A 144179-nucleotide genomic window follows, 5' to 3' on the forward strand; every position below is an offset into this window, starting at 1 on the left:
CTTCTTCTTTGCCAGAGTGTCGCTGAGCTGTTCACCATGGTTGCACTAATCCCCAGCTTTTAAAAGGCATAATATTGGAACCCTTCTGAGAATCGCTGCTATCAATCAGCTGATACCACAACATAAAGCATTTTACAGATCCATCCAACATCCTTTCTTTCCTGTGATTCAAACACATTTTCTCTTATTTCTGTATCCTACTGGCTCAATAAGATTACATGGAGTTTGTTTTAATCTAATAGCCCATATTGTTACCTTCTGATATAAACCATTTAGTTTAGCAGTAATTTAAAATTTAGAATTTATTGGAGAATAATAAAAGAAGTTATGTTTCCATTTTTAAACTAAAAGATACTTCTTTACTACAAAGCAAGTATGCTACTTTAATGTAGCTAAGGAGTTAAAAATAATCTGAACACGTTAATTTGAAGAAAAAAAAAAAAAGAAGCATCGGGACAATAAAACATGTTTTGAGAATTACTGTGCACTCAATCTCAAACCTGCACCTTTGATTTCTGGGGTGATTCCAAAAGCCACTAACACATGATATGTGTCTGGATTCATACAAACTAAAAGCACATGCCTGGTCCATTAGACAGAGGTCTGGTTCTAAAGAGTTCTGCAACTCAGAGGACAGACAGAAGGCAGGTAACCTGTGGAGGTGCATCCATTACTGAAATAATTTAATATAAATTTTAAAGGATTCCCTCTTTGAGAAAAATCAGACTATAATTAATTATGGAAAATGTTGTAAGCAATCTTTTGGAGGGAATATGTTGGAAACAAAGAATGTTAAAAGTAGATAAGTAGGTAGGAGACAGATATTTGATAGCAAACATAAAGTTCCACGAGACCAACCCAGTTTGGCTTACAATCTCATTGCGGACTGGAAGCCAATTAGAGACGGGTACACTAACAACATGCCTTTCAAATACGGCATCTATTGCTTCTGAAGTAAGCTTATTTGGAATAAGGGAAAGAGCCTTGGACTATGTCTTAAGCTAACTTTCTTCTATAATTTAGACCCATTTATGCCAGCTAGGATATATATGTACATTGCAAGAAGTATGGGATCTGTATCTTAGGACGTTCAAAGAAAATGCTGTTTCATGCCTGGAGCTAAGAGATATTAGAGTTAAAAGGCAATTCTAGAGTTATGGCAGCTTTTTGTACCTCAGCATCAGCGTTTTTGAATCTTTAGTGAGCCACCATTAATATGACTCAGCTGTATTTCACTTCTTCCTCTTTCTTCTCTGCCCCAATCCAAATTTCACAGTTTACTCAGAGTTTCTGATAGCTCATATTTTAAGCATGTACAAAACCTTGGGCTATCATAGAAAATCATTTTTTCACTTATTAGATCTAAATCCAGAGACAAAAAGACTGGAGGGCCCGTCATCTTTTCAAGCCTGGCCACAGTTCATAGGTTGCTAGCCAGCCTATTCTTTGGTCCCAATTCAATCAGCTCTAAATGGTGGGAAGCAGAGATTACTTGTGAGTAAACATCTCCACTTAGGTGGCAGATGTTCTGGATGAAAATGATTCTCTTAGAAGGAATATGTCATGACTGACATAGACAATATTCAAAGCGTAGTCCAGAGACTGGAGCTGGTCCCTGTGCTATTTGTTACCCAACCAGAATGATAAGCACATTGAGGATAACCATGTCAGAACTTTTACAGCTATTTGTTAAAGTCATTTGATGGCTGTTGAATCCAACAACAAGAAGTTTAGATTTGTGTTTTGTATACATTTTTGGGTTTTTTTCCTAGTAATTCATTTATATTATATTATTAAAAAATAATGGTGACATTGAAAGTGGGTGGTAAACTCATCTATCACTACAGATATTTTGATAGGCACTGGTTTAGAAGACTCCTAGAGTTCTAATTGTGGTGCTCGCCTAGCTAATTAAGTAATAATGATCAAATCTTTGCAGTCATATTATAATCCTCTAAATATCAGTTTCCTCTGTAAGGAAACTTACCTTCCCAAGTTATTATCAGTCATAAGGCAATACATGAGAATAAATTTGAAAAGTTGTAATAGGCTAATCAGAATTAACTTATATTTAATTGTTATTAAAGTCTCTACATACATATATCTATATATATCTTTCCCATATAAATATAAGATATAGCTGCAGTGGAGATTTTATTGCTTGTTTATCTTGTATTTGCTATTTTTTGCAAAAGGCAATCAGAGATCAAATTGATAAAGATCTACTCAGGAAACAACCTGTTCTCAATAATTTTACAATTTAGTTGATTGTAAATAAAAGTTAAGTAAAAATATTTTAGCAGTGTAACATTCCAAGAACTATGAGGAAGAAGTATATGTGTAATAAATTAGTCATATAAATATTAAAGACTAAAGATATTCAAAGGAAGGAGAGAGAATTTCATGCTATGGTGATTAAGGAAAATTTTTAGAACAGGTAGGATTTGTACAGGATCTTGAAGAATGAATGAAATTTGGAAAGGTGGGAAGGACAAACTAGGTTATTCTAGGCATAACACAACTTTCAAGCAGAAGCATTGAGTCAGAACATCTATGTATATGTGTGTGAAATGTGTGGGTATTCCAATAGATAGACAGATAGATAGAAAATAAATAAAATTAGAAACAAAATAAATAAAATTAAAAATTCTAAAAATTAAATTACAATAGGCAGTCTTAAGATTTTGTAGTTTTCCTCACCTAAAGCATGATCTTAAATTATTAAAACTGAAACACTTGAAATAGAATTGCTTTTACATTCATATCATTTACTGTCACATGTTAAATGCAAACAATGGAAGTGCAAAATAATTTAATAAATCATTTTCTTCAAGTAAAACAATAATTTAAATGATAATTTTTAAAAATCTCATAAACAATTCAAAGAATAAAAACACAGTTATTAAAGTATTAGTATTCTTTCCTGTGGATATCTGACGTTTCAGTCTAATGTAAAGAACAAAACTGAATGGCAAGAGAATTGCTTCCCTTAATAAGCAACTTATTACCTTAGCAATTTTATTACTTTACACTAGGGTCATAATAATTAAATTACAGAATATCATAGAGCATCATGTAAATTTGAACCACTGAACATATAGTGCCTCACTTATAAAAGTCCACCAAGTATGAATGCCGTTATTTTAAGGCATAAGAACTAAGATATTATTAGCAAAGCAGTGATTTCAATACAGGTTTTTGGTATTTCACATTCAACTCTATGACACCAATTTGAAGTACCAAGATACCAGTAATTTTGTTTGTATAATATTTTTATTTTTATTCTGAAAATTTTATATGATAAGATTAAATCAACAATTTATTTGTTCAATTTGTACAAAAATGACAAACCAAAAAATAATCTACAATTCTAAAGTGGTCACTGCCTAATATAATAAGCAAACATATCATGCTGCTGCAAACATATATTGCAAGAATCATCCTACTCTGATGGCATATAAATAAGACAGTATTGAAAGTGAAAGAGTAACTCTGTGTAGGAATCTCCAAGTACATAAAATACAATTAAAGATGGTGAAGACAAACTGAAAATGTTTAAACAAAAAAAATCGAAACCACAGTTCTGCCTTAATTTTAAAAACTGCAGTTCCTGGAAAGAAAAAAGGTAATAAAAAAGATCTTAAGCTTAGGAAACAATAGGTGGAATTATATGAAAATGAAAGAATTAGAGGAAAATGTGTAGAAACAGTTAATAACTTCCTCGGCAGCATTTCCCAGACCGCGTAGATGTGACAAGAGCTTATCAATCAGTTAGAAAAATACAACAAAATGGATTGAATGAAGCTTTTCCACTTAAGATCACAAATTTATAAAGCCAAAGAATTTTATTTTGGTTTCAATTTGCCTTAAATAATTAAATTTTCTCTACATTTCTAGTATTTTAATAATACTTTTATTAATTGACTCTATGAATAATTTATACTAAAATTTGTTTAATATTCACATGTTATAAATTCTTGCATTTTGCTTTGTAATGTGTTTGTAAATGTTTATCTTTGAACTGTATGAACTCTTTAATTTTGCTTTCTTTCATTAATTTTTACCAATATTCAAACTACCTAGCATCAGGCTTATCATTTTATCTTACTATTAATTGCCTGCCCAATTGAAGTTCAGTATTAATCAAGCCATACTAGTTGATCTCAGCTGAGGACTCTTTTAAGAAAAAGACGTGATGAGAAGATCGTGGTTGTCAAATGATGTTTAGTCAGTGAGCTGGCTGCTCCTTTTACGCTGTTTCTTTCCACTTATTCTAATCCCTCCTTTCCATAAACTCCTCTGCAATGTAGCAATTAGACTTATTCCTTCAATTAAATATGATATCCGTATAACATATACTATTAAAAAGTTATCTTTTAAAGATTATGATTCTTCAAAGAACGGTCAATATTCACCGCTTTGTTGTTTACCACACATTTCACCCCTCAGCAATTTTTCAGTTTGGTATCCTGTACCCCAGCTGTAGATAGCAAGAATCTTTAGTTAGCAAACTCATGGCCTTTCCTCAGAACTAATTCTGAGTCACCTTTTGCTTTTTTTTTTTTTTTTTTTTTTTTTGTGGTTCGCGGGCCTCTCACTCTTGTGGCCTCTCCCATTGCAGAGCACAGGCTCCGGACGCGCAGGCTCAGCGGCCATGGCTCACGGGCCCAGCCGCTCCGCGGCATGTGGGATCTTCCCGGACCGGGGCACGAACCAATGTCCCCTGCATCGGCAGGCGGACTCTCAACCACTGCGCCACCAGGGAAGCCCTGCTTTTTTATATTACTTATCACTCTTATCTTAAAATGTATTTCTTTTGGCTTCCTTGACTTCTTGTAACTCGGACGATTTGTTTGCCTCCTGCCCTTTTTTGTCCTGGAATGCAGGTATTTCCTAAGGATCCGCTTTCTCTTTTTCCTTTAGTTTTCTAATCATCTGTGGAATGTAGCTCTTGTCTCTCCCTACTTTAATTTCTGTGAGGATTTTCCTGAAATCACTCTCTCTCACTCCACACCACCCACTGGATCAACCTGACATACCACCAGCACCTCAAACTCAACGTGTCCAAAAGCTTTTCTCTCCTCTCTCCACACACTTTCCTATTCCTTGGGTAGCAGGACCATAATCCTAGAAAACCAGACAGGAATACTGCACTGGGGTCTCACTCCCCACCCCACCATCCTCACCACATGTCTTGAGTTTAGAAATTGTGTGGATTTTGCCTTCACAATATTCCTAACATCTGCTTCCCCATCCGGATTCTCATTTTTGCTGTTAGTCTCTCATTTAACTTTGATCTAAAATATCAAAATAATTATATAACTTGATTCTCTATATTCACTTTCTTCCTGTAAAACATAACTCTGATCATGTTCAGAAACTTCCAATGATTTTTTATGAGAATTCTAAATTACTTGTTTTTAAATTTCAATAACCTCTACTATTTGGCCACATATACTTGTCTAGCCTTATTTTTAAATTCTGTAACTTTTAAGATACATTTCCCCTGTCTTTTCTCCCTTACAATAGACTGTAAGTTTCTTAAGAATTAGGGCTTGGTTATTATTTGTCTGCGTGTTCCTTAGACCTTCACACAATATTTTATTCTAGGATCTCATTATACATGTTTTCATAGTGAATGAATAAATGAATGAAGTAGCTTTTACCCACCACCTCTTCATCCTGGAAATTCTAACATTCCAGACTAGCAATAGAATTCTCTTAAGATCAAACCTAATAAAAAAAAACCAGAGTGATGGGTCACAGCCCTGGATGCACCCTGGAATCACTGGGAAGATTATGAGAAACAGTAATGCTCCACCTCCAGAGACTCATTTAATCGTCCTGGGTGGGATTCAGTAAAACGGTATTTTTAAACGTTCTCCAGGTAATTTGAAGTACGCCCAAAGTTAAAAACTTTTGAGCTAGAGAGAAAGTGTGGGCTGGGGAAATTGGAATTTTGAATTTAGTTCAAGATTAATTTTCACATACTATATTTACCCCAACAATAAAATCCACCCAAATGAATATTTTCACTGTCTCTAGCATCAGAATTTGATACTTAATAGATCTACGGCTAATGGAAAATATACATAGAAAAAAGAATTAGTTTTAATAGAATATTAGACTTTTAAAATCTATAGGTAATTATCTGAGATTAAACTATTCAAAAAGAATATTAGACCTGAAAGTAAACCATCGTAATTTATGCCTGGTTCTTTTATTCTATTTATGCAGTGATCTGTTTATTCAACCAACATTAATATTCAGTTATGTTTTGGTTGTTTATAATTGCAATTTTAATTTATACAGAAGTAATTTCATATCGGATTGTTTTAAATTCTAGAGTTTATTGATCCTTAATACATCCCATGTAATCATGAACAGTATTGAGTTATTGGACCTTGGTAAGATCTTCAAGCTCACTAAGTGTTTTGAATCCTTTACGCTTTAAAGAGGGAAAGGGTACAAATGATGTAATCATTTCTGAGTTTTTAATATTCCATTATTTTGTCTTGCTCTCTCTTTAAATACAGATATAACACGTATTTGGAAATATGTTTTACATTTTAGATATCACCAAGCAGCCAAGTGGTATTGTTTATCTAACCCTTATTTTTTTAGAAAATAATTGGTTTTAACACCACCATTTGTGACTCAGTAATTCATTAACTAGTTCTGAAACGCTAACCAATTTTTTTTCTTAATAAGTCCCTCCTGTGTCACTTCCCTACCTCCTCTACCCCAACTCTGCTCCAAAACTGTCAATATTTCAGAATAATATAGAGGTAAATGCAGAAAAAAATTTTTTTTTAAATTCTGAAACTGGTTTCAAAAAACCTGAAGCCCTTGGAGTTATGGAGAGGACTCAGAGTATAGATATACTTATGAGAGGGAAATTTGTGAAAAACTAAAAATGTGTCACCCCCAGCCCCCATCTAGGCTTGCTGGGCATGGAGCAGGTGGAGGAGAAGTGATATAAAGAGATTATCTATCATTAGAAATATAGAAGGGATGAAATAAAGTGAGCCACCTGAAAGAGTAAAGCAGGCAGGAATAAGGAATGTGTAATAGATGATTACAAGCGTGGACTCAAGCCAGACTGCCTGTGTTCAAATCCCAACTCAGGCATTCACTAACTGTGTGACCCCAGGCAAGATATTGGCAATTATGTTGCCTAATTTTTTCTATAGTCTAAAACATGAGGATAAATAAAATATCTACCTCATAAAGCTGGGGCAGGAATTAACTGAGTTGGGGATGCTGGAGAGGATGTGGTCTCACTCAGACCTCCCAGCCCCCCACGTACTTCACAACATCTTTTTCCTCCCTTGGCTCTGTGATGATGCTTCATCCTCATTCCTTCCTATTATCTTGACTATTCTCTCAAACTCAGTTCATGTAAGACCACTGTCTTTAAGCGTTGTCTTCTAGCCAACACTCTAGGTCACAGGCATCCTAGAAAGACCCTGACACCTGCTTAAGACACTTCTCCAAGCTTTGCCTCCTACCACCTAAGCTGAATTTCTTCATTTTTCTTTGCTCAAACCCTTTACGTGGACCTTGCATTTAGATGGCATACCAGGCTTTTGATTTGGCATCTTCCCCCCTGCTTCATCCTCTCAGCACCTAATGTGCTTCTGATAAGAGGAGACACACTGCCCCTGCACTGGACCAGACTTCCAAGATTCTTCCCAGACCCCAGGTCCGGAAGCCTCACCTCCCTTTTCTCCTTGGGATGATCACACAGCCTCCACAGTAGACTTCTGTCTATCCAACTACCCCTTAAAGGATCAAGGATCCTCTCAATTTCTCATTCCCCACATTAACCCAATCTCCTTTTCCTCCACGATTCCAACATTCATTGATAGGCTAATAAAAATAATGACTTAACATCGATTGAATGCTACTATATACCAAACACTTTTTGGAGATAGGTAGTATTACCTTCATTTTGCAAATGAAAAAATTGAGGCACAGAATGAGTAGGTAACATAACCAAGGTCACACAGCTCTGAATCTCCACACCGGATTTGTACTAAGTCTGTTTTTTAGAAGCAGACTGTCTGGGTTTGAATCCTACTTGGCGGGGAGCTGTGTGACCTGAGGTAAACTGTTTAATAGATCTGGGCCTCAGTTTCTAATTTACAAAATTGGGATCGTTATGCCTGTCTTCCAGGATTTATGGGAGTGTTAAGTGGGATAATAAATGTAAGGCACTTAGAACAATACCAGCACTTAGAAAGTGCTTTAATGGTTACTTATTGTTATTACTCTTTATTGCCTCTTCCTGATGGCTAAATCTTTGTTCCCAGTTTTTTGAGCACTGACCCATGTATCTGACTCTGCTAGATGTCTGGATGTTCCACAGATGTCTCAACTCATTATTATCTCCCCTAATCCCAACAATGAATTTCCCCATATTTTTCCAGCCTTAAAAGTTATCCCATCTTCCCTCCTCTCACTCCTACCTATAGCAGACTCATTTCTCATAATAGTGAAATACTTAATGATAGTTTACTATTAAAAAACAAACAAAAAAACAGGAACACTGCTATGTGCCAGCGAGTCAATGACAATCATAAAATGAATAGTATCTAATCTCTTCTCTCAAGGATCTCACAGTCTAATTAGGAAAAGAACACATTAATAATTGAACACCAAGTGGTGAGCGCTTTAACAAGGCATATGTCAGGTATTAATGGAAGGTGGAAATGGGGATTATGGATGGTGTGGTGAAGAAGGCAATACCAAAGGTCAGTCTTATTCAACAAGCCAATGATACAAGGCTCTGTGCTAGGTGTTGGGTTATTTCTTCTGACCTGGAGAATATCATAGTCTATGGGAGAAACTATAAATATACATTTCAGTATAAAATAGCAAATGCTAAGACAGAGGGAGACACAGTGAGTTCTGAGAGCATAATCGAGGTCTGCAGTATAAGAATAAGACATTTTAGAAATGTCAGGATCTAAACTAACTGCCTCTGCCTTATTTGACTTGTCTTACTGGAAAAACCTATTTTTAAGGCTCTCTTCAGATGTTGCCTTCAGTTTGAGGCTGATCCTGGCTTCCTTCCAAGTGGGTTTGGTTCACAGTGTCTGTTTTACCCCACTCTCATCACTCCACCCTCAGCCTTTTACCTCTCCTTGACCACTCCTCTGTGAGAGCAAATATAATTTCTTTTCTAAATAATTATTTGCATGGTACTCTTTCTCCCAACCTATTATCAAGTGAGACGTCTCAATATGTGGGGAGTTTGCCACCATAAAAGCCTCATTTTCTTATAGTAATCCACTCAATTATCAAATGCTCTACCCAGTTAATAGCAAACTGTACTTGGTGACTTCGGAAATTTACCATGATTGAAAATGAGAGTTAAGGATGCAGTTTACATTTAATCTAGGTGTTCCTTAATACAAATAGTACAAATGGGTATAATATATCTTCAAAGCTTTAATTTTCTTTATCATTATAGCAGTCAGATTACATTTAAGATGTGTTTATATTCAGCGGATTTTTTAAAAATTAAAACATTAGTCACAATGAAATACCTACGTATTACGTATAATACTATATGTAAGAACTCAGTAAAGTTTAGTTATTGTTCAATCTCTTGTACTCAAATTATCTTCATTGATAGCCAAGATATGGAAGCAACCTAAGTATCTATCAACAGATGAATGGAAAAGGAGCTGTTGTGCGTAAATATATATACAATGGAATGTTAGCCATAAAAAAAGAATGAAATTTTGCCGTTTGCAACAACATGGACAGACCTGGAGGGGATTATGCTTAGTGAAATAAGTCAGTCAGAGAAAGACAAATATTACATGTTTTCAATTATATGTGGCATCTAAAAAATACAACAAACTAGTGAACATAATAAAACAGAAACAGACTCCCAGGTACAGAGAACAAACTAGTGGTTACCAGTGGGGAGAGGGGTGGGGGGAGGGGGTAGGTAGGGGATTAGGAGATACAAGCTACTAGGTATAAAATAAATAAGATACAAGGGTGTAATGTACAGCACAGGGAATATTTTATAATAACTTTAAATGGAATATAATCTTCAAAAATATCTAATCACTATGTTGTAAACCTGAAACTAACAAAATATTGTATAAATTTAAAAAAGTATCTTCATTGAACATACGAGCACTTCCCCAGTATTTCCTATGTGCCAGGCACTGAACAATCTGACCTAACAGGGCTGCCAGCCACTAATTCATATGGCATCGTTGTACAATTTGGAAGACACTCTTCCTCAAGACATTTTTGTGTCCATGTTGAGGAATTTGTCATAATTTGTCATAATAAACTAATTTTATTAGAACAAGCCACCATACTCTGAGAAGTCACACTATAAACAGTGATGAACTTTTGACTATGGTCATTATTTAGAAAATCTGTTTTTTAATAAAAGCAGCTGAGAATCTGTCAGACACACAATTATTGGGTTGAAATTGACCTAAATAAGTCCACATGTTCAAAATCCTGTTTCCAGAAAAAAAAAATCCTTAAACCACCTAAAATAAATATTTATCTTTTTAAAAAAATATTAACGACTCATATTATAAGAAAATCCTCCTTATAGTTAAATCCACAGTGCTTAGAATTTAATGTCTTTTATTCTCTCAATGTGAGAATAAATGATACAACAAATGTATAGTGCCTGGATACAACAAATGTATAGTATAGTACTCTATAGGTGATGAAATCCTTCTTATTAATGCATTTAGAATACTTTTCAGGTTTCCTATATTATGACAAGTTACAGTATTAACTTCCTGCAAGCAAATATAAATGAATAATCAACTAGTTGATTACAGTACCTGAAATTTTCTTTATAGAAAGTGGATATGGCAGTCTGTGATCTCAGGTTCACGTTAGAGCATATGTTGCACAAGTACAAGATTTAACCAGGAGATAGTAACATTGTAAACATTATTCCAAATTTGAAGAAAATGGCTTTTTAATATTTATGTCTATCACTGACTTTTAAAAATTGAGAATGCCCAGGTTTGATGAATTGAGACAATGGTAACTAACTAATTAACTAACTAACTAACTAAATAAATAAATAAAACTAAGCAATGCCTTTTCCTTACCATGGAATCCCTTTACCTGTTCTCTTTTTCTTAACGATTTCTTTATGTTCTCTTTTTCCCAACATTTCTCAATTCTTTTTCCATTCAGCTTCTTACTGCCACATATAACATATTAAAATTTCCCACAATTTCTTTTCTTTCTTTCCTTATATTCTTTTTTTTAAATCATAGGTTACCTAAGATATATTAGAATACGAATGTGTTTGGATTACTGCAAGAAGGATTCCATATGATCCCAATATCTATATTGAGCTGTTTTCTTCAGTTTTATGTAGCCCAATTAGCAGCAGATGTTTTTGAACATTTTATGTGTAGAATGTTTGTATTTTTCATAGTAATTTTTCTTCTAATTGTGTTGGCACTTTTAGTGTATTTCTAACCTTTTTATTGTACAGAAAAAAAAAAATCCTCTAATGCTGCATCATGAGAGATAAAAGGGACACTTCTATCTTCGTGCTTCATAATTACAACCTGCAGCCAGGAATGGAAGTCATGGTGGCACAACTAGAGAGTTGCTTATCAGGGACATGAGATTAAGGAGTCTGAAAGAAGAATGCACCCATTAATTGTGGAGAAAGAAATAAGGGGATCATTTTCTTAATTACATAGAAATGTAGGAAGAAAAAAATCTAGGAAAAAAGGCTAAAAATTGCATTTCTGTAACAATTAGTAGAGAAAAGAAAACTTTAATCAATTTATTTTCACAGTTTCTACACAAATAGATTCAAAAAGAATTATCCACACCAAAATGATTCAATTACTTATTTTTTCAGTGAATTTAGTAACTATTTTTTTCCTGATTGAGTGAACCAACCAAATGTTTGATAACTTCTAGTGGATGTTGACAGTGTATTGATGTCAGTCATGCCAACAGTTTTTTTTTTTAATAAATACTAAACTGAGACTATCCTTTGAATTTCTCATTAAATATGAAAGTCCATATTATTTCCTTGTTGTACTCTTGAAAAAACTCTTACAAACAGGGCCAAACATCTCTTAGAGAGGAAAAAAGGAATTTACCTCCTTGACTTTACCAAGAACTGTTACTCAAAATTTGTTGTTATTGTTTAATTCAGGGGAAAATGCTATATTAAGCAGTGAAAAAATTAAGAGAACATGTGATTTTTAAAAAATATAGCTACGATATAAATGAGAGTAATTGATCTCATTTAGCACATCAGCCCAACTTCATAAGAAACCTTCTAAATTATATAATAAATTGCCCTTTTTTCTACCACATAGGCCACTGCTTTTTGTTGATACTATTTACTATAATAGTACTAATGTCTATGACTTGAAAAAGCAGACTCTCTCTGATAAGAAAGATTTTTAAGACAAGGGCCTTCATTCTTTGTGAAGAGCTAATTATTCAACAATTACATGTGTGACATATTTTACACGTTAAAAACTATGTAACAGAACTGATTGTTGCTTAAAACAAAACAATCTTTTTAGGGAAAACTAGTAACAGTAAAATCTGTTTTTAAATCCATAGAGTTTAAGTTGCTATATAAATGATGATATAAAGGAAAATAAGCTGATTTTTGATTATACATTTAATGTTAATTCAAGTGCCTCTTGATATCACCTTAAATTAATTTTAGCTATAAAATTGCCTGTTGACAATCTGTTTTTATAAATCTCTTAAGAAAGATTTGCATTATCTATCATTTAGTTCTAGTTTATATTTAAACAATAAAACTTAGTGTTTGTAATATTACTGTCATTTCTACCTAAAACTTAGTTAGATTTAGCAATATACTTTACCCACTTATTTGCACAGTGGCTCCCTAATTTATACTTTATAAATTATTTATTTATAAATAAATAAATCTCTATGGATTTATTTATTTATTAATGAAATATGTCCGTTAGTATTTCTTTCAAGTGACACACTTTGTGTGTCATTGTATGTCTTTAAACTTTTTTATTCTACCCTCTTTTGTAAATGTTAACTTTACTTTGAATGTTATTTCCTCAGCACTTTGAAATTATTACTCCATTCTCTTCTAGCCTCTCCTAATGATGATGAGGTCTGTTATCAGTCTGATTGTTCCTTTGTAAATAAGGAACTTATTTCTCCTTTATCTCTATTTGATTCCAAGATTTTCTCTTTGTCCCTGATGTTCTGCAATTCATGACAAAAAGTGACTAAGTATAATTTGTTTTATTTTTTATCTAACTTTTTGATATGAGGGCTCATTTCTGTCTTCAGTTCAAGATATTTTTCAGCCATCATTTCAACGATTTCCCCCTCCCTATGCACACTATTATTTCTTACTTGGATTATTATTAGACATATGTCAGAGCTTCTTGATTGTTTTTTTGTCTCCACGTCTTTTAAATTCTCTTTAATGCCTTTTTTTTTTCTTTCCATCTCTCTCTTTGTGCTGCATTTTGCACGCTTCAATCTTCCTATTCACTCATTTTCTCTCCATCTATGTCTAGTCTACTTTATATACTTTTCATTATTGTTTTATTCCAATGACTTTATTGTTTTATTTGATTGAAAACTTTTTTTGGTTTATACTCGTGGAAGCTGGGAACTCAGGATTCTATACTAAGTCTTGAATAAATAATGCCAAAATATTGAGGTTGTAATTCCAGAGAGGAAAATCCTATGATTAAGCTACAAGATGCATGCAAGAAAGGATGAATCATTATCTTAGTAGCCCTAGCATCTAGTAAACAGCCTGGCAAATTGTATATCTCAATAAGTGTTTACAGTATAGATTAAATATAAACCAACTAAGTGATAAACTTAGCAATAGTATATGCTAAGCATTGATAGGTTGTCTTTTCTAATTGTCAGTGGTTCAAGTACAATGATTCTCAAACCAGAGATATTAAAAAAAACACTTCAGGAGAACTTTAAAATGAAGATTTACAGGCCTCACCACAGAGTTTCTGATTCAGCAGGTTTGGAAAATGTCTAGAAGTCTGTATTTTCACATGTTTGATTTTGATTCTGGGAGTACAGAAAGTATTTAGAGAAATATTACCTGAGTCTAATTAGATTTTGAAATGATAGTAGAGGTAGGTAAACCAAAGATTCCTCTACATGATTTAGTCAGTAGAGAGGACAGTTGAAACTGACAGGAGAGAAGACCTTTGGAATAAAGCTGAATAACAGGAGAAAAATTTGAGAAAGGCTGATCCTGCCCTTATCAAGTATTATATCAAAGCTAGATCCTTTAAAAAATTTGTAAACAATAAATGTTTGGTCATTTGCTCTAGTAAAAAGCAACATTTTTCAGCATACATTTTTAAAATTCTTTACATTGTTTCCTTAGTTAAAACCATTTGAAAATCTGTAGAAAAAGTTAATATTGAGTCTTTTTTTCTTGTGGATTTATTTTTTTAAAAAAAGCTTTGCATTGAATTTTGTAGCATCACAGAATGATAATGTAATGTAATTTAGCTTAATAGCTATTTTGTGTTAGATGACAGTTTTATTAAGCAGAACCAATAATCATCTTTATTCAGAGTCATAACGACCCATTATAAATGGTCTTATTTTCCCTAAATTTAATTTTACCTCTTAGAGTATGCCTTTCTAGAATTGCTAAAATGGTTACACTTGGTTTCTTTCATAAATATAATTTTAACAATCACTATAGAAACATGAGTCATCTGGTAGTTAGTACCACTATTCTATATATTTGATACAAAACTATTTTAGTGTCTTGGTTTTTTATTAAATTATTATCGGTTTGTTATTAAATTAAACTTTCAGACAAGGAAATTTCAGGAAATTAAATTACCATCCTTTATGTGTTGGAGGCTTAAACTGAGATGAATATTCTTTTCTTTCTAGGATGCCACCTTTCAGACCCCTGTATGTATTAGGGTAGGGATTAGCAATCAGATTAGACAAAAGTGGGTCTTGTCCCCAGCAGCCTCTAGAATAACTGGATTCACATTCGCCTCTTTAAAAGTATCAACAAGCTAGGGTGGTTTTATGTTTATCAGGTATTTTAGCTTAAAGTGAAAAAATTTAGACACAATCAGATTATTTTTTGTCCCAACAATTGCACTGATAGATGAGGGGAGAGAATGAAGTTATTTAGGTCATAGATACTTCAGAGCAGAGAGGACATCAGAAGTTCTCCAATTTTAAGGTTGTTTTATATAATATTAAATATCTATTCAATGTCATATAGTTTACAGAGCATTCTCACTTGCATCCTTTTATATAGGCCTACACCTTTTCTTCCAGAGGAACATTATTATTATTCTAAATTTACACTGAAGGGACTAAGTGTCAGAGAAATTAACTCACGCCCAAGACGGTTACCTAGTTCAAGTGGAGGCAAAGCTTATGCTCTTTCTCCACAACATCAGAGTGTTGAGAGTCAGAGCACATCCCAAAGGCTCTGGATGCCTGGGAACAGAGGCAAAAGGTCAAAGAAGTTCAAAAAATGGAGGGTGAAGGTCACCTCAACTACAAACTTTACCAGCTTTATATTATTGTCCTGGGACCAGCATGCAACAATTGCTTAGAATTCAAGGAAAGTCAACTCCTTTCAGCTTCTGTCATGGGCACTATAGGTGGCTCCTGTTGCTTTTGAGTAATAATTCTATTTCATCTATACATGATTAAATATAACTTTCTTCTATAAAATTTGTTCCTAAGTGAACTAAAGATGTATTTCCAAGAATTCAAGGGTACTATGAATCAAGGGGATGCAAATATGAATTAACCTATGATGCCATTATGTAATTTGATATTTTACTTTATATTATATATTTATTTATTCAATAAGTAAATAGTGAATGCTGGAACTGCATTATACACTGCGATCATAGAGAAAAAGACACAGTCTCTGACCTTATAAAGCTCATACTCTGGTTATGGAGAAAGGCATTGACAATACAACATGGTAAGTAATATAGTAGAATTCATAGGAGGTCCTGAGAATGCAGAGGGACAACCTTTAAACCAACCTTCCAATTGTTTTTGAAATTATTGTTTTGCTGTGATTCACTTACATACATGCATATCAATTATTTGAAAGTTTGCACATATGTGTATATACATATAGCATGTAGCTTTACTCTTTCTCAGTTGCTACCTACCTAATCTGTAAATAAAATAATGTTCCCGAGTTTGTTCAAACAGAAAAAATTCATGGAGAATGGTAAATTAGAATTGCTTTGATTGCACTTGGAGCATGTAGTTAATACAATGAATACTGGGCTATCTATTTTTATAGGGGTCTTAATAAGCCATGCTGATAGTGGCATTTTAAAAAGTCTTGGGTAAATTAACAAAAGAAATGCTTTTATTTTTAGCCTAACAGATGTTTAGTTTCTGGTTTATAACTATCTCTTAAAACATTAGAATCACTGGAATGCTGCAACTACCCAGGAATTCTGCCAGTCTAGCAAAGTCTCTAAGATAAATCTAGAATAACTAAGAAAATAGGATATCTCTGTCAATTATGTCCCATATCTATAAAACTCTTGGTCACAAATTATGGTTCTCCAAAAATCCGTGTTCTCTACTTGGGTTTTTATGTCAATAGTTATATCCATTTGTTAGTATGAACAATACAAATTATCTGAATTCTATCAAGTTTTTTGGTTATGTTTATATTATTTTTATTTTAAATAAAAATGATCATGGTATTTGGAGTAAGTCTTTCTGGCCAGATTCTGAAGCTTTCTCTATCTTTGGCTCTAAACAAGTTTTTTACTCCAAGATTTAGTTTCTTACCTTGAAAATGAAGATGATTCTTACCACATAGTTCTATTGTCAGGATCAAGCACAATGTATTATATAAGGAACGTGTATAGCACAAGGCATAGGGCAGTTTCTGGGTCAGTGATAGTTTTTATTTTTGCTTGGCTATAAAACCTGTGCTGGATAATACTTTAACATTTAAACACACCTTACAACATTCCGATGGTGGCATTTAGTTAAAAAATGTAATGATTCCTATTCATTTATTTTGTGGGGACATCAAACTCACCTGTCAGTGATTGGCCTGGCCCATATGATCCGACCACTCAAAATATTACTTGGGTTGTGTTTCCTCACCAAAAACGGGTGAGACATACAAAGTATTTTCCTTTTATTTTCTCATAGTTGTAGCGTTAAGTGATGCCTGACATTCTATTTTGAATGCACAGGCTGAAGGCTGTACAATAAAAAGGAACTGGGGATGCTTTGTGAAATTCATCAAGGTATAATGACACCAGTTTATTTTTAAAACTGGATTAAATGTAGTTGTATTATTTGACACCATATGGATATTTGAGCTTAGTTGGTCAGAACTTGGTACTAGTATGTCAGGTTAGGGTATTCAATCTCCCTCATGTACCAATTACAATATGATTGATTTTTCACTCACCAGATTTTTGTTTTGTTTTTTTCTAGGCTCTCCGACTGCAGCTGTAACTTCAACTTGCCAATGTACACCATTGCTCACAAGAGGACCAGATAAGAGAGCGTGAATGAGTTTATTGCCAACCCTTTCCTATCCCAAAACAAAACAATTTTGTAGATTTGTTATTGATGGGTCATAGCACCATCTTCATATACAAATGACAACATTTCATATGGCATTATTTTCAGTATAAATGATAATAGAGATCACGGGGAGACTGTACAAATTATCTTGGGCTCTTGTGTTATTTATAGATTAAAGTACAGTTATGTTTTCCACTGAGTTACATTCTGACATCTTAGCTGATTATGTTATTTGCTTCTTTTATGCTCGTCCTCCCCTTAGATCTTGCATAACTATACTTTTCTTTACTATTCTCTCCCTTGTTAGATTGTGTATTTTCTCTGAGCGGCAAAATACGTTTTTTATTATTATTATAAGAATGCTAATTATTTACCTAATTACCCTTCAGAGAACACTAGAAGAAAATGCAGTTGAACAAATGGATGAATACTGGAAAGGGATTACTGAATACTTATATTATTTCTGGAAGTCAGCAGCTATTTTCTCTTACTTTCAAATAGTTTTATTCTAGGTTTCTATTTTTTTATGACAGTTTTTCAAGCTTAGAGCTGGTAATTTTTTCTTCCTGTTTGAAAAAATATTCCAGTAGTGTGCAAGTACTCAGATAAATATTTTCTATTAAATATTCATGAATTTCAGAACTGATTAATACATTTGTTCATTTTTAGAATGAAAAAATAATATAGTATTTATTTTTATATCATGGATTTCAGTTCACATATAAGTTCAAAGAATTTCAAATTAAATTTTATGCCAATCCAAAAATTGAATAACTGATATAAGTAAAAGGGCATAAGCCCAATACAAATAGTCAGAGAGAGAAGAATCTCATTAATTTATTTTAGGCAGTCAATCAGTCACCATCATACAATATCAAGAGCATAACTTTGTGCCAGGGATTTCTGTAGATACAAAGTTGAAAAGACATAGTACGACTCCTCCAAAATTACATACTCTATTAAGAAAGGTAGATGATGTGGATGTGAAAACAAATTAACATCAATACAGTGCAGTCAGATGTATCATAGAAATACGTAGAGTCACTGAGAGACTACCTAGCCCAATGGATAATCCAATCTGGCAGACAACGTATACTATTTCTGTTTCAATTTGGAATGCATTCTGATTGTGGCCAAGCAAGTTTGTTTTATTAACTTTTGTGCTGGATTGGCTAATCTTTAAATTGTTTTAATTGCTTACATACATATTATTTAGGAGTAGGACAAATGATAAAATATGATGAATGATAGGATAAAGGATCATGTGAGATTAAACATTAGTAAAAAATAATTCAAAAGGTGGAATTCATTCCTGAAATGGAGAAGTAATTGCAAAATTAGGAACATGTTTGTGGAAATTCAATAGCATAGCTTGGCACTGACAATCTGATTCATGGCTCTCTTGCTATCTATTCACATTTTTCCTTTAGGGGAAGTTTGACAATGATGTCTTGCAAATGGGTTGCCACTTTCAAAGCATCTTGCTAGCATTTTAGCAAGGGGAAAGCAGTTCTGGCATTTTAAATAAATGTTCTCCAAATCTTCCCTGCCAGACATCTCATTAAGTAGGAAGCCTCAATAGAGTAATATGGAAAAGCAATTTTTAATAGAAGTTTGATCCAAAACATGGTGATTTTTGTAAATAATATTCTGGGAAGTCTTCTGTGCTTTTTATAGATTTAATTTTACTGTTGGAGTTGTATGCCTCTCGCTGTTTATTATGACCAGAAATATCACCCTGCCACCCACCACTCCTTTTCAAGGAGAATGGATTGTAAATAAATGTATGAAACCATTCCATAATTTACAGAAGACTATTCAAGAAATGACAATTTCTGAAAGGATCGTTTATTCAATATGTTCCCACATAAATATTCTCTAAGATATTAAATGCATCCCCTTCTTTAATATGATGATATTTTTAATAATATCATTAGAGACCTTCTTTTAAATACTATATTATGATAATTGTCTCTGCCTCATTGTGATTCTCTTGCTAAAAGTGGACCCCTGAAAGCAGGGTTTGTGTCATATGTACTGTATACACATTTATATCTCCAACCTGACCACAAACATATAAGTACTTGATTAATTTTTTTTTTTTTTTTTTGCGGTACGCGGGCCTCTCACTGCCGTGGCCTCTCCCGCTACGGAGCACAGGCTCCGGACGCACAGGCTCAGCGGCCATGGCTCACGGGCCCAGCCGCTCCGCGGCATGTGGGATCCTCCTTGACCAGGGCACGAACCCGCGTCCCCTGCATCGGCAGGCAGACTCCCAACCACTGCACCACCAGGGAAGCCCTGATTAATATTCTTGAAGCAATGACTACTAGCATGACTTATCAATGTTAGGTACTTGCTGATATCTATTTATTTCTTTTATAAATATGACTTTCAATGTGATTGATAATCTTAGTCTAATATTCTTGTTTGCTGAAATTGGTTGGAAACAATCCTGTGCCATTCTATCTGGATTGCCTTCATTCCAGTGCATGTTCTCATGCTCTCTTGGTTGGATCACAGAAATAACCTTCTTAGCACTTACCTGGCATAAGTCAAATGTCCCCACCCACTCTATGTCTGACTTCACTCCCAAAGTGATATTTCCAACATTCAAATCTGATTATGTCACACTCATGCTCAGCACTCAGAACTCAGAACTCTTCAATGCCTGCCTTTCACTTCACAATGAATCAAGGCTCCAGGGTTATTTTACCTGGACTTAGTTCTAGGAGTATATGAAAAATCCTGTCTTTTCACTTTTCTCCCTGAAGTGCTCCACTTAGGAGGTTCATTAAATATTGTTGAATAAACCCTGCAGAACTGATTAAATATAGATGTCTATTGTAGCCCACTTATGCCAAAATTTGGGCAGTCAAGTTTGTTCATGGAAGTTTTTTAATAGAGATGTTTGTTTGAAAATGCAGATGGGTGCTTTAGGAAAGCATTTCACACACTGGGCCTGTTGATAAAAATCATCCAAGGTGGAGGTGTGTGTGTGTGTGTGTTTTGCATTTTTTTTTTTTGGTTTTTATTTTATATTAGAGTATAGTTGATTTACAATGTTGTGTTAGTTTCAGGTGTACATCATAGTGATTCAGTTATACATATACATATATCTATTCTTATTCAGATTCTTTTCCATATAGGTTATTACAGGATATTGAGTAGAGTTCCCTGTGCTATACAGTAGGTCCTTGTTGATTATCTATTTTATATATAGTAGTGTGTATATGTTAATCCCAAATTCCCTGGAGGGATAAATGAGGTATATTTTTTAAATGAATATTTCTGGAATTAGAATTTGCTAAGGAAAACTTGAGAATCTTTAATTTTTTTAAAATAATTGCTCTAATCGATTCTCTTGTCCAGGCAGGTTTGGGAAAGATCTCTTGGAGTTATAGTTAATATCTGGAGACTAGATGCCTGCTCAGTGTGGAAAGCTGGGATATGTGACCCTAAAGTCATTCCCTTCCATGAATTTTGAGGAACTGGGATTCTAGTGGAGGTCACAGTTTACACATGTGTAGATGCAGATAATTGACTTGAGATTTAACTGAATGCAGATAGGAGGAGTTTGGGAACAAATGACTGGGTCCAGGGTCACCAGATCTGGAGAGTTCTGACCAATTGTCAAGGATTCTAAGGGAACTCATTCTCTAACCCCACATTTGTTTATTAATTTAACAACTATTTGTTGAACACCTATTATGTGCCAGGTATAGTTTTAGGTGTTGGGATACAGCAATAACTCACATAATCTCAGCATTCTTTTAGGTGATCTGTCCCAACTCACCATGCTTGACTCTAGAACTCTCCAGTTAAGAGTAATTTTCATAGCCACTTGGCTCTTATGCAAATTGAAAACAATCTTCCCCAAAGAGCCATCATCAAAATAAGTGTTGAGGTTTTTGGTCTGACTGAAAACTGAAAGTATAACAGTTGGATCCAGGTTATCAGGCACAACTTCTCACCCTATGAAACCTGTTTATATCCTACATGAACTCTTATGAAGAGTTTATTCTAGGCCTAGCCCAGAATCTCTGACTATTAAATGCCCTATCATTTTAGGTGAAAATACATTGTATTTCTTATTTTTATCTTTTGAACCTGGCATTTTTCTGCTCACATTGATAATCCTATAAATATTTCAAGCTGTAGAGGCAGGATGGTGAAGTGTGGAGAATTGTTCTTACCTCACAAGCTGTGAAATTAAATGAGTTATAAAATGGTGTTATATTGACTAGCATTTAACATCTATACATTAAAATTACTGTGTTAATTTGTCTGCATTTTACAGGATGTTAAACTGAAATTTGAGGTGGCTACAATGACTTGTAAATATTTATTTATGATAACAAAAGTGTCTTCAAACATTGTCAACTTTTTAGTACACCTAATGTTTCTATGAAGTATGGTGAGTTAAAATGATGGCCTTGAGACAATGTTTTCTACTCTATTTTTAAAATCCTGTGCGGTAGTCAAGGCTTATGTTTCTTGGTATTTCATTTCTCTGTGGTAACATTAAAATTTAATTACTACATTTTTACAAGGAAATTATTCTAAAGGCAAAGTCTACTAAATTAAATCTAAAGACAATAAAAGACCATAGTGAAATAAAAATAGAACTGCAAATACAAAAACTAAAAACAAAATAGTAAGCATAGGGGTTTTTTGTTTTGGTTTTTAACCAACAGTTTTATAGATGTGGATGCTTTGGAAAATGGAAGAATTTTCAACAAGAGCCAAGAACGTCATGGTGATTTCTGTGAGTGTATTTCCAAAGACCAGAAGAAATATATCGGCCACTAAATGGGAATTATATAGACTCTTACATAGATAATACACCCACCAAAAAGCAAAAGAACTACCTTACTTTTGGAATTTCCCTAAAATTCCACTTGTAGTTGCAAAAATAAAACAAGAAAATGGTGTTTATTAGCAGTGGTCTTAAAGTCTATGGAATGGTGCACTTGACTTATGAAAGTAGAAAGCCAGGGTACCCAAATAAATATCCTTTTTGTCTTGTTTATTGGAGTGAGAGGGAGTTTTACTAATTACTATGCTGTAAATATAAGAAAGTTAAAGCATTTAATAGTTTCCTTTACTGTTCACGTTTTTCTGGGATGTTTTGAAGATGACTGCATCAAACACAAACTATTTTAAAAACTAGTAGATTAAAAAGAGAAGTTACCTCTTCTCCTTCCAGGGGTTTTATGAGCCCACATTTAAGTATTTATCATTGAAATTAGGATAATTCCCAACACTACCACCGACATCAACATCTACCATGTATATTGTACAACAGGGTTTCTTAAATTCTTCCACATCATAGCACTCATTGAAAGTAGCATTTGTATAGCACACTGGGGTGAATAAAACCAAAAAGAAGGCTTCTTCCTGCAGAGTCTGAAAGCTGGGGAAGGTCTGGGCCCCAGGCCCAACCCAGAAGCCCTGAGGGCTGCAGGCATCACTATTCTGGCACACTCCTAGTCCATTTGCATACATCAGGGTGTATTGGCATACCTGTTGGGGAGCTCTGTGTTTGCTTTTAAAGAGATGGTAATGCTAAAAAGACTACGTGTTCCTTTTTTTCAGTTTCCTTGAGCCAAAATTTTAGCAGGAAATATTTCTGTATTTTATATCTCAGCTTTCTATTGGAATAGATTGCTTCCAATGTCCCCAGTGATGAAGATGATGAGAAGTAAGTACTTGAGTTTTGTCTCAAATAAATGCAATTAGCATAAGCGAATCTGTTTGTAGTGACTCAGGTTTTTCTTTTTCCCTGAAATTTTCAATAAAAAATTGGGGGTTCAAAGTAGCAAATTGGATTGCTTAGCAATTTTTTCCTAAGGTAATTATTAATGGTTTGGAAGAAAAGAATAAGGTGGCATATCCATGTAACTTGATTTATTTTATTTTAAATATCTTTTTTTTTCTAGTTTAAGATATAGTGTTTTTCATCTAACTCGTGTATAACAATGACAATCTCTAAAACAGAATTAAGCATACCAGCCAGTTTAACTTCAGAAAGAAATGTCTTTAAAGCAATTAGAGAGGTGAGAGTGGGTGGGGGAGAGAGGATTGATTTATCAGCTTCCCTTAGTGTGTTCAAAATTTAACAACTCTTCCTGTCTAGAAACTGTTATATGTAGCTTTAATCTCTTCTACTACAATGCAACTTCATTTTCTTTTTTTATGTCTTGTAAGGCAGAGGGCCCCAAGAGTGTAAGAGAAGTTAAAGAATAACCAGCTCTACAACTGTGATTGGGTAGCGTTGCCACAACTATAAAATGAAAGCTATTTCACTTGTTCTATAGCCCTTAAACTTTGGAAATAGTGTCCAATAGTGGAAAATTAAAAGAAAAAAAAGTCTTCCTTGTTGTCCAAAGGAAAAGAATCATGAGTCTGTACACATGATAGATTAAGTCAATTGTATTTCTTTCAAAAGCTTTTAAAAGCACAAGTGAAGTCTAAAAAAGGTTGTATGTCACCATGAAGATGTCAGTAACCTATGACACTTAAGCAATTGATTCCTATGTTCATTCTGCTTTATTAATAATCTTTTGTATATTTCCCAACACATTAACCTGCTCGTACTTCCATAATAATCTCTTCAATTTTGAAGATAGTCTCATTGCAACATGTACTCTTGAGCACTAGTCTCATCTGTTGGAGACTGAGATCATATACCAGGAATACCCTTTGAGCATTTATGACCTTAAAACCAGTGTGAAATTGGATCACAATTACAGAAAAATACCCAGTCTGCAACTATTTGTCTCAGACATCTTAATGGCAGCTCTTGTACTTGAAATGACTTAAGAAGACTATTCAACATCAAATCTTTTCTAAGGAACTTATTGAAGTACATTTGAACTTTATCATACTCCTAGAAAGTTTTGGAGAAACTGTTGGTTTCAACATATATGTCCCTTGATTGTGCCTTTTGTATTGTGCTTCAAATGGATAAACAATGGGATTTTTCCCATTTTTAAAGGGCACGATGGATCCATTTCCTCAACATTTTGAAATGCAGAGGACATGAAACTATATACCAACTATCCCTAACATATTTATAACATTTCTGATGATCTTCAATAATTTTACATATAATGTATTAAATTTACACAGTATATCAACTATTTATTAGAGTTTTATTACAAACATTGAATTGACACACAGTAAAAATGTCGCAAAATTATTAAACACATAGGGAGTACACACTATTGTTATTCTATAGCATTTAGAGAAACAAATAAGGTGAGTTGGTGCCATCTCACGTATTATCTAGAAATTGTTACTCTCATATTTTTCCAGATTGATAATTAATCCTGGGCACCAATAGATTGCGGGGGTGGGGGGAGGTCTTTCTGTACATGTGTAACTTCTGAAGTTCTGGTTAGAGAAACACATTCCACATGCCCACACAAAAAAACTTTCACTCGTGAATAAATTTATATGATGGTTAAATTTATTTCTAGAACATTTTAAACTAATGTTTCCTATTAAGCCATTTTACAATTTTGAATTGATATAAATTATGCCATTTCTGAGTTATGATTCTTCTGTAACAGTTTTTTACCAAGTACTAACTGAACATATTTCCTAACTCTGTCAAATGAACTTTGCTATTTTTTGTAGATTCTTGATTTGAACTATCAGCTAATTACAATACTATCTTTTCTATGAACTTGGTAGGTCTAAGGTTTTCTCTATTCAGTAACCAATTTGAATGAATTTATTTTGGCATATGGAATTAGTCTAAATGATCTTTTGTTAAGGTGAGTTCAGTTTAGATAATAAAATTTAATTTCAGAAATGTAGCTCCATTCACCATTTTATTAACTGATGCCAGTAGCTGAATATATGGACTAATAAGTGAAATGTTATTCATGAGAAAGTAGAAAGGTCAAAATAATTTCCTGATTTTTAAAATCTGATTATTAGTGATTCTGTTATATACTTTTACCAGTTCCTATAGTTAAAACTGTATAAAGCAAAGTAGAGTTACAGATGAAGCTTTGTGTTTTTAAAGACAGTCACATGAGGTTCTTTCCAAATCATTCAGCAGCTACTTAGAAAACTGCTATTTTGAATGATATCATTTTGCAAAGATAATTATCACTAAATTATTACTACAGCATAAATGGATAGGTTGTCTCTGGTTATCTACCAAAGAATCTCCTTCATCTATAAATTTATGAGTACATTTTAATGTGAAGTTCATATTTTAAAGACACGAAGACAAAAGGGGTGCATCCTGGTCTATGGATTTGGGAAATTCTTTTCTTTCTACCTCAAAAGAGGCTATTTGTTTGGAGGTCAAGTCCAACACATGTGCAGTGTAAAATTACAGAGTTGTCTGGCCCTGAGCTTCACCTGGAAGTCTAGTTACACGTTTATTAGTGAGAAATTCTAGCTAGGCTAGATCACTTGTGGGACCTCACCATCTGCTGTGAGCCTATATCTTCATGCAGTCTGGCCTCCTCTTTAGATGATGTTAAACAACATGTGATACCACTTCCGCTATCAATTTAGCAACATTTTACTGAAATTGGAACTTACAAACAATATAAGGACAGTGGGATCAACGTTTTAAAACATGGATAGTGGGAATGAATTGATAATTGTAAAAATCAATTTGGCAAAAATGCATCAGGAACCTTAAAATATTTGTATCATTTGAGGTAGTAAATTCTATTTCTGGGGATCTGTCATAAGGAAAAACTAGAATATTGACTAAAAGTTGTATTGAAAGGTTTTTATGACAGTGACATTTGTAATATGGGAATAATTTAAACATCCAACACAATGTTACTGGGTAAATAAATTATAATACACTCTGAGGAAAAGAGATTACAAATAATTAAACTTGTTCATAATATGGGAAATGCTTTAAAATAAATAAAAAATGACAATTGAAAAACAAACTTTAAGAAAGGATTACATAAATTCATGAGGAATTGTATCTGCATGTATGTGCATAACTATATTTTGTACCTATTTCTGCATTTTTCTAACTATATTTAAAATGCATAATGAAATGTCCTTAAGGAGATAATGAAATGTCCTTTGTGTTCTTTTAAATTTCTTTACACTTTTACACATTTTCAAACTTGCAAAATTAGATATTATTGTTATAATCACAAGAATCTTATTTAAAAAAATAGACTCAGCCCCTAATAATGGAGAAAGAGTGCCCTTCATCAGCTGATGTGTCTGTCTGACAGCACAAAAAATACACTATTAGACCATCCCCATATACTAAAACATTCCATCACTTACTCATGGGTGACAAATTGGGATATATTTGATAACATGGTTTGTATAATTATTACTAATAATTGAGGCACTTGGCTTCATGTATAGTAAAATTTCCAATACTTCCCCTTTTCAAGTGTAAGACAACAAGGGTGAGTTGAGAGTTTTTCTAAAATCCCAAATAAGGTGTGAAAATAATAACTGAGAAATAATTTAAAAATCATACAGAACAAGACCTTTTTAACTCATAAAATATACTATAAAATTATTTCCTGAGGAGATTATTTCAATGTATACTTTAAGTGCCTTTTTTTTTTTTTTTTTTTTTGCGGTACGTGGGCCTCTCACTGTTGTGGCCTCTCCCGTTGCGGAGCACAGGCTCTGGACGCGCAGGTTCAGCGGCCATGGCTCACGGGCCCAGCCGCTCCGCGGCATGTGGGATCTTCCCAGACTGGGGCACGAACCCGTGTCCCCTGCATCGGCAGGCGGACTCTCAACCACTGCGCCACCAGGGAAGCCCTAAGTGCCTTTTTATAAACAATATTGACTGGAGAACTTGAGTCTGAAATGTTTGGAAACTAATAGGAGCTTATTAATTTCATTTAGGGTATTTCAAAGCCAAGTCTTATTAGAGTTGTTAAAGGACCTTTGCCATAGTACTAATGATTATTGTGTTTTATTATATTGCCACCAAACTGGGAACTACAGATATGGAAGAATGGTCTTAGGACAAGAATAAATTGGAAATGGTACAATAGCTCAATTTTGTCCTGGTAACAGAGGTCTGAGGAGGAACAATTTTGCTATGAGATGATTTTTGTTCATGGTAAACACCACAGTTAACACCTTTATTTCAGCATTTTTTTCACTGAATAAATACAGGCAGGGAAAATGTTTATGAATGAAATGCATTAAGTTAACGTGTATGAAATTTACTGGCACCAGGCACGCTGTGGCACAGCATTCTGTTCACAATAGGAACAAGTTGAAAAGAAAGTAGAATGAATGAATAAATGATAGGCATTTAATGAACCCTGATTTCCTTCTCCTTCATCACTGTTTCTTCCTTAATTGATAGGTGAGTCAAAAATTCAGGTCTGCAGTGTGGCCTGGAAGATTTCATGCTAAAAACAATACAAAACAAACAAACACAAATATATTTATCAGTGTACAACCCAATGGTATTAAATTTATTTTGAGTAACATAATTTTTTAAATCTCCAGAGTAAATTCAAATAGTAGGCAAAATGCCATGGTTTTTAGTTAAAATCTCAGGAAAGTGAACATTTTTATATGTGCCTATTAATAACCCTATAATATATGTTTTCATGAGTAAAATAAAATTACTAATAGACCCCTACAGTTACACTGCTGAGAGCTGCATATCAGGATGAATTTGCATGAAGAATGTAAATTTCATTTTTTGTCATAGTGATCTGACTTTCATCACATGTGGCTATTACATTTTTAATGGCTGCTTAGCAACTGAATCTATAGCTTTTGTTTGGTAATGTATATTTTAGGGAAAAAATCACATTCAACAGGAGTTTAGAAAAACTTCTGGTTTTTATATTGATTGATGCACATTAATTGTTTACCAGAATATTTAAACATCCCCCAAGCTCATCTTCTGAATAAATCATTTGCAAACTCATAGGCAAATAGAGCATAATTGATGGGAGTAGCATTCAACAAATGCCTTGTGATTTGAATTTTATGTGTGTTTTATATATGTGGTTTTATGGATAGCAGAAACTGAATAATATATTTATCTTTGGGTAGAATTTTCCCCAGTAAGCTAACTAAGAAACTAAAATTTGATATCTCTGCTTGGGGTAATTTGAAACTGAAGTTGCATTTGTTTGAAAATAATTTTAAAGTTTTGAACTACCCAGTAATACTAAATAAAAGTTTTATTGAAAACTACAAATGCAAAGCAATTGAAACGTTGATCACTGAAAAAGAAAAAAAAAAATAGAAGTGGGGGTAAAGGAAGGAAATGAGAAATGGTTTTATTTCTCAATAAACATGTCATTGCTGATTAAAGAAAGATATGAGATTTCATTGTATGCTACAACGGAGGATGACATCAAAGTGTCCTGTTGGTAGCAAACTAGCTATGTAAACCAAAAAATAGAGCTGCATTAAAAATACAATACATTGAAACAGTAATTTTTCAATGCTGGGTAAATACTGTGGACATTTTAAATTCAAAGATAAGCAGAATCAGCAGACAGTGACAGAGTTAAATTTGCTAAAAATCAATAGAAGAGCAGTAAAATGCAATTTTCTTAAACCAGGCTGTAACTTCAAGTGAGCTGAACCATTCCTGATTCAACTGAGAGATTTTGAAATAGGACTTAAGAAAAGTGGATTTAATATTGTTTCATTTTATTAGTGCTTGAGCAACATAAATGTGAAACGCTTTGAAGTAATCTACATTATATTTTTATTAGCTTCAGAGTTTCTATATACATATTTTATGTTCTTTTCATAAGCTTAAATATTATTACATTCTAATTATTATTTGCAGATGGTATTTGTTTTTCTCATAATGACCAGTCAGGAATCAGTACTCTGAGTTCATGAAAAAGAATCATTTCATGTTGAGTAGCAGTTACTCAGTATGCATTCTAGCTCTTCCTCTCAGAGGGAAAGATTTAAATAATGTATGGCGGGTTCCTTTGTAATGAGGTGCTCTTTTTTTATGTTTTGTTGCAATTTTGTCACTTTAGAGGAAATGTCGTTAGTTAAAGGGTCACAAATCATATCAAGGATTTCATCGATGCCATATAATTGAGCTATATATCTTTTAATGGGTGGATGAATGTCATTCAAGGCTCTTGGGCATTTAATTCAAATACTAAATTTAAGAACCATGAGCATATTGATGAGTTAGGAAAAGATATAGAATTTTTTGCATGACACGAGACCTGGGTGAATATCTCTTTTTTTTTCCTTTCTTTCTCATTAAAGATTGATCTAAAGATTTTTTTGAGGGAGACTTATTTGATAGACGTAGCCACTTTTTTGATTCCCAGAGTGGCAATAAAAAAATCGCTCAATAAAACACCATTTCCCATTTCTCTTGTGTCCAGTACTCCCTTCCTCTTCAAATGCAGCTGTTTTCTTAAGAATTCTTTCAAAAGTGAAGGCCACGGGAAAAAAAAAAACAAAGACAGTTTCTGAAGAGCCAAGTAGCTTCTTAAAGCACTGAATTGAAGTGTTGCTTCTAAGCATTGTGTGGCTTCTAACATAGGCTATCTTGAAGTAATAAAAATAAAAATAACAAATCTCACCAAATTTTATTTTAACAGAAGAGTAGCCTTCCTAAAGATATCTTTCATTATTTTGTCATCTCCTTTTTTTTTTTTTTTCGGTACACGGGCCTCTCACTGTTGTGGCCTCTCCCATTGCAGAGCACAGGCTCTGGACGCTCAGGCTCAGCGGCCATGGCTCACGGGCCCAGCCGCTCCGCAGCATGTGGGATCTTCCCAGACCGGGGCACGAACCCGTGTCCCCGGCATCGGCAGGCGGACTCTCAACCACTGCGCCACCAGGGAAGCCCTGTCATCCCTTTTCTTAAATGTTTCCTGCATGTGAAATCTCTTGTATCCTCTGGCACACATGACTTGTTAGGTATTGATATTTATTTTGTTCATTTATTTATTTTTAACATCTTTATTAGAGTATAATTGCTTTACAATGGTGTGTTAGTTTCTGCTTTCTAACAAAGTGAATCAGCTATACATATACATATATCCCCATATCTCCTCCCTCTTGCATCTCCCTCCCACCCTCCCTATCCCAGCTTTCTAGGTGGTCACAAAGCACCGAGCTGATCTCCCTGTGCTATGCGGCTGCTTCCCACTAGCTATTTATTTTACATTTGGTAGTGTATATGCACATTTATTTTTATTGCCTACACATTTTGCTATTATGCCATGTCAGGCCCTTTGTCAACTGACAGTATGTGTAGCCCTGTATTTGGGATACATGTCTAGGAGGCATAATAGGTAGCAGCAACATAAAACACAAAATCAGCAACATCCTATGCCAGAGAAAATATTTTCTTTTTACAAAAGTTTTGTAATATTCTCTTAACTTAAAACACTAGCATGTTAATTGTACCTGTTTCCAAAGAGCATGCCATTATTATTGACATGCTGCTAGCTTTATGGTCCCAGGATGCACGAATTATTAGTGTTGCTTGACATTTTAAAATCCCTAACTCTATAGCCTATAGCTATATTCCCGTTAGCTCTTACAGGCTTTAAGAGGTCATGCTAGTTCTTGATCAGTGATTGCTCAGTATTTCAGAGGTGTCAGATTCTCTTGTTGTTAAAAAAAAATCTTGGTTGTTACTTTCGGACTTTATAAAACATTGTCTAAATAAAATTGTAAAGCACTGTTATGTGTCTGATGCTTAGAGGACACCTACGATGATTTTTGTAAAGAAACTACAATTACTTTTCTACCACTATTTTTTTAACACTAAAACAATACTATTCAAATGCAATTATTATTAGATTTCAGTGCCTTTCTCTCAAAGCATTCCAATGAAATATTAAAACAACACTGTATCATACATAACTGAATATGTCTGAATACTTATTAACCAAAAAAATCCATCTGATTAGGAGGAATAATGAAAATAGTTGAGTTACAGGAAGGTATAGCATATTTATGAGTCTTTAATTTTCCAGGAACAACATACTGATTCGTATCAGACTGAATGGCTATTTGCTTGTCATGGAAAGATACAAGCATTGGAAGCATGAAACACAAAAACAGAAATATCAAAGACATCTGATTTCTTTTTCAAAGACTTGTGATACTTTACTTTTGCATTCTCAGTTTGTTTTTCATTGTGAGAAGATGTTAACTGACAAATTCTTTGAAATATTTAGGCAAATCAATGAATTCCCAAATAATATGTCTGTGTTTGGGGGTTTTAATTATTAATGAATTACAATGAAAATATATTTTGTTTCATTTTTTTCCTTTAATACACACTTACCCTCTCCTATCAGCAGGAAACATTTTAAACTAGGACACCTGTAATGAAACTCAGCACAATTAATTGCCTGTTAGTCTCTTACACTAGATCTATACTACTAGTTATGTTGCTAAATTGTGGGTTTGGAAACTTGCTTTATACAGGTTGACTCCCAGCTCATCAGAGGATGTATTCCAAAGTCCCAGTGAATTAGTTCCAGTGATCAGTTGACAATAGGAAACACAGTTTTCAGTGTTCTCCCACTGTCATATTTAATGGCTGATTTTAAGTGCTTGTCCCAACTCATCTCTCTGAAGTACTTCAATCTGTGGGACAATTCTCTATATCTTGAAATATTCTTTTCCTTTGGCTTCCATTCTTCGCCTTCTCTTCTCATCGTATCACTAACCGATCTTTCTCAATTTCCTTTCTGGGTCCCTTCCCTTTTCCCATTCCTTAGATTCTCCTTTTTGGTTCTCTTCTCATTTATCCAAAGAACGTTTGTGAAGCAATTACTATGTGTACTATAGTGTGAAATCTCTGAGGTATTCAAAAGTGCATACAATAAAGGCACTATCCTGAAGACCTTGACCTTTAATAGTGAAGAAAGCATGTAAACATAACTTTCTAACTGAATGATGTCAATGCTTCTCTTCTCTGCATGTTCTGCCCAGGTAATCTCACTGATCCTCAAGACCTCAACTACAGTGTGTGCTGCCTATCCCTGACACTTACCTGCAGCTGTATTTCCAGCTCCTTACTAGACCTCTCTCTTTGGATGTCCTCTAGACACTTAAAACTCAATGTGTCACAAATTAAATTTTTTCTGAACCAATGATACTTTAACTTCCAGAAAAAAAAATTCATAGTTCATCTACTTGATTCTTGGTCTTGAATGTTGTCACTTGTGTTAATACTTTCTCAGTCTTATAACCTCTAAATTATCCTTGACTAGTGCTTTCTATTTCCTTTCTTACACTGAATGTGTTTTTTTTTTTTTAAAAAAAGAAAAAGTCTACTTATTTTCCTTGGAATATAAGTCTGCTTATTTTCCTTGTCTTCTGAATATCAATTCCTCTTGCCACTTTCTTATTTCAGTCCTACTTCACCTCTCATCTGGATGAATGGCAATAATTTCATATCCTATTTCCCTACCATGTAGACTAGTGGAAATATACGGGGCTTTGGAATCTTTCAAAATGATTAAAAGCACAGCTGCACCACTGACTATATATGTGATCTTGGATAGCGAACTACTTACTCCAAGCTTCAGTTTCTCATGTATGACATGAAATAATAATATGAACATTTCAAATTTGTTGAGAAAATTATTGTATAATATAATTTCTGGCATATATTAAACACATACAAATATTAGTTACCTTCTCACTTCAATTTATCCCAGACAATACCATTAGAATGATCTTCCTTTACAATTCTGATCATATTTTCCTATTGAAAAGCTTCACTGAATTCCCACTGCTTAAAAATTACACTCACCTGGATATTTTAACTCTAGTCCACTTCTCTAACCTCATTTCCTGTCTCTCCACTCCTGGCTTCTATTGACTAAATTGTACCAACCTTCTCACCATTCACTGAGCTCTCCGATCCCTGTGAATACTCTATGTCTACCCAGACTGTTCCTGCCCCCTCTTTGGAAAGGTCTTCTCCCAACTCTTCTCTTGGTAAAACTCCTTTTCATCTTCAAGACCCAGATCAAATGGCACATCTTCTGGAAGTCTACACTGACTCACCCAAGAAGAAATAGTCATTCTGCCTTTTGTACTAAAGCATCACTTTGTTTACAAACAAGGGCATGTTAATGTCTTGTGACCTTTCCTATATGAGCTTCAGTTTGCTAAACAATAATAACAAGGAGAACAACAGTAATAACATTTATGGAATACTTCCTATATGTAAGGCATTGTACTGTGCCCTTTATGTTGCTTATCTCATCTGGACCTCACTGCAACACGGTGAGGTATCAATAGATGTTATTTCATCCCTAGTTTACTGATGAGCAAACTGAGGCTTAAAAATTTGCAATTAGTCCTAGATGAACCACTTAGGTAGATCTAACTTCAGAATCCATGCTTTTAAACACATATAATTATTTATTTTAAACATCATATGTTGATTTGCAAACTCCTATAAGAATATGATAAAAGCAATTTTTAAAATACCATTTGCAAATCCATTTCCATATCATGTAGCTCATGGATCTTCTGAGGAATCCACTGATCTGAAGATAAAACCCTTTTCCTTACAGATCAAATTTTTAATTCTATAATCTGACGAAGAAATATTATCAAACTATTCATTTTTAAGTAAAATCCACATTTAAAATGACAACCTACAGTTATCTCAATGATGTGGCTTCTAAGGAAATTGAGATCCTTTAGGTCTCCTGAAACAATGTTTGAAAAACACTGGCTCAAGGTAGTGACATGTTCAACTCCTCAGAAAATGTTTATTTCTCTTCGTGTTGGAGAGTGAGCTTGTTATGAACTGTACAAAATTTATCCTTGCATCCCATCATGAGTTTTTTGAAGGGTTATTTACTCAATCAAGCTTTTATCTGAATATTTCAATGAGGTTGGGATTTAAAAGAAAAGTAAAACATGTTTCCACAACCAAGGTAAGTTGGGCAAAGTACTTTTTATCATGAAAACTGAGCAGCATTGACAAATAGCTGACATGAATGGAAATGTGTTGATCCAGATTATTGAGATCACCCCCAGACATATTTGGATCAATGCTCAAACATGTGAATTATAAGTTAATCAGTGGAAACAAAGTTGTTCTTATATACGGATAGAAGAGATTGCAAATTGGCTGCCCGTGGACTGAATTTGGCCCATAAACATGTTGTTTGTTCTGCCTGGTATTTTTTAAAAATTTAAGACAGTATTTAAACACCAGGGTATTTGTTTTTTACATGAATCTCTGGGTTTACAGCTTCTCTTGAAAATTTGGAAGCTCTGATAACACTGGGTCCATATTCTCACATGGCAACAATTGGCTGGAACTGAACAGCAGCTGTTCCCTCTACATAGGGCTTGTACCTTCCAGTGTAGCACAGCCTCCAGCAGACCCATTTCACCCATTTACCATACCTGCCTGTCCCTTGTTGGTAGTTGCAACCTTAGAAGACTGGTCTGGAAATTTGAAGAGTTTATAGGAAACTGTTACTTTTAATAATGCATCACGTGCTGCAATGCAAAATGAAATCACCTCTTCTAAAGTGTAGGTTAGAGGGATTCCCTGGTGGCGCAGTGGTTGAGAGTCTGCCTGCCGATGCAGAGGACACAGGTTCGTGTCCCGGTCCAGGAAGATCCCACATTCTGCTGAGTGGCTAGGCCCGTGAGCCATGGCCGCTGAGCCTGCACGTCCGGAGCCTGTGCTCCACAACGGGAGAGGCCACAACAGTGAGAGGCCCGCGTACCGCAAAATAAATAAATAAAGTGTAGGTTAGAGATATACACTCCTAGATAGTCACTGAGGCTGCTGTGACTCACAAAAATAGTATAAATAGAAAAATCCCACGTTTAAATATTTGGAATCAAATACTTTTGACTATGGAGAAACAAAAGACTTGAATCCTCACCTCCTGGTCAAATCCTCGCCTTCTTGAATCCAGGTACCCTATGATGAGTATGAAATCAAATCCAGAAGCCCAATAGTATTTCAATGAATAAGTCATCCACAGTTCAATGTAATTTTAATATTGATTATCTATAAGAAAGATGGGAGGAGGGGGTTGGAATGAAGATCTATTTTCTTTTTATTCTCTTTAGTTTGGTATTATTAAATTTGTATATCACCTTGTAATTAGAAACAACAATATAAACAAGCAAAACATAAATGGGCAAACATGTTATTTCATCATATTTTACAATTCTTTGTTTTCTAGTCTTTTCAATCTGGTGATGATGGTGCTAGTATTATTAAAATGGTCTAGTAGGTTATAGTATTTCCAGTTATTCTAAATCCTTACAGTTCTATAGGACCTTGAAGGAAATTTCATCATGAGAAAAAAATTAACCATATCATGGTTTAATTGTTTGTGTTGGCTAATAAATTTAACACTAAATTTCTATTCCTAGTGCTTTGCTGAATCTTAGACTAGAGGATATATTAGAGGACTGATTTGATTTAGAAGGACTTTGAGTCCCTTAAATTATCATGAAAAAAAACAGCTCAAATTTCTTTGATGTGTCACTCATCTTTCAGCAGCCCTGGTAATGTTAGAGCACTTCATTTTTTTCCAAAGCACTTTCACATACTGCAAACTTGCCTTTAGGTACTGCAATTAAGTTAATTTAGGATATTTAGCCTAATGGAAGTATGAACAAGGATAGCTCAAAAAGGAGGGTGACTGATTGAAGACTTTTCTTTCTGGTTCAGCAGTCTTTAAGACTGAGAGAGATTTAATAATTCTGATAAGTAGGTAACAGGAGAACCAATACCTAGGAAGACTCCGGAAATGTGAACATTGTCATTTGTATTAGATTCTCACCATTTATGGATTTACCATTTGAAATTTGACTCTTCACAAACTGCCCCAAAGGTTTATGACATTTAAAAGCTGTGATCATTTTTTGAACCTTAAAATTTGAATTATTTTCTTTTCAACTCTGGTAATTTGAAGAAAATCACTTAGCTAGTATGTGAACCTAGTTACTCACTGGACATCAATGCTGCCTGTTGTTCTCTAACCATCTCTGCATACAAAGCATCTCACTTAGAATGGTTTAAAAAACACAACTATTTCTTTGTGGAAAGGAACTGGTCTTCAAAAGAGAAGAGGAGATTAGACAGTCAAAAACAAAAGTGATTAACTTCTGGTGAAAGAATTTCTCAACTGAAATAACCCAACACTGAAAGCAGTGTTTCTGTTTATAAATTTGGAAACTTCAGATTTCAAATATCGAAAATATCAGGAGTCTACTACCCTTCTGGTATATCCTTTAATACCAATTCTCTTACTTTCAACACTGGACACATTTAAGTTTGCTAAAAGGTCAATTTAATCTTCATTTAGTCAAACAAAAAAATACTCATTGAGTGCCTATTTATGCAGATTATGGCATTAACAGAGATTAAAATAAAGCATTGTTACAAATAAGGTTCCTTCCAAAGATATTCCTCACCTTCTGGATTTAAAGACTTCTATTTCTGGTCATATGGTCCTCTGATTATTCACTTTCCTTTTCATTCTGCTGTATCTTTGCATATGCCTTTTATTCCCCCTTAAATGATGTCTATGCCTAAGTGCTGTATTTGTTCCAGATTCAGCTCAGGTGGTAATTTCTCCAGGAAACCTTGCCAAGGAGAGTGGAGCATCTTTGCTTGAGTCTACTCAGCACTCTATACTGACTTCTCATGACGTTTCCCATTGTAATGAGATTATCCATTCATGTGCTCCTCCCTACACTGGTATCTCCATCACTAGGACTTCAGCTTATTAAGGGGTTAGACCATGTTTCTTTTTCAATTAGTGGGTATCCCCAGTGCACATCAAAGTGCCTAGAAGAGTAAACATTCACTTAATTTCGATAAAGTTGGGAGAACCAGGTGGAGAAAAAGGCCCGTCTGGGAGAATGGGATGATGAGGTGAGGTGGATGCTGTCCTGGAAGGAAGAAAAAGCTGAAAGGCAGCAGTATTCAGTATATACAGAGCATCGATGTGCAGTTAATTGAGAGCTGACAGTACACTGCCAAATGAGAAAAGAGCAACCTCACTGGAGAATAAACTTGCATCAAATCCAAGAAATACAGTAGCCATTTGTTCAATGATCATATGATTGGGTTTGATTCTGAGCCTACCAGGCAGTACTTTGTCAAAATGATTCAAACAGATGTGTTTCATATCCAGAGGAAATAAAACATTTAGGATAATGCAGTAATGTTCTAAACTTAAAAAAAATGCGAATAAAATATCTTCTTGAAAGAGGCATAAATTATAAAACTCAACCATATATGTAATTTAGGTTGTATCTATGCATTCAAAAAGATAAATTATAAATGTATGCCACTAATTTATCTTTTAATATCTTCATGTTCTTACATGTTTTCTTATTATAATATTAAATAATATAGATACCAGATCTAGAAAAATTTTTCTTAGTTTGATAATTGTTCTAATTATGAAAATCTGATGAAGCAAGAATTCAATCTGGAATAGCTCTCTTCTTTTGATTCTCCTTTAAACATTTTATATTTATTCCATTTAGTGTGAGTTCTGTCTCTTGATACAGAGACAGAAAACAAATAGTCTTTAACATATTGTTTTATTCATATAAGATTCCCAGGAAAATGCTGATTTTTAAGATTAGGAATCTTTCATAATGACAATATGTCTAAAAATTAGGTCTAGTTATTTGTTTTTGCCTGAGGATATGACTTAAATCAAGGCTTTCCAATTACAATCCAAGGAAAGGAAAACAGGTTGTATATAAATAATTTTATGACCAAATATTATTATCTTCCTACACTGAGGGCTGTGACATCCTGAGCACCATACTAGGCCCTGGGACAACCAAAATTAATTAGAGAAAGCTCCTGCTTCCGAAGAGTTAATAATCAAGTAGGAAGATAGACACAATAACAGAAAATGCAAATATTTGAAAAAGAATTAGCTAGAGCTTTGTGCGAGTGCTATAGGGGCAGAGAAGGGAGGGCATTTGCACCAGTTTGAAGGCTTTATAAAAATGCGGTGGAGATGATGCTGAGTCTTAAGGGTCAATAAAAGGAGGTGAAGGGAGTTCCAGGCAAGGGAGACAGCAGGTAGCAAGACATGGGGTTAGACAGTAGAGTACCTGATGAATCAAGCAGGTTCCCATCTCAGGGCCCTTGCACTTGCTGTTTTTCCTTCTGGAATGCTTATCCCCCAGAAAGTTAAATGGTTTTATTTTCTCTCATTTCAGTCAGTTCTCTGATCAAATGCCAGGTAGTACTCCCTAATCTGTACTCTCTGTCTCCTTACCCTAATTCATTTTTTTCTGAGGAGTTATTACCATATGCTTATTATTTATTGTCCACATTAAAGCTCACATGAAGGCATGAACTTTATATGTATCTGGATTCAAAGTCCCTAGAACAGGAAATGACTCTCCATAAATAACTTGCCGAATGAGTGAAACAATGACCCTAAAAGTATTAACAGCAAATGAGCATACCTGAGATTCAACTTTTCCTCTGTGACTATTTCGACACATAAAATGACTTAGGTCAGGAAACGTGTTAAACAACCCTGAAGTTGAAGATAAAAGCATGAATTATGGAGAGGAATAAAGTTCTCCATACTCCATTCCTGTTCCTAAAACTGCTCCGTCAGTTTCGTAAAGCTTTTCTGAAGAAACCAGAAGCCTCATATATTTATAGGATCAAGAGTTAATCTCACATATTAAAGTTAAATTTCAAGCCCAAACTAAGTGATATTAGAGCATCTAGATCAACATATTTTTGAAAGAGCTTATGTCATAAATTATTCTTGCAATATAGTCATGACTATAATCTGAAGATTTTCTGGCCTAGAAACCCTACTCCCATAACACTACACTTTTTCCAGGATTTCTCAATTCTCTAATAAATGAAAATATAAACTTCATTGTCACAAACCAACACATTCATAACTTTTAATTTGGTGCAATTCTCCTTGAAATTCTCAAGAAATGTGTATTTCTTTCCAAATATATAATATATTGTATAATTTATATTTGCACATGTCTACATGCTCTAGATATGCTGAATACAGATTGTGGGAAAATATTTGAATTATATTAATAGGAAAAGTGATCTAGTGGTTATAAATACGTCCTGCTAATTATTAATATCACTTACTATACATCTTACACTTGAATTTAATTACTTCAAGTTAATAAAAAAAAGGGCAGCTATTTTATTTGATTATAGAGTAAGTTAAAAGACCTATTTTCCTAATCCTTGTAATATAGGTCATGCACTTGTAAAATATTTGAGAACATAATTTGATTTTATATTATTTTACATGCTTGCCAAACTTCAAGCATGAATACAGCATTAGTGCTCTATAACTACATGTTAAATTACATTTTGAAGAACATATATATTATGTACATGAGGAATACATATATGTTAATATATATATATGTTCAGAATATACATATATAGTTTGATGTAGTCCCACTTGTCTATTTTTGTTTTTGTTGCCTGTACTTTTTGTGGCATATCAGTGAAATCACGGCTAAGACCAATGTCATGAAGCTTTGGCTCTATGTTTTCTTCTAGGAATTTTACAGTTTCAGGTCTTACATTTAAGTCATTAGGCCCATTTTGAGGTGATCTTTTTTTTTTTTGCATGGTGTAAGATAAGGGTCCAATTTCATTCTTGTGCATATGGATATCCAGTTTTCCCAGCACCATTACTGAAGAGATTATCCCATCATCATTATGTATTCTTTGTACCCTTGTGGAAGATCAGTTGACTATATATATATGGATTCATTTCTGAGCTCTCTATTCTGTTCCTTTGGTTGATATGTCAGTCTTTATGCCAGCACCATACGGTAGCTTTGTAATATATTTTGAAATCAGAAAATGTGATGTCTACAGCTTTGTTAATCTTTTTAAGATTGTTTTGGCTCTTTGAGGTCCTTTAAGGTTCCATATGAATTTTACAATTGTTTTCTCTATTTTTACAAAAAAATTGCCATTGGGATTTTGATTGGGATTGCATTTAATCTGTAGATTTCTTTGAGTAGTATGGACATTTTAACAATATTAAACCTTTTAATCCATTAACACAGGATATTTCCCTATTTTTCTGTGATTCCATTCCTTAAGTTCTTTCATCAATGTTTTGTAGTTTTTTAGTGTACTTCTTTAATTGCCTCAGTTAAGTTTATTTCTAAGTATTTTTATTCTTTTTGTAAATGAAACTATTTTCCCATTTTCCTTTTCGGATAGTTCACTGTTAGTGTATAGAAATGCAACTGATTTTTTATGTTGATTTTGTATCCTGCAGCTTTACTACAGTTGTTTTTAGTTTAACAGGTGTTTTTGTTGTGGTGTTTTTTTGTGTGTGTGTCTTTATGGAATAATAATCAACAGAGTGAACATATGGAATGGGAGAAAATATTTACAAACTATATATCTGATAAGGGGTTAATTTCCAAAATACATAAGAAATTCCTATAATTCCATAGCAAAAAAATCTAATAATCCAATTTTTTAATAAAGGGTTAAGGACTTGAATAGACATTTCTCCAAAGAAGATATGCAAATGGCCAACAGGTATATTAAAATATGCTCAACATTGGTAATCATCAGGGAAATGAAGAATAAAGCCACAATGAGATATCACCTCACATCCGTTAAAATGGTTATGATCAAAAAATCAAAAGACAATGTTGGCGAAGATGTGGAGAAACTGAAACCCTTATACTGTTGGTGGGAATGTAAAAAGGTACAGCTGCTGTGGAAAACAGAAGGCAGTTCCTCAAAAAGTTAAAAATAGAACTGTCATATGATCCAGCAGTTCCACTTCTGGGTATTTATCCAGAAGAACTGAAATCAGGATCTCATCTCAAGGAGTTATTAGCACTTCTATGTTCATTATAGCACTATTCTCAACAGCCAAGATGTAGAAACAACCTAAATGTCCATTAAAAAATGAATGGATAAAGAAATATGGTATATACATACAATGGAATATTATTCAATCTTCAAAAGGAAGGTAATTCTGCAATATGTGACACCTTATGCTAAGTGAAATAAGTCAGTCACAGAAGGACAAGTACTGCATGATTCCACATCTATACGCTATCTAAAATAGTCAAACTCATAGAAGCCAAGAGTAGAATGGTGGTTGCCAGGGGATGGGAATAGGGAGAAAAGAAGAGTTGCTAATCCATGGATATAAAGTTTCAGTTATGTGAAATGAATAAGTTCTAGCAATCTGCTGGACATTTTATGTATAGTTAACCATATTTTATTGTACATGTACAATTGTGTTAAGAGGGTAGATCTCATGTCAAGTCTTCCTACCACGATTTTAAAAAAGAATATATATATATATATATATATATACATATACATATAATTTAAAAATCTATGGGTTACTTAAAATATTCAAATGCTTTTTTCTTTTTGTTTTGAAAAAATAAGTTCCACTACTAGAAGTAATTGGTCATTTCTTTTAAAATCAACATTACAGCGGAACGGGGGGAAAGGCCTTTTTTTTAAACTAGACATCTGAAATAGTTATTGAACTTGAACTACTGTAACTGGGAAATACATAATTATGAAAATTTGAGAAATCTTCAAAATGTGAATATATATTTCAGAGTTTTTCACAGTATAGCTACATGAAGCCAGCAGATGTTGGTAATGTGTATTCATATTCTTTGTAAGTGGTATAAACAGCATTATTTAGCATTTATATACCGCCTGACAGAGAAGTCAAGCATCACAAAGACATTTATTTGTTAATCATTAAAGGAAATAGGTGTCAAGAATAATTTACAGTATATTATGTATGTCTCCAATAGGCTAATTTTATAAACCTTACAATCAGGAAGAAAAAAAGCCACAAAGAAAAGCAGTCTTCTGGTTTTCATAGTTTAGGAAAATTGGACTGTTACATAGAACACATAAGAATTTTCTCCCCTATGTGATTTTGGGGAATATTTTTCCATGTATAATAGAAACTTGAGAGAAAAAGTGAGAGAGAGAGACAGAAAGAGACAGGTAAAGGCCCTAAATACATTGATTATGTAACTTTACATGCTGAGAATGAATTGGCTATGAGGTTATGAGACAGGAATCAGGTCTAACACCTGTGCCCTAACTGCTTTCATGAATGACAACTGCAGATATACACACAGGCACAAGTAGAGAAGTAGAGTGTATCAGACCTATGACATCTCCATTTAAAATATGGAGATATGACACAAAGTAGTTTCCTCTTTTTCAGATTTTCAACTTAAGATAGATTCCATAAATGAAAAAAAGTATATCACTTCAGAGTTGTAGCTTATAAATTAATTTTTAAGTTCATTAGTGTAATAATATCTCATTAGCATAAAAATATTAATTTTACCACATCCAATCTGTGTATGCTTTTTTCATTCATACCTGGGAGTCAGTTCTCCAAGTGAAAGGTAAGAGTTAATATTCGAATAAGTGATTTCACCCATTTAAACTTAGAGCAGGCAAGTATTAATTTTTACATATTCATGATTGCCAATATTTTGATTAATTTTCATGAATTTCAACTGATATTGATACTTGAAATAGGTTTTCCAGATCTTTAATGTGAGTTATTCATATAGACTAAGGCATTATCAATACTTCTCCTACGAAGAAAGACTAGATGTAAAGAGTAAAATACCTTAGGAATGTATTGATCAGTTTATAAGCAAAAAAACCCCCACTAAAATTAATTTTCATTGAATTGATAAAATTATTTACATATATCAAGAATTCCTGGCATACTAATTTTTACCAAACCCTTAGGGAAAAAATCAGCTATATCAAATTTCATCTAGAAGCAACTAAATCTTAATGCTAGCTACCAAGCAAAGATGCGACTCCTTTCAAATGCGAGTTTTCTTCATTTCTAAAAATAATGAGTACCAGAATGTTTTAGGTAGATTATTCTAAGGGAAGCAGAATAGCATGGTAATAAATTTCCGAAAGGGCTCTTCAGTCGGATTGCTTTTTTAAAGCCCTGCTCTGACATTGCTAATGTTTTCTCCTGGACAAATTGCTTAACCTCTCTGTGCCCGTTTCCTATCCATAAGATGGAAAAAATAATGCCTATCCCACAGGGTGGTTGTAAGAATTAAATAAAAGAATCCATTTCAACTAAGCACTGTGCCTGACACATAGAAAATTCTCCATACCTTTTCAGTATTAGAGTAATGCTGTTAAAATTGAGGTAGTCTCAGTTTAAAAATAAATTGGTCAGTAAATTTTAAGACTGTGGAGTTTGACATTTTTACTTACAGTTTGAGGGGTGTTGGTTTTAAGAAATGTTGACAATATTTCAGGAGAACATATTTCTGACTTCTTTCTTCCTTGCAAACTTAAATGTGGAATTTCAGTTGTTTGCATTGCACTTGAACAACTATTTGAACATGTTTCTAAGATACTATCTCTAAAATTACCTCTAGAAGCCTCCTCTCTGTTTCCTGTAGCTTATATTCTACACCAATGTAGATGAGATAAGTATAGCATTGCGTGCTAAAATATTCTGCAAAAGTCAACATGGGTTTAAATAGTTTCATTGATTCAATTATCATTGGAGTTATCTCTATATATGTATCATTTATATTACTATATACTCCAACCAGCTTCATAATAAGATGCTTAGTAGGAAAAAGTAACTAAGATAGATAGGAAAAATCAAAACACGCCCCTTATATTTTCTCTTTATGCATACATTTACTTTGTACTTCAGAGTCCTGTTCTGGCAGAGCTTTCCAATACTTGTACTGGGTGCACAATTAGTAAACTTGGCACTGACATGTTTCAATGGTCAAAACCATGCAAGAATATAGTTCCTTGCTTTGTCTGAAATTGGCCAAGACTTTTTGTGATAATAGCAAATAAATCATCTGCTATATTTTGCACATATACACATAAAACCTCTCTATAGGTGTCTGTGAGATTAAAATTTTTCTCAATGATAGGAGTAGGTGTATGTAACCTAATATTATAACCCAAATAAGTTCTAAATGTTAGGTGTTTTAATAAATTTTTTTAGATTGCTTTATTCTACTGAAATTTTAGAAAGCAACTATGACCGCAGTATAAAGTTGTGGGATTTATACCATAAAGAAATACTACATAACACCTAAAGTTTAGAGTGTTTGCATTTCTTAAAAATTTTGACCTGAAAAAAGTAAATGCAGTTGAAATAATTCAATGTATTTCAACATATTCTATAAAATATTTTCATTCTATTATCTCATTTACTTTATGAGGTTATGGGACTTTGTCATAGTTATAACATCGCAAAGTAAATTATTTTAGATAACAGAGAATTTAGTAAAATTTAAGTCAGCAACTTCCTGTCAGTTAACACAGTACCTTTTAGTATCCTAATTTATCTTCCCTCTTTTTTCTCTTAAGAAATGGGTGTTCCTCAGATATCTGCATCTATCTTTCCATGTCCATATGGTTTTGAACAAGTGGGGAAAGTATTCACTATTTGCTGTGTACCCACACTTGTATAGTTTAGCTGGAACACCATTTGGTGTGGTACTCTTCCCATTTTCCTCATTTTGATTGCTTTCTCAATCTGGAATATGGTAGGTTGATCATCCAACAGGTCTCCAGATGGCTGCTGGATCATTCTATGTAGTATCCATCAACAATATTTGATGAGTTATTTAAAGTTTATCCAAGATTTTTGCAAGTTAATTATTTGGTCATAAAATATAAATTTTATCTGGAGAAATATCATAATCAGATTTTAGGAATGAAATCTTATGGATTATTTAAAGAAAGAAACAGGAAAACACATTCATATCTTTTTGAGAAACAGATGGCTACTCTTACTGTTGGTTATCCAAAATTGTTTCCATTTTTACCCTTCTATACTGGCTAAGATGACATTTTAGTGGAAACAGCATCCTTACATACAGACCATCTTTGTTCCTTGAAGGACAACTATTGAAATAACAAAGTATATGAGTTTAAACTTCTGCATGACAATGAGGCAGACCCACAGAGCTATAAGGATCAATCAGTGGAAATGGAATCAGATCATAATGATACCATGAAGATGTGATATGAGGCAAGAGTGTAAAGATGTGAGGAAATTATGATGTATATCCTCATGTGAATATAAATGTGTCTATAGAAGATCATGGTTTATCAACCTCCTTTTCTGCCTCCCTACCAAAACATGCCAAATCTTTACTGCATTTTGGAACACCAAAAATGTATAGTTTCTTAATTTATCCTTCAACATTCTCCATTTCTCCATTGTTTTGTAAACAGGACTGGTGTAAAAAATTGTTTTCCCCTCTCTCTAACCAACTCCTGTTTTACGCTTAGCTGATTGTAATTTCATCTCAGTTACATTTCCCATTCTCTCTTCTCATTCATTCATTTATCCTTTACTTTTAAGTTTACTGAATACCTACTGGAGATTCAGGAAAGATAACAGGTGATTTAGAGAACATCACGCAGGGAGCTCTTAATAAGGAGGAAAAACGGTATGTGAACCAGTAATTACAATAAAGTGCGATGGGTACCATAAGGTATTCATAAGGAGATGTGAAACCACAGAAAGCCCCCTAACTCTGTTAGTTTGATTCCAGATTAATGCATCTTCATGTTTTCCTGAATCACTATCTGTACATAAATATCTGCTTTATTTTATCTTTCACACAAGATTTGCTGAAGCATGTTTAATGACATCATTTGTTGTATAAGTGGAAGTATTTGCAGCGGGCTTAAAACCTTAACAAGCAAACCCTAACTGAAATTGGAACATACTTTCCAATTTGCCTCATCTGTGTAATACATGTATGAAATATTTCTGAATTAATTATTCCCTCTTTCTTTTTCCATGCAAAAATGGAAAAGATGTTCATGATTCTTGCCTAGTGACTATTCATTCTTTGGGTAAAGAATATATATATTATAACCTTTATAAGGGGACCAGAATTTAGCTTCAACTTTCAAGCTTTAGCCTCCAGTTAAAATTATCACATGTTGTATTTTATGAGCTTTTCTGAGAAATTCTTGATATCTTCAACTTTCACAAAATGCTTGCTTTAGAATTTACCTTCTTCAAAGTGGATTTGGATTCTGTTTCTTTCATCTCAGAAGAGATGTGTTAGTCCCTATTAAGTTCTAAATTTATTTCAAAATTGATTGAACAATGACATTTAACTGATATCTATGTTTTAGAATTAATTTAAATGAGAATTAGGATTGTCAGAAGTAATCTGAAGATTGGATGATTCCTATTTCAAGTACTAGGCTAAAGATTTACAAGACGTATACTAGTTTTAATTTATTTTAAATCTAATGGCATTATCATCTGATAGAGAAATGCAAAGTTAGTGAACTAATTCAATTTTGTATTTAATTCTTGTCACTTTATACTAGTCAATTAAGAACATTTAGACCTAAACAAATTTCAGAATAGTCATAAAAATGCAAATCCTTATATTTTGTGTACAAAACCAAGTTAATTGATTTTTCTGTTACTTTTTATTAATTTGATTTGGCATTAGGTAGATATGTTATTATTATCATGAATTTGTGTGTAAAACTGATTAAAATTCATTTTCATAAAAAACATCTATAATTATTTCATTAAATATTATTTAATTTATTTTTTCATCATACAATGTAAATATTTCAAAATAAAGTAAGGCGGTCTCTAACTAGCACCCATGTATGTGTATAATATAATGACAGGATAGTGTAGTAAATCAATCTTTCAGATAGCCCACGTCTTTTTTTCTGAAACAATGAGTTTACATGAAAATATTTTTAGACGTTTTTGACAAACAAATTTTAGCTTTTTCTGTCTTCCCCAAATATGGTGTGTATTTTGGGACTCAAATGCTTTCATTGTAAATAAGAAGAAACAAATAAGAACAGTTACTCCTCTAAGGACAGAAAATTATCAGAATAAGTTTTGTGTTTTATAAAAACACATTAAACTATCTTATAGACTACTATAAACAGAAAATTCAAGCAGAGATCTTTGCTCTGGGATATGTTTCTTAAAAATATAATATCCAATAAGTAATAATATTTTAGATATTAAATACTTCATCTACCCTCATTCTTTTTTTTTTTTTTTTTTTTTTTTTTGTCGGTACGCAGGCCTCTCAGTGTTGTGGCCTCTTCCGTCGCGGAGCACAGGCTCCGGATGCGCAGGCTCAGCGGCCATGGCTCATGGGCCCAGCCGCTCCGCGGCATGTGGGATCTTCCCAGACCGGGGCACGAACTCGTGTTCCCTGCATCGGCAGGCGGACTCTCAACCACTGCGCCACCAGGGAAGCCCTACCCTCATTCTTAAAGCTGTTCCTTAGGAGTAATTTCTTTATTTTTCTAAATTACTACAACTTTAAAAAAATGCCTTCCTTTAGCAAATCTTTCAATAGAGAGTTGGAATTTTCCTGAGAATCATGTTAATTAATGAAACTGAAGGACAAAGCAGACAATGTATTCCTAAACTATTTTGATATGTCTCAGTGTCTTTGTGCTTGATCCTGCCTTAGCTTAGAACACTCTTCACCGAGCACTGGTTCCATTCCTGGCTTTCCTGATCTCAGAAAGTCACCTTATCTCGGTTGGCTTCCTCCAGTTAATCTTTGTCTCCTCAAGGTGTTAATTTCCTTTGTGGAAGTTTTCACAATTTGTAATTACTTTTCTCTCTATTGGTTTAATTGCTTATTGGTCTCTCTTATTGCACTGGAAGCTTCAGGTAAGTATCAACTTTGTGTTTTTTAGCAACAAAACCCAGCACCTTGCATAGTGTCTGGCATGTAGTAGCAGTTCAAATAAATACATGTTGAATAAATAAATGAGTGAAATCAAAACTTAACCACACTTCTTTTTTGGCCAAAATTTCTACTAGCTCAAAATAGCCTAAAGTGACATATTTTTGTGTGTGTGAAAATCATATATTCCAAGAAAGTGTTCTAGGTGCTTACAAATTCTGTGGAACAATTATTTATTATTATTTCTAATCCAAAAATTGTGGCATTCTGCCAATATTTATGCAATAGCAATATGAGGGCACAGAGTAATAACTGCTGAAAGAAATGATAATTCTTTTCACTTTGCCATCATTTACATTTTTGTCAACTTTAGAAAAGGAGAAAATGGTGAGAAAAATCTGTAAAAAGTTTACACACAAAAGAATATTTCAACGAAGGAAAATATGTCAGCTTACTATACCATATTTTGTTCTTTCAAAATATTACAAAATTGACATGGGACATAATGATGTTTGATGTTCTAAGAAAAATACAATATGTTTAGGAAACTGTATATGTGATATGGATGCATCATTGTGAGAAATACATAAGGAACTGTTAACATTTCAAAAGCACAGATTTTCAAAATGGTATGTATATGTGTCTGAAATTGCTGGTGTGCTACAGTTAATTTTTATTCACTTATCTTTTATAGACAATTTCCATAACATATCATGAATCCCTAGAGCTGCTATGATTAAGTCAATATATGTACTTGAATAGTATGTAAATGTATTTAAGTATTTAAATATAGTGTTCTTGATATAGCCTAAGGTGTTTCACATGAATATATACAATATTTTTGCTTTTTGAGGGAGATAAATGTATTTTTATGCTTCATCACACATACTGTAAATATCCTTTATGCTTGTACTAAATTCCCACCTTGCTTCACATCATCCATTTAATTTTTTTATATATGCTGCATAATAAATGCATGATGCTAAATTCAAACTCTGTAACAGTCTGACCCATGATAAGTCAATTCCATATCTTTCTCTGTGCTTCACTGATCTGGTCAGAATATGGACTTCTTTTTATACAAACAGGATTGTTCTGTGATTGAAGCCATGAAATCAGATGAGAACCTGGGAAATACTGGAGAAATATTGTTCAATGGCATTATTACTGTGAATGATTTTTTTTTCAATTTTCTTTCTCAAAAAAAGAAAAATCTCTGAGATTACTTAAAATCACAGAAAGCTACAGCTAGTTCTATCACTTAATTCTACAGATGAAGGAAATGAGACACAAAGTGCTTGTTTAAGGTCACATTTCAGCTAATGGCCGAAGCAGAAATAGAGCTCAGTTCTACTAATTCCCAAACTGATGCTCTTCTCAGGCATCACGCATCTTCACTGGTTGTTTTAAGAAAACATGGAAATGGCAGTGAAGTGGGAAGAACTGAATATAAAGTAGCCCTTAGGCTCTTGAACTTATTAGCTGTGTGGCTTTGGATATGTGACAATCCCTATGAAACTCAGTTTTCCTATTTATAAAATGTCAATAATAGTACCTGACACAGTTTCAGAAGTAAGTAAAACGAGATAATAGATACTTTATACAATGCCTGCCGTGTGGGAGGCATTCAAATAAAGTATACTATTATGATTATTTACAATTAGCATTCTTTTAAAAGTTAATCATTACTATAAGCATGAGTAATCACAGCATTCTACAGTATGAGACAATCATTGGGTGGGCAGAGCTCTCCTGACATTGGAAGGATCTAGCTTTGCTGTGGCAGACCATGGCTGCACCCAGTTTAGCAGTAATTAGTCCTACTCAACCAAGGTAATCGGGGAAATTGGCTCTCAGACCATATTTGCAGTTTTATGTGGAGGGAAATGATTCAATATTCAGTAATGGTTAGGTTCTTTCAATGTTCAACCTTGACGTCCTTGTGTAAATAGGATCATTGTTGAAATGGCATGGAAGTTTTGTGTGCAGAATGACAGCTGGGGCAGCCCCTTAATCAGATTTACACAGAAAAGGAGGGGATGTGCCATCATGGGAATGCCAATGAGAAGATGCGCTGAATGTGAAAATCAGTTATTTTTAGTGTTAATGTAAGTATTAACAGTAATAATCGGACATAGAGTTGTCCTTCTAGATTCTATGTTCCATAAAGGAGAAAAGAATCCCATGTTTATTTGTCATGTTATGTTTAACAATATTTTCACTTCAAATAAAGGCCTAGAAATATTTTATAAATTACATAAGTTTCATAAATTACCCAGTAATTGAGTAAAGAATGTGACAATTAGGGATAAACTATGGGAGGAAGAAATTTTTTGTGATAATTATAGACATGATCACGCAAATACTTGGCAGGTTAAACCCCATACGTGTTGAACTAGACGTGATCCATGACTCTGGAGTTGTTACTATCAGCAGGACTTTTCTTGGAGAAAATAGTATCATATTAAGACTGGAAGTTGTAATTTCTCTAAAGCTCAGTTTCTCATCTTTAAAATAAGAGTAATTGTACCAAATGACCATTTAAGTCTGTTTCAGCATTAAACTCTGAAAACAATTCTATCATCAGTTCAATGATAGAGTCCTTCCTATACATGCACCCAGAATCCATCAGGACTGAGGCTTGAGGGGAGATATTCTACCCTGTGAGGTTCCTATTCTCAATCAAACCAATACCCAGGATTATTAGAGGACTTAGGAGTGATTCCAGAGATACTGCTTCTATAATCACAACCTAGTTTGCTCCTGACCCTTCAGGACAGCATAAACCTAGTTTTGACTTCAGCAGGAAATCCTAAATTCAAGGCCAGAAGCAGAACCACACTGTTGTCCAGAACTGGGAAATATGTTTTAGTATACTAACCCATTCCCTCGGTGGCTGTGACATAAGTGAACTCACAAAATCAGCTTCCCTTTTTTTTATGCTCACATATTTTGACACTTATAGCTTGTTACGTCACAAATTATCCTTCATCCATGTGTTGTCTGGAACATGGCTGGAGGTATTCAGTGGTCTTCAAGCCTCAGGATTCCAATTTTACTAAATTTTAAAGAGACATCCATTCCAAATTTCCTTTGTTTAACCTACTCCAGAAATCGAAGTGCCTTTAAAGGTAAATGACAGGATAATAGATCTCTAAGTCTTCTTTGCAATGAATATTATATTTTCATTTTGCACAGTAGAGCTCAAAATGCCTCACTTTATGCTGATGGTGGGCACTTTTAGAGTTGTTTCATCCTCCTACAGTTAAAGCATATGACAAAGTGGCCACTTGCAAAAAGAGATGAAGGGGATGAGAGCATGAAATTCACAGAAATTAAGATCACATTAAACACTAAGTAGATGTACTTCCATCTACCTCTATTTGTAGTTTAAATTTTAAATTTGCTATACCAAGAATTTCACATTGACAAATTACTTTTATGGTTAAAATTAGATACCTTGGGGAAAAATATAATAATCATAGTAAAGACAAACTGGAAACACAGTAATCCTCACAAATCAATGTAAATCAAATACATAGATATGTATGAATAACATTTAATTATTCATAAATAGTTCTTAAAAATATACTACTAAAGGAACTTAATACATTACAGTTTAATGTATTTTTTTCAAAATAATTAATTTCTGTAGCCATATGGATCTACCACAGAAAGCAAATTATGTATATTAGAAAATGAAAATAAAATAAAGAAAATGCCTTTCCTAAATATAAACTTTATTCCTTAAGTTAGTGTAATTTTGTATTATAATAAATGTAAAAAAACAAATCCATATAAATGTCCCTCCTACTAAATAGTGGAGAGAAATCGAAATGAAGCTAATTCTTTGAAAACAAATTTCTCTAAACAAATTTTTACCATGTGTTCTTTCTGCTGATAAACAACATGTAAAGTTAAAGAGAGGAAAATGAAAACAGTAATCACCATTCACCAAATATAATTTTGGGAAATCATTTCAGAATCTTTTAAGTCAACCTGATTTTTATCTCTTGACTGAAAATAATAGTGGCTTCCCCAACACAATAGCCTAGCTTTTTCAAATAAGCTAGTATGACTAACAAGTGACGGTTATTTAAAATATTATTTTACATTTTAAAATTTATTTAAATAAATTTAACTAATGTATATGAGATATGTGGGATTCCTTTTTAAAGACTAAGAAAGCAAGATAAATTAGGATAGCAGTTAATAAATCAGAACAGAATTTCAAATTTGATATAAAGTTTTTTTAAAGAAAAATAGATCATAATTTTAAAAGGATATAAATGATATATTTTATAATTATTTCTACATTAGACTAAGATATTTAATCATCCTAAGACTGGACGTTTTGTAAGTGGTCATATTTTTCTAAGAGATGTAAAAGCAAAAGTATATCATGTGATGGTCTTTTATCATGGCCTAGCTTTGATTAGAAACCCTTAATCCCTATTAATTTAACTACTAAAATATTTTGGATTGTTTTTATAGATTTTTTAAAAAGCATTATACACAGTGATAGGAAAGGATTTAAATTATTTGAATACCTTGTTTTATCATCATCTAGGAGTACTTTGAAATTAGTTTTCCTGCTTTATTGGCATTCTATGGCAATCTTTGTGCTAAAATGTCAGCCCCATAGTTTCATGAATCATTATAAAAACATCATGGAGTATCATTTATAATGCACAATAATCATTTTGACACAAAAAAACAGACCTTGTTGCAGTATGCCATTCTTGGATTCTATTTTCATGAAATTTGAGGTAAGTGCTAAAAGTTTGATCTGGCCTGGTTCTTGTTAGTGAGCCAGTCATGGCATTAAAGTTAATATATATCAAAAAGAAAGAATAGAAAGGATGGGTAATAGAAATAATTCGATTTAATAAACATGTTACACCTAATATTTCATATTTTAACATGCTAATTTTAATACTTGGACTTAATACTTGGCCAAAGTGTGCTTTCACTTTTATTTCCTCAGTATTTTTTTCCAATTATCTTTTCCTGTATGGCTAAAAATTTCAAGTTTTCTTCTTTACAGGAAAATGTTTTTTATATAAATATTATTTGAGTGTTTTAGGAAATTTTGTTTACTACAAACTTTAAAATGTACATCATTTAATAATTAGAGTTCAGAGCTTCCCTGGTGGCTCAGTGGTTGAGAGTCCGCCTGCCGATGCAGGGGACACGGGTTCGTGCCCCGAGCCGGGAGGATCCCACATGCCGCGGAGCGGCTAGGCCCGTGAGCCATGGCTGCTGAGCCTGCGTGCCCGGAGCCTGTGCTCCGCAACGGGAGAGGCCACAACAGTGAGAGGCCCGCGTACCGAAAAAAAAAAAAGAAAAAATTAGAGTTCACAAACTATAAAATAACACATTTTCCGGTGGATAATCGTTTAAAATTTCCTGCATAGATATACTTTTATAGGCATATTGAAAAACTTTCTAAGTAGCATCAGGTAGCAGTTTGCGAATAAAATGGTCCAGATGTGACTAAGTCAATTTTGCAAAAGGCTTCAAGCATTCTAGAACAGAGATGCTAAACCACTAATGTTTTATTGTTGATAATTAATAAGCTCACATCTGATAAGTTTCCAGCTGTCAACATACTAATTTATATAAAGTATAAATCCACAATGATGAGATTATCAGCAATATACGTCCACAATAAGCCAAATGAGATATGGCTAAAAAGTAAATCTATATACTCATTTGAGAAAGATTCTAATGGGCTTTATAATGTTAACAAAATTTTCAAACTGACTTTTCCTTTATAAAATGTTTAAAGTTACATTTGCTACATAAAAAAAGAATGTGTGAAACATCAACAATGTAATAATTGAACACCTCTGAATCCACCCTATAACTTAAGAAATAGAACCAATAATAAACTGAAACATTTAATAAAAATACAATAGAAAAATAAGCTGTTTTTGACATTTCCAAATTGTATCTTTTCTGCTTAAATACAGGCTACTTGGTACTTATTTTGTATCCTTTTTACAGTCACACCTTTGTTTGAGGTCTGAAGTACTAGTCTGAAGTACTAACCTTTAAATTAGTGTCTATTTAATTTAATAACTAAATCCATCAAACTAAATCCATCACTAAAATGATTTCATTTTCCTTTCTGGATAATCTGAAGTGCTTAATCTTAAATGTTAACTGTCAAAATAATGGACTTCTTTTTTCCTCCATAAGAATAACTTGGATTTCTCACATATCTCTGGTCAATCATTCTGTCTAAACTGGGTGTGCATAAATTGTTCCACCACTGAGATTCTCTCTTTAGTGTTTAAGTCTGGACAGCGTTGCTCATCTCTACTGTGAAAAAGAAATAAGATCATATTCTAAAATTAATATATAGTCTTTTGCTCATAGTCAGAATGTATTTTTAGAGACAGAAAGTTCTATTATTCTGACAAGTAATGGAGCAACTATAAAATTTTTTTTTTGAGAAAACAGGATATTATAGAACACTTTAATGCATTAAAGTTATAATGTGAAATACTACACAATTTATTATTTAATGTTATACATATTCTCCATTAGGTAATTTTTTGATATTTGGGCTACACCTTGTCTCTTTATACATTAGTAATGGTTGTATTTTTACTAAGAAATATTATTATTAGTTGTTCATTATATATTCTGGCATCCTATAATGCATATGACTAAACTTACACTTTGTCATAAGCAAGTACAGTGTCTTATTAAAAGAAGGAAGAGGTTAGACTGAGAAAAATTTCAGTTATGTTGCCAATCGGTTACTTTAACATTAACTCAAAGGTGGTTTGAGATTATGTTTTGTGCTAAATACAAAAGACAACTTTAATGGATCAGAGAACTATTCTAGGTCTTACAATTCAGAGTGATATAGTTTATTAGTTGTCCTTTTAATTTGAATTTAAAGTATAAACAGAAACAATTCCCTGCACTTTAGAGCTGTGTTATTTTAGCCTTTAAATTCCTAGTATTTCCATGAAAGCTTGAATAAAAAGCTGTGGTCTGACAAACTAAGAACATATTATAGTTCTATGAAAGTCTCCACTTGGCATAATGAGAACTGATATAATCTAACTGTTTAATCAGTAACATTCATTTTTACTATTATACAATAATCTATATTCTAAGTAAATTTTAATCAAATGACATTCTAATAAACATATTTAGGAAATTTATTTTATACTATTGTATTACTTACTGGAACGTTTTGTAAATGCTCAAAGAATTTGATCAGGGCAATTCACTTACATGAGAATTTAAAAATTCTTTGTGTCATTGATGAATGAGAAAATGTTAATAATGATCCATGGGACAATAACACACACACAAAGTACTTATTAAATGCTTTACGCCTTTTATAAAATGAAGCTGATTCTCCTTGCTTCTGCACTGGGACACAATTTAACAGCAGAGTAAAATTTGGGAAGCTATTGGAATTACTACAATGGTAGTAACTTAAATCAAAAGAAAAGTTTAAATTCTGGAAAAATTCAATTCAATATGCATTATCACAATTATAAAGCTATTAGCAATTAGAGTACTATTAAGAGTATTATATAACACTAATAAGAGTACTATATAAGTTCCATACACATAGATCTCCAAATAAAGTGGAATATTTGGGAACCTAAAATATTTCCCAAATGTTACGGAATTTGCCAGCGAGGTGCAGTCCTGATTTTGAATTTAAAGTATCTGCTATAATTAGTAATTAATAATAAAGTATTACTATAAATCTACAACAGAGCCTAAATTATTGATATTTGGGTCACTGTGGCATAGAACCTGACTTTAATTGTGAATTATCTTTAATCAGTAGGAAGCAGTGGTTCTCAAACTCTAGCAGGCATCAGAATCAGGCTTGTTAAAACACAGACTAGCAGGCCCTCACCTCCAGATTTTTGGATTCAGTGGGCCTGTGATGCCATCTGGGAACCTGCGTTTCTAACAAGTTCCCAAGTGATGCTGAGACTACGATCGAGAGACCACATTTTGAGAACAACTGATCTTAACTGTAGCATTGTACTCTTAGCACCTTCTTTGAGAAAGCCTATCATCACATTCTCACAAGACATTTATTGACTCTGGAGCCTAAGATTATTAATGGATTTGGGAATTACATGTATTCACTATCATTTTAATAGTTACTAAAATAAAATTTCTGATAACCATAGATACACTAACAATTTTTCCTAGGACAGTATAATTATGTGTAGTTATAAATTGTGTTATAATAACTTAGAAATGGTAATAAAGTAACTATTGCTTTGAAGTGAAAAACTGTGTACTTAATTCTTTTCTTATCAGGTGCTTCCTTGGTCTCTTTGGTTCTGAAAGGTAGTCTATACTCTAAGGAAAAGAAATACAAGTCCTTTTAGAAATAATTTTTAATATTATATCTGTGATGGGTAAGTGTTTTCTGGTGAATAGAGACAACAGTAATGGCTTAGAGCAACATTCACTTTTACACAATTTAATATTTGTTATATTAACCACAATCTTGTAAATTTCTTGAAAGGAAGATGTTACTTTTTTGCGGCCTCTCACTGTTGTGGCCTCTTCCGTTGTGGAGCACAGGCTCCGGACGGGCAGGCTCAGCGGCCATGGCTCACGGGCCCAGCCGCTCTGCAGCACGTGGGATCCTCCTGGCCCGGGGCACGAACCCGTGTCCCCTGCATCGGCAGGTGGACTCTCAACCACTGCGCCACCAGGGAAGCCCAGGAAGATGTTACTTTACACTCTTTTGAATTCCCCACAGAGCTCGTAAGAGCCTGGACTGTGAGATGTCTTAGAGGGCATGAATGATTTAATGACAATGTCACCCCAACATTTAGAAGAATGCCAGGTACATAGTAGGTGCTTAATAAATGTTGACAGACATGAATACATGACTCATGAAGAGTACATGCATAATAGATATTTACTGATTTATTCTGAAAGACATCCTAGCTCTTTTGACTATACAATCTGTTTGATCTCAGCATGTTCGTCAGAAGCTGTAAAATGAAACGTGGGATGGTCTAAATATTCTTGCATTAAGGCAGATGACTTGATAAATACCAAATTGGCCTTAAGTTATTCATTTTGCCCATGTCTATGCTACAGGCATTACAATAAAAACCTGTTTCTATATTTTAAAAGTTTTCTCATTTTTAATAATGTAGCTATGACCCTGTATAAACAAAATATATATTCAAAATACGCATATTATCACTGTTACTTGTAGTATAAGCTACAGGTTTAATGAGACTAGAATGGTGAAAGCCAGATTTGGTTCTGCTTGTGGCTGATGAGAAAGAGATTTATAACCTAGAACTAGGTCTTCTGAGGCTTAAATAGACCTGTGTATTGCACCTGAAATGTTAATTTAATTTCTGCTTTTAAAGTATATTAACTCAGATATTATCTTTGTTTTTTCATCAGTTCTGAGAATTGTACCCTAACATATGCAGGGGGATTTAACTGCATACATTAAATGACAATTACATCATTACAAAGAAAGGATGAGTGTGAAACCCAATGACAAAAAAGTTATGAAGGAGTTCTGTCTTCCTCTCACTGATTGGTAACCTAAAAGCCCAGGAAAAACAATTACAGCATATAGGATGTGTGGTACGGGAGAAATCGCAATAACATCTGATAAACCCAAATGCCTCGATACAGCTGAACTAATTTTTTCTAACACAATATGAAAAACCACTGATGACAAAACACTTTAATAACAGAAGTCATTTAAAGGTTTTTCTTTTTTTTTTTTTAAGGAAGAAAGAAAACGAAAAATGAAAGAAAAAGTCCTACTGCTCTGCGTCTATTTTTAAGACTGACCCCCAATACACCAGTTACAGGACACAGTACTGAGGCCTGCTGGCTGTGACAGCCCATGTGACTCTATAAGGAGATGCAGCCCCGACTAACACGCCAGCAGCCCTGCTTCTGGCAAATATCCTTTACCACCTTCAAAGAAAGAACAGGGTGGGCCAGAGCTGTGATGCTGCTTAACACGAAAGACTCTTTCTGCTTCCTTCTCCCTTTCCTCATAAAGTGAATGAACTTTTGTTAGAAGACAACATACTGCTAAGTTAATGTAACTTAAAAATTTACAGCAGGTTGTATGCCTGGAGGCACATTCTGGGGCCACCTGTAGGCATCTAATTTCACTGAATATAATGAATACTTGTGGAGAATTTCTCCGAGTCTAGAGGAGAGTGGGTAAGAAATGTGTTGCTGGTTTACTCCAATACGGATTCTGTCGTGGAGGATTAGAGAACTGTACTCTCTCCAACAAATAGGAGTAATCTTTCTCCCCACAAAAGATCCGTTAAATGCAACACCAGACACCTGGGTGCCAGATCTACACAGCCATTTCTTGGGCACTTTTGATAACCCACCTGTGGCAATTGCCACTTGGCAATTGCTTAATATAGCACATTGATCCATTTGAGGCTTTTTTTTTTTTACAGTATAGAAAGCTATTTTGTCTCTCTATATCCTCTTTATCTCTTTGAAGCCTCCTCATATTTTGGCAAAGGTAGCAAGTGACAGTAAGAATACGCTTGATATGATTCCAAGCGTTTATTTGGGAGAAATTAATATGTGTAGTTTAGCAATGCTCGGCAACCTTGACCTTTTTCAACTGGAAGGTAAAATTAATATACTGCAGAGCTGCTTTAAAGAGAAAGTGTTTGTTATTATGCTTTTGCCACAAGGTAAGTAGATTTAGTACTTATCCTGTAGCTACTTAAAGTATATATGTTGTTTCAGATCCTATTCTGCTGTAAGATCAGTGAAATTTTCCACACACATACACACACAAACTTTTATCGAATAAGTTCTAAAAGCTAGCCTAATTTTCATTCATTTGGGTTATAAATTACCCATAAATGTTATTAATGTAGCCCTTAGTCTTACAGTCCTTGCAAATACTGTTTGGATATTTAATTATCCGACAACCTTTCTCCACAACAGTCGCATGGTTTTGAATTAAGAAAAGTACATTTAAATTATCATTTACGTATTGAGGATTGGATTCTTGGTGGTATTAAGGTTGACGTTTCCTTCTGTTTGTACTACACAAAGGGTTAATAAGGTTTGCATAACCTTTTCTTTGATGGCTTTATAGCAGAGCATTACAGGATTGCTGCCAAAACAGATTTTAACCCTTTTAATCGTACTGTTAATAACCACATCGCGCAGAGTACAGCCTATGCTGCACAGGAGGCAAAATAGCTCTGAACAGTTTTGACCTGATAGCCAATCAAGGAAAGTTTCCTAGAGATACTTGCCATTTTGGTTGCTATGGTGAGTTTCATATTTTGTGGAAACCACTGCTAGATGTCTTAAAATAGACCTTTGCCAAGAAAAAAACATTGGTCCAGTGGCATATGCTGGCAGAGCATTGCAAGGTTGCTCAAATTCCCTTCCTTTATTTTTCCCTCTCTCCCCTGGGGCAACTGCTCCAAGCATCAGCCCACTAGTCTGGCAGGCTAAGAATCCAGAAACTTGCTGCTAATTACAATGCTGACAATTCCCAACCTGTTTACTGGCGCCAGCAATCAAACCGCATCCTCTGGAGTGAACCAAAAAGCACTTGTTGGCTTTAGCTTCCTGAGGTTCCAAGCTGGCTATATTAATTACTGTTAACTTAAAGCTGTATGTTGTACAAAAGAAGCTTAATTAGCTGGTTTGAGGATTAAAATCTATCCTCTACAAATTTTAAAGCCTTCTGTTCTTGACCAAATTATGTGAATCCATAAAACATCTTTCCTTGGACAAAATGTTATTATTTTAGGTGTGGCTTCTCAGAGTCAGTTTTGCAACTGTATTTATTACCTTGAACTAGGCACCAAAATAATCAAAAGAAAATCTCTCTCTCCTTCTCTCTTTCTCTCTTTCTCTCCCCCCTTCCTCTTCTCCTCCCTTCCTTCCTCTCTCCCTCCCTCCCTCTTTGCTTCCCTCCCTCCCTCCATGTTTCAACTCTTTATCTTTCTATCTGAGAGTTATGTTCACATTTTGTTTTTTAAAAATTGAAGAAAATAATGAGCATAATTATTTACAGTTATTGTTTACAGTTAATGAAAAAGGAAAACCTTTTGATGAGGACAAAATGGTCAAAAGATATATTTTTATCTTGGTAAATTTTAAAACCGTATAGTTACTTACACCATTTTTCAAGTGAACTCTCACTGCTGTGAGTGAGGTCTGATTTGGGAACAGTCATCTTTCGAGTATAAGAAGTATATTTCCTTGATTGATAAGCTGGGTGACTACACAGTGAGTAATCACCCTCTCAGGCTCCTAAATGGTTAGTATTACAGGTACTACATAATTTTCATACACAGCATAATAGCAATGGACAAGGGTTTAGTAAAACTGAGAATTTTATTTTGACTCTATTCTAATCCAAGAGTCATTCTGTCTTTCTTTATTCAAGATAGCTTTGAATACTTAAAAGCTGAAATAACAGAGAGTAAATACAATTTTAATTTGTATATTAAAGATGTGATTTGATTTCTGTTCTGCTGTGTGAAAATCATTCAGCCAGTGTTACTTACTAATCTTATTTTAAATTTTCCATTGAATGTACTACATGACAAATATTTGTCACTCCAATCTTTCAGCCAATATTTTCATCTGGGAGCTTATTAAATTGAGCTGATTTAATTGAGATTAAAACTTTCCTTTTTTTACTGCAATATTGCAACTTGGGTAAAAGATCAAGCTGTTCTTTTAATTATGATGTATATTTGTTTCAGCATTAACATTAATTTGGCCTATAAAATCTTCCTAGATTTTGAAAAAACCCTATCCATAAGCACACTGCAGACCTTTAGAATCTATTCGCACATTCACATCTGTATATACAATATTTGAGCTTGAAAAGGTTAAATCAGATAATAACTGACTAATAAGGATAATATAATTATTGTCAGATACCAGGAAAAGCAAAATTATAATAAAAACCTCAGTGTTGAAGTTTTAGTGTGATGTGTTAGAAAGAAAACATCCAGAAGACTTAGAAAATGGGTTCCAAGTATTAACTGCATGTCTATGGGGACGTTACTTAGAGTCTCTGTGTTGTGAGGATTTCATGTATAAAAAGTAGAAGTATGACCATACACCAAATAACTGGATCTGAAATAGAAAATTATCATGACAACTAAAAATCATAAGAATGTACTATAGGCTTATCTAAGACTCATGAAATTTTGTACTCTGTGTGGATAATGGACTGGAAAATAATTACATCAAAAGAAAACTAATGATCAAGTGGGAATGTTATGTCTTTGGACACAAGAGCCAAGCCAGAGAAGAACAAGTGTGTCAATCTTCTATAACTTTACCATCGTTAATTAACAAACAGTCCTCCGCCCTAAAATTTAAATTGCAGTGAAAAGGAAAAGCTAGACTCTTAGACACAAGTGTCCTTTTTATACTGAGAAATATTGCTAATACTGTCTTAAACAAATCCCCCTAGGTAACTTTATTTCTAAAGCAGGCATTCAAATATAAAATATGTCTTTTCCAATAGAAAAAGGGATTAAAAAGGCTTTTTAAAGCCATGTTCCCCTTAGGCTTAATTTTCCACAAGTCTGTCTTTTCAGACTGATGATCTTTCCTTTGACCTGTGAAACATCCAGATTTCATGCCTTTCTCAATTTTCTACCTGTAAGTTCCACCCATTTTACTCAGACACTATTTCTATTTTAATTGATTCTATACCATTTCTATATAGTTCTATACTAGAGTATGACTTTCTATCTAAATAAAAGCAAGAACTTTTGCGTACTATGAAAGAAACCCTACTATATAGTTACACTATATAAAATCAGTACTGTCAACTTCCCATATTTTGGGAAAAGGACACTATATAAAAAAGATCTCTTGTAAAGTTTCCTAAAAATTGGTATTTGTTCAATGTGCATTGGTACTAGCTATTAGATCTGCCAATAAAACTGCCACAAATAATTTCATTATTGTTTCTTTAACACATCACCCCAAACTGCATGATCCTCTCTGCAGTTCACATCCTTAATATGGTTACTTGCTATCACTGTCCCTTGTCTCTTGTCAAATCCAATTGTTATCTGCACAGATCGCCAGATCTAAATGTGAAACTGTCTAAAAAATTTAACGTCAACACTGATTCTTAATATAGCAGCCACAACTAACAAAAACCTGTTTGGAGTAAAGAATTTCGACTTTGTCCTAGTATATAGTATTAAACAATGTCAGAGCTGTTTTGGACAACTATATCCAGCAACAGAAAAGAATATGAGATATTTTAATTGAAGTGTAAGTAAATGGCTTCTGAACCTCATGCTCCTATCACCAGAAATCTATTTGAAATCAATTGCTTTTGAAAGCTTTACAGAACTTTTATTAAACGTATTCTCAGAGTTTTAAATGGACATGATGTGTCATATCCATCATTAAACTGTGGATGAAACATTATGTAAATTATCTGGATAAAACAATAGCTGACAAACCATATTATTTTAATTTTAAGAAAATGGGTGTATTCTTTTGTGGTTAAAATGTTAACTTATATTTATTATACTTGGAACACCTTTCAAATAAAACTATAAATTAAGTTTGCTTGTAATTTAAATTTGCTTTGCTAGTAAATAATGAAAAAAAAATATTGCACAGATCCTGACCTTAGAAAATATATCTATCACAGTAATTATTATATGGGATAAAATGAATTTCTATTTATTATTTGTTTAACATTTTATGAATTCTTCTAAGTATTTATAGATTTAATATTAAATAAAATATATTAAGTAACATTTTCTACATCAGAATTCACATAGAATGAAATGAGTCTTGATTAAACAGTTACTTACAATTCTAAAAAGCATACCAGCTTAAAAGAAATGTTCCCACAGATTTTTCAATTATTTAGGAGTTACATGTGAGAATCAGAGAAAATGAATTTTCTATCTTAGCAAAGAATAAAAGCACTATTAACACAACATTATAAATCAACTATACGTCAATTAAAAATTTAAAAAAATAAAAGCACTATTAAACAAATTGATAATTAGAGTTTACATTAACATTAAATTAAACTTAACTACATTTAGTTCAACGACCATTTTTTAAAAATGACATTAACTATGGAAAAAAATGTAAAATTCTGTGTTAACATGTCCTGAAAGGATATAGTTGCTTTCACTAAATTAATAAATATTTTAAAGAAACTATCATGTGCTAGACACTGGACTAGATATTTTAAAAGGATGTACCATTGCTATGCTATTTTAGGATTAAATATCCTAGACAAATATTAGTCCTTTTCTTTTTAACAGAATGAAAAATAGTAATTTCCCCATTCCTCTAAAAATTGTAATTAAATTTAATAGCAGAAACATTTACACACAGAATAAACATTTTAAAAGGCCCAATGTTTAGTCTTTACCCACTATTATTGTATACATAGACTTTGAAAAGAGTTGTTTGTGATTTGGTCTTATTAACTTGAAATATTTTTGAGATGTATCCATGGTTTGAGAGCCTCACAAATATTATACATATAGAGACATACACATACACGCATTCCCACAAAAACACACTAGGATGAATCAGTAAGTCATTCTTTTGGGGTTTTCTTTCCCACTGAAACTTCAAATAAAAATCAAAGGGTGAAGAAGTGATAAAAATGTCTCCATGTGCTCATGTTTTAAAATTTTATGTAAAGATTGTTTAAGTAAAAACAATTTCCTGTTCAATATCAAGACAAAATATGTTGGTGAATACCTTTGAAAGATTTATGTCTTTTTAAAATCTGCTTTCTTAGTTGTGGTATCGATTTGCTCACCATCTATCTATATATAAAATAAAGAGTAGAATTCAGGCCAAAACAAAAAGGTTATTTTGGAAATGGAATTCATGAGAGGTAGAAGGGCCTTGAGAGGATCTAAATCCAGCCCTCCTGTTGTGGATGAGACCCTGAGCGCTGGGCAAGCCCTGTGGCTAGTCACAGTTCACAGCAGAACCTGTACTCAAAATCAGATTTCCCAGCCTTTATTCCAAAGTTCTTTCTACCATAAGATGCACTTTCTTCCATTAAGTATCATATAATTGAGGAAAAGACAAGATTCAAGTTTTTTCCATATAACTGCCTCAATTCTCTAATTTGCTTTGTCTTTGTAAACACCGTGAAAGCCTGTTTAAAATAATAGTTATGAAAACAAATTGTGCATGAAACTGGACCCATAAAGTAACCATTCTTAAATTTAATTCCCCACAAGTTATGCATAAAATAACTTAGAATATTTGTTAAGTCTTATCCTAATATGTTTCTATTGTAAAGGAAAAGATGTTTTTGCAATTATGCTTCTGATAGAATATTAGGCATGGCATTCATTCATTCATTCATTCATTCATTCTTCTTGAAGTCCCAAAATGAATGGAATATTTACCAGATATACAAAAAAAATCTTAAATAAGTAACTTTAGTTTATCTTGGGATTGTTTGAAGCAATTCTTGAAATTGGTCACATTTGCTCACGGAGATAAAAATAGACCGCAAACAATTAATTTCCACTTGTGTATTGGATATAAATTTTTTAAAAAATTACAAGAAATATCAATTTTCTAGTTAATTTTCTAAATTAAATTTTCTAGTTAAATATCAATTTTCTAGTTAAATCAATTTTCTAGTTAAATATCAAATTTCTAGTTAAATATCATTGTTATGAAAAGAATTTTTTAGAAAGTGTCTCTTAAGAGCACACATTTTATTTAAGTTTAAAAAACAGACACTACTATCAAATTATGCAATTATGCCACTACTGTAATATAACTTGTCAACTTGAAAAAGTGTACTATGATATAAACTGTATTTTAACCATGAATTGTATTAGTAAATAGGCTACAGCAATATAAGTGTTTTTTTAGTTTGAAATTTGAGGTTCAGTATTGTTTTGAAGCTAATAAAATAAAAACAGGAAGCCTTATTTAAAATCCTTTGAATATTTTAAAGTTCATAGTTTATTCTTGGCTTTTTTTTAAACTTTTAGTTTCAGCTATAGGTGTCATGTGTATAAATTTTCAGATACCATGGATTGTTACTGAATCTCAAAGGGTATTTCCACAAACACAGCAAATGAAAAGTGTTGTCTTTATACTTGTATAGACAGTATAATACTTTTCATTGGTTGTGGAGAACAGACTGTCTTACTTAGCTCTCATTATTAACCAGGATAGAGAACTCAGAACTCAGAACATAAAAGATTTAGGTAGTCACATATTTGTAATCTGGGACAACAATATAAATATTAGGACACATTGGTTCCACCGTCAAGCTGCACTCAGCAAACTCAACCAGGTACTAAACATATTTCAAGAAACTTAAAATTTCATAATATTTCTTTAGCTTACAGTTTTTGCATGAATTGCAATGTCTTCTCAATGAAAAAGCTTATAATATACACTCACATGAAAGGTTTTGTAAATTTAAATTTGAGTTCTAAGTCATGATTTAAAGTATAGGTGCCAGAGGAGAAAATCTCAAAACATTTGAAAAACAAACTGTACTACAAAACTCATTGTTTAAAAGATATTTAGCACTTATGTTTATAGGTGTATAACTACCAATAACTATATGTAATAGCTAAATACGATAATAAAACTCTTTAAGTATTGTCATTAATATGTTTTCTTCGTATTGAGAACATTTATCATCAAATAAATTTACTTTCAAATAGTAAGTCTAACATGCAGATTACACTACTTTATAAGAGTAAGAACATCATCCTGTCATTTCTGTGATTCAGTGACAGCAGAAACTGTACAGTATTAAAAGGTTGGTGAATAATTGTGATCATCTTATACTGGCTTCTGTGTCCTTAGTCCTTCTCTGTCCTACATAAAAGCACAAAATCTTCCCCAATATACCCATCATCTCCACCTAGACAAAAAAAATGTCTATTTTTATACTTGAAAATTTACTAGTACTGATATGGAATATAATTTAAAAAATGGTAATATGACTTATGGAATTTTCCTCCCATCAAAATGCTACTTCATCATTCTCCTTTGCCTGGACATTCATTGATAGTACTGTTCTAGTTCTAGACTGGCACTGCTGTAACACCAAGAAACATATCATTCTAGAGCTAACAGTGGACTTGGAGAGAGATCCTGCCTCCAGGACATGATTATTTATTTAAAAATGTACTTGGTCAGAATCATCTGCACAATAATTTTTTTTGATATTCACACAGAGGTTGTCACGACCCTCAATGGATCTTTAACCCTGAAAACCACCATTCCCTGCACTTCTATTCAAGCAAAAATATCAGAACATGATTCACAAACAAAAAATAAAATCAGAAAATTCTTTGTATAACGCAGTTTCTGTGAATCTCCTTACCTGAGACTCAGTAGTAAACCATCAACCAAGATGGTGTTTCTTACACCTATTAATGAATATCATGTTATAAATTTGAGTGTTCTAGACATAGAAATTTCAACGAGAAAACTAAAATCTTCTATCAAAAGCCATAAATTGTGTTCATAAAGATTTGAGTACTTAGGCAGACTTCATTAAGGTAAAAATAGCAGACAAAAGCAATTTTCACAAGTTTACTCCTTCCCTGTCCACTGTGCCTTAAGTATTACTGTCAAGTAAACAGTCTAAGCTGTATCCATATGCTTTTCTCAGGTAGAAATTGTGTCACCTTTGTAAAGCAAACCATATTTTAGAAAAAGGATGCATACCCTTCTAATATTTGGACATCAATTGAAAAACAACCCACCTATTATGATTACTTAAAATCACTTGTATCTAGCATGAAAAACATACACAATCACTTTGTACTTCTTTAATCTTGTCTATGGATACCCACAGGGCAAAAGTGATAACAGGCTAGTGGTGATGTAATTTAAAATTCTATTTTCTGAGGGAGAAAAAAAGCTGCCTTATAACAATAACAATTAACTACAGCAATTTCAATTTAATAAAGTTTTGGGGATTTTCTTCCTTCTTATCTAAAAAGGCCAAGTATGGTAAAACCCATATTTTTTTGTTTTGTTTTGTTTTCTAAATTTAAATAGGAACGAGCTCAGTCAGACTGACACTTAATGGAAACTTTTTAAAGAAATAATTCTGCACAGGAAAGAAAGCAATGAGATACGTAGTTAAACCACTTGAACCAAGAATATCAAATACTTTTTGTGACCATGAGATGAGTACAGGTTTCCTCTAGATTTCGTCACTAGCATTTAAAAGTATTCCACTCTAAAAAATTATTATTCATTTATGAAGCAATTGCAATCATAAGCTAAAGTACCAGTGGCAAAGAATTGAATGAAACAGCTTATTTTTCAAAAGTTCTTCCTTATTCTCTCAACAAATGCCAGAGTATTATATCTTTCATTTCTTGCAAACTCTGTCACTAGGTTCCCAACTCCCTTTCTGCCTTTCAATCTCATACACTTATTTAACCAACCAGCATGAGGCCAACTTTCCAAAGATCACCGAATTACTGGATTATGCAGGTTCTCTCTACTTTCCCAATTTCCTAATGAAACAAGGGTACCAGTAGACATATTGAATTCTGTTAAATACACAACAAGCACAATATTTAAAAGCCCTTAATCACCAACTGGTGAATCCCGAGTGAAAGAGGGTAATTCATGGAACGATGAAGGAAAGAACAGCAGTTTACAAATTCTCTTGCTAGTGATAGAATTTCGAGTGCAAAGATATTATCTGTGTTTTCTTTTCTACTTAGACTCCTTCTTAAAACGGGATCGCCAGCCCTGGGAGCTTCTGAGAAGGGCCACCACTCATTTTCCTTGCAAACAACCTTCCCTGAGCGCAAAAGCTATGAGTGCTGATACCCTGAATGTGGGATCAGATGCGGTGTGGTAGGAATAGGGACAGGGAGAGGCGTGGCATAGTGTACCCTTCACTATGAATCCAAGACACTGGAAGAAAGGCGAGACTCTAGATGGGAAAGTGTGAGAGTGTGCCTGCCTCCTCTGGGGCACTTTGCTCTCAATGTCTCCATGGCTCAGGGCTGCTCTGGTGGGCAAGAACCCATCGGGGTACATGCACGTCGCGCCCGGGAAAGGCCAGTCCTCCCAAGGGAAAAGGTGTCTGGGGAGTAGCTCGGTTTAAAGCTGGTGTGGGAGCGCCGCAAAGGAGAGCGTCGCAGGCTTCTCTCTCTCTTTTTTTCCCCTCCTGCAGCTTCGACTTCTCAGGAATTCAGTCTTCGCAGCCCGTGCAAAATCAGGGGCCACCACGCAGGTAAGAAACTGGTCTTAGGGTCCTAGGAGGTTCTTAATGAGCCTCGTGAAACCTTCCGGGGGCCTGGCACGTTCTAGTCCCCAGCATTTTCTCCTTCCACCTATGAAGCGCCGCCACTGGGCAGGCCCTGGCGCCTCCCTAGAGGGAAAGGAGAGTTGCAGAGCCGCGTGGTCTTAAGCCCACAAGAGCTGAGAGTTGGAGCCTCCTTGGCCCGCGTCTTCTCCGGTGGATCACCTTTTCCAACACCATTTTGGGCATCTCAACTCCCGCCACAGCCGGTCGTCCTCAGATGTGTCCGAGTGTGCGGGGTGGGGGTGGGGGGTCGGTGGGTGGTTGCTAGTTCTTCGCTAGGACCCCTCCTCTGCTGGACAAATCCGTAGGGTTTGATCGTCCATTAACATTTGAAACAAACAAACAAACAGAAACTGTAAGTAGAAGTAGGGAAAGGCTCTCTCTTCCTCTAGTCCCATCGCAGCAGACCTGAGAAGGGGAACGTGCCTTGGGTTTGTTGATGTTTGAGACTCATCCTAACGGCATTGGCAGGGAAGACATGACGAAGAGGTGTCCCAAAGAAACTGGACGACTGAGCAGTCCCTGCCTGCCCCACCGCTTTCGGGAAGGTTCCAGTTCTGTGCCAAACGGCAACCAATCCGGTTCCCATGCTGATTCTCCACCCCTTCGCGGAGAATCCGAAAAGAAAATACGGGCCCTGAGAGACCCAACACACTTCCAGTCTGGAAGTTCCGGGGGACCCGGGCCCGGGTCTCCCGCCCGCTCCCCACGCGGGCCGCCAGGTCTGGCTGCGGAGTGGCACGGCTGGGGGTGGGGCCCGGGATTCGCGAAGTCACAAGCCTCCGCGGCTTGCGGGGGCATCTTCGCCCACGGACACGCCCTTTCTGCGCAGGCAGCCCGCAGCGACCCTCTGCTAAGCTCCAGCTCCTCACTCGCGACGTTGCCAAACTGCTCAAGGCCTTTCCATCACTCCTAACTTTCGAGATTCGCCCGGGCCGCGTCTCTCCCCGCAGCCAGACCCCAACGGGGAGAGGAGCCTGGAAGGCCGGGGACGCCGAAACTCCCCTCAGGCTTCGCGGAACAGACCCTCATCCTTTCCCCGCCCCTCCCCTCCGCCTCGACCCCCGCCCTTCTGCACGCACCCATTCTACAGCTCCAGTCACCAGAGGCGCGGCGCACACAGCCCTTCTGGTGGGATGTGTCTTGCGATCACCTAACACGCGACCCAGAGCGAAAACACCGAGGAAAGGAAAAGATCAAAAAAGTGCTACCTTGGCAACCACAGGCGTTTAGAGGCCAGCTGGTGGGCTGGGAGGGGCGGCCGCTGCCCGCCTGCCGCTGGTACTCTCCTCGACTACGCGTATTCTTAAGCAATAACAACGTAATCCGTATTATCCACCCAAGAATACCCGTCACCGAAGAGAGTCAGAGGACCAAGCTGCTGCTGCCGCTGCTACCGCTGCCGCTGCTACTGCCGCCGCCACCAGAACTCTTGCTGCTGAGCCCGCCCCTGGCTGGGGCTGGGCTGAGCTTGACCGGGACCATAAATCCATAACTCGATTTCCCTAAAGAAGGATCCAAAGCTGTGCTCGGCTGCTTCCTGCCCAAATCCAAATGGCTGCTCTATCTCCAATTCTGAAAGACAAATCACAAAACCAACCACTTAACACGGAAGAAGAGTGCACTCTTCCCAGTGAAGAAGGAGGACGTGGGAAGGCTCTTTGGGCACAGGGTGGGCGTGACAAGTAACCTTTAGTTTACCTGGTGCTCTCCCAGTGCCTTCCTCTGTCCTTGTTCTGCTTGGTACCCCCTCTGGTCTCAGCCAGCCCACTCTAGGTGCTTTGATTGAGTGTCATGGCAGCGCGAGAGCCCTGTAAGAGACATGCATAGTTAAGCACACAAATATTACAAATGTATTTGCCTAGACGGCTTTAAGAAGAAGTGAGGCTCAAATAAAGATAGGGTCATGCATGGGTGAAATTTTCAGCAGTGTGTTTTGGAAATGCATTTTCTCAAGCCCAAGATCACAGAAAATAAACACTCATTCAATTTACTACTTGAAATCAAATACTTATAGATCTACAAAAATAGGCATCTCTCCTTTGAAGGCCTTAGAGCTATACAACATAATGATTTTTAAAGGGAAAAAAAAAGCTTCAAAGCACAAAATAATTAAACTCATTTTCCATAGTATCAGAACTCACTGAATTGGCAAGCTGGTAGAGTTTCCATGATTTAGGCACTGTTTTGTAGTACCACGATGTGTAATTCCATAGCCCACAATTTTAATATACAGTATAAATACATTGCTGTGCAGTTGTTGTGAACACCTCTACAGAAAAAGCTTTGAAGCTCTGCCTTCATAAAAAAAATTTTAAGAAAAAAAACCAGTATAAACTCATTTGCAAATTGACTGTAATTTTGGTTTCCAGAGAGAGAATCTCTGTGATTCTTTGATGATCAATATGGCTCTTACTGGAAAAGCTTTGTCTTAAGATCCTGCAGTGAATATTCTGATAATAGGGGTTTATTGTTCACTAAATAAAATGAACAAGTGCAACGTCACTACCCAAGACATGTTGTGGTTCCATTAGAAAGTTCTCAATTTGCTTTTCCCTTTACTCTCAAATACATGGAAGTACATCCATGTGAGTGGAATAGGGAGGGGTATATGGAAACATGGCAATAGACGTTATGATTCCTCAAATTATGTAAGTGCAAATAGCTCTTCATCAAGGGATAATTATATAACAGAATCTCTCCCACTACCACAACTCATCTCTAACTGACCTGGTTGCAATTTAAGGCATTTAGGTCGTGCTTTCTCTTATTACTGTTATTTTTTAAATGTATGACTTCTCCAACACACCAACTCATCATTTTCCTGACATGTTACTTACAAATAGAAAAATCAACATGAATTCTAGGTTTTATGAACAGCTGTTTAGTATATAATGCCTGATGCCTAAAATAACTCAAAAGAAAAGAAGCATTGCCCAATTAGTAGCCTATTTTACAGTATTTTCAGATGACTTTTAAGTACACCTTTCACAAAAAGACAGATGCCAATTAAACAAATTAATAAGTGCTATTTTCTGCCATTACCTAACATAGCTATAAAGTGAAGCTTTTCTCTGGGGATGCTACAACCAAACACACACACACACACACACACACACACACACACACACTCACACAGAAAGCTGACAGGTTCTCTTCAGCTTGAACTCCTAGAAACAAAAGCCCTTAGGGAAAGTAATGCAATAGTCTGTGAGCAAAGTGTACATTTGTTCCTGAACTCTTCCATCTAAAATCAACTAACAGTAAAAGGAAAATAAGAAACACATTATAGAGACAGATTTTGATTTAGTAAATAGAACATTCCTTTTGAATTAAAAAGGATTATCAAGGCATATATACACCACACACACAAACACACATACATACATATATGCATATACATACATACATACATACACAACAATACATGGCATATCAGAATCACAGCATAAATACCCACACAGCTTTTCAATGCTTTCTGAGTAATCTCCTTTAGTTTTGCTTCCTCACAATTGGAATAAAGCACACACACACACACACACCACATACACACACACACACACACACACACTGACCCACAGACTCACACGCTTTAAGAAACTAGAACAACGCAGTCAATATGCTTTCTTTTTATCCAAGTAGTCAGTGCCAGCCCTTTCCCTACCTACCTAAATGTTCTCCCAGCTTCAGCACCTGGACGAGTGGACAGCTCAGCCCGGGCCGATTGCCGGCAGCACTCGCAGCAGAACTGACTCTCTGAGCTCTAACCAAAGCTCTCTCGTGCTTCCGCGGGGCAGCCTGACTTACGAGAACACCATTTCCTACGAGACCACTGCCGCTGGGTGCATATTCAATTCAAGCCTCCTTAAGCTGTCGGATTTCCCCCACCCATCCACCCTCCCCCCCTTCTCCACCCTCCACACAAAAACGGAAAAGGGAAAAAAAGCCCAATACCATCAGGGCGTTTGTTGATCAACTTACACTTTGCTTTTGAATATTTAGATACTGCTAGCGGAGCAATATCAACGGAGGCTTAGGTCTGCATTAAGTACCTTTGTTCATCGACTCCTGCAAGCCATGTTTATTAGAATCTACATTTCTCTAGCTCCCCAATAACTAGAGGTGTGTTTTGCGGGCAAGGGCTTTCAGCACCTTTTGATCTCTCAAGGCCACCGCGACTGACTGCCAGTCCCCACTACTTTCCCACCCTGTCCCCCGCACTCCAACACCCATCCCAGTCAAACGCTTGGTAATTTGCGACCAAATATACATAAAGAAACGCGACAAAGCAATCGGTTTGAGGAAATAAGCCAATTAAGCTAAAGCAGAAATGCCTGTCTCTCTCCCCTCCTCCCCCTTGCCTCCCTCCCTCTCCCTCTCTCTTTCCCTCTGAAGTAGAAAGGGGGAAACACCGAGGAGAGGGGAAAAATCGGGAGGAGTGTGATAGTCGACTCTTACAATCAATGGAAAAACACTATACACATCTTACTGAATAATACTGTCGTTCTCAGACAAAAAGAAACAGATTTATCGATGTAAACATAGTCTCCCTGTTCCACACATCCTACATCCTTTACGTTTGCTGAGATTTGTCTTGCGGTATAGCAAAGTAACTGTCACAAATCCATCTCGATTGAAGAGCTTACCCTCTAAATCCAGGTTTCAAGCGGAACTCCAACTGTGTGTAGAAGCCAGAGAGTCATCTGATGAGCAGTGAGGTAGGCTCTGGGCAGTGGGAGCTGCTTCCCTCGGAGTGCCGGGTTACAGTGTTAACAAGCCCTAGGAAGGGACCTCGGTGCCTTGCGCTGGCTGTGCCCCAGTGCCTTCGCATGGTGGCGGCTTGCTCACGCTTCCGAGGAGTCCCAGGCGGTAGCCTTCAGCTGATGCGAGCTTCCAGAAAGGAGTGGGGAAGGGAAAAAAAATCATCTAATGCAATCAAATCGATCTGATCTACACCATCTGTCGCCTGCCACTATACACAAACGTTAAAATAGGAAAACGGAAAACACTGACAACCCGAGAGGGCTGGTCTGCAAAGAGTTCATTTTTAGCAGAGCATAATTGGGTATGGTCGGCGTACAGTTACAAAAGCTGCTGTTAACCATCCAGTAGTGGATCCCAAACATGCTAATGGTGGATTAATTGAGGAAGATCTGACGTGCAAGCTTCATAGTCTCTTATTCATGACTTCCCAATGGGAAAGGACCAATGCCTTGTGGGACCATGGTAACATACAGTCAAAAAGCTGCTAAGAAAATGGCTGTGTGTTCACAGCACCTCTCTCTGATAACAAACATATGTCGACTAAAACGGTTTAGTAGAATGGGGGGGGGTGTTGGAGAATAAAATTTTCTTTCCCAGTATAAGCAACCCCATCTTCCTTCCTTAAAGAAATGCAAAAATAGACACCATATCTTTACCACAGTGGAGGAAAAAAAGATGTTTTAAAAGAGTTTTTCAAGATTAAATTCTGCCACATGAAAGAAACAACACTCCTGTGCAGCAATTCTAAAAAAAAAAAAAAAAAATCTATTATCATTTTTTTCCTTACTGTGATCAGAGTAGATCTATAGCATGTGCAGTATATAGAAACTCAGCCCAGTTAATCCTACCAGGATTGACTGGATGTTGTTTAATGCCAGATACCCTTTTGATTTCCTGAAATCAGGATGCCTCTTGGGCAAGACATTTTGCATCACTGAAAATTGACATAATGAACGTTAAGTGTGATTGCAGTGAGGAGATGGGGAGAGTTTTCTTTTTTAATTCTACAGTTATTCCCTCTGGCCAAAATTCCTTTTGGACTGTTTCCAGTCTTTCCTGATCAGCTGATGGGGGAGGTATAGGGAAGGGGAGGGAGTGTAGATACAGGGTCAGGGGGAAGAAGGAGGAGGGAGACTGTAGATTACCAATAGCCAATAAATTCAATTCTACCTGTAATAAAAAAACTATGGCAATAAAAGAGATCACTTACTAATTGCTGATCATGATATTTAAATATAAATATAAACCAGTTTTTAAAATTAGTGGTTTATATGTGGAAAGAAAATAGTGCAAACAATAGAGTGACCATCCCTTACCCATTTGTATTTTTAAAATTAAAAAAGGAATACAGAGTTTATTATCTAGATATGTGATGTTCTTTTATTATCTATGTCCAAATAGGCCGCGTTTCCTCTAATTTTGTCATCCATTTGAACGCTGAAAGCTGTATTTATTTTGATTTGGCTGCCTTTGAGAATATAAATTACATATATTCATAGTAAACAATTAGTGTTTAGGATAATTCTTGAGATAGCTGAATATGTCTTCTGAAACTTTGATCATCTCTTTAAGGAAAAAAAAACCCTCACAGTTATGAATTAGATTAGTCTCAAAATATATCTTGAAGACAAACCAAACAATTTACCTGATCTTTTGTTTCAATATACATTAATTAAGCACTCTTTCCAACCTACACAACATTCCAGGGTCATAGTCAGAAATCCCAGTCTAATAGCTCAGCAACCTTTGTTGTCATTCGTGTCAAGCTATTGCCCCCTGCAGGTTAGGCTGAAAGTGCAGGCAGAATTTGGCCAAGTCCTCGTAAATTTATGGTAGTCACGTTACTCATTCTCTCCCAATACTTAAGTAGAGTCCATTTATTAACTTTAAGTTTGTTTACATCATAGTTTAAACTGTTTAGAAATAGCTAGTAAATTGAGAAAAAAATGAAATGAGATTTGTAGATAAAAGATTTCAGTTTTCCTTCTGAGAATTGCAGGGTGGAGCAGATTACCCACTTTGTTGTCACACAGGAAGTACCTTTTTGCACTCAATATTGTTTCTTCACCTTTTCATATCCTTTCCCCACAAGCTCCAGCAAAACTTAAAAACAAATGCAACAGAATTGGAATTATGATTTCTCAACAATAAAGAAATTATTCTGGGTAATTTACTACTTGATATCAGTGTGCTCTAGGTAGACTCAATGAAGTGCATTCGAATCAAACCCTTTCAGAGTCTTCCTACTACTGATATGATGAGGACAATTACAATGTTTTTCTTGAATATAAAATGAAATGTTATTTCAACGTCCATGCTCCCGCCATCCTATCCTCCTCTCCTACAATCAACTTTTCCAAACAAGGCACCTCGCCAAAATGAAATAAATTTAGTGTTGACAGAATAGAGATTAAGTCAACTTCTCAACAGTATTAGAAAGTGGGGCAGGTTTATGGGAATGATTTCAGAAGGCTTATGGGAAGATTCTTTTATATTTTCGAAGTCATGATATAGCTACTTACACTGAGTCATAAAGAACCCTGCAGTGGTATTTCCCTATTATTTAAATACATATTTTATTGAACAGTGGGATATCATTATGCAAAATGTCATTGATTTTAATGTCAAATTAGCAATCAATAAGAATTTTACCCAGTCAAATGTTAGAAGTACTATTTCCACATTGTGTTGAAGTAGTTAGAAACATGAAATGCATTATTCTATCTTAACAGCTATTCTGAAATGCACACAAAAGACTTAAATAAGGATAGTGGCAAGACTCAGGGCTTTCTTGGAGGATTTTTTTACCCTACTCACTGATACTTTTTCCAGACCTTCTGGAATAAAAACATGGTATGGGCACTGGGGATGACTATGTCATATTTTGAACAAATCTAAAAACAAAACCAACCAAACAACAAAACCTGAAAACCTACCCTTGTTTTATTACATTTTTAAAGCTTGGTAAATTTCAAAAGGACAGTACATCTATAAATTAAGATCTTTGCTTCTACATTTCATTAACACTCTTGATCCAAGCAAAGAGAGGATTTGGACTAGGCTGTTGGACTATTAATTGCATAACTTGTAGCCAGAAGAGTGACTGGTTGCCTGCAGCTGACATTTCTAGCTGTCTTTGAGTAGACATTTTTCTTTCAAAATACATATCATATATTTGATATGATTACACATGATTTTATATATATATATATATATATATATATATATATAAGCACACTGCTATTGAGCAAGACAATTTCAACTATTTTTATTCAAATGTCTATCAAACGTCTATGGACAGAGTTGCTCTTAATTAGCGTCCAGAAAAGAGAGATGGTGTCATTTGACCTGCGGGTCTGAATCAAGGGCAATGATTTTTAGTTCTCCCCACACACGACGCAACAGATGGCCCGCAAGTGCCCTGAAAAACACAATTCTCTTCCTCTTACTATCATCACTATTATTCTAATTGTTTCTAAAGGATCCGAACAGGGTTCCAGAAACCTTGTAATGTTGTTATTGCCGGAATCCTGGGTTATTGGACATTCTTATCCTCAGAAGCTAAAGGCCAGGCAATCTTATTCATTTGTGTCCTATGACTCAACTCAGTTTCCAGTTGGCGGGCCGTGTGTGTGTGTGTGTGTGTGTGTGTGTGTGTGTGTGTTCATCCTGAAAGTGCTTCTTTCCAGAGGTTTTCAAATGCAAATGGAGTGGGAGCGGTGGGAGTTTTGGTGGAGTGTGGTGTGTGGCTTGAGGGCATTTGGGGAGAGGGTGTCTCGGGCAGTAACTTTATACAAATTCAAGGCCATCACTACTGCTGCAGATCTAAACAAGGTAGTTCTGAGAGATCCCTTAAAAGATAGGAGTATCTTCCTTATTTCCACCGAGACGAGCTAAAGGCAGGTCCCAGTGCTCGCGCTGTTTTGAGAGAGGGTCCCGAAGACCGCCGGAGGCCAGTTCTCGCGGGCGGGCCGGGACTCAACTCTCGTGTGGCGAAGGGCAGCGCGCCGGTCGCCAGGCCCAGTGCGCCAACGCGGAGGAAGCCCAGCCGCCCTGGGCCCCGGCTCGGCTCACTTTCCCCGGACGCCCCGGCGTGGGACGAGGGCACCGCTTTAGCCACATCCACTCTAGTTTCAGCAGCTGCGGCCCGCCAGCGCGGTCTCGGACCCGGGCCTCCTCGGGGAGAGTAAGGGAGCGAAAACTCCACCTCCACCTTGGCTCTCAGCTCGAGGAAAGGAAGCCAAAGCAAAGGTGTGGTTACACCGGACAACGATACACAAACCGTCGCCTCTTTGGGTTAAGGCGGCCTGCGTTTTGCAGCCCCAGGAGCGCAAGGTGCGGTCCGCGCGGGGACGAGGGCACAGGGAGTCGCCGCCCCCGCTGTATCCCCACCGCGCGCTCTCTCGGGCCTCCCGCGTCTCGGCCAGCGACGTCGGCTCGCCCCCTCACACCCTCGCTGGGAAGGCTGCCCCCGGCCGAAGGCGACCTGGGCCGGAGGCCGGAGCGAGACGGCGCCGCGGCGCTTGGGAGCCAGAGTAAAGCGGAGGCGCGGACCCTGTTCCTGAAAACGCTCGATTCCTCCAGAGTTTGTCAAGTGTCAAGCAGCTCCAGGAAGGCGAGCTTTCGGGGAAACCCACTGTGTGGCTCACCCCGTTTGGTCTCTGTCAAGCCCTCGCCTTCCTCGTCTCTCCAGATCCTCCGCGCTCCCGGGGTCGTGGGCAGCGCGGGCTGAGCCGGCCGAGGAGGCAGCGCGGCTTTAGGCAGAGCGAAGGGGCCCCCTGCTGGCCGGACGCGGCAGGCGCGGCAACCCGCTCCTGGTTCCCGCCGCCCGGCCGCGCAGCCCCGCCCCGCCCAGCCCCGCAGCGACCCTCCAGCGCCCCCGGCGCTGAGGACGCGTTAAAAGAAACAGAAAACAAAACAAAACAAACAAAGCGCCAAAATCCACTCTCACCTCGTCTGCTGCTTAAAGGTAAGTGTGAGTCCAGCCTCTTCTCCCATGCCCCTCTCTGACCCTCCTCTGGTCCTCTGGGCTGAGATCTGGGGGAGACAAAGGGGCAACTCACCCCACCCCAAATAAATCGTGGCTGCTTTTGAAAGCACGTTTTGCAAACATAAAGATCAAACACAGACAGACAGACACACACGCACACACACACACACACCCCCTCATCCAAACCCACACTTACCAGTCCGGAAGAGGGCTACTGATGTGCATGTTTCTGGAAGCATTTCATTAGCTGTTGGAGGAAACGTTTACTGATACTGCAGGTTGTAGGCAACACCAGTAATTCTGTGTATTGGAAAGAGGAGGGAAGACGAGGAAAGATTCCCTTTAGTTTAATCCTCCCTCCCATACCTGGACTTGAGTCCTATTTTCAGTCTCAAGTCCTAGCATGGGCAGAAAAGTTTTCATCCTCTTACTGAGAAGGAAGAGAGATTCAGCCCTTTTTGGGGGTTTTCCTGTGTACTGTTCCCATTCTTCACCAGAGAACTGGCGAAGGGATTGTTTTGTTTATCTAGACAATTCATAACTTAGTTCTGTATGGTGTTTTGAAATTAGTTTAACCTTGAAATAGTCTATGTGCTTTGAGTGGCAGGTTCTTCTGTGCTTAGGTACAGGTTATTAAAAATCACAATGTTTCTTTCTATTCAGGCAACCTTGAGTTAGAGGTGGGCATAATGTCTTACTATTGTGACTTTCAGTAGTGTCTGTTGCCTCTGGATGTTTACTGTCTTTGGAGAAGGAGTAAGGTTTAAAAATTTTGTTTTATAAGTTTAGGCAAATAATAAGTATAGGTCCAGTAAGAAAAGATCAGTACTATTTGCTTCTACTTTCTTCACACACTCTTTGGGGAAGAGAATTAAGGATTTTGACTGTCCCTGAGACTAGTTTATAGTAGGCCAGATCTAGAAGAGTATCTTTTAAAATGGTGTGTCTTTTTATTTGGTATTTTCAGATGGATGACAGAATATTTGATCTGCTAATAGGAAAGGGAGTAAGGCTGATTTGGAGTGGGATCCGGCACCTCTTTTATATCCAACAGTCTGGGAGATCTGAGCCGGTCACAGAGGATTAGAACTCCAGAAGATAACAATAACAATTATAATAATAAGAACTAACATGTATTGAGTGTCTGCTCACTACCAGGTGCTAAGTTTCAGCCTTTACCTTCATTATCTCATTTAATTCTCACTACAGTTTTATGGATAAGGTACTATTATAGTTTCTCATTTTACAGATCAGGAAAGTAAATCTTAGAAAAGTTTATTTATTTGACTAAGGAGACAACAGGTGGTCATCATAAAGTAAAGATCTGAAAAGTAGACAGTGGGAGAGATATCTTGAGAAATGATGCTTATTGTATTGAATTCAAGGTGGCAATAAACTAATAGTTTAAGTCTGAGTTTTGTCTTTCATAAAAAAAAAGAGAAAAGGTAATCTTTTCTGGAAAGAAAATATTAGATAAAATGGGAGTATTTGTTGCAAAAAATTCTAGTCATCAATTCCCTATTCCTATTTCCCAGTTGAAAAAACTGAGAGAATGAATCGACTTAGCTTCCCTGGCAAGGTGCACAGCCAGGCCTGGAAATGAGATTTTCTGATTCCAGCTCCTCTGTCCATTCTAACCACTTAACCACACTGTCCAAACACAGAAAGGGCCTTGGTTTTTCTCAAAATGCTAAACAGTAAATCATTAACAGCTCATAGTCCATATATCTCAGTGAGTAAGCTTTCTTTCAGCTTAATTGTGAATACCTTTTTATACTTAAAAGGATGCAAATGTAGAAATTGTGCTGTTTTCAGTGGTGAATTAAATGACATAAAATTCACAAAAGACTAAATAAGCTACATCAGCTTTACTTGAAAAGCAGTTAAAGCAGTTAAAAAGATATCTGAAAGGCCTGAGTACAATTTTAGTCTTCTTCACCCCCCACAAGACCGATCTTACCCCACACCAGGTAAGTCATTCCACATTACATTTCTGCTAGTTTTTGTTCATGAAGGAGTTTAACACTCACAAGGTTTTGGTGCTTTTCATCTCCATTCATATCTTTCTTCTTTGTTCTGTGAATGGTTACAGTAAAAATATCAAAACAAATCTCTGGAGTGGCCACTTTAATGACAAAAAATATATAAAACTAATTGGCAAGAGATTTTAGACTGGCACCCACATTTTAAGACACACTTAAAATGCACTGAAGTATATTGTGTAGAACTGATTCACTCTGTGTTGTAAAGTTAGCTCAGGTACAGAATGTGCTTCATAAAATGGTCTTAGGGTTACTTCATTTTCAGTAGGGCTCAAAAGTATCAGAAAAAGCCAGATGAACTGCCTTAAGTCACTGATTGGACTGCAGCCCATGTGTCTCATCTTTCTCAGTCATTTGTGTGCAGATTATTTGGCCACATGGCCTCCTGTCATGTTGGGGATCTGTGATTTTTCCAAAGGTTTAATTTAGTTGAATATGATTGTTAATGTCAAGCTGGGAATTTTCTCTCCCAACCTCTCATTAAAACCATTAGTATCAATATCAGTTTGGAACTATTATGTTATGTAATGAAACTTGCTTGTCTGCGTGAATTTGTACCAAAACACTCTCACAGATTTTTAGATTTGAAGGGCTTTTTGAAATTATCTAGTCTAATCCTTTTATTTACTGATGGATAAATTGACATCCTAAGAAGTAATTCAGAATTCTCCATGTCACTGCCTACTTAGTGGAAGAATGAGAACTGGAACCCAGATTTTCTGTATTCAACCTCTAACGCAGAAGTGCATTGCCACAGCATCATGTTCCTTCTTTATTTGATTGTCAGAGATTCAGTCACTCATTCAACAACTAGTTATTGCCATGAACTTGGCAGCTGTCCTAGACATTAGAAATTCAACAAAAGGAAAAAATAAAACAATCCAGAAAAAGGCTTTAATTTGTTGAAATTTATATTTTAATTGTGGACAAAGTCAAATGCCAGTCTTAACAATGGTTAGAAAGACATTTTATAAAGACATTTTTCTTAAAAAATACCTTTAATGTGTTGTAAAGTGAAAGGCAGCAAAAACATGCTAATATTCTTCCACATTTCCTGTGAAAGAAATTTGGGGATCTCCTTAGTGCCAAATAATTAATTGACTGGAAATTGGTAAATGGAGAAAGCACACTGTAACCACGTAGGCAGGGCCCTCTCAGGTGATCCATTCATGGATCAAGGGTAATTCTTTTCCAGAGTCGTCTTGTGATTTGGGATTACAGGCCTGTGAGAAAACATGGACTTGTGCAGGAACTAGCATAAAGAAATAATAAAGAGATCAAAGAGGAAATTATTCAACAAGATGTTTTTAAAAAAGATACATTTTCAAATGTATATTAGATTATCCTAGCAGATGAACCAAAAGGCCAGGAGAGCACTAGCTTGAGAGTTTAAGGCAGAAGCCACAGGGTCTATTATAATTGGTTTTTGTGATAAGCTCAAGTTTCCCCTTTTAGAATATGATATACAGTAGCCGCCTTCTCCACACCCCCCGGTGGAATAATTGGGGAGGGCAAGGTATAAAAAGTTGAATCCTGTAAAATCCTGGGTCTCATTATTGTGAGATTCATAAAAAAATAACATTTTTCAATGTTATTTCAATGTTATTCAAGTAGAACAGGCCATTACAAACAAGACATACACTGGACGTTGAAATGAAAAATTATCAAATGATTAGGATACAGCAGCTTCCTAAAATCCCTCCCCTGCTGCTTTTCCTGCAACAATTTTGCTTGTCAGAGTTTAAACAATGAGGACCAATGGCCGATTGTCTCATGTCCACATTTACTACTAGTGAGGGGCAGGGTTTTACCATATTTTGCCTAGTAATGAAATGAAGTTTTCTTTTGACAAATATATAAAGTCAAACTTTTAGAATTGGGGAGAGTTTTGTCTGATAAAGCAGGGGGAAAAGGTACATTTACACACTGAAATTTCTTCTCTTCTCTTTCCTGACAATTTAATTTGTATTTGTTCTCAGTTCCAATAAAGCAATAATATAACATATTAGTTGTAAAGTAGTTAATAATATAGTATAATATATTCGTTAATAAATTGGAGTTTGGCTGTTTCGCATTTCGGCAGTCTATGTGTTAGTCATGTGATAGACAAGACTGACTGAAATAAACTTGGATGACTGTTCCATAGTTAGGGCCACCCAAATCCAATTCACTGTATTGTGAACTGTTAAGGAACTCTTGCAGAATTTCTCTTTCATGTTGCCTGGATGTCATGTGTTGGTATCAACCAAGGAAATGATTAGATTATATCCTCAGGAGAATCACTGATCTATTTTCTGCCTCCAAGTGTAATCAAGATTAAACTGCAACTGCACGAAGTGTTGCATTGGTGATAAATGGTTGAATTGTTATCCCTATTACCTGTATTACTGAGACTAGAAGTTGGAAGTAAAGAGCTCTGAATCTCTGACTTTTCTGCCCACAGACCCACTGAAGAAGCAATAGCATACTCCCCCTCTAGGATCACTGAAAAAAGTAGCAAATCTTAAATGAAGAAAAACATGAGACCTGAGACCTTTTTGATCTGCTTTAAGATCCGAGTGAGCTTATGGAACAATTATGTTGGAGCACCCAAGTGATGTGACTGAGGTTATCTTTCTGGAGGGGTGAAAAGGTCTTTGTGAAACACACAGCTTTTGGAGCCTACTCTCTGTAGAAAGAAAGACAGGAAGGAAGGACGGGAGGGAGGAAGGCAGGCAGGAAGGAAGGAACAGAGGGAGGAAGGGGGAAAGGGAAGTGAAGGAAGGGAAAGGAAAAAGGGAGGAAAGGAAAAAAAATCTCTTTTGAGGTAGGGGTTGAGTGACAAGAGAAACTTTTAGCCTTCAGGTTTATTTTCTCTGCACTAGGTATATAATAATATAGTTTTTAAATTTGTTATTAATTTTCATTGGAGTATGGTTGCTTTACAATGTTGTGTTAGCCTCTACTGCACAATAAAATGAATCAGCCATACACATACAGATATCCCCTCCCTTTTGGACTTCCCTCCCATTTAGGTTACCACAGTGCATTAGGTAGAGATCCCTGTGCTATACAGTATGTTCCCATCAGTTGTCTATTGTATACATAGTATCAGTAATGTATATGTATCAATCTCAGTCTCCCAGTTCCTCCCTCCCCACCCCTTTCCCCCTTGGTTTCCATACATTTGTTCTCTACGTCTATGTCTCTATTTCTGCTTTGCAAATAAGATCATCTATACCATTTTTCTAGATTCCACAATACTATAGTTTTTATATCTTTAAATCCATACTTAGCTAGGCATTAAACATTAGGAATAATCTGTTTATAGAAAATAAAGCCATTTTTATTTGAAAACAAATGGAAAAAATAATTATTTTTCCCCAAATGTGTACCCTTTTAATTGATCAAATGCATCCAACAAATTCTGCCGGCAATTTGAACACTCTGTAGGTGTTGTTGCTGCTCTAAATTTGTCTGCAAGAGGAATTGTAAATGGTATTTACCTTTTAATTAAACAAAGCATCTTGCAAATTAAACACATGTTCTTGCACATCAAAATTTAGTTAACATTCTTTTCATTGTTCATCCTGCTGATACTCTGACTGCATCATGAGTCCACACACAATATAGAATCACGCTGCTCCCCCCCTCCTGCACTTTGCATTCTTCAGAGTAGATGATATCACATGCTAGAGTACACTCTGTAACTGACTTCTAATAACTGAGCAGCTTTTCCCATTTAATATACTTAATATTGTGTAAAATATGGGGCTGCATTGGTGTGTCCAGAACCTGGAAAGCTTTGGACACTGATCTGACATATGTCTTATAATCTTACACTGGAAATTTGACAGTGAATGACAGAACACCTTAGAGGAATATAAGAAGCTGATAAAGGCAGAAGCACTGCACATAAATGCAGAGTCTGGTTTCTAATAGCTACATACTTTTTTACATGCATACTAGTAATTTGACATTTATAATTCACTGTTGAGCTGAATTTCTGTCATTTTTTTACTGTCAAGTTTTCCACATTTTGAAATAAATGTCCCTTCTAATTATTATATGAATTTGAACTCCAACATTCAATTATTTCCCCTGTCCCTTATAATGGAGTACTACATTTGGCTGAAGTCTGATTTGTAAGACCATTTAGGAAATGTGATCGTTTCACATGTATCCCCGCAAAACTATACATGAGCACCCCTTTCTTGATTGTACTCTGCCTTACTTGTGAAAGTACGATTTAAAACTCATCCATCAGTACTATTTCCAAGAAAATAAGGTTATTAATGGCAGAATGAAGCTGAGATAATTAGGATATCATCTTAATGGAACAAAAGTCAGAGAGAGGTTTTTCAATAAAGCAAAACTGTAGTTAACGACTGTCACTCACTTGTACCGGTGCTCATTAATCTCTTTTATTTCTGTTTATTTATGGTTTATATAATTGAAATAAAGTCATTCGCTTAGAATATTGCCAAAGGAGAAATACTTTCTGCTGTGAAAAGCGGCATCTCAGAATAAAGTTAAATAAAATCCAGGGTGAGATGAGGTCTTCCCTTATCATTATGGCACCTCGAAGATTTTTCTTTTTTAAAGTTGAGAGATTATTTTTACTATCAGTGTTTAGTTTTAAGGTTCAGGTAAATAGCATGTTGAAGAGACGCTATTCATGTAAGAAATTGCTTTGAGGCACAGAAATGATTGGTGTGGATAGAGTGGAGGAAAGGGTGAGCAGCCCTTAGTGTCATAAAAAGCTTCAGCTTAAAGGAGTCAATGACATACAATCTTTCTCTGTCGTAACCAAGCTTTAAAATACAGAAGTAAATAATAAAAGTACCATGTGCCAATACAGAATTTTATGTTTTAAATAGGTTTTTATAAAAATATTGGGAGTATGATGCTTGTTTGTTGATTAAAATAAGCCTTCACACATAAGAATAAAATGCCCTTTCTTGATTTCCAGGAAATGAATAGAATGTGAATACTGAATGCATGCAAATAGGACCTATAATAATCAAATACATTTCCCTAGATTCAGATAAGACCAAAGATGATGGACTTTGGATAGTGACAGAGTTTTAAAATGTTATTATTTGCTTTTATACTAGCACAACTTCTGTCCCCTTGTTTAAACATTTGACAATTTTCCAACTATAAAGAAAATCTATGCCAGTCAACGAGTTTCAGAAATATTAATTGGAACTTTCACTGATGTGTAAAAATGTGCCTGAACTATAGACGTAGATTTTCTGTCTGAAAAAAAAATTTGTTTTAAAGTTTCATATTGATTCTTGTGCCATTTGGTTTTCACTAGGCTTATGAAAGATAAAGCAGTGATTTAACTCTTCTTAGAGCCATTCAATGTGTAATAATTTTTAAAGTGATGTATAAGGCTTCCTTCTTTTAAAATATTTTTATAGCATATTTAATAATGTGCTCTCATTTTATATATCAATTTACAAAAATATAAATAAAAATTTTTCAAAAAATAAGTAGTGCCTTCACAAAAGCTGACAAAATGACCAGTGCTTCTTTAGTTTTTGCTGACTAACAGGCATTGTGCTGGATACGTGATACATCCCAGAAACGCTGTTAAGATATGTTGCATCTTGCAGCAACCCCACGTGGAGGTACTCTGAGGGGACTGAGACTTATGGAGACTGAATGCCTTGTTCAAGGCCACCCATCTATAAAAAGTGGGATTTGGTTTCAAACCAAGTTCTGACCTGAGGCAAGGCTCTTATATACATTGCTGTGTGTCTACTCACAGTCTCATTTACTGAACACTTAGCAAGTACCAGACACTGTCCTTAGTAATTTACAGGCTGTGAAATGTTTCTTCTTTAGCACCAAACCTAAATCATAATCTAAGACAAGAATTTTGACTCAAATGGTACTTCTGGGTTTAGGCTGAGTGGGGAAGTAGAAGGGTGTATAGGTAGGGTCACCTAAAGCTAATATGCTAAGTGGGCCAAGTGTGTTTTCAGTGCCTTTTCATTCCCACTTTCTCCCCTCCCCCAAGTCTATTTCCCATAGAACAAATTTTCAGAAGAAGATACTCCTGCCAAAAACGTGCATTTGATTAGGGTCATCTAGAAAACTGAATGGAAGTTAAGCTTTAAGGAAATAGATTCACTCATGCATTCATTCACTCATTCATTCATTTGTTTTAAAGTATGAAAGGGATGTGAGGACCAGAGAATATCCTAGAAATCATATAGTTCAAGGGTGAGAAACTAGAGTCCCTCCAAATAAGGCCTGCAATGTGGCTTTTCCCCATTATATTTTATTTTGAAAAATTGAATTTGAATGCCTTTAGGTGAGGCATAGTTTGTCCAGTACACCATAGATCCTCACCACCAATTCCATCATACTCTCATCCTTGTTCCACACATTCCCTACTTGGTTCCTCAAATCATTTTAAGCTTATGACTGCAGATAGTCACACATAGAAAATTTTTGAGAAGCCTGAGTCCAAATAAGTTAGATTCTCTCCCCAAAGTCAATATCATCTTATTCTTTCAACACCTAGGACAGTGCTTTGCACATAGGAAGTTCAATAAATATTAAATGAATGAATGAGTGAATGAATTAATTAATGGGACAGACTTGAGACTGCAGCCCAAGTGTCCCTGGTCCGATCCAGTGTTTGTTGCACCTTATCACTATATCCTTGGGAGGAATGGGGAAACATCTCTACTTTTGTGCACAGGAAATTTGACTCTATCTTTCAGTACATGATTTTTCTTTTTCTGCCTAAATCAAATGAGGCCTAAACTAAAAGTAATTCAGCCAGAGGAGATTCATTCAAAGGTTGGTTTCAAATTGAAATCATGTAAACACAGCAACTAAATGTATAGTACTTTCCAGAAGACCCAGAAAATCATATTTACTTCCAATAAAGTCATGATTATTGATGTAGTACACTATCTTCATCCCTGAGAATGAAAGGGACAAAGGAATATGACAAAGTGAATATCTTTGTCAGCCATATCCAGAATGTTTTAGGAGCCTGGAGAAACCTTTGGGCTGAGCTGACTTTATAGCCAAACATTCCCCCCCCCCAAAAAAAAAAGAATAACTGAGCCATTTATCTATCACTATGATTAATCTACTCCATACCAACAGCTGGCTATTTAGAAAACAACTGGTTCCTTTATTCAGCATTCATTTGTGTATTTAGTATGGTATAGCTTTGAGCTGATCCTTCTATCATTGTTATAGCGTGTCAGCCATATGACTGCTCTGGAGAACCTTGGAATGTCCGTTCGGGTTAATTGTATAAAGTAAGAAAAGTTATACTTTTGATTGAGAATGAGTTTTAAGGCAGTAACCATGTTGCCACAGGTGTGAGAGATACTCTAATTGGGCCTATCAAGCATACAGAGTCAGGGCAGGGTATGACATATGATGAACTGAGACCAGGTCTTCATCTGCCACGTAACCATCTGCATGACCATCACATTACCATAACAAGCTGTTTCAAAGCCTTCAATGCTCCTTATTTTCTAACAACAAATTCCAAGTCCTGAGCATGTCAGTCAAGGCTCACCATGCTGGATGCTCAATAAATATTTTTTCAATAAGCTCATGGATATTTGCTGGCATACACTGTGTCCTGCTTTCACCCAAGAATTCTCAAAGGCCTCTGAGCCTTGTTTTATTATTTTTTTTCCTATGACTTTTCCCACAATTCCCTGGGAAAGCCCTTCTCTTACTTCAAGCATGTCCCCAGCCTCACCTCCTTTATGAAACTATTTCTGTCCCTGTTTTTGAGCATCCTCTAAAAAGTTTAAAGAAATTGCTCTCTCTTTTCTAATATATTGCACAGCACTTTCCTGGCTGCTATTATGCATATGTCACACTTTACCTATTTTATAGCTATTATGTACATGGTGTATTACCTATATTATAGATGTTAGGTGCAAGCCCATGTTACCTATATTATAACATTATATATATATATATGTATATATATATGTATATATATGGTTCCCTAAAAAATGTAAGCTGAGAGGAAGTGGTGATATCTTTTGAGATATATCCCTAGCTCTACCATTTTTTGCTTATTTGAGTGTGACTATAAAGTAGTATATTTTCTCCTTTCTTCTTACCTAATTTCTTTTGTTCTTTTCTTACTTAAATTTTTTTTTAAAACTATGAAATTTGCACAGCAAATATAATTTCATCTTTCAAGATGATATTTATTTTGTTCACGCTGACATCATTAAAACATGTTTTAAGATCATCTCCTCTGGAATTGTTTTAAAATTGTCTCATTACTTTCTGCCAGCCTTTAGTTTTTGGTCTCATTTTGGTTTGTTAAAAAATTTTAACTCATGTTCAAAATTTGAAGACTTGCAGCAACTGAAAAAAAACCTAAATGCCAAACAAGAGTTATTGGTTAAAAGGAAGTGTAATAATCCTTATAAAGAATATTATGCAGCCATTAAAATAATGATATGTAGGAAATTAGGAAATTATTTGTATGAAAATTGTTCATTCTTTTTTCTTTTTTGTTACTAGTGATGATTTTTCTCTTTTTATAAAAAGATAATTAAACTAAAGAGAATTTGAAAGAGCAATTCCATGGACACCCATATATCCTTCTCCTTGGTTCATTGATTATTAACATTTTGTAAACATTTTCTTTATCTGCTTTTCTGTTTCAATTTAGATTGATGGAGAGAGAGAGAGATAGGGGTGTGTGTGTGTGTGTGTGTGTGTGTGTGTGTGTGTGTGTGTGTGTTGTGTGTGTGTTTCCTAGGCCCAGAGGATTTTTCTTCATCTTTAGAGTCTACAGTCTAAAAAATACTAGTTTTATTAGAGCTTGTCTGGGTCAGTTTTCCCAGTTACACAGTGGGTCCTTTTAATATGAGTCAGGTCTTCTTTTACCAGAATTTCTTCCTTTGATTGTAACTTTATATATTTCATTGTTTTTAAAAAATTTTCTGGGGATCAGATCATTTCTATGATAAATGTCCTATAGTCTATTTTATATATCAATTACATTTTCCCTGTTTTTTTTCCAGTTTATTTTGTTTTCATTGACATGGCTTTATGTTTGCGTTTCTTTAATATCCTTTATGATCTATTGTTGTTGTTTAATCCATTCTCCCTTGTGCACCTTGTAATTTAGTCTTTATTTCTAACGTGATTTTTATAATTTTAAAAATATCATTTCTTTCTGAGTTTGTCAATTCTTCATCTCTATTTTATTTGCCCATTTCTGTTTTGAAGTTTATAAATTATGATTTAAATTTTTAAAAATTTTGTAAATTCTTGTTTAAGGTTTATTTAATTTAGTTTCCTTCTGCTTTATTGTAATTTCATTAAGGAGAATATAAACTGAAATACTTTGATTTGTACTTTCCATTTTCCTTGTACAGTAGTTTGGTATGAACATCGTTGGACATCTTTTTAAAAAATTTTAAATGTGTTTGATTTTCTTAGACCAGAGGTAAGTTTTATGCAGACAAAGGAGATAGGTTTGGCTGGCCTATTAGTACAAGAGTACTTCCTTCTTTCGATATGGTAACATTAATTTTCTTTTATTGATTTATTTTTTTTTTCTCTTGGGGAGGTGGATGATTGTATCTTCTGATTTTGTAACTTTGTTCAGGCCCTTTAACTTTCATCTCTTACCTCCTTCTTTTGCATCACCCTTAAACCTCCAAAGGGACCTTTTTCCTTCCAGAAGTGGTGCTTTCCCAAGAGTACTGTTACTGGTCTTATGCACTTTATCTCTTTCCTTTTGGTTTCCTGGGTATGGATGTAGAAGGTCCTGGTTGAGCAATAAAGGGTGTACGTCACAAGCATTCCCAAGTAATCAGTGACCTTCTTCTTTTCCTAAGCAATTTCAATCAAAGAAAAGGAATGGTTTTTGGAAAGAAGAGAATAAAAATGCCTTGAAGGTAGATAGTTGTATATTGCAAAATATTTGTGCAACAGTGATAATGAACACATTTAGAATATTTGGATGATTAATCTCTACAGACATGTCACAAGGATTACAACATTGTTCTCCCTCTAAAGAACATAATGGAAGTAAACTGAAAGTAAATAAGAAAGGGAATGTGCTCCAGGTGCTATCAACCTTTATTTGCTGGTGTTTTAGAGTTCTGAAATTTTCTAGAGTTCAAGAAGAAAGAGTTAAAATGAAACAGAACTATCAAATTCACAATTAAATTAAACTGTTGACCATTAGAGAATTTGATAATATAAGGTTGTACATTTTTAGTACTGAGAATTTTTATTCATCTCATTTCAGAGCTATGTATTTCTCCTTAAATGGAAAAACCTAGCGTTTTATTCTTAAGTATGAGCTTTCTGATGACATGATCAGAATCAATCTTTCTCTCTCCCACCCTTTCTCTTTCCATTATTCAGACTTATTAGTGCTGTTCACCAAACAGTTCTTATTCTCCTTGGGTACATGGAGTTAGTTGTGACCATGTTATCTATGTTGGTCAAGGAAATGTGAGCAAAAGTGCTGTGTGTCCTACTCCATGGAAGTATTAAGAACCAGAGTGCAACACACCCCACTTTTTGCCTCGGAAACTTCTCTCTTTACCCAGCTCCTGGAATGAGGGAGATGAAGAGCAAGGCCCTCAGCTCCCCACACTACCATCCCTCACACACCCAGAAGACAGGTAGAGTAAGAAATTAACTCTGAGATTTTGTTTCTGTTTTTAACTACAATATTATTTAGCCTATCCTGTAAGTGTGTAGACAAAGAAGGAAAGTTACATTCTTCATGCAAGTTTAGCATTTTGGAGTTGGGGAAAATTTTACACCATAGGTCAACTGTGTTATAACTTAACAGTACATATTATATATATGTATATTAAATATACATATATAGCCATATATGTTGTCATATTTTAGTAACATAGCATTTTATTTCTTCAAACACTTCAAGCTAACTCATTCTTGAGGATCCACAAGGTCAATTCCCTTTGCAGGATTTCCTCCCATACTTGTGTGGTTGGCTCCTGCCCATCCTTCAGGTCTTGGCTAGGATAATGTCTCCCCTAAGAGCCTTTCCTGGTTACCCTATCTAAGTAGATCCTGACCTGTTACCTTTTATTGCAGCATCATGTCTGGATTTTCTGAGCTTGCAAGTAGATATTTATTTGCCTGTTACATGTTTATTGTCTTACCCTCTAGCCTGTCAGCTACATGTATCTGTGTCTGTCTTCTTTACCACTGTATAACCTGTATAGGGCAAAATGACAGGTTCAAAGTAGACAATTAATGCATATTTGATGATTAAACAAATGACAACATTATTGCAATAAATGTACATGGAATAGTTGCAACGCTATACAATATTTTATATAATCATGAATTACAGCATTTTCCTCCTAAAACATCAGTTCTTTTAAGCTGGTGGTAGAAAGTATGGAAATAGAAGTAGTTCAGAGGTTTTGTTTCTTATTCAAAAGAAATTGGTCATCATCATCATTATTATTGTTACTGTTATTATGATGATTTACTTTTGGGGCCGCCTGTCAATTTTTTTTTTTTTTTTTTTTGCGGTACGCGGGCCTCTCACTGTTGTGGCCTCTCCCGTCGCGGAGCACAGGCTCCAGACGCGCAGGCCCAGCGGCCATGGCTCACGGGCCCAGCCGCTCCGCGGCATGTGGGATCCTCCCGGACTGGGGCACGAACCCGTGTCCCCTGCATCGGCAGGCGGACTCTGAACCACTGCGCCACCAGGGGAGCCCGCTGCCTGTCAATTTTTGACAGAAAAATGTGCTCTTGTATCTCTAATTTTAAAATACCAATCGAGTATATTATCAGCATGATGTAAGTGTTAATTAAGAAGTCTGCCTGTGATTGTGCTAGGATAGCCAGTACATTTTCAATTCAGATTGATAGCATAAATGATCTAGGCACTACAAATTTCTGTTTAATAATAATAAATTTTATTACAAAAACTCTATGTACTATAATATCTAAATATGTGGTTAGAAAAGTATCTGGATTATTTTCTTTTTAGAAAATAATAAAATAAAATTATTTTTAATAAAATTATCATTTTAATAAAAAATAAAACTATTTAGAGTGTTCAATTGATTTGACTCCACTGGGCCAATGCTAAACCCAATCTTCGGAGTTTACAATCAGTATTAATGCTTTTTGTTAATACTTTGTTAAGGACTTTAGAAGCGTAAAAGCATCTAGTCACATGTTTTTGGAGTATAGTTAATGTTGTGAATATAAATATTTTATGTAAGAACATTTTCAGCAAAGTTAGACTTTCAGTGATTCCATATTATCAAAATAGTGATATAAGACTACAGTATGGTTAAAGAATAATTTCAGAAATAATTAAGACATTAGGTTTGTAGTTAACATACTTAGGAGGAATGAGCCTTTTGTATATAATCAAAATAATAATAAATGCCAAGGATTTATGGATTAGGCTCAAAAACTGTTTTAAGAAATCTTTAATCCAAGAATTCATAAATAACTGTACACACACACACACCATTTTGGCTAGCTTAAGCAGGAAATACTTTACCAGAGAACATAGGAAGATCACAATTTTTGGAGGGCTGAAAAAAAAGCTTCTAGTCTAAGCTTTCAGAAGGGACTTGAAACCACAGCAGAACCAAGAGGACAGCTGTGTGTGCCATGATCAGGAAACTGCAAAATTAGGAAGCTTTCCTCCTGACTGCTGGTACTACCCTGATTCACACCTGCAAGCTGAATGGGTGCCTTGCACCCTACCCCTCTCCCTCTCACTGCATAACTCTCTTTCAAATGAAAGAGGAAACCAGGTTACATCTGGGGCCCAAGCTACAATCGGATATAGAAAAGGTCATTTTTAGATTTTGAACCTCTGCCACTGAAGGGAGTGGGTGTTGAGAAAGCCTATACAGCCCTTATAACATCAAACACAATTAGAATTATGCTATCTAGATAGCTTTGTGTCTTGCATTTTTTCAGTTTAAATTTTATCACACTCATTTCTCACATCTTAAATATGTTATAAAATCACATTGTTGGATGACATGATTCAATTTATTGAAATAGTTTAATCATTTTGATTAATAAATATAATTTTACTAATTATTAGAAAAATACAGTGCGTAGCACATTTCAATATATACTTGTTGAATGAATGAATGAATATCATTTGAGGATCCAGGTTGATAACAACAATACCATCTTAAATGCATGATATCTGAGATCATTGTCGTTTCTACCCATGGGATGGAGAGAAGAACCTGGAGGAGTGGTTTAGGGAACTTTATGGGGCAGACTTGGCAGTAGCATATCTTATTCATAGTAGTATCTTCTGCTGACATTCTGAGGGGGAGAAAAAGACACAAAGTCACATCTAAAGGCAAGGGAGAAGGGAGGATAGGAAATGGAGTGTTCCTGGGGTAGAAGTTTTAAAGGACAGCCTTCGACACAGCATGAGAGGAATTCAGACTTATTTTTCTACCTTGTCTATAAGGCCCTTCATACTTGGATTATTCATTGGTTAACATTATTTTTGAAACTGCTGATCATTCACAATCTATATTATTACTATCTAATTTAACCTTAACAACACATTTTCTCTAGAAGGAAGGAATAAACGTTAAGTGGAGACATGATGCATTTGAAATATTTTTATCAGAACAGTTGACTGTGTAGCATAACTAAACAGAATTATTTTCAACCGTCATGATATGTGGTTTGTAGCCAATGCCAACTCTATTGAGACAACTGAAATAAGTTGTCTGAACTGAAATAGTTCTATAAGCATCCAGACCTTCCCCATTCTCTTTGATATATATAACTAGAGTACAGCTTTTCTTTCTAAATTTCCTATAAGTAGTCTACTAAAATACAACCAACTTGTTTATGGTCCTCTTATTTCATTGACCTTACAATCTGATCTAGACTGGACTGTGTCACCAACTACTGGGAGTGCGCCCTGCCACATTATCACTTTTCTAGTTCTTTATAAGACAGAGGCAATGCTCCTTCCCCTTTTTATTCACAGCCTGTATCTTCTGTCATTAGGAAGATCATAAGTCCTGTTTAGTACATCACTAACTACATTATTGCTCAGCAAATTACTTCTATTTCTATGCCTCTGAAATACACACAGAAAATAAGACAAGGTAGGTCAGCTTGACAAATGTTGACTTTGACTAGAGAGAATTTATGTCTACTGCATTGGCTGAGATAAATTAGACTTAATCACACTTACCATCATCATTAATTTTCTCCCTAGATTCTAAATGATAACAAATCAGTTAAAATGTGTACCTACTCTAGAGTAAGCAGCTCAGCCTTGAGGTTATTATGCAACGGAAAGGAGAGACTCTTCAAATTATTTATTTTTATGAATAGAGAGCAAGTCTTAAAGAGATAAAATGTGTATGGAATCCACAATAGTAGGTAAATATGACACTCAGCAAATTATCCAATTTGGGTAATTGGGTATAATTTTTTGATTTAACAAAATTAGTTGACCAGATAATCTAATGGATTAATTTGTGGTCAATCTGATATGGATTATAGTATTTTCGAAGATTAGGGTAGTATTTATGTTAAAATCTTTTTTTTTAAGTCATTGATCCAACCAAAATTAGGTTCTTTCTCCTAAAAGGGATAAGGTAGATCTTCATTATTCCCATTATCTTTATCTTAAGGAAGACCCTATTTTTAGACAATTTGAGGAAAAAAATGGATAAAAAAAGAAAAAGTATAGTAGTAATAACAAATAATCTTTATTGTATGCTTACAAGGTGCCAAACACCATGCTAAAGACTCATTCAACAAATATTTTCTGAGGGTCTGACAGGTACTGAGGACACAGCAGTGAAGAAAGAGCCACAAGTCTCTGGAGTTTGCATCTTAGAGAGTGGAGATGGACACTATGTGCAATAAATAAGTAAATTTTATAGCATATTCCAATATAGTAAGTCCTATGAAGAAAACAAAGGAGAGTAAGGGCAAACAGGAGTGTTAGACTGGGGCTGAAGTTTTTAAACGGAATGGTCATGGTGGTGTTGAACATAGAGATGAGGTATATGAGGACAATTACAGATTTACAGACTCTATCTGCCCTGGGATTTCCTTTCCCTTGCCAGCTAGAGTTCTGTATCACTGACCTGTGTTTACAGTTTGCTCTCACTTTCTACCTTCTAGTTTGATTCTGAGGACCTTCCTCTGTCTCAAGGGTGAGCAAGGCCTTTCCATCTGGGCTACAGTGTTACCTTTTCAGCTCAAATTGTAGCCATTCTTCTCAAAGCCAACCAAGTCCTAGCTCCACCAGACTCTGTCCAGAGAAATTCCCATCCAGTTTTTTTTCTTTTCAGAGCACATAGCTAGAAAGACTAAACTCGTCTGAACCTCTTAGTTTCTCTTTAGCACGCTCTAAACTTTCTCAAGTCTATACAATTTTAAAATGGAGGATAGGGATTAAGTTAAATACTTTCATTGACAAATATTACAATTTTAAAATGAAGGATGGGGATTAGATTAACTACGTTCATTGACAAATATTGTGTCATGGAGTATGATGGCTGCTTTATGTTATATTTATGCATGTAAAAATCTAAGGAAATAGATATTACTCTTCCATATATAGTTGAGGGAATGAGGCTCAGTGAGTGGTTGATTGGGGCTTAAAGCCATGCTAGAATTTTTTTAAAAAAGGAAAGATTTGCTTTTGCACAATTCCTTCACCTAATATCATCATCCCAATTCTCCAGACATCAGTTATTCCTCCGCCACTTTTTGATAAAATACAGAAATCGGATGTTTGTAGGGTTTGATTTATTTGAAACATTTCATTTCAGGATTAAATTTAATTTTTGTAACAAAATACACCTGAATATAGAATTGTAATTTAATTTATTCATTCATTACTTATTTATTTATTTAACATCTTTATTGGAGTATAATTGCTTTACAATGGTGTGTTAGTTTCTGCTTTATAACGAAGTGAATCAGTTATACATATACATATGTCCCCATATCTCTTCCCTCTTGCATCTCCCTCCCTCCACCCTCCCTATCCCACCCCTCTAGGTGGTCACAAAGCACCGAGCTGATCTCCCTGTGCTATGCAGCTGCTTCCCACTAGCTATCTATTTTACATTTGGTAGTGTATATATGTCCATGCCACTCTCTCACTTTGTCCCAGCTTACCCTTCCCCCTCCCCGTGTCCTCAAGTCCATTCTCGAAGTCTGCATCTTTATTCCTGTCCTGCCCTTAGGTTCTTCAGAACTTTTTAAATTTTTTTTACTTTTTTCCCATATATGTGTGTTAGCATACGGTATTTGTTTTTCTCTTTCTGACTTACTTCACTCTGTATGACAGACTCTAGGTCCATCCACCTCAGTACATATAACTCAATTTCGTTTCTTTTTATGGTGACTAATATTCCATTGTATATATGTGCCACATCTTCTTTATCCATTCATCTGTTGATGGACAGTTAGGTTGCTTCCATGTCCTGGCTATTGTAAATAGAGCTGCAATGAACATTTTGGTACATGACTCCTTTTGAATTATGGTTTTCTCAGCGTATATGCCTAGTAGTGGGATTGCTGGGTCATATGGTAGTTCTATTTTTAGTTTTTTAAGGAACCTCCATACTGTTCTTCATAGTGGCTGTATCAATTTACATTCCCACCAACAGTGCAGGAGGGTTCCCTTTTCTCCACACCCTCTCCAGCATTTATTGTTTGTAGATTTTTTGATAATGGCCATTCTGACCAGTGTGAGATGACATCTCATTGTAGTTTTGATTTGCATTTCTCTAATGATTAATGATGTTGAGCATTCTTTCATGTGTTCATTGGCAATCTGTATATCTTCTTTGGAGAAATGTCTATTTAGGTCTTCTGCCCATTTTTGGATTGGGTTGTTCATTTTTTTGATATTGAGCTGTATGAGCTGCTTGCAAATTTTGGAGATTAATCCTTTGTCAATTGCTTCATTTGCAAATATTTTCTACCATTCTGAGGGTTGTCTTTTCGTCTTGTGTATTGTTTCCTTTGCTGTGCAAAAGCTTCTAAGTTTCATTAGGTCACATTTGTTTATTTTTGTTTTTATTTCCATTTCTCTAGGAGGTGGGTCAAAAAGGATCTTGCTGTGATTTATGTCGTAGTGTGTTCTGCCTATGTTTTCCTCTAAGAGTTTGATAGTGTCTGGCCTTACATTTAGGTCTTTAATCCATTTTGAGTTTATTTTTGTGTATGGTGTTAGGGAATGTTCTAATTTCATTCTTTTACATGTAGCTGTCCAGTTTTCCCAGCACCACTTATTGAAGGGGCTGTCTTTTCTCCACTGTATATTCTTGCCTCCTTTTTCAAGGATAAGGTGACCATATGTGCATGGGTTTATCTCTGGGCTTTCTATCCTGTTCTATTGAAAAACTGAAACCATTTTCACTAAGATCAGGAACAAGACAAGTTTGCCCACTCTCACCACTGTTATTCAACATAGTTTTGGAAGTTTTAGCCACAGCAATCAGAGAAGAAAAAGAAATAAAAGGAATCCAAATCGGGAAAGAAGAAGTAAAGCTGTCACTGTTTGCAGATGACATGATACTATACATAGAGAATCCTAAAGATGCTACCAGAAAACTACTAGAGCTAATCAATGAATTTGGTAAAGTAGCAGGATACAAAATTAACGCACAGAAATCTCTTGCATTCCTATACACTAATGATGAAAAATCTGAAAGTGAAATTAAGAAAACATTCCCATTTACCATTGCAACAAAAAGAATAATATATCTAGGAATAAACCCACCTAAGGAGACAAAAGACCTGTATGCATAAAATTATTAGACACTGATGAAAGAAATTAAAGATGATACAAATAGATGGAGAGATATCAACATTGTGAAAATGACTATACTACCCAAAGCAATCTACAGATTCAATGCAATCCCTATCAAACTACCATTGGCATTTTTCACATTACTAGAACAAAAAGTTCCACAATTTGTATGGAAACACAAAAGACCCCGAATAACCAATGCAATCTTGAGAAAGGAAAATGGAGCTGGAGCAATCAGGCTTCCTGGCTTCAGACTATACTACAAAGCTACAGTAATCAAGACAGTATGGTACTGGCAGAATTGTGATTTTAAAGGAACAGCAAAGTATGTTCATCATACTGGCATTTTCACATTTTACCTTCTTACCCATCCTTTAATGTTGGTATTATTATTATATCTATTTTATAGGGCAGCAAAGTGAGGTTTGTAATGGTTACATAAAATGCTCAGGATGATATGTCTAGAAGTGACGGTACTTAGATGCTGAAAACAAGTAATAATTCAATTAATTACTTCTAACAAAAGTGTTAACTAAAATACCTCCCCAAATCAGCTGTGGAGAAAAATGTTACTACTTAGACAAAATGTTACTACTTAGATAAAACATACTTATTAAGATTGAAGAAGAAAATTTAAATAAAAGTCAAATAAGAAATCCATATATGACTTTTATTTTAAAAAATTAGAAAACTCTTATGTTTTTTCTCTTTCAAATGAAATGGAATTTTTTAAAGTTAACAATCTTGGGACTTCCTTGGCAGTCAGTGGTTAAAGACTTTACTTTCCAATGTGGAGGATGCGGGTTTGATCCCTCGTTGGGGAGCTAAGATCCCACGTACCTCGTGGCCAAGAAGCCAAAACATAAAACAGAAGCAATATTGTAACAAATTCAATAAAGACTTTAAAAATGGTCCACATTAAAACAAAATCTAAAAAAAAAAGAAAAGTTAACAATCTTATAACCACCTGTGTTAACCTGAGCCTAATATTCCATGTTTTTTCCCTTTACACTTAAATATTATTATTGGCACACACACTACAACAAAAAAGAAACAGCTTTTACTTTAAAATAAAATCAAAATATAAAATGTGTCCTTATGTAATGAAAAATGACATGATATTTTAAAAACTCTTCTTTTAATATTTTAAAATGTAGAATGTAAGTATGAATGTTGCTTTAAGAAAGGTACTCATATTATTACAAAAATAGAACTTATGCTTGTGATGTTGCAGTTGCCATGGTTACTACAAATTTGTTACTTAATAGCAGAGCAAATAGATTCATAAACATGCTAATTATATCTGATACATTTTTCAGACTGTTTTATATGAATATGCATATAGTCTGCATAAAAATGAATGTCCCCATCCAATAATTTTGCAAGTTTGGGAAGGTTTTGCTGTATTCTCTATAATGTAGTGTATGAGCATCTCAACATAGGAAAAAAGAGAAAAGAAAATATTCAAGCAAATTATTTTATGATTCACAGAGTAGACAACTGTTGTTTTTAAATTAAATAATATAAACAATTGTAAATGCTAATTCTTTACTATACAGTCAGTACTTAGAAAGGTTAAAGTTTTGGATTTATAATAAAGCTCTTCTTTTCTGTCATTCCAGTTAAAGAAATATTAAGAAGCTAGTAAGACAAATGAATATAGTTCTGAGTTTTGACATGAATCAGCATGCTATAAAATTTATACATGAAGATGAACAAAGATTTTACAAATACAATGTTTCCCTTTCTATAGCTTAAGTATTTGATAACATTGAGTACACACTGAACGTTGCAAAAATTCAAGGGCGCTGCTCTATCTTTTTCTAAAAAGCAAAGCTACCAACATAATGAGAAGGGAAGAATAGTCTTCTGCAGTTACAAAACCACGAGGAGGGGAAAAAATTGGCCCAGATTACCCATTGAGTGAGCACATGATATAACTCAAAATAGATGCAGGAAAGAGGCTGTGACCCTTCTTGAGAAAGAGGATTTACTTGGGAGATTTGTGACTTCAGTCAGGGCCTTGTATAGCTCTCTGATGAAAGAGTGAGAATATGTGTCTCCAGAGAGTTACACCAGGAGGGGTTCTTTGCCCTAATCTTGTGATTGAAGATGTTACCACTCTCATGTCTCCATTTAAAACAATGCCCCACTTTCTGTTTTATTGACACTGACTTTTCTCTCCTTTGATGAAGTTCTAGGTAAAAACACCAGTTAATTGCTCAGAAACCAAGTGGTATTGAGCAACATATATGATATTAACAATCAGGCACTTATTTGTTTATGCTCCGTTTTTCACTTTCACAAACAAAGCACATGGAAGTTGGTTGCTGTATTTCAGATGTTTGAGCATGTCAGGTTTATTGACTGAAAAATCTGCTCTGCAGCTCACTGTCACCTAGTGATTGATATCAGCTGTAACAAGATAAAATGTTATGGCATCATAATTCTGTTTGATGGAAGGTAATCTTTGATCTTTTACTATCAACAGAAGATTATAATATATACTTAGTGTGATAAATAATACCCTTTCACTGATGTCAGAGAAGAGCAAGTTAAATTGATATGGTTCCAATAGCTAGTATTTTATTTGCAATTTTTTGAAAGATTAAACACCTAATAAACAGTAAGACTAGATTCCTAAAATGTATTATTATTTAATTATTACTTCTGTTTGTTAATAATCATCAATTATGCTTTCTTTTGCATTGAACTAAAGGATGCATTTTAAAAACTGCTTAAATGTATTGAGGTAACATTTTTTGGAGGGCATTATGGTACTGAGGTGCCAGTTAGAGGCATTAATATGCCAAAGTATTATGTAAGTTAAAAAATCAGGAATTGAATATTTGGTATGTGAAATACTCTAAATAGTATGAACAACCATCTTCCCTTTCCTTTAAAATATAGAGTCCAAATTCCTTGCTTAGCATGTAACAAATACTTGATAGATATTAGCTCTCAAAATTATTTTTTTATCATAAGTAATTGCAGCTCTTAGCATATGCTATGATCTTATGATTTACCTCAAATGTCTGTCTGCCTAGAAAAATTCTCACCTTTCAAGATATAGTTCAATTGCCACTTCCTTTGAGAGGCTGGTCCAGAGTATCCTTTCTCTATGTCTCAGAAAAGATAGTTGTTCTTCCTCTCTGCTCCCTTAGTGTTTTCGCCATGTTTTTGTTATTACTGTTTTTTATTGCCTTGAGATGAGTTGTTGCTTGTATGACATTCCATTTGAATGTGAGTTTCTAGAACCAGAGATTGGGTCTTGACCATCTTTGCCTTCAGTGTTCACTAGGTGCTCAGTAAATGTTTGTTGGTTGGGTTACTGAATATGATGAGAGGTCCACATAGTATGAAAAGCAAAAGGGCAGAAAAACAAAAATGGGAAAAAATCGATTGACAAGAGAAAATAGTCATAAAAAAGAAAACACAAAGTCTACTTCTGGTGTTAATCATTTCTATCCAAAACCTTACAGCTTTGTGTACATACAGCAGACCTCAGGCATTGCCCTGAATTGAGAATTGCCATACCTCTCACTTTTCCTTTCCTCGGGGTATTAGCCATAGAGCATTTAAAAAAAACCTTTCTCATCAAATCCTCTGATTTGATACTCACAATATCCTTGTGAAATAGTCAGTTCAGGTGTATCATCATCGCTTTTTTTAAAAACATCTTTATTGGAGTATAATTGCTTTACAATGGTTGTGTTAGTTTCTGCTTCATAACAAAGTGAATCAGTTATACATACACATATGTCCCCATATCTCTTCCCTCTTGTGTCTCCCTCCCTCCTACCCTCCCTATCCCACCCCTCTAGGTGGTCACAAAGCACCTAGCTGATCTCCCTGTGCTATGTAGCTGCTTCCCACTATCTATCTATTTTACATTTGGTAGTGTATATATGTCCATGCCACTCTCTCACTTTATCCCAGCTTACCCTTCCCCCTCTCTATATTCTGAAGTCCATTCTCTAGTAGATCTGTGTCTTTATTCCTGTCTTGCCCCTATGTTCTTCATGACCATTTTTTTTTTTTTAGACTCCATATATATGTGTTAGCATATGGTATTTGTTTTTTTCTTTCTGACTTACTTTACTCTGTATGACAGACTCTAGGTCCATCCACCTCACTGCAAACAACTCAATTTCGTTTCTTTCTATGGCTAATATTCCATTGTATATATGTGCCACATCTTCTTTATCCATTCATCTGTTGATGGACACTTAGGTTGGTTCCTGTCCTGGCTATTGTAAATAGAGCTGCAATGAACATTTTGGTACATGACTCCTTTTGAGTTATGGTTTTCTCAGGGTATATGCTTAGTAGTGGGATTGTTGGGTCGTATGGTAGTTCTATTTTTAGTTTTTAAGGAACCTCCATACTGTTCTCCATAGCAGCTGTATCAATTTACATTCCCACCAACAGTGCAAGAGGGTTCCCTTTTCTCCACACCCTCTCCAGCATTTATAGTTTGTAGATTTTTTTGATGATGGCCATTCTGACTGGTGTGAGATGATATCTCATTGTAGTTTTGACTTGCATTTCTCTAATGGTTAATGACGTTGAGCATTCTTTCATGTGTTTGTTGGCAATCTGTATATCTTCTTTGGAGAAATGTCTGTTTAGGTCTTCTGCCCATTTTTGGATTGGGTTGTTTGTTTTTTTGATATTGAATCATCACTTTTTTATAGAGCAGGAAACTACAGCTCAGAGAGGTTAGTGGTTTGTCCAGGGTTACACAGCTAAGAGACAGGTTGTAGACTCAACTATGACTATCTGACTCCAGATAAAGTGCACTTTCACTGGTACCATAAGTCTTTCCTGAGGCTAATTACAAGTGTTTTGTCTATTTGAGAAATTTTTACTTTCAAAACACTAGATTCATGTTTAGCGGGCTATAAAATAAGTAGATTCAATGATGTCTACAGTTGACTTGAATTTGGCTAGTGCACAATGTATCATTTTTGATTCTTGCTATATAAACGATATGAGAACATTAAGAAATGAGAACTCTGAAAACCTGGTGCAGCATTTTCAGGTAAATATTTCTGTATTTCTGCAGATTCCTCTAGTGAGGTTTTATTGCCATGGCTAAAGATTTTTAGAAATAATTTTGCTCTGAAATAGGGAAAAGTTTACAAAGTTCTGTAAGTTCATCTTTCGTGTTAGGTTTGTACATACAGGCCAGTACTATTCACCTGATCATACTGCATTTATTCAACTTGTAAAAGGAAACTATCTCCAAAAATACAAGATTCCCTTAGACTTTTGGCAGAATCATTGTTCTCAAAGAGATAACAGATGTCATCTTCCTTTAGCAGGTGAGAATCTGGACTTTCTAGACAGTTATGAGCAGTATTCTGAAACCAAAGCTTCAGTTAATTTGGATCTACAATTACTGTCAGCTATAGTAACTTAGAAGCATAAACTTTGTAGCTGAGGTGACAGAAGATTGCCTAATGAAATCTGTTTGTACAAGAAGAAATTGTGGTCTGGAGAGGTTAAGAGGTTCATCCAATTTTACATGGGTAATCAATGGTGCAACCAGGACTTGAAGCCAGGTTACCTTATTTCTTTTCAACATTCTTTTCTCTGAAATATGCTGACTCCATCTTGGTGGATATATCAGTTGTCTCTTGCTATGTAACAAATCACTGCATATGATGGTGGCTTGGGGAAGCTGTGGCCATTGTTGTGGGCTGTGCTAGTGATTCTGTCACAATGATAAATTTGCATACCAATGGGGGAAAAAAACCTCTTTATCAATTTGTGTAAAGACCTCTTTTCTAATTGTCTGCTTGGTCACTATGTCACCAAGTGACATATGTGTAGGACAAGGATATAAGTAAAATGTATGGTTGCTAAGTTTCAATTTCTGTTTCACCAAGGAAACGATTCAACATTAATTAGCCAGAACTACATATCAAATATGTTTATTCAAACATAAAATACCCCAAATTCTACCAGTTTGAAGCTATTAAAACCAATTTTAGGGGGAAGGACCATGGGTTTTCCCACATCAGCTGTGGCATTTTACTCTCTTCTGGCAAAGCAGATATTTAGCATTAAAGGAGTCAAAAGTATCTTCTTTAGCTCATATTTCATTGCTTTCACAAATGAAAGTAAAGATGTAGCCTGGAATTTAAAGAAGCCAGATATTTAGGCAACAATTTTGAACTTCTTTGAATCTTTTCTGAAGAAGCATATTCAGGAGAAGTAGGATCAGGAAAAACAAAACAAAACAAGACATGAAGTTATGACAACAATAAGGAATTTTAGAAACTAGAGTGTGGCCAACTCCGTGGGAAGAGGGAGAAATATCTCTAGAGGATTTGAGGAGGGCATTTTACAGCTGAAATGCCAAAGTTCTTTGCTAGTTACCCTGGTCCAGTCATTACTCTGAAAAATAGAATTCAAAACATGCTCCAGCAGAAGTAGAAGATGTACAGCCAGTTATGGATGATGAATCATAAGAAAAGAGGCTCACTCATTTTGATACAGCCTGGCTTTCCTTTGTGTCCAAAGGTTATAATTGCTCGTAATATATATCAAACTTTTATTATTAATCTTCTGAAGAACTTTGTTGAGAATCAGTAAAATATGCCACTTTTTTTTCAGGAAAACTAAAACAAAAGCAAAAACCTCAGTATCCTGAAATAATCATTTTTTTGCTCCTCATTCTCTTATTCAGAAATTTTAGCTGGGATCAGCTGGGTGCCTTTTCTGTGGGACTCACTAGAGGTCACTCTTGTGAATGTAGTAATATGGAGGCTTAATGGACGAAATGATCTAAGATGGTCTCACATCTGGCTGCTGACAGGGCTCCCTCCTCTCTCTCTCTCTTTGTAGCCTAAAACTATCAAGAAATCTAGCTCAGGCTTCTTTTTATGGCATTTGGTTTCTAAAAGGGTGACAATGGAAGCTCGAAGGCCTCTTGAAGCATAGACTTGGAACTCCCATAACATAATGCCCATCACATTTTTCTGGTTAAGGTGAGTCACAAGGCCCATAAGCAGGGAGAGAAATTGACTCTACCTTTTGCTGGAAGGAACAGAAAAATCATACTGCAAAGAGGCATGTGCGTAGAAACGAGAGGCATTTATGCACCATCCCGTTTGTTTTGCAACCTGTGTTATTGGATATGCCAAAAGTTCTTAACCATTCGCTTTCATCTATATGTTATATAAAATAATACTTTAAGGTGCAGAGAATTTAATTTGTGTTTTATTTTTATTTTACTGAGAAGAACTTGTGTGGTTACATATCATAAAGACAACCGTTTTCTGACTCAAAATAATGGTGATACTGACATTTTAAAGTTTTTTTCCCTTGCTACAAGTCAATGGAATAGGTTGACATTTTTATAGATATATATTTCTTATTTTTCTCAGGAAGAGGTTGAGGATAAAAATTGGTTCTCTAGTGAGTGTCTGTGTTTTGGTTTCTGTTAAATGATGATCTATAATTGATTTGTGTGCCAACTAGAACTGCCTCAGACTGTTTTCAGCTATTTTGTTCTCAACTCAATATGTAGTTTATTCACAGCATTACCAGCCCTTTCCCAGATAATCAATCATAAACTAAAGAGAAAAAGACTGTTTTTAATGGAATATTGAGAAAAAAGGAAGTGACTAAATAGTGTGGGCTTGGGGAGGGAGAAGTAGGGGAGAGTAAACTTAGTAACTGTAAAGATGTTTTGTAATAGGTCCAACTTTCTAAGCATTCTTTTGTTATTTAACCTTATACTGTTAGAGATGCCAGGGCAGAAAGCAATGTAGATGATTAGGGACAAACGTGGAAGCCTAATGTGTTTAGATGCTTAATAGACAAAAATGTTATTTAATCCTTACAACAATTCTATTAAATAGTGCTATTATACCCATTTTACAAATTAGAAAACTGAGGATTTGAGGTTAGTAATTTATCCAAATTCGTACAGACATAAAATAACAAAAGTAAGATAAGAATACAGAGAAACTTGATTTCAAATCCTTATTTTGTTCTTCTGTTACATACAAGCTTTTGACTTGGGGAATATTAACATGATAATCCCTAATTTTTCTGCAGTATCGTAAATAAAGGGTCATAATAACCAGGCATAATAAGCTACAATTGTTTAATAAACACAAAGAATACAGTGCACATTGTAACTGGTAATTATTCTACTAGAAATACTTATCAGTAAGTATTGTCTAAAGAAGCTATGAAAATATCTTGCCCCTCCTTTCAGGGTGAATACAATTTTGCCAATTTATATCACTGTTTTAGAGTAACTTCTGGGTGGAATGTGGGTTGGTAATAATCATTAATGGACTGTCATTTTGTTATACTATATCTTTAATCCGGTCTTAAAAATATTAATTTAGAAGTCTTAGGTTCCATTGTGAGAAGAAACAAACTAATTCAATAAGAATCAAATCCAAGGTGTATATTTTTTTCACATTACATCTCTGAAATCAGAATTTGTCTTACACCAGTAAGAAAGCATTTTATCTTTTTTAACTGTTTAATGGTCCTTGATTCAAAATAATAAAGATGGAAACAAGCTCAAGTAGGTGGCTCACTATTTCTTCTTTTTTATAGATGAAGTATCTGAAACACAAAAGTTTAACTAGCTTTTCCAGTGCCACAAAGGCAGACCCAGGATTTGAACTAAGGATGCATGAGCAGCAAGAAAGTCTGGGATAGCAAAATTAAGCCTGACTTTTGGAGTATAGGATGTAGGAAGTGCAGAAATTTGGAGAATAGAAAACTCACTATGTTTGATGTGTCATTGAAGAAAAATTTCCATACCTTATTCTTTATCCTAACCTTTATCTTTACAGCTAATTCACTCAGTGACATCATTGGCCCTCTCCTTTCTTCTTTTCTACTACTCCTTCTCCACCCTCCACCATTCAGCTTATCTTCCCTAGTAAAAAACTTCGGCCAGTCTCTAATCAAATCCTATACTTCATTTCCGTATTCCTTTTTTTCTGACTAGCAAAACCAACAATGGATGACCTTATCTATGCACTTTCTCAAATACAGTGAAAACCACACATGGGCAGATTCATGGTCACCAACCTGAAATGGACTCTTGACATTTTTGAGAAATATACTCTTTTCCTTTTTCAACACTCTCTCCCATTGTTCACATCAACTCTTTCAAATATCCTCTTCCTGCTTCATGTTTTCTTTCTCACCTCACATTTACTCTAAAATTCCTAATTTTATCTCGTTATAATCACTCAAAGTGTTATAACATTATTATAATAACAATGCTAAAATATATAATATTTATTTTAATGAAATCAAGAATAAAAGTTGGAGGCAATATAAAATAGCAAATTGCAGAGGAGCCAGGCTTAGAGCAAAAGTTTCCTTGTTGCCAAAAATGATTCCCATTTCCTTATTATCTCAAAAAGTAGGGTACACACACACAAACATACATGCAAATACACACAAGGACATATATATTTGACATTTTGTTATCTTGTGAATAGATGATACATTCACATAGTTTGAAATTAAAATAATAACTCCTTCCTCATCTACCCCATTCCCTCCAACCCACTTTAGGTAGGCACTCTTCCAGTGTTTCTTTATGAAAGAATATGTGAATTAAAACAAACATTTTTGTGCTTCCTTTTCTTATACAAAGGATAACATTATATATGTATATATACATATATGTTTTCATATATATATATGTGTATATATATGCATATTCTTATTGCAATATTTTTGGAGAGAAAGAGGGTCCTCTTGGGATATACATATGCATATACATACACGTGTGTGTGTGTGTTCTGCACATTGAGTTTTTCACTTAAAATATGTTTTGATGTTCTCTCCATGTCTCTATAAAGAGACTGTCATCCTTTCTGTTTGCTTGTTTGCTTTTTTAGTAGTTGCATAGCATGCTGTTGAATGTATGTACCATAGTTTATGTTTAACAGTTCTTTATTGAAGGACTCTTGGTCTGTATCCAATTTTATGTTACTACAAGTAATGTTGCAATGATATCCTAGTATATTTGCCATTGGGTTCATGTGAAAGGGTATCTGAGTCAGTTCCAGAAGTGGGTTAAAGAATAAAGCGTTAGTAATCTTGATGGATATTTTTAAATTACCCTCCAGAGGCATGTACCACTTTGTATTCCCACCAGCATTTTGTGAGTGCCTGTTTTCCCATAAGGTTTGACAACAGAGTATATCATCATACTTCAGCATATTTGTTAATATGATATGTAAGAAATTTTAATATGCTTAAGAACCATTTGTGTTCCTATTACTGAGGTCTGTCTTTTTACACCATCTGCTTAATTTCTTATTGTATTGCTGTTATTTTTCTTCTCCATATCTTGAAGCCATTTATATTTATTAAGGGATCAGTCCTTTGTTTCTGACATCAATTGACATTTTTGTCCCCATTTTGTCTGTTGTTTTTGCATTTATTTCTGGTGCTTTTTAAAAAATGTAATATAGCTTATTAATTTTTTTCTTCATTTCTGGTTTTTTTAAGTCAGAATTGGAGAGAAGTTACTCCTCCAAGCTTATAAAGAAATTTGTTCATATTTTCTTCTAATAATTTTATGATCTTACATTTACATTTACATCTTTAATCCATTTAGAGATTATCTGGTAAGGGTCAAAGTTGTCTTTTGATGCCTATCCATTTGTTATAGTACCACTTATTAGAAATTTCGTTCTACCTCACTGATTTGAGATGCCACCTAATAATATGGCAAATTGACATTTCTTCTTTGGGTCTATATTTGTACTTTCTGTTGTTCTTGTTTCATTCATCTGTCTTTATTCATGTGCCAATATTTTACTGTTTTAGTTTCCTTAGAGCTGTGCTATCCAGTAGGGTAGCCACTAACCACATGTAGCTATTGAGCAGTTGAAATGTGGCTAATGTAAATGAGGTGTGCTGTAATTGAAAAATACACATTGGATTTTAAAGAATTAGTTTAAACAAGGAATTTAAAATACTCCTTTAATTTTATACTGATTATACATTGAAATAATATTTTGGATATATTGGTTTAAATAAAATATACTTCAAAATTAATTTTACATGATTCTTTTTACTTTTTAAATCATGGATACTAAATGTTTTTTAATTGTTTATGTGACTATCATTATATTTCTATTAGACACCACTGATTTTGAGTATGTTTAGGCATGTTGAGTTTAATGTGGCAAAAAGACATTTAAGTGGAGTCTTAGGGAACACTGAAAAGTTATAAGTTTGTGTAAGAAATCTGCTTTGCTCATGGCGAATTAGGAATTTTCTTGTCAGGCTCTCACTTCCCTTCAAATCATCTGTATGTTGCTTCTGCTTTCTGGAATGCCCTTCCGTACTACATATATCATGTGTGTGTGTGTGCGTGTGTGTGTATGTTTAAACACCTCACTCTTACTCATTTATGACTCAGATATCACATTATCTCCTCTGCTGGGCTCACTATCATAGCTATGCCTGAATAACTGTTTTTTTTTTTTTTTTGTCTTTTCCCCAACTTAGTTCTAAGCTCCTTGAGGACAAGAACATTGCCGTAGTCATATTTGTGAATCCACAGCCTAGGACAACACATGCATAGATTAAACAGTCTTTACTGTTCGCAGAATGAGCTGGTAATGAGAATCTATGAGACTGGATGAGTTCTCCACGAGAGGAAATGCTAAGGGGAAAAGAGTGAATTTTGGAGGCATCTGCAGGTAGATAAAGCTAAAGAAAGTGGAGTAATGAAAGCAACCTTGAACTAGACTCCAAAATGCAGGAAAATAGCCAGGAGCATTCTTTTCATAAAATAAAGTGAAGTGTGTTTGAAGAGATGAGGCATGAGCAAACAATTTTTAGTTTGAATGGAAACTTAGTGATAAGAGGCCTTGAGAATTGTTGCATTCTTTAAAGAAGCAAGTAAAGAAGGAGAGATTTGTAGGCTACTACACTCCTTTAATGAATATAAAAATTCCCCTACCTTGCCCAGTGTTAAATATATTAATTAAAAGATGCAATGTTGCTTAATCTCACTAGCGTTTTTCACTCAGAATAAAATGCAGGTGATTCATGTGAAAATTTGTGAAAGGGAATATATTAATATTTTAAGAGTTAGAAAGGTCAAGTGAAATGATTTTTGTCTTCTAAATGAGGAAGATGCATGCACATTTGGAGACACAGAGAAGGAGCCCATAGAGAAGGAAAGATCCAAGATGCAAGAGAAAGAGAGGATGACTGTTCTCTCAGGAGGTGAGAAGGGAGAGTATTGTGAGCCCAGGTAATGGGGATGGCTTTTGAGATGTAGAAAAACATTAGTTTTTTTGGACCTCATTTACACTGGGTGTTTCATGGAGCAATGATGCTCAGGTAGTCTTTTGTTATTATTTAAGCCCTTTCTACATTTTATCACCCTACTCTTTTCCATTATTATTTGAGACACAAAATAAAGAAGATAGGTTTGGTGATATTTGGCCAGAGTCAGTTTTTGTCTAGGGTTTTTGTGTTTGTTGCCTGTATGTGTGTTTCAAAAACTAAGTTCTGGGAAAGTAGCACTCTACTCAATTTTATTGGATTCATTTTGGAACATATAAGCATACTGATTTCAAACTTGTTTAAATATTTGAATTTTTTGATTCTCTACCAGAGATTAATAACTCTAAAAAACATTTGCTGATTGGAGTAAAAGTCTCTGTAGTTTATGCCTCTATTTCATAGAGTACAGAGCGAGATAGCACATTTGTCTGACAAATATATATTTATGTCAGATAATATCAGTTTTGTTATCACCATCTGCACTCTGCTATATTTTAACAACAATATGAACAGAGATATACATATAAAATTGTGGATTTACAACAGATATCATCACTAATTTCTAATTAACTACATGTTTTTTGCTAGTTTAGATAACTTCAGAGTGTTAAGTTAAATAGCAACTGAAGCTCTATTTTATGTTCTCGGAAATATTACATTTTATAGAGGATTAAATTAAAAGATGAAGAAAATGATGCCAAATTAAAGCTAGTTTAAACGAAACCATGAAGGCAAAAAATCTGTTTTTGACATGAAAGGAAATTATTATATAATATTGTGATTATTCATTGAAGATTTTTATAGTGCATGGCCTGCAATTTAAGATTAGTAATTTATCAAGTAACTCTAAGTCAATATCTGCTGGACATTTTCTGTAACAATATGTGCAATGAGATGGTGAGGTTATGTTTACATTATGATTTCAACATTTATTCTTTGCTTCAAAAATTAAAGGTTTTCATAAGATTATTATTATTCAGAAGAATATGTTATCTTAATATCAATATATTTATACCAGACCTAAAGATTTTGCTATTTTCTTAATATATGTCTCAAGGTATCACTTTATAATCATTGAAATCAAATACAAAGGAGAAATTCTCTGATAATCCTTCTAGCCAAAAAATACGACTATTTTAATTTCATAATCATTTGTAATCCTAATCTAAATATAAATTTTAACAATATATCAGAATTGCCCATGCTGCCACATAGTCTTATGATGCTCATTTTAATGAGTCCATAATAATCAAGTTAATATTTGTTTATTTAAACACTCCTTAATATTAGGACAATTAGATTGTTAACAATTCTGCCCACCATAGATATTGTTGAAATACATTTCTTTGTAACCATCATTTTCTCTTTTTTTTTAGCTTTGGAGTCACAAGGCCTAGGTCTAAACTCAGACACTCCCATTTACTAACAGTGATTTTTGCCATTTATTTAACTTTACTAAGTTTTAGTGTCTTTATCTGTAGAACGGTGTCACTATACATTATTTTACAAGGTTTTTTGGGAATTGAATTCTAAAAATATTGTATTCATTCCACTCATATTTAACGGGCATATATTCTATGGCAGGGACTGTTCCAGATTCTATGTATCTACACTGGAGAAAACAAAATCCCCTGCTAGCCTATTATATTGCTTACGTAGGGAAAACATACAATATTATATATATATATTTGGTAATAATATATACTAAGGATAAAAATAAAGTAGTATAAAGGAGAGAGAGAGTGCTGGGAATGGGAGTAACTATTTCTTTTTTTCTTAATAGATCTTTATTAGAGTATAACTGCTTCACAATACTGGGCTAGCCTCTGTCACACAACAAAGTGAATCAGCCACATGCACACATACATCCCCATATCCCCTCCCTCTTGAGCTTCCCTCCCACCCTCCCTATCTCACGTCTCTAGGTGGTCACAAAGCACCTAGCTGATCTCTCTGTGCTATGCAGCTGCTTCCCACTAGCTATCTGTTTTACATTTGGTAGTGTATATATGTCAGTGCTACTCTCTTACTTCATCTCAGCTTACCCTTCCCCCTCCATGTCCTCAAGTCCATTCTCTATGTCTGGATCTTTATTCCTGTCCTGCCCCTAGGTTCATCAGAACCATTTTTTGTTTTTTAGATTACATATATATGTGTTAGCATACTGTATTTGTTTTTCTCTTTCTGACTTACTTCACTCCGTTTGACAGATTCTAGGTCCATCCACCTTGCTACAAATAACTCAATTTCATTTCTTTTTATGGCCGAGTAATATTCCACTGTATATATGTGCCACATCTTCTTTATCCATTCATCTGTCAGTGGACATTTAGGTTGCTTCTGTGTCCTGGCTATTGTAAATACTGCTGCAATGAACATTATGGTACATGTCTCTTTTTGAATTATGGTTTTCTCAGGGTATATGCCCAGTAGTGGGATTGCTGGGTCATATGGTAGTTCTATTTTTACTTTTTTAAGGAACCTCCATACTGTCTTCCATAGTGGTTGTATCAATTTACATTCCCACCAACAGTGCAAGAGGGTTCCCTTTTCATCACACCCTTTCCAGCATTTATTGTTTCTAGATTTTTTTGATAATGGCCATTCTGACTGGTGTGAGGTGATACTTCATTGTAGTTTTGATTTGCATTTCTCTAATAATTAGTAATGCTGAGCATCTTTTCACGTGCCTCTTGGCCATCTGTATGTCTTCTTTGGTGAAATGTCTATTTAGGTCTTCTGCCCAGTTTTAAATTGGATTGTTTGTTTTTTTGATATTGAGTTCCATGAGCTGTTCGTATATTTTGGAGATTAATCCTTTGTCCATTGTTTCATTTGCAAATATTTTCTCCCATTCTGAGGGTTATCTTTTTGTCTTGTTTATGGTTTCCTTTGCTGTGCAAAAGCTTTTAAGTTCCATTAGGTCCCATTTGCTTACTTTGGTTTTTATTTTCATTACTCTAGGAGGTGGGTCAAAAAAGATCTCTCTGTGGTTTATGTCAAAGAGTGTTTTTCCTGTGTTTTCCTCTAAGAGTTTTATAGTGTCTGGTTTTACATTTAGGTCTTTAATTCATTTGGAGTTTCTTTTTGTGTATTGTGTTAGGTAGTGTTCTAATTTCATTCTTTTACATGTAGTGTCTAGTTTTCCCAGCACCACTTATTGAAGAGGCTGTCTTTTCTCCATTGAATATTCTTGCCTCCTTTGTCGTAAATTAGGTAATCGTAGGTGCATGGGTTTATCTCTGGGCTTTCTATCCTGTACCATTGATCTATATTTCTGTTTTTGTGCCAGTACCATACTATCTTGATTACTGTAGCTGTGTAGTACAGTTTGAAGTTGGAGAGCCTGATTCCTCCAGCTCCATTTTTCTTTCTCAAGATTGCTTTGGCTGTTTGGGGTCTTTTGTGATTCCATACAAAGTGAAAAATTTTTTGTTCAAATTGTCTGAAAAATGTTGTTGGTAATCTGATAGGGATTGCATTTAACCTGTAGATTGCTTTGGGTAGTATAGTCATTTTTACAATATTGATTCTTCCAACCCAAGAACATGGTATATTTCTCCATCTGTTTATGTCGTCTTTCATTTCTTTCACAGTGTTTTATAGTTTTCTGAGTATAAGTCTTTTGCCTTCTTAGGTAGGTGTATTGCTAGGTATTTTATTCTTTTTGTTGTGATGGTAAATGGGATTGTTTCCTGAATTTCTCTTTCTGATTTTTTGTTGTTAGTGTATAGGAATACCAGAGATTTCTGTGCATTAATTTTGTATCCTGAAACCTTGCCAAATTCATTGATTAGCTCTAGTAGTTTTCTGGTGGCATCTTTAGGATTCTCTATGTATAGTATCATGTCATCGGCAAACAGTGACAGGTTTACTTTTTCTTTTCCAATTGGTATTCCTTTTATTTCTTTTTCTTCTCTGATTGCTGTGGCTAGGATTTCCAAAACTATGTTGAGTAAGAGTGGTGAAAGTGGACATCCTTGTCTTCTTCCTGATCTTAGTGGAAATGATTTCAGTTTTTCACCATTGAATATGATGTTTGCTGTGGGTTTGTCATATATGGCCTTTATTATGTTGAGGTATGTTCCCTCTAAGCTCATTTTATGGAGAGTTTTTATTATAAATGTGACTTGAATTCTGTCAAAAGCTTTTTCTGCATCTACTGAGATGATCATATGGTTTTTATTCCTTAGTTTTTTAATATGGAATGTTACATTGATTGGTTTACCTATATTGAAGAATCCTTGCATCCCTGGGGTAAATCCCACTTGATCATGGTGTATGATCCTTTTAATGTGTTATTGGTTTCTGTTTGCTAGTATTTTGTTGAGGATTTTTGCATCCATGTTCATCAGTGATACTGGTTTATAATTTTCTTTTTTTGTGATATATTCTTCTGCTTTTGGTATCAGGGTGATGGTGGCTTGGTAGAATGAGTTTGGGAGTGTTTCTCCCTCTGCAATTTTTTTGGAAGAGTTTGAGAAGGATCAGTGTTAGTTCTTCTCTAAATGTTTGACAGAATTCACCTGTGAAGCCATCTGGTCCTGGACTTCTGTTTGTTGGAAGATTTTTAATTACAGTTTCAATTTCAGGGCTTATGATTGTTCTGTTTTTATTTTCTAATTCTTCCTGGTTCAGTCTTAGAAAATTGTACCTTTCCAGGTATTTGTCCATTTCTTCTTGGTTGTCCATTTTATTGGCAATAGGTGTTTGTAAGTAGTCTCATAATCCTTTGTATTTCTGCAGTGTCAGGTGTGATTTCTCCTTTTTCATTTCCAGTTTTATTGATTTGTGTCCTCTCCCTTTTTCTCTTGATGAATCTGTCTAAGGGTTTATCAATTTTGTTTATCTTCTCAGTGAACCAGTTTTTAGTTTTATTGATCTTTGCTGTTGTTTTCTTCGTTTCTATTTCTTTTATATCTGATCTTTATGATTTCTTTCCTTCTACTAACTTTGGGTTTTCTTTGTTCTTCTTTCTCTTGTTTCTTTAGGTGTAGGGTTAGATTGTTTATTTGACATTTTTCTTGTTTCTTGAGGTGAGATTGAATTGCTATAAACTTCCCTCTAAGAACTGCTTTTGCTGCATCCCATAGGTTTTGGGTCGTTGTGTTTTTGTTTGTCATTTGTTTCTATGTATTTTTAAATTTCTCCTTTGATTTCTTCAGTGATCGCTTGGATATATAGTAGCACACTGTTTAGCCTCCATGTATTTGTGTTTTTTACAGGTTTTTTCCTGTAACTGATTTCCAGTCTCATAGCGTTGTGGTCAGAAAAGATGCTTGATATGACTTTAATTTTCTTAACTTTTCCAAGGCTTGATTTGTGACCCAAGATGTGATCTATCCTGGAGAATGTTCCATGTGCACTTGAGAAGAAAGTGTATTCTGCCACTTTCAGGTGGAATGTTCTATAAATATCAATTAAATCTATCCGGTCTATTGTGTCATTTAAAGCTTGTGTTTCCTTATTTATTTTCTGTTTGAATGATCTGTCCATTGGCGTAATTGGGGTGTTAAAGTCCCCCACTGTTATTGTGTTACTGTCGATTTCCCCTTTTATGGCTGTTAGCATTTTCCTTATATATTGAGGTGCACCTATGTTGGGTGCATATATATATTTACAATTGTTATGTCTTCTTCTTGGATTGATCCCTTGATCATTATGTAGTGTCCTTCCTTATCTCTTGTAACAGCCTTTTTTTTTTTTTTAAGAAGTTGTTAGGGGTAGGAGTTTATTTATTTATTTATTTTTGCTGTGTTGGGTCCTCGTTTCTGTGCGAGGGCTTTCTCTAGTTGTGGCAAGTGGGGGCCACTCTTCATCATGGTGCATGGGCCTCTCACTATCACAGCCTTGTTGTGGAGCACAGGCTCCAGACACGCAGGCTCAGTCGTTGTGGTTCATGGGCCTAGTTGCTCCGCAGCATGTGGGATCCTCCCAGACCAGGGCTTGAACCCGTGTCCCCTGGATTAGAAGGCAGATTCTCAACCACTGTGCCACCAGGGAAGCCCCCAGGCTTTCTTTTAAAGTCTAAAGTCTATTTTATCTGATATGAGTATTGCTACTCCAGCTTTCTTTTGATTTCCACTCGCATGGAATATCTTTTTCCATCCCTTCACTTTCAATCTGTATTTGTCCCTAGGTCTGAAATGGGTCTCTTGTAGACAGCATATATATGGGTCTTGCTTTTGTATCCATTCAGCCAGTCTGTGTCTTTTGATTGGAGCGTTTAGTCCATCCACATTTAAGGTAATTATCGATTATATATGGTCCTATTACCATTTTCTTAATTGTTTTGGGTTTGTTTTTGTGGGTCTTTTTCCTCTCTTGTGTTTCCCACCCTGAGAAGTTTCTTTAGCATTTGTTGTAAAGCTGGTTGGATGGTGCTGAATTCTCATAGCTTTTGTTTGTCTATAAAGCTTTTGATTTCTCCATCGAATCTGAATGAGATTCTTGCTGGGTAGAGTAATCTTCATTGTAGTTTTTTTCTTTCATCACTTTAGGTATATCCTGCCACTCCCTTCTGGCCTGCAGAGTTTCTGCTGAAAAGTCAGCTGATAACCTTATGGGGTTTCCTTTGTATGTTATTTGTTGTTTTTCCTTTGCTGCTTTTAACATTTTTTCTTTGAATTTAATTGTTGTTAGTTTGATTAATATGGGTCTTAGTGTGCTTCTCCTAGGGTTTTTCCTGTATGGGACTCTTTGTGCTTCCCGGACTTGGGTGACTATTTCCTCTCCCATGTTAGGGAAGTTTTCGACTATAATCTCTTAAATATTTTCTCAGACCCTTTCTTTTTCTCTTCTTCTTCTGGGACCCCTATAATTCAAATATTGGTGCATTTAGTATTGTCCCAGAGGTCTCAGAGACTGTTCTCAATTCTTTTCATTCCTTTTTCTTTATTTTGCTCCTCGGCAGGTATTTCCACCATTCTGTCTTTCAGCTCACTTATTCGTTCTTCTGCCTCAGTCATTCTGTTACTGATTCTTTCTAGTGTATTTTTCATTTCAGTTATTGTGTTGTTCATCTCTGTTTGTTTGTTCTTTAGTTCTTCTAGATCTTTGTTAAACATTTCTTGTATTTTCTCAATCCGTGCCTCCATTCTATTTTAGAGATTCTGGATCATCTTTACTATCATTACTCTGAATTCTTTTTCAGGTAGATTGCATATTTCTTCTTCATTTATTTGGTCTCATTGGTTTTATGTTGCTCCTTCATCTGTGATATATCTTTTTGCTTTCTTTTTTTTTGATGAGTGGGATTGTGTTCCTGTCTTTCTGGTTGTTTGGCCTGAGACTTTCATCACTGGAGTTTGTAGGCTGTTGGGTCTTGGTGCTGAGATGAGGACCTGGGAGACCTGAGATGAGCTGGGTCTTGGTGCTGAGATGAGGACCTCTGGGAGACCTCACTCCGGTGAGTATTCCCTGGGGTCTGAGGTTCTCTGTTAGTCCAATGGTTCGGACTCAGAGCTCCCACCACAGGAGCTTCAGCCTTACCCCTGGCTTGTGAACCAAGACCCCAACCGGTGTGTGGAGTGGCAAAAAAAAAAAAAAGGGATAACAATAGCAAAGTAAAAAATAAAATTAGAGTAGGAAATTAACAGATATGTTAGAAAAATAAAAAAATAAAAATATAGATGAAACAATAACCAGAAGGTAAAACAGATCCACAATAGTAAAAAAGAGGAGAAAAAAAAATGTGGAAAAGTCCTTGGCTGTGGAGGGCGGGGCCTAGCAGGGGCTAGGTTTGGGCAGTCGGTGGGGCCTATGCTTAGGACCCACAAGGCTGGAAAAGGCCCTGGGGGTGTGGGGGTGGGGCTTAGGCTCAACGGAACAGAGTGGGCCCACACGTGCCCCCCACCTCTGGTCTCAGAGGGTGGGGGACCCCACCTGGGGACCCAGCAGGCTTTCTGGGCTTGAGTGGGTGGGGCAGACACCCTCTGTGCCTCTCCCACTCCTCTGGTCCTGGAGGACCCCTCCTGCCTGCCTCTCCTGTTCTTCCCCCAGCCTTCATCCTATGCCCCCAGGACCCACATGGCCCAGAGGGGACCTCTGAGGGCGTAGGACCTGGCCCAAGAGCTGGGCAGACTTCTCTGGCCGATTGGGCAGGGAATATGTTGTGCTCCACCTGGATCCCAGCCCCCCGTGGTCCCTCCAGGTGTGGGAACCCCTCCCCCCCAGCCACCCCTCAGGGGCACCGGTCCTGTCCGGCCTCCTCCCACAGTCCCCCCACGTCCTACCAGTTTGCTTGTGGGTTCCTCCCATCATCTAGGGTGTCAAGATCCCACATCAGTGTCCTTCAGGCGCCCCAGTTGTGGGGAGACACGAACTCCAAGTCTTCCCACACTGCCATCTTGACTCCGCCCCCCCCCCCCCCCCCCAGAGTAACTATTTCTATAGTTACTCTGGTATCTCAGAGTCTCAGATAAGATAATATTTAGGTAGAGAACTGCAGAAAGTAATGGAGCAAGTGACCTGACCGTCTGTGTGGCTGGAGTTGGGAGTGAAGGAGAATATTAAAGACAGAGAAAACAGCAAGTTAAAAGCTCCTGAGCTTGCATTTGTGGAGCAGGAAAAAAAAAGGCCAATGAGGCAGAAGCAAAGTGAGAAGGAGTGGGAGATACAGTCAGAGATGAACGAGGATGGTGGAGGGTGTTGCCCATGATTTAGAGCCTTGTAGGCCATGGGAAGGATTTGGCTTCTCTGAGTATGATGGGAATTATTGCAAGAATTTGAGCAGAGAGGAGACACAACTGGATTTAAGGTTTAATAGACTCATTTTGGCTGCTATGCTGAGAATATATTCTAGGTTGGCAGTGGTAGAAGGAGAAAGACTGTTCAAGAGGCTACTATAAAAACCAGGCTGGAAATGGTAGTAGCTTAAGGTAAGGTAATACAAAGAAGTGAAGAGAAATAGTTGCATTCTGGATTTATTTAAAAAATATGTCCAAAAGGATTTGATGACAGATAGTGTGTAGGATATTTGAGACAGAAAGAAGTTGAAGGTGATCTCAATAGTTTTTCTTCTAAGCAGTTGAAAGAATGGCATTGTCATTTCATGATATGTGGAAAGTTTAGGTGTGGAAGGAAAATCAGAAATTGATTTTGGACATATTATATTTGAAATATGTATTATACTGTTCTGAGGTATTCAGTAGACTGTTGGATGCATGAGTCTAGAATTCAAGAGGAAGGTCCTAGCTAGATTATTAAACTTGAAAGTGGTCAATATTTAGATGATTTTCTAATCTATAAACCTGAATGCTCAGCTAGAGATTAGTAAGGTTAGGGAGGAAAATGATTTGGAAGGCTGAGCCACTAGGCAATGCCAACATTTAGAGGTCGGGCCATAGAAATCAGCAAAGGAGAGAGAGACTCATTAGTCAATGACCGAGGAGGAAAACCAAGAGAGAACTGTCTTCCGAAAGCCTAGTGAAGAATGTTTTTCAGTAAGGATGGAATGACATAGTAAGAGCAATGCAAAATAAAACTATTATTTCTTATCAATTGTATTGGATGGTGACTTAGTAATATCTATAAAAATTACAAATGCATGTATCTTTCAACCCAGTACTCCCATTTTCAGGAACTTAAACTATATATATAACAGAGTAATGTGGAATTATGTATGAATAATAAAGTATGAATACTGAATATTCAAGGAAACATTTTATGTTATAGCAAAAGATTCATCTATAATAGGCTGGCTGTACTTACAGTACATCTCCATGATGGAATATTATGCAGTTCTAGAAAAGAATGAGGAAGTTCTCTATGTAACTAGTATGAAAAGATTCCATGTTATATTATCAATATTAAGTAAAGGTATATATCACATACTATCTTATCTATAGTAAAGGGAGGAAGTAATAAAACCCAGAGTCGTTGTATGTGCATAAACATTGGAAATGTATTCAAGAAAATAGTAAAAGTGTTTATTATATGGTGGGCAGATATGGAAGCATATGGATAGGAATGAGGATGGGAGTGAGCGTTGTAAATATATACTAAATAAAAATCATTTTGATAGAGACTTCTCTGGTGGTCCAGCAGTTAAGACTCTTCACTCCCAATGCAGGGGGCCCGGGTTTGATCCCTGGTCAGGGAACTAGATCCTGCATGCCGCAACTAAGAGCCCTCATGGCTCAACTAAAAGATTCCTGCATATGGCAACTAAAGATCCCGCATGCCGCAATGAAGACTTAGTGCAGCCAAATAAATAAATAATTTTTTTTAACAAATGATTTTGATATTTGAATCACACATTTTTAAAAGGGAGGAGAAGGAGAGGGAGATCAGCTTTTTCAAATGCTGCTAATGGGTTGCTGAGGTAAGCTCTGAAATAAATTGACCATCATATTTGGTAAAGGAGACACGTCAATAAAGAAAATACCTTCTAGAAGCTGTGTTGAAAAGGGGAAGTGAGATACGGAATGTTAGCTAGAAGGGGTTATGAGGAAAGAATGTTATTAGGTTTATCTAGTGATGAAAGTAATAGATCAGAAAGGAAAATATTGATGATGCTGAGAGAGAGAGAGAGAGAATTGTTGGCGTGGGTAAAAGACCTACCAGTGATGGCATTCCTTCTGAATTTTCATTTTCATGCTTCAGACTAATATCAAGCTATCCTCTCAACAGAAATGTTTATCACCTTCCTTCATTTCCTTACATCTCTGCCCTTTTAAACTGTTTCCCTGTTTGCCACTGCAGAAGAACAAATAGATTAGATTAGAATTTTTAGAGATCTAAAATACCCAGTTTATGTGGATATCTAATTTAATCCTCAGAACCATCCTGTGAACTTCATATGGCTATTCCCATTTTACAGAGAAGGAAATTGATGTTCAGGTTAACTTGCCTATGCTTGTACAGTGGATAGTAGCACATTCTAGATTCAAATGTCAGCTCTTTATGAATCTAGAGGGTTTTTGTTTTGTTTGTTTTTCCATGTTGTAATGACTTCTATGGATATTCTGAAAAGGCTTCAAAGAAACAGCGTGTTACTACAAGCAATAATAAAATTTTCTTCTATTTGTTCATTCAACAAATAGTTATTGAGCACCTATCTTGCATTAGGCACTTAAGTAGGTATGGAAATAAAGGGATGAATGGAATGGATATGAATTCTGGCCTCATGATGCCTGTAACCTTTTGAAGAAAAGAGATTTAGGAAATCATTGTGATTACAAGAGGTGTTAAAATAGCAAAACGCTGTCTGTGAGTAGAAACAAAGTTCTATACTGAGAGAATGAGCTATAATAAAAGAGCTGTGGGCTATGAGCTATAATAAAAGAGCTGTGGGCTATAAATAAAATAATAGGATAAACTATTTTATTTTTATTCGTTCACATGTTATGTGGTCAATATAATTATAAATAATAGTAAACTGTCATTGAAGAGAATGTCAAGAACCACAAAATAAAATATCCTTTAAGTGTCTTATATATTAGGGCTTAAAGAAATCAATAGTTTATGATACTAAATATGTAGTAAAAGCAGTTTACCTTTTTTTTTTTTTTTTTTTTTTTTGCGGTACGTGGGCCTCTCACTGTTGTGGCCTCTCCCGTTGCAGAGCATAGGCTCCGGACACACAGGCTCAGCGGCCATGGCTCACAGGCCTAGCCGCTCCGCAGCATGTGAGATCTTCCCAGACGGGGGCACGAACCCATGTCCCCTGCATCGACAGGCGGACTCTCAACCACTGCACCACCAGGGAAGCCCAGTTTACTTTTTTCTTAATTTAACTCTTATTCTTAAAGTCACTCACAGTTTTAGAAAACTTGAAAATAAAACTCAAACGTCTGTAAGTTTTTCTTTGGTGATCTCTTAAGGGTTTCATGAAAGAATTATAAATATTATCTTTCATCTTTGAAACCATGTTCTTTGGCCCTCTAGAGGAAACGGTGTGGGAATAAATAATACATTTGTAAACCCAGGATAGAATATAATCTTGACTTTATTGATAAGAATTGACATACACAAAATAGCTAGTAAAGTACAAATCACAGTGCCATTGTGCAGGAGGAATGGCGAGATACACAAGACTAAGGGAGACACAGTAAAAAAGAAAAGTACATGATATAACTCCCTCAATATTTTAAAACAGATGTCATCACATGCAGAAAGTTTTCAGCATTTTTATGTTTCTGATTCTGTACTTTGTTTCAAAATCATGAGAACTATAAAGAGTAACAGTGTTTACCTTTTATGAATTTATCTTTCTAAAGATATGGTGCACAATAACCAAATTTTCTTCCTTTACATTTTTGTCAAAAACTGGAAGAATATTTTCTGAATTAGCCTTGAGATGGATGCTATTGTGCAGTTTCACTAAAATACCCAGATACTTTGATATTATATGCACATTTTTTAGTTCAAGAAGAGCAAGAGAAAGCTTTGGGTGTTGTCCATGTATGGAAAGTAGTTATAACTTCCTTCATTCACTTTCTCCCGCCTTCCAATGTGGCATTTAGTAGCTTAAACATTCTTCAGTGGTTCCTTTTCATTTCTGGGTAGAGGATCCACCCATGAAAATGAACAATATACGTCATGTCATCTGATTCCTGCCGTCTCCCAAACTTACTTATCTCCTGTGCTCATTACTTTCTAAATGCTCTCCCATTCCCAGATATCCCATGCTGTTTCTCACTGTTTTTACATTCATGCAATACTTAAAATGCTATCCTGCCTGCTCTTTGTCTGATGAACCCTTACTCACTTGTCAAGACTCAGATCAAACGGTCACCTCTTCTGGGATGGCTTCCCTCACCTCTCCAAGTGGAGTTAATCACCTCTGCTTTTCTGCTCCCATCTTGTATTTCTTTGGTCTTTGTTAGTGATTTACTTGTTGAATAGCTCCATTTCCAGATTGGTAGTTCTGGGAAGGCAGGTTCCAGTCATCCTAGTATCACTGTCCAGAGCCTGCTCTATATTTGTTGTTTAAAAAATATGTTTAATAAGTCTTTTGAGGGTACAGCGGGTGGAGGTGAATATCAGAGAATAAAAAGTAGGCTCCTAGGGCTGCTAGCTTTAAACCTGTCTCATGGGGATGTGCAGCTACTGGTGGGTGGGGGAAAGAGTCAGATCATGCAGATTAGCTGGGGAAAAAGGACAACTGGAGTTGGACAAATTTTGAAAGAATTGCAGTTTGTATATGTCCAGCATTCATTCCTAAAGGGCACTGCTTCAAGAGTGTTTCATTGGAGTGTGGTTTTAATAAAGTCTAGAGCCATTTTCTTGTCCTCAAGATGTTCCTTGTAACTCTAAGGCTATATCTAAATTAAAGCTAATGACCAAACAGATTTTTTTCTCTGTTAATGTCTAGCAGGAAAGAACCATTAGAAAATTTCTGAATTAGAGTCTGTTTATTGAGAAGAATCATCATGTATTCCCTTAAGCAACTCCCTGTCTTAAAAGTAAGTATAACTGATATGTTCAGTGAGCAAGACTCATGGAATGTAATCAAAAGCAACTTTATTTTGTCTCCCACTATTCTAATAAAATTTATTCAGTGGGGAGAAGTTCGTCCTCTGACCCTGGATAAAAAGTCTTGCAGTCCAAAGATTTTCTATTCACTCCTAGGTAATAAAAAGCCCTGCAGCCACTTTAAGTCACAAACACAGTCTCCTTGAATAATTAGAAATCCCTAGGGCCCCCTGTAATAATCAGAGCTTCAAACTTTATTCACGGTTAGAGGGACGCCTTGTCCTCACAAGGGCTTGTTGCAGACCAGCACTTCGATTTCTTTCTTACCTCCTTCTCCCTCACTAATGGTAATATTTGATGCTGCTAGAGTTGAAGTTCTGGAAGGAAAGGTCAGAAAGAGGCCAAGAAGGTCTTATTTGGCTGACACTGCCATAAGGTGGCATTGGGGGTTTCAATCTGGTTCTTCCTCTCATGGGCTCTTTGTTAGGTTCTTCAGAGAAGCCCACTGGGAGCCTCTCACCATGCCTCCTAAAGTGTGGATAATTTGGGACTAGATGATGCATTCTCTTCTGCACTCATCAGCCCCTCATGAGTCTACCCCAGTTGGGGTTACCTTGCCCCTCTAGACAGTCCTTTTCAGCCATATTTTCACAGGCTCCAGGCTGGCTCTTGCTCACCTGGACCACAGTTACGAGTCCTTGCCCTCATAAACAGTAGAATGGCGCCACACTGGTGTAGCCCATATTGATCTCTTTCACTACTTGCCACCTCAGATTGATAGCAGAGCCTCTTTCCTTGAGATTCCTAAGGGATATATTGGATAACTATCCACTGTGCCTCCTAAACTCCTGCTGATACATACCAGAGCACACATTTTAGCCCTTCTCTTCAAGCTTAATCTAAAGGGAATGCATCTTCTACCCCCAGTCCCCCTCAGCACACTGATGCCTATCTCCAAAGAATGACCCTCCTCATAAATCTTATTTCAGTCTTCAGAAACATTACCAGCTCTTTTCAGTCTCAGACATGGGCACACCGCAGAAGGATGTTATTAACAAGTCAGATGCACCCGACACCCTATTAGTGGAGAAGCATGCAGATTATATAGCATCCTATGGCTCAAAGAAAGATGGTTACGAATACTGTATGTCTGAATATTTGAGAATGAGTGGCATCTATTGGGGTCTGACTGTAATGGATCTCATGGGACAACTACATCGCATGAATAGAGAAGAAATTCTGACATTAAGTCTTGTCAACACGAGTGTGGTGGAATAAGTGCTAGTATTGGACATGATCCTCATCTTTTGTACACTCTCAGTGCTGTCCAGGTTCTTACTCTCTATGATAGTATTAATGTTATTGATGTAAATAAAGTTGTGGAATATGTTCAGAGTCTACAGAAAGAAGATGGTTCTTTCGCTGGAGATGTTTGGGGTCCCACTAAGCAGCTGGTCTAACTGAAGTTAATGGTCTGCTGGAAGTTCCAGCATGCACTGTGCTAGTTATATCAGCATACAGGAGTACTGGAACAGAGGGGGCCAGTCTAAAAGATAGGGCTGAATACAGTGCAAGCAGGAGAGACCAGCTGCTTCATGGGATGTGAAAATCTACTTTTATATAATAGGGAGAAATCGACGCAAGATTGTCTTTTTGTGCGGTGGCAACTTTGGCTCTATTGGGGAAGCTGGATGCTATTAATGTGGAAAAGGCAATCGAACTTGTTTTATCATGTATGAACTTTGATGGTGGATTTGGTTGCAGGCCAGGTTCTGAATCCCATGCTGGGCAGATCTATTGTTGCACAGGATTCCTGGCTATTACTAGTCAGTTGCATCGAGTAAATTCTGATTTACTTGGTTGGTGGCTTTGTGAACGACAGCTTCCATCAGGTGGACTCAATGGAAGGCCAGAGAAGTTACCAGATCTATGCTATTCTTGGTGGGTGTTGGCTTCCCTAAAGATAATTGGAAGGCTTCATTGGATTGACAGAGAGAAACTGTGCAGTTTCATTTTAGCATGTCAAGATGAAGAAACGGGAGGATTTGCGGACAGGCCAGGAGATATGGTAGATCCTTTTCATACTCTATTTGGAATTGCTGGATTGTCACCTTTGGGAGAAGAACAGATTAAACCTGTTAGCCCTGTGTTTTGCATGCCTGAAGAAATACTTCGGAGAGTGAATGTTCAGCCTGAACTAGTGAGCTAGATTAGATTCCTTGATGCAAAAGGTGCTTAGTGTAGTTTTACTGTTTTAACATTTCAGTATTTGAAGTGCTTAACAACCTTAATGGCTGCCATGTTAATATTTTATACATGAATTGTGTTGATTTTAATAAATTATATAATTATACATATTGTAAATTAGAGACCTTTATTGTATCTTCAGCTTTCTGTTTTCTTCTGGAATGCTGTTATTCTGAGCGTAATATTTTGTTTATGCTTCAATGTATCTATCTTGTCTCCATAACAGCAAACTGAGTTGAACTCTATTTAGCTGATGAAGTCTTGTGTTCTGATTTTCCCATGTACTCCCTTGATATGTTATATATAACTATAGTTAATATAAATTGGTCTTTGTCAATGAGAATGTTAACTGATAAAGAATTGTTGAACCCTATAGGAATTAAAAGATGAAAAAGAAAAACCAAAACACAACATTACCATTTTACTTCCTTGGTGGGAGTAAAGGGTTTTCAAGAGTCTTGTAACTACTTTTCAAACATTCCTTTTTAAATTCTGCATATAGCCTGGCAGTTTCTTTGGAATACATCCCTTAGGGTATCTTGGTGTCTAAGATGAAACTTCCGAATTAAAGTCCTGTTACTCAAATAAATGTTCACAAAACAGTAATAAGTAGACATTTGAATGTATTAGTCTTCACTGATAGGCATTATTGACTTGTACATATGAATTTAGGGTTAGTGATCTGTAGAGAGGCCCCTAAGTAACAAATAAATTAATTGTTCTTTATGCCCTTGATGTAGATCTTATCTTGATACCCTCACAGGCCTAGTGAGTGAAGAGGTGAACAAGAGAAGCTTTTTAATTGTTCTTCAGAAATTCTGTAGCTAGTAAATCAAGTGGATTCCAGAATACAACATATGTGTTATTTGGATTGGGAAGGCATTTTCTCATAGAAAGAACATGGTAAGTAGTTCAAGATGAGTGTCTGATGAACGAATTAAACAATGATCAGGTATCTAGGCTATCTCTAAGGAATTCAATTATGTCCCTAAAAGTACTAGCCTGTAATCTGAATGCTAAGAACAGAGTGACAGATGGTTTTGGGAGAAGAAGAAGAGGGTTTTTTTCCTCTCTTAGACTGAGTTGGACAAAGTGTTTAGCCAGTTTGGCTTTGGTATACTTTTTTTTTTTTGCGGTAAGCAGGCCTCTCACTGTTGTGGCCTCTCCCGTTGCGGAGCAACAGGCTCCAGATGCACAGGCTCAGCGTCCATGGCTCAAGGGCCTAGCCGCTCCGTGGCATGTGGGATCTTTCCGGACCGGGGCACGAACCCGTGTCCCCTGCATCGGCAGGCGGACTCTCAACCACTGCGCCACCAGGGAAACCCTGGCTTTGGTATACTTTTACCTCCTTTTTTTTTTGGATACCTTTGTCCTGTCTCCTTGTGCTCAGGCACCTATTTACCCAGTATACTAATAGTTTTCTAAATCCCAAGCCCAGCCTTCTTTTCAGAGTTTTCTACATTCCTAATTCACCTCCCCTTTTCAGTAACACAGTTCACATCAGCACCACTCACTGATCTAAGCTGGAGATAGCAGAAAGTGTTATGATTGAATTAATTCACACTAATGTTTAGATGGCTGGAAATAGTTTAAATAGTTTATTCGTGCTGGAAATCCAATATTTGCATTTAAAAAAAGAGGTTTATTAATCCAAATTAATTTAATCTGTGAAGGAATGAGTATCTTGCATAGGGCCTGGGATATGTTAAACTTTCAATATTATTTGTTGAATGAATGGATGAATGTTGGGCTTTCAGGCAGTATAAAAAAATGAAGTGAACATTTTGTGCAATTTAGGGAAGGTATTTTTAGGTAGGGGTGGCATCTTTTTAGACTTACCAGCTCTACCTTCAGGGTCAGCTCCTTAGACTGTTTTGCTTTTCAAAGTTCTAAAGGTAAAACCCATAGAGTATTTAAAAATCTAAACATTTTTACAACTCACAAATGGAAGTAGAAAACAAAGGCAGTGGGAAATTGGGGAGTTGGGATTGGGTCAGGAATTGTAATGGCAAAGGTACTTGTTAGTCCAGATTTGTAAAATTGAGGGACTCTGAACTGAAATACAATATGAGTAGAGTGTAAAAATTAGATTTGACTTCATGTTTATTTAGCTTTTTTGGTGTAAATTATCTGTATCCTTTTATCAAGACTATGTAACATGAGCTCCTTGGTTTCTTTCACAGCTATTTTGCTTCTCTAAATAACCCAAACTGTGACAGAGACTGGGCTCAATGAGGGAAAGAGAGGAAAAAAAAAAAAAAGGAAAGAAATTTGCCTTGTGTCCCAGCAGTCACAGTCAGTATATGAAGAGGAGGCTGATGAACTTGCTTGAGCTACACCGTAGGTTGTGAGTTAGGGCTGGTGCCTTTGAACTGCTTCACTCTGCCCAGACGCTAGGTAATCTGGAATGAAAAAGGCAATATGGAATAACATATACTAATAAAGTACCTGAAGTTACTATGTATTCAATGCCAGGTAAAATAACTCTTCACTACCATAAAGAGCAGTGGGTATAGCTAAACTTTTCCAAATAAATACTAATGTAAAACATCAGGAGGAAAAATGGCCCCACAAACTAAATATATGTTTCACATTAGTAAAATAATGCTATGGGGTTTGAAAAGAGGGTGGGGGGAGGAGGAATCACCAGTATGCAAATGATTAGAAGCTAATTGGATTTCCCAGAGGAGTAGAGTTGAGAACCCACTGGTTGTTTAAAGAGCAATGAATTCTGAGCTCTTACAACTGCATGTTGAAGAAGATCCTCCGTGCACTTAAAGAGGTCATGGTGCCTTTTAATGCAACTATAATGCAACTATAGGAATATTGCTAAAAACGCTGCACAGATAGTAATCTTTAAGCCTCAGATGAGCCAGAGTCAGCTTTGCAATGCTGCCTGCAGAAAGAAAGATCTCATTTGTGAAAATAACCACTCTGTTTTCATATTGCCAGACATCTGCTCCTGGCTAAGAACAACATGAAAGGGAAATTTTTCTGGTAGGGCTCTGTCCTTCTGCAAAGGAAGACATTCTTTTGAAATAATTGACCATCTCGACAGAATGGCCTATATTCGTATCTGCAAATTAATCTAATCAGGGCCTCCCCCTTGGGTTAAAATTGACACTTAACTCTCGTGGAGGCCTAATGGCATTCTTGTCCTTACACTTTATGCCAGGGTCAGCGACGACAAAGATAAGGTGCAAAATATTTGGCAATACAAAAAATACAGTGTCCTAGAAGAAAGTAAGGAAATACACATTCAGTGGGCACCTATGGTTTGCATTTATCAGGCATGCTACTCTCCTATATATACCTTTGTAACAACCTTTTTTTTTTTACATCTTTATTGGAGTATAAATACGATGTTGTGTTAGTTGCTGTACAACAAAGTAAATCAGCTATATGTATACATATATCCCCATATGCCCTCCCTTTTGAGCCTTCCTCCCATCCTCCCTATCCAACCCCTTTAGGTGGTCACAAAGCACCGAGCTGATCTCCCTGTACTATGCAGCAGCTTCCCATGAGCCATCCATTTTACATTTGGTAGTGTATATATGTCAATGCTACTCTTCATCCCAGCTTCTACTTCCCCCTGGTGCCCTCAAGTCCTTTCTCTAGGTCTGTGTCTTTATTCCTGCCCTGCCAGTAGGTTCATCAGTACCGCTTTTTAAAATTCCATGTATATGCATTAGCATATGTTGTTAGTTTTTCTCTTTCTGACTTACTTCACTCTGTATCACAGACTCTAGGTCCATCCACCTCACTACAGATAACTCAACTTCGTTTCTTTTAATGGCTGAGTAATATTCCATTGTATATATATGTGCCACATCTTCTTTATCCATTCATCTGTTGACGGACATTTAGGTTGCTTCCATGTCCTGGCTATTGTAAATAGTGCTACAATGAGCATTGTGGTACATGACTCTTTTTGAATTATGGTTTTCTCAGGGTATATGCCCAGTAGTGGGATTGCTGGGTCATATGGTAGTTCTATTTTTAACTTTTTAAGGAACCTCCATACTGTTCTCCATAGTGGCTGTATCAATTTACATTCCCACCAACAGTGCAAGAGGGTTCCATTTTCTCCACACCCTCCTCAGCATTTATTATTTGTAGATTTTTTTGATGATGGCCATTCTAACCAGTGTGAGGTGATACATCATTGTGGTTTTGATTTGTATTTCTCTAATGATTAGGGATGTGGATAATCTTTTCATGTATTTGTTGGCCATCTGTGTGTCTTCTTTGGTGAAATGTCTATTTAGGTCTTCTCATTTTTGGATTGGGTTGTTTGTTTTTGTGATATTGAGCTGCATGAGCTGCTTGTATATTTTGGAGATTAATCCTTTGTCAGTTGCTTCATTTACAAATATTTTCTCCCATTCTGAGGGTTGTCTTTTCATCTTGTTTATGGTTTCCTTTGCTCTGCAAAAGCTTTTAAGTTTCATTAGGTCCCATTTGTTTATTTTTGTTTTTATTTCCCTTACTCTAGGAGGTGGGTCAAAAAGGATCTTGCTGTGATTTATGTCAAAGAGTGTTCTCCCTATGTTTTCCTCTAAGAGTTCTATAGTGTCTGGCCTTACATTTAGGTCTTTAATCCATTTTGAGTTTATTTTTGTGTATGGTCTTAGGGTGTATTCTAATTTCATTCTTTTATATGTAGCTGTCCATTTTCCCCAGCACCACTTATTGAAGAGGCTGCCTTTTCTCCATTGTATATTCTTGCTTCCTTTGTCAAAGATTAGGTGACCATATGTGTGTGGGTTTATCTCTGGGCTTTCTGTCCTGTTCCATTGATCTATATTTCTGTTTTTGTGCCAGTACCATACTGTCTTAATTACTGTAGCTTTGTGGCATAGTCTGAAGTCAGGGAGTCTGATTCCTCCAGCTCCGTTTTTCTTTCTTAAAATTGTTTTGGCTATTTGGGGTCTTTTGTGTTTCCATACAAATTGTAAAATTTCTTGTTCTAGTTCTGTGAAAAATGCCCTTGGTAATTTGATAGGGATTGCATTTAACCTGTAGATTGCTTTGGGTAGTATAGTCATTTTCACAATATTGATTCTTCCAATCCAGGAGCATGGTACATCTGTTTATGTTATCTCTGATTTCCTTCATCAGTGTTGATGAGTACAGGTTTTCTGAGTACAGGTCTTTTGCCTCCTTAAGTAGGTGTATTTCTAGGTATTTTATTCTTTTTGTTGCGATTGTAAATGGGAATATTTCCTTATTTTCTCTTTCTGATCTTTCATTGTTAGTGTATAGGAATGCAAGAGATTTCTGTGCGTTAATTTTGTGTCCTGCAACCTTACCAGATTCATTAATTAGCTCTAGTAGTTTTCTGGTGGCATCTTTAGGATTCTCTATGTCTAGTATCGTGTCATCAGCAGTGACAGGTTTACTTCTTCTTTTCCAATTTTATTCCTTTTATTTATTTTTCTTCTCTGATTGCTGTGGCTAGGACTTCCAATACTATGTTGAATAATAGTGGCGAGAGTGCACATCCTTATCTTGTTCCTGATCTTAGAGGAAATGCTTTCAGTTTTTCACCATTGAGACTGATGTTTGCTGTGGGTTTGTCGTATATGGCTTTTATTATGTTGAGGTAGGTTCCCTCTGTGCCCACTTGCTGGAGCATTTTTATCTTAAATGGGTGTTGAATTTTGTTGAAAGCTTTTTCTGTATCTATTGAGATGATCATATGGTTTTTATTCTTTAATATGTTAATATGGTGTATCACATTGATTGTTTTGCATATATTGAAGAATCCTTGCATCCCTGGGATAAATCCCACTTGATCATGTTGTATGATCCTTTCAATGTATTGTTAGATTCTGTTTGCTAGTATTTTGTTGAGGATTTTTGCATCTATGTTTATCAGTGATATTGGTCTATAATTTTCTTTTTTTGTGATATCTTTGTCTGGTTTTGGTATCAGGGTGATGGTGGCCTCATAGAATAGGAGTGTTCCTCCGTCTGCAATTTTTTGGAAGAGTTTGAGAAGAATATGTGTTAGCTTTTTTCTAAATGTTTGATAGAATTCTCCCGTGAAGCTATCTGGTCCTGGACTTTTGTTTGTTGGAAGATTTTTAATTACAGTTTCAATGTGATTACCTGTGATAGGTCTGTTTATGTTTACTAATTCTTCCTGGTTCAATCTTGGAAGGCTGTACTTTTCCAAGAATTTGTCCATTTTTTCCAGGTTTTCCATTTTATTGGTATATAGTTGCTTGTAGTAGTCTCTTATGATCCTTTGTATTTCTGTGGTGTCAGTTGTAATCTCTCCTTTTTAATTTCTAATTTTATTGATTCGAGTCCTCTCCCTTTTTCCCTTGATGAGCCTGACTAAAGATTTATCAATTTTGTTTATATTCTCAAAGAACCAGCTTAGTTTTATTCATCTTTGCTATTGTTTTCTTTGTTTCTATTTCATTTATTTTTTGCTCTGATCTTTATGATTTCTTTCCTTCTACTAACTTTGGGTTTTCTTTGTTCTTCTTTTTCTGGTTGCTTTAGGTGTAAGGTTAGATTGTTTATTTCAGGTTTTTCTTTTTCTTGAGGTGAGCTTGAATTGCTATGAACTTCCCTCTTAGAACTGCTTTTGCTGCGACCCATAGGTTTTGGATCATGGTGTTTTCATTGTCATTTGTTTCTAGGTATTTTTTGATTTCCCCTTTGATTTCTTCAGTGATCTCTTGGTTATTTAGCAGCACACTGTTTAGTCTCCATATATTTGTGTTTTTTACTGTCTTTTTCCTGTGATTGATTTCTAACCTCGTAGCATTGTGGTTGGAAAAGATGCTTGATATGATTTCAATTTTCTTAACTTTTCCAAGGCTTGATTTGTGACCCAAGATGCGATCTATTCTAGAGAACGTTCTGTGTGCACTTGAGAAGAAAGTGTATTCTTCTGCTTTCAGGTGAAATGTCCTAAAAATATCAATGAAGTCTATCTGGTCTATTGTATCATTTAAAGCTTGTGTTTCCTTATTTATTTTCTGTCTGGATGATCTGTCTATTGGTAAAAGTGGGGTGAAAGTCCCCCACTGTTATTGTGTTACTGTCAATTTCCCCTTTTATGGCTGTCAGCATTTTCCTTATATATTGAGGTGTACCTATGTTGGGTGCATATATATTTACAATTGTTATGTCTTCTTCTTGGATTGATCCCTTAATCCTTATGTAGTGTCTTTCCTTAACTCTTGTAACAATCTTTATTTTAAAGTCTATTTTATCTGATATGAGTATTGCTAATCCAGCTTTCTTTTGATTTCCATTTGGATGGAATATCTTTTCCCATCCCCTCACTTTCAGTCTGTATGTGCCCCTAGGTCTGAAGTGGGTTTCTGGTAGACAGCATATATAAGGGTCTTGTTTTTGCATCCATTCAGCCAGTCTGTGTCTTTTGGTTGGAGCATTTAACCCATTTACATTCAAGGTGATTATCGATATGTGTGTTCCTATTACCATTTTCTTAATTGATTTGCATTTGTTTTTGTGGGTCTTTTTCTTCCCTTGTGTTTCCCACTTAGAGCAGTTCCTTTAGCATTTGTTCTAAAGCTGGTTCGGTGGTGATGAATTCTCATAGCTTTTGTTTGTCTGTAAGGCTTTTGATATCTCTGTCAAATCTGAATGAGCTCCTTGCTGGTAATCTTGGTTGTAGGTTTTCCCCTTTCATCACTGTAAATATGCCCTGCCACTTCCTTCTGGCTTGCAGAGTTTCTGCTGAAAGATCAGTGGTTAACCTTGTGGGGATTCCCTTGTATTTTATTTGTTGCTTTTCCCTTGCTGTTTTTAATATTTTTCCTTGTACTTAATTTTTTTTTTTTTCTGTATGCGGGCCTCTCACTGCTGCGGCCTCTCCCATTGCGGAGCACAGGCTCCGGACGCGCAGGCTCAGCGGCCATGGCTCATGGGCCCAGCCACTCCGTGGCATGTGGGATCTTCCCAGACCAGGGCACAAACCCGCGTCCCCTGCCTCGGCAGGCAGACTCTCAACCACTGCGCCACCAGGGAAGCCCTGTACTTAATTTTTGATTAATATATGTCTTGGCGTGTTTCTCTTTGGGTTTATCCTGTTGGGACTCTCTGCGCTTCCTGGACTTGATTGACTATTTCCTTTCCCAAGTTAGGGAAATTTTCGACTATAATCTCTTCAAGTATTTTCTCAGACCCTTTGTTTTTCTCTTCTTCTTCTGGGACCCCTACAATTTGAATGTTGGTGTGTTTAATGTTGTCCCAGAGGTCTCTGTGATGGTCCTCAATTCTTTTCATTCTTTTTTCTTTATTCTGCTCCCTGGCAGTTATTTCCACCATTTTATCTTCCAGTTCACTTATCCATTCTGCCTCAGTTATTCTGCTATTGATTCCTTTTAGAGTATTTTTATTTTCAGTTATTGTGTTGTTCACCACTGTTTGTTTGCACTTTAATTCTTCTAGATCCTTGTTACATGTTTCTTGTATTTTCTCCATTCTGTTTCTGAGACTTTGGATCATCTTTACTATCATTACTCTGAATTCTTTTTCAGGTAGGTTGCCTATTTCATCTTCATTTATTTGGTCTTGCAGGTTTTTACCTTGCCTCCTCATCTGTAACATATTTTTTTGTCATTTCATTTTTCTTTTTTGATGGGTGGGGCTGTATTCCTGTCTTACTGGTTATTTGGCCAGAGGCATCCAGCACTGGAGTTTGCAGGCAGTTGGATAGAGCCAGGTCTTGGTGACGAGATGAGTTCCTCCAGGAGCCCTCACTCTGATTAATATTCCCTGGGGTCTGAGCTTCTCTGTTAGTCTAGCAGTTTAGACTTGGAGCTCCAACCATAGGACCTTGGGCCCGACCTCCAGCCAGGGAACCAAGATCCTGCAAGATGTGTGGCGTGGCAAAAAAAAAAAAAAAAAAAGCGAACAAGCCAAAAGGAGCAGAACAATAACAAAGTATAAAGAATAAAATAAAATTTAAAAAATAAAAGATTTATTAGAAACAATAAAATGTAAATGACTCAACATCAATGAATCAACAACAAGGTAAAACAGAACCCCAATCTAAAAGAGGGAAAAAAAAAAGGCTTGGCTATGGGGGACAGAGTTTAGGCAGGGTGGAACTTGGGGGTGGTTAGGGTTGGGTGGGTCCTAGGCAGGGCAACGTTCAAACGTGGGGCATGACATCTGCTTAGGACCTGCATGGAAGGGGAGTGGCAGCACATCCAATAGGGGGCCTCCAGAGTGTGGAGTTTTGGAGTTTGCAGGTAAGGCCCTGGGTCAGGGTGTGTGGGTGGGGTTTAAGCCCAGCACGGTTGGAGGGGGTCTCAGAGGGGTTCTCCAAGTGTAGAGGTAGGGCCCTGGGTGGGGGTATAGGGGTGGGTCTTGGCTCTGCACCACAGGATGAAGGCTCCAAGGGCAGACGATTAGACCTGGGAGCCCAACAGGCTCCCTGGTGCCTAAGTGGACAGGGAAAGCACTGGCCGTGTTCCCTTCCATTCCTCCGCCACCACACCTCCCCCAACGTCGACCCCATCCCCACTGGACCCCTAACCGTGGGTGGGTCCCGCTGAGTGTAGGAACTCCTCCCCTCCCCCAGCCACCCCTCAGCGGTGCCAGTCCAGTTGGTCCAGCCTTTACTTTTGCTCCCCCTTCCCTCCCTCCCACTCCCTCCAGACCTACACGGCTGGAGGAGGCCTAGTGGGCAGAGGATCAGGCCCGGGATCCCCAAGTGGGCAGGGGAAACCTGGCCACACTCCGTTTTTGATCCTCTGCTCTCCCAATGGTCACTCAATTTCCCCCACCGACGTGGGATCTCTTCCCCTCCCCCAGCCACCCCTCAGGGGTGCCAGTGCCGTTCCGCCTCCACTTCTTCTCCCCTTCACTACCCCCCCATGGCCCACATCCTGCCCAGTCGCTGGGGGTTCCTCCCGTCCCATTAGGTGTCTGTGGTCCCCCATCAGTGCCTGGCAGGTGGCACAGTTGTGCAGAGATGCGAATTCCCAGTCCTCCTAGTCCGCCATCTTGACTCCGTCCCCAAAGCATGTCCGCAACAACTTTTTAAAGATGAGGAGCCTGGGCTTCCCTGGTGGCGCAGTGGTTGAGAATCCGCCTGCCGATGCAGGGGACACGGGTTCGTGCCCCGGTCTGGGAACATACCACATTGCCGCGGAGCGGCTGGGCCTGTGGAGCCATGGCTGCTGAGCTTGCGCGTCCGGAGCCTGTGCCCCGCAACGGGAGAGGCCACAGTAGTGACAGGCCCTAGTACCGCAAAAAAAAAAAAAAAAAAAAAGAATATAAAGATGAGGAGCCTGAGCACAGAGAGTTTAAATAAGTTGTCCAATATTTCTCAGCCCGTAAAGTGGAAAATGTAGAATTTAAACCTAGAGCTATCAAACCCTAAAACCCCGGTCATCCCTCTGGGTTACACTGGCTTCCTTAAAGGACTTAAAGGTTGCAAGAAAGGTTAAGACTAACAAAAGGTACTGTGAAATACTAAACACTTTTGTTGGGGCAGAGGACAGGGGGACCAGGGACAATGCAACATTCTAGATATTTCATCAAATGGATCCTCCCTTGAGCACATCTGAGTGCACTCTGTGTTTCAATGTTTTCTCCTTAGAGACACTATATTTTCTTTAAGGCCCAGACTCTTTACTCTAATCTTGTTTCCCCAATGTAGTGCCTAGCCAAAGTATTGATAACACAGGGAAGTGTTGTGTTAACACGTGCTGTCCTATTTTGAATGGAACAAAGAGGTCCAAATAGAACTCTGCTGTGTCAGAAAGGTGAGCTATTTACCATATTTCACAGGCATTGCTTTGTGGTACTTTAAAATTCACAAGCATATCGTGTTTCTTTTCGATTATGAATTGTAGATATTTTGACAAACTAGATATTTCTCTAAGAAGCCCCATCCTATATTTAAGTAGCAAAGAACCAGAAAAAAACCTGTTTTCTTTGGAATTACTTTATATGATCTGGTCAATGTCAAAATGCTGTAGTTGCCTAATAAATAGCAGGTCATACCAATCAGTCCTCCACGGGTCTATTGTGATTGCACAGCAGACCCCACACATCAACAACCTGAGTAATTTGACACTCCAGCTCTGAAAAAGGTAAATACAATTAATGCTGGGCTGTGAAATAAGTTGAAATGTTCATTTGGGGATGCTAATCAGATTTGGAGACCGACCCCAAAGTATTCTCAGGGTTGCGTTTTTCATTTAAAAATCTATAAAATTTTATTAAGAGTGAGAAATATTGTAACTACCAAATAAACATGAGGAGGATAGTAAGTGGCCTGTCTGCTGATATTAACTGTGGAATTTACTGTAGAAAAAAAGAGCTAGTGCAAAATCAGCATTCTGCCTCATGTCCTTGCTCTTTGAAGAACACCAAACATTTGACATATTAGAAATGGCTTAGAACCAAGTCAAAATTTAAACAGAACTACTAATCCTATTTGTATAAACTTGACTTGGAAGGGCTGAGAAGGAGCACTGGACTGCAAGTCAGGAAACGGGCCCCCATCCTGGCTCAGTCACAGTCTGTGTGATCTGCAGGAAGTCTCTCAGTCTTATGTTTCAATGACCTCATCTGGCAAATGGGGGAAATAATACCTCTCTCTGCCTGTGTGGGGATGTTGTGAATATCAAATAAGATGATCCACATACTGGCAGTGAGAAGCATGTCTTAGCACTATAAAATATGTGTTATCGTTATTATTATCCAGAGATAAAGCTATTAAAATGAAGATTTAATTTGATGTATCTAAAAGAGGTATGCAATAAAATACCTTGTCAATCAGATCAAGGCAATGTCTTTTATTGATGACAGTAAAATATACAAGCATAAATTGACTTTCCTACCAACTGTTCCCTACTGTTTCCCAAGGAACATTCCCTTTCACCCCCAAGAAAAATTAAGCTCTAGAAATCTGTTATTGTGACATTTAACCATCAGACACTTACTTTACCATTTTACTACTTTCCTTTTTATTGTCCTTGGTGGTAAATTCACTGGAGATGGAGGCACTGGTAACGTGCAGGTTGGGCCTTTGGATTTCCAGCAGTAATAATTGCCTAACTGCTTGAATGTCAGTGGTTGGTGTACAAAAGGGCTCTCTAACTGAGATTTACTAGTTTCCCCCTTTGATATTCCATTAAGGATATTGTAGAGAGAAAGTGTGCTTTGAAAAATTGTTAGGAAAAACTGTGAGTTAGGTTTCTAGAGCTCTACCACATACGGCTCTAGGCTCAACAGGCAGCTAGGTGCAGGGAAATGAGTGGGAGTTCTGATTATGACCAATGTTCAAATCTTAGCTCCTCCACTTACGCATTGAAATGACTTTGGTTTTAAGCAATTTATTATTCAGAGCCTCAGTTTCCTTGTCTGTGTAAAAAGCATGATGGTGCGTTCATTTATTTAACTACTGTGTATTGAGCCTTTGCTATGTGGCAGATACATGCTGGATTCTTAGGGGCCAGTGATGATCAAAACTCTTCTTCACAGTTTAGTAAGGAATCAAAGTGGAAGGGCTATAGACTGTGAGAAGTATTATGTAATTATAAGATTAAAGTAATAGCGGGGATAAGCAGAAAAGAGATTTAGAAGAATATGTTTAGAGGACTATACCTAGTAACAATAGTAGCTACCAGTGCATTCAATAATAATAATAATAATAATAATAATAATAATAATAATAGCTATCATTATTGAATGATTACTAGGTGCTACATACCGTGAAAGTAATTTACATTTATTACATACATTTTATCCACTTTACACACCAATGAGATAATTATTGTTGTTTCTTTTAACAGAGGAGAAAATAGAAGCTCCAGAAGGTTAGGTGACTTTCTCAGATCTCGCAGCTAGTGAGTGATCGAGTTAGAACTCTGATCCCAGGTTTTTTTTGTTTGTTTGTTTGGTTGGTTTTTTTTTGCGGTACGTGGGCCTCTCACTGTTGTGGCCTCTCCCGTCGCGGAGCACAGGCTCCGGACGTGCAGGCTCAGCGGCCATGGCTCATGGGCCCAGCCACTCCGCGGCATGTAGGATCTTCCCGGACCGGGGCACGAACCCGTGTCCCCTGCATCGGCAGGCGGACTCTCAACCACTGCGCCACCAGGGAAGCCCTGATCCCAGGTTTTTTAAGACTGATCATTAATGCTCGTAACCACTGTGCTAACAACTGTGCCACCATAACAACAGCAGCAACAATCTAAATTTTATGGAAATGTTACCTAAATATCTCTTACCCTCCCTGTCCACTCCTATCACGTGTAAAAAGAAGCCTCTACAATTCAGGAATTGTGACCCATGAAGACATGCATATTGCAATTCACATGTCTGATCTTCTTTTGGGGGGGTTCCAACTTCCAGAGCAGAAAGTTCCTAACTAATATATTTCCTTGACAAATAAAATAAAGCAAGTGTGTCGTTCTACCTGGAAATCTTTAAATTATCTCTAGACTTTCAACACACAATTTACAAGTGACAGGCAACATATTTCATTATCTTTATGTTTGAAATAACTTTCAAAGAGAGTGAAGAGGGGCGTTTGACATTATTGTAATCAATTCTGTCAAAAATATTATTGGATTTACTTGATTTTTGTGAACACAATCATTTTTCATTGTTATTCTGAATTTTCTTAGATGTTTTACAGGAGGCTAACAGAAATAGTACAATATGCTTCAGTAAGACAGCTATTGAAAAAATAATGAGGAGGTGCTCTTCTGAGCAGAAGCACTGTGTAAGCTGTGATGGCCATTTTTATAGCAAAGAAGGCAATTTCCCTAGTGTCCTCTGCCTAATACAAACTCCACTCTCCTCAACCAGAAGGGTGACATGGCTTCCTGTATCCTGAATGGCAGCTGGACTTTGTTGGGGTCAGAAGGGAAGCAAAACTTAGAGAGGCACTAAGGACCTCACAGAGTGTGTAGGTCCAAGCCTTGACAAGATTATGAATCGGTCTCTGTTGGCCCTGATCCAAACAGACTTGCCTAAATTAGGTGCTTTGGGGCTGAAAACCTTTGTGTGAAGGTTCACTTTTTTGCCTGGTTGCCATGAGAGTTAAGGTTGAAGAAGGCATAGGGCAGGTATCCATGTGGCTGGCAGCTCTGGATGACTCATGTCCAACAATGTTTTGGAATATTATGAGGAAAACTCTATCTGTGTCTCCTTATATGTAGATGAGGGGAAACTGCTCTTATCCTTGGGCACAAATTAAGACTGGAACAGAAATACGCATTTAAGTGAAGTACCTTGGATTAAAAATTATTATTGTGTGTCCTTAGTTGACTCTTAAATTGCTTGTAACTCTTGTCGTCTTATTTATTTTCCTAAGCAAGATATTTGTTGGTCTTATATGTAGAATTTGACAGAATATCTGGCAGAGGTCTTTGACATAAATTAGAGAAGGTGCTATTATCCTCATTTTATGTATGAGGCATCCAGATATCTGAGAACTTAAATTATCTAATGACTCTTAGCTACTAAGTGGCAAAGTAAAGAGTGCTTAGAGTCTAGATGCTTTTCCTGCAATACCAAAATCTTGCATTTGGAAATATTTTTGTCATATATCTATAGTTGAGATGAGAACCTTGAATTTCCTTGTTCTAATTACCTACCCCATGGGCTAATTTCTATATTTTTTGGTCTGTGGTACTATGTGTGTCTTATGTGTATGTTTGATGTGATTGTGTATTTGTATGAAATGGGAAATAGTCTCAAGAGTCTTTAGAGGAGATATTAAATAAAATTTTTTTCCATAAATGTGAAAAAAAGTTGAGTTATTTTATTTCTATCCCTCAACTAATTTTGTTTTTTATTAGTAAAATAATATTTTGACATTGTTAAGCATACTTTTTTGAGGGTATGAGAGTAGGGCAGCAAAAAACAGGGCAGTATCTTTCCTATTTTTGTATTCCAAGGGCCTAACAAAACAGCAATAAAAGATAACTGAATGTTTAAAAGTTTGAATCATAGAATTCTTCTGAAGGAAAGCAATTTGATTCCTTTGAAATATACCTAGCTATCTAAATTTAGCTAACATAAGCTAAAATTACCTGAGGAAGTTTCTTAAAAGATCTATTATGATGAATAGCTAAGCATACTTTAGAGTTAGCATATCAGATATCAGGATGTAAATGAGTACTTCCAAACCACTTGAAAAGCATTTGTTCTATAACTTGTACTCTAAGACTAGCTACAAAGTCATAAGTACAGAATTTTATACAGCTCCATGTTACGAATGTAAGAATGAAGCAGTCAGATCCTGCCTGCAAAGGGTTGGTAGGCTGGCTGACTGGGGAAGTTAAGTAAGATTTAAGATACTTGAATTACTTACAGAACATGCTAGCAATGAGGACTAATATCCATGCCAAATAAGGCTTTGGTCAATAAAGGTTTAAAACAGAAGTAAACAGAATGCAGGAAAAGAATAATGTGAAGGTGGAGTAGGGAAGGCTTCCTAGAGGAGGTGGAATTTAAGCTAGACCTTTAAAGATTTGGGTTAGCAAAGACAAGGGAGGTTAGACCTACACTGCACAGAGAGCTAGAAGAAAAGGCCCAAATGTGCACAAGCATGAGGTCTTCCAAGGGATAATGAGGACCAGTCAGGGGGATGAGTATGATTGAAAAATGATTTGCCCATCAAAGGTAATTTAGCCTTGGTTTTGTTGCCTGATCTTCCACAAATTTGCATCCAAATTGATGAAGTTATAATGTATGTGGTCTCCAGCCTATTGTAAATTTCCATCTCTGTGTTTTTCAGGCATCTCTCTCTCTCATGAGCCCCCTTAGAAATCAAGAGAAATAATACACTGTGCAGAGGAAAGAGAATCTGGTCCTTTGTGCATCCCTGCTGTGGTGCAGCAAGGTCTGATGCCCAAGGTCACACGATCCTATTTCTAGGATTGGTCAGAAAGGATTGAGCACATGTCTGTAGAGTTTTGCCTCAATATTATATTTTAGATGGTTCAGTCAGAGCTGTTACATTTGGCAGCATTCCTTGTTAGCATTTGATAAACAATTATTGCCAAATGTTAGCAAGGAAACCTGCCAAATGTTACAGCTCAGATTTAACTGCTGAAAAAAATATGCAGTTTGAAAAAGGCTTTTGCTACAGAGCCATCGCCTGGTGTGCCAGTTCTGAAGCTGCAGGGGACCCCGGTTGGGACAAATTGTGAGTCTAAAGGTATAGGGCTGTTTGCCAGCAGTTCTGGGTTCCCTTCTGAAGTTATGAATTAGTTGACACCTGTTGGTTTTCAAAGCAGTAAGTTTGGGGCAAATCATTTTTGATGAACATTTTGTTCCAGGGCGTCTGGTTACACTTTATATATGACACATCTTCTTTCATGGCACTTTATGCCAATGGATAAAGTGGTAGATTATCAGATTATATAGTCTCTTGCTTATCTGTTGGTGGATTGCCCAATTTCTTTCAGGGTTCAGCGTTCTTTAAGGTACTATGGAATTATTCCTGTTTTCCATTTCCTCCAGGAAACATTTTCCCATCTTTTCATTCTCATTTTCCATTCTTGGTTACCAAAAAAGAAAAAGTACCATGCTAAAATTACCCCTGTCCCCCCAATTTTGGGTAGTTTTACCATCTTGGTAAATCAAGAGAATATTGTCAAGATGGCGCACCTGGATTTTAGTTGTTGGATACTATCCATGTCAGAGGAGTTCTAGATACTTGGTTAAGAATAAGAGAAAATAGATGGCTGGATAATAGTTAGTTATCTTTACAACCCACTGAAGAGCTCTTGGTGGGAGTTGATTATAAGATCAACTTCAAACCAGAGGGTCTTTATCCTTATTAAACAGAGCTTTGTTCTCCTCTTTGCCCTGTAAAATTTTGCCAGAGGCTTGTGTTAGGATAAGCAATTTTATTTAATGTGTGGGTGGTTTAAAGCCTGGGGGGATAACTAAAATGTTGGGACACATTCAAGGTGCATAAAGATAAAAAAGTTAAAATTGGGGGTAAAAACCGACAAGTTTACTAAATAGGAATTGATAGAAAATTTTGCCTATATGTTAAAAAAATCCATGGCACAAGTCACATTTGTATTTTCTCTCCAGGATTTAATCTGTCTTCCAATGTTGAGGTAGTTTTCCTCCAACCATAAATTCAAAATGCCAAATACTTGCTTTCCTGGGCCAGTGTTCCCAAGCAGCTTGTCTTGGCCAGTCAGATGTGCTAGTCCAGGACTTTGAATGTGAAGTTAGTGACTCAGGAAAGAAAGATAGTGAAGAATTCATCCTGCAGGAGGTGGTGCTATCTGTAACACAGAGCATCAGTGGTTTCCGTAGGTCATTTAGTGCTGGTGGCAGTGACAGAATATTCTTTTTATAATGTGTTATATTAACTACAATGTTGAGTTTATCTCTTAATTATTTATTGAACCTTTTCAACCTCCCCATCACTATGACCATTTTCTAGCTCATATTTTTATAATCTCCTCCCTGAACTAGTATAAAGGCCTCTTAACTGTCACCTTATATCCTCAGATGTATTCTGCACATAACCTATAACCTATTGAGTGATCTATATAAAATGGAAAAAAAGCATTTTTTCTAAAAACAAAAAAAAATTTCTCAGTTCAGAGGAAAGATAAGATATAGTAAGAAGGTGTTAATTAGTGTTTTAAGATAAATAATGACGTGAGGGGGAATTAAGAACATAATCTAAAGTAAAATCCTTGGTGAAAGTGCAGAAAGGTAGGGATGAAGATATATGTAAATAATTTTGAACATTGAGGAAAGAAAATGAGGACTAACTGCCCTCACCTTTGCCTGTGGGGTACAGGGCAAGATCTTCTGCCAAGACGTTGAGCTGGGTCTTGAAGAGATGGAAAGTTTAGAATATCCACTGAGGGAAATATTGGTTGGCCAAAGAAAATTAAATAATTACCATCATGAGGACTCAGCTAAGACTGACAACCACAGAAAATGCTGTGGCATCGATTAATA

The 144179-nt window shown here is 35.9% G+C and overlaps 1 protein-coding gene and 1 long non-coding RNA gene across 2 annotated transcripts; one reads left to right on the forward strand and one right to left on the reverse strand.

Moving 5' to 3' along the window:
* Positions 1–15408: 15408 nt before the first annotated feature.
* LOC113624607 (uncharacterized) lies at positions 15409–73614 on the reverse strand. Its single transcript, XR_003434402.1, has 4 exons — positions 73300–73614; positions 70355–70464; positions 69865–70228; positions 15409–15495 (listed from the first exon to the last, which is right to left on the reverse strand). It is a non-coding gene; the product is annotated as an uncharacterized LOC113624607 (long non-coding RNA).
* Positions 73615–124987: 51373 nt separating this feature from the next.
* Positions 124988–126216, forward strand: LOC113624608 (geranylgeranyl transferase type-2 subunit beta-like). The gene is given in 3 exon segments (XM_027114540.1): positions 124988–125211; positions 125214–125408; positions 125600–126216. Coding segments are annotated over 3 exon segments (990 nt in total). The 5' UTR covers positions 124988–124997; the 3' UTR covers positions 126181–126216.
* The last annotated feature ends 17963 nt before the right edge of the window (positions 126217–144179 follow it).

Source organism: Aethalodelphis obliquidens, unplaced genomic scaffold, assembly GCF_003676395.1.
Source record: "Aethalodelphis obliquidens isolate GAN/ISIS:26980383/991018 unplaced genomic scaffold, ASM367639v1 scaffold13, whole genome shotgun sequence".
Lineage (NCBI taxonomy): Eukaryota > Metazoa > Chordata > Mammalia > Artiodactyla > Delphinidae > Aethalodelphis > Aethalodelphis obliquidens.